The 121,896-nt window shown below is 35.1% G+C and overlaps 9 protein-coding genes across 17 annotated transcripts; 6 read left to right on the top strand and 3 right to left on the bottom strand.

Annotated features, from left to right (window-relative positions):
* The first annotated feature begins 330 nt into the window (after positions 1 to 330).
* LOC132286464 (uncharacterized protein At4g38062-like) lies at positions 331 to 5,664 on the top strand. The gene is made up of 2 exons (XM_059788802.1): positions 331 to 473; positions 1,829 to 5,664. Exon 2 carries the CDS (start codon positions 1,864 to 1,866, stop codon positions 5,641 to 5,643), a length of 3,780 nt encoding a protein of 1,259 aa, XP_059644785.1. The 5' UTR covers positions 331 to 473; positions 1,829 to 1,863; the 3' UTR covers positions 5,644 to 5,664.
* An 18,379-nt stretch (positions 5,665 to 24,043) lies between these two features.
* On the top strand, positions 24,044 to 26,251 carry LOC132282020 (protein FAR1-RELATED SEQUENCE 5-like). Its single transcript, XM_059783662.1, has one exon. It carries the CDS (start codon positions 24,044 to 24,046, stop codon positions 26,249 to 26,251), a length of 2,208 nt encoding a protein of 735 aa, XP_059639645.1.
* A 2,023-nt stretch (positions 26,252 to 28,274) lies between these two features.
* On the top strand, positions 28,275 to 41,123 carry LOC132286972 (mechanosensitive ion channel protein 2, chloroplastic). Its single transcript, XM_059789421.1, has 14 exons — positions 28,275 to 28,406; positions 29,970 to 30,187; positions 30,353 to 30,412; positions 31,286 to 31,443; positions 33,973 to 34,096; positions 34,214 to 34,311; positions 34,425 to 34,538; positions 35,058 to 35,118; positions 36,074 to 36,223; positions 36,521 to 36,631; positions 36,900 to 37,067; positions 37,192 to 37,305; positions 39,263 to 39,319; positions 39,995 to 41,123. The coding sequence occupies exons 2-14, from the start codon at positions 30,107 to 30,109 to the stop codon at positions 40,976 to 40,978; spliced, it is 2,280 nt and encodes a 759-aa protein (XP_059645404.1). The 5' UTR covers positions 28,275 to 28,406; positions 29,970 to 30,106; the 3' UTR covers positions 40,979 to 41,123.
* A 674-nt stretch (positions 41,124 to 41,797) lies between these two features.
* LOC132286973 (O-fucosyltransferase 31) lies at positions 41,798 to 48,208 on the bottom strand. Its single transcript, XM_059789422.1, has 10 exons — positions 47,809 to 48,208; positions 46,525 to 46,587; positions 46,338 to 46,419; positions 46,131 to 46,201; positions 45,945 to 46,033; positions 45,616 to 45,819; positions 43,919 to 44,189; positions 43,331 to 43,558; positions 42,934 to 43,131; positions 41,798 to 42,344 (listed from the first exon to the last, which is right to left on the bottom strand). Exons 1-10 carry the CDS (start codon positions 47,932 to 47,934, stop codon positions 42,135 to 42,137), a joined length of 1,542 nt encoding a protein of 513 aa, XP_059645405.1. The 5' UTR covers positions 47,935 to 48,208; the 3' UTR covers positions 41,798 to 42,134.
* A 4,725-nt stretch (positions 48,209 to 52,933) lies between these two features.
* Positions 52,934 to 61,627, bottom strand: LOC132284562 (MADS-box protein SVP). Of its 3 annotated transcripts, none has more exons than XM_059786671.1 (9): positions 61,483 to 61,627; positions 60,949 to 61,176; positions 54,700 to 54,778; positions 54,221 to 54,285; positions 54,058 to 54,157; positions 53,935 to 53,976; positions 53,487 to 53,528; positions 53,242 to 53,396; positions 52,934 to 53,121 (listed from the first exon to the last, which is right to left on the bottom strand). In XM_059786671.1, exons 2-9 carry the CDS (start codon positions 61,128 to 61,130, stop codon positions 53,103 to 53,105), a joined length of 684 nt encoding a protein of 227 aa, XP_059642654.1. In that variant the 5' UTR covers positions 61,131 to 61,176; positions 61,483 to 61,627; the 3' UTR covers positions 52,934 to 53,102. The 3 variants fall into 3 exon arrangements, with proteins under 3 accessions (XP_059642654.1, XP_059642656.1, XP_059642655.1); XM_059786673.1 differs by lacking the exon at positions 61,483 to 61,627 and adding an exon at positions 61,333 to 61,476; XM_059786672.1 differs by lacking the exon at positions 61,483 to 61,627 and having other exon boundaries at positions 60,949 to 61,476.
* A 13,790-nt stretch (positions 61,628 to 75,417) lies between these two features.
* Positions 75,418 to 79,643, top strand: LOC132282019 (uncharacterized). The gene is made up of 2 exons (XM_059783660.1): positions 75,418 to 75,898; positions 79,294 to 79,643. The coding sequence occupies exons 1-2, from the start codon at positions 75,418 to 75,420 to the stop codon at positions 79,641 to 79,643; spliced, it is 831 nt and encodes a 276-aa protein (XP_059639643.1).
* A 5,373-nt stretch (positions 79,644 to 85,016) lies between these two features.
* Positions 85,017 to 103,870, top strand: LOC132286336 (GPI ethanolamine phosphate transferase 2). Of its 7 annotated transcripts, none has more exons than XM_059788655.1 (18): positions 85,017 to 85,232; positions 85,371 to 85,464; positions 86,815 to 86,859; positions 86,969 to 87,136; positions 87,225 to 87,309; positions 87,411 to 87,517; positions 90,125 to 90,205; positions 92,994 to 93,046; positions 93,146 to 93,248; positions 94,739 to 94,882; positions 95,170 to 95,266; positions 98,524 to 98,749; positions 98,849 to 98,942; positions 99,109 to 100,146; positions 100,544 to 100,636; positions 100,754 to 101,046; positions 102,790 to 103,060; positions 103,497 to 103,870. In XM_059788655.1, exons 1-17 carry the CDS (start codon positions 85,108 to 85,110, stop codon positions 102,941 to 102,943), a joined length of 3,000 nt encoding a protein of 999 aa, XP_059644638.1. In that variant the 5' UTR covers positions 85,017 to 85,107; the 3' UTR covers positions 102,944 to 103,060; positions 103,497 to 103,870. The 7 variants fall into 7 exon arrangements, with proteins under 7 accessions (XP_059644638.1, XP_059644639.1, XP_059644637.1 ...); XM_059788656.1 differs by having other exon boundaries at positions 103,420 to 103,870; XM_059788654.1 differs by having other exon boundaries at positions 103,416 to 103,870.
* Positions 103,871 to 109,818: 5,948 nt separating this feature from the next.
* LOC132284470 (transcription factor bHLH30-like) lies at positions 109,819 to 112,082 on the top strand. Its single transcript, XM_059786579.1, has 3 exons — positions 109,819 to 109,975; positions 110,371 to 110,631; positions 111,081 to 112,082. Exons 2-3 carry the CDS (start codon positions 110,389 to 110,391, stop codon positions 111,564 to 111,566), a joined length of 729 nt encoding a protein of 242 aa, XP_059642562.1. The 5' UTR covers positions 109,819 to 109,975; positions 110,371 to 110,388; the 3' UTR covers positions 111,567 to 112,082.
* Positions 112,083 to 115,325: 3,243 nt separating this feature from the next.
* Positions 115,326 to 115,799, bottom strand: LOC132282018 (uncharacterized). Its single transcript, XM_059783659.1, has 2 exons — positions 115,682 to 115,799; positions 115,326 to 115,597 (listed from the first exon to the last, which is right to left on the bottom strand). The coding sequence occupies exons 1-2, from the start codon at positions 115,797 to 115,799 to the stop codon at positions 115,326 to 115,328; spliced, it is 390 nt and encodes a 129-aa protein (XP_059639642.1).
* Positions 115,800 to 121,896: the final 6,097 nt, after the last annotated feature.

Below are 121,896 nucleotides of genomic sequence, written 5' to 3'. Positions count from 1 at the left end.
CACATTGTTTTGTTATTTTTCAGTTCTATAGAAACAGAAAACAATTCTCAAGATTGGAAAATAATTTTCCAGGCTACAAACAGCCCCTTCATCTACAAAACCCTTGAACTAGGAAATCAAAAGCCCAGCCCAATCTGACTTCAGCCCAAGTAGCAATCTCAACGGCTAGTACAACTCTATGACCTGTGTGTATTCGAAATCCGAGACTAACGCCGTCAAACGAACGGTAACCCCACTATCAATCTCCGTCAACCAAATTCAAATCTTAAAGGCGATCCTCCGTCCACAACGGCTATCTCAAACCACCACTGTCACTTTCTTGATCTTTTCCTTAACCACTTATCCAATCCGAAAATCTCATAAAAGTTTTGAAGCATTCCTCGTTTGAAACGGGTATTCGAAGCATATCAAGATTTCATACAACTTTAATTTATCTCCCCTCGTTGATGGCCGACCCCTAGTCTCGCAAACGGGTATTTTTTATTCTCTCTCTTCTTCTAATTTTTTGTTTGGTTGCTGAGAAATTAAAGAAAATTTGGAATCTTGTGGTGGGTTGGGTGTTTTTCTGCTTCTGATTTCGTGTCCTTCGTTTTCTGGGCTACCAAGCAGTGTAGTAGTTCTTCATTTATGTTGATACGCCTTCTTTTCCCATTTTCTACTTCTCATTTTGTTTCCTTCGTTTCCTGGGCAACAAAGTAATGTATTAGTTCTTCAGTTATGTTGATATGCCTTCTTTTCCCATGAAGTTCATGGTACTTTCCCTTATAATTTTGTGGTAATTAATGGGTATGTGAATTTATAAAGTTCCTCTTTTTTCCTTCACAAGCTTTTTGGTGCGTTTCAGAAAATTTCTCTGTGAATTAGTCGGAATATTACGCTGAACTTGCACATTTTGCGCATTTTTTTTTAATCATATCAGTACATTTGTTCTCATGTATAAACACAAACACACACACAATGTATGATTTTATAACATTCCCTTTAGGTTATAATCACTAGCCCAATACTTTATTTAGGTTAAATTTGGTTGCTGTGGAACTGTAGGAAAAGAAAGGAAACAAAAATTGTGAACCTTAATTTTTACATTACGAAAAAGAAAAAGAAAAACAATTAAAGAGCCCCATACATATATTTAACTTAGGTTTTACAGTTCAAAAAAAAAATAATAATAATAAATAAAATAATAAAGAAATAAAGAAATAAAGAAAAAGGAAAACTAAATTGAACAAACTCGGAGATGCATGATTTTCTTGGAAAATAAAACAGCAGAAAAACATAAGCTCGAGTTGGTTTTCATAATGCCTTATGCATATCAGATGCAAGGTCTCAAAAGAATTTTTACCTCATACTGTAATAAATTGTTGTGTAATGTGAACTTCATTTAGGAATGTAGCTGAATTTCTTTACCATTGTCTTTAGAAATCATGAATTCTTGAAACTATTAAGAGCTTGTGATTTTCTATGTCCAATGGATGTTTTCTTTTGGGGAAGCAAAAATGTGTGCTGGGGAATAGAGGGAAGTTTCTAGGAGAAATAATGAAAACAGAAAGCACAATGTGTGTGTGTGTTCCTGTTTTAATAATGCTGTATTAAGACTGAGAAGGTTACTGTGAAAATTATTCTCACACACAGAGAGTGAGAGAGAAGAGAAGGTTATTGTGAAAATTATGTGTTGAAGGTCTTGGTATAGGTAGAATTCTGAATGTTTTATGATCTTGTGTGTTTTATTGTGGTGGCACTAAGTTGTTTTGGATTTGTCTACCAGTTTTTTTAAGTCAGTTTTTGATCTGAACTGTTGCCTTAGAAGTGCTTTACTTACTTGCCACAGGTGTTATTTGAATTCGATTGCACAGCAAAAAAAGAATGGAGAGAGTCTGTGAAGAGCTAGATGATGCTAAAGCTGAGATTGAGAAGCTGAGAGCAGAATACCAAATAAAAGTGGAATTATCTGAGAGCTTGAAGAGATTGCATAATGAGCAACTCAAAAAAATCCACGAGGCGAGTGTGAAAATTGAGAAGCAAGCTCAAGAACTCAATGAAAAGGCAGATGAAATCTCGGCTGCAAAGCAAATGTGTGAAGATCTCACCTCTAATCTGAAGCAAAAAGAGGCTATCATCAAGCATCTCAGTTCTGCAAATGATAAGCTTCGTTTCGATTCCAATGAGAAGCTTCGAAAGTGGGAAGAAGAAAATAGAGAGCTGGTCTATGCTTTAGATGAGGCAAATTCGAAAAACATGGATCTAGAGCAAAAAGTTCATGCATTTGAGGAAGAAATTGAAAGCCTTAAGGAGGGGCTCCTATCTGTTTCACAAAAGAAGTGTCTGAAAGCAGAGAAACAATCTAGACGGTCAAAAGAACTAGGACACAGAGATGATATGTTAGTCAAATTAGAGGAGGAAAACAGGAAGGTTGAAGATCAGCTCAAGTGGAAGAAGGAACAATTCAAACATTTAGAAGAAGCCCATGAAAAGCTTCGAGATCAGCTCCAAGCACATAAGAAAGAGTGGGAGAGGGAGAAATCCACATTGCTTGATGAGATTACTATGCTGCAGGATAAGTTGGATTCTCAAACTAGAATTTCAGAAGGTCTTCAAAGTCATTTACAAATGTGTAACCATGCTCTTGCTCATGAAGAGAGCCGGAGAAAGCTTCTGGAAGTTCAACTTTCTGAATCCAGATCATGTTTTGAAAATGTTTCTGCTGAGTGTGAGGAAGCAAAATCCAAATTTGAACTGTTGACTGATCAGAGAGACACTGAGATAGCAACTCTGAGGAATCTGTTGGACACAAAGGAGACACTTCACAAAGAAATGGTATACCAAGTTGGGAAACTAGAACAAGAGAACCAGGAGTTGCAATTATCCCTCAAAGAATTCCAGGAAGCTCAAACTCAGGAGGCAGGAACTTCTTCACTGTCAAAGGTGCGAAAGAAGCTTAAAGGTTTGGAGCAGATGCACGGAGACTGTTCCAAAAACCTCAGAGCCAAAGAAGCCAAATGGAGCTCTCAGTTGGAAAAAATGGTAGGGGAACTGAATGACTGCAGGTCTGAGTTAGAGAGGAAAGATACAGTTATAAAGGAACTCAAAATGGAGTTGGAAGGTTGCCATTCTTTAAAGAAGCTTAAAGGTTTGGAGCAGATGCACGGAGACTGTTCCAAAAACCTCAGAGCCAATGAAGCCAAATGGAGCTCTCGGTTGGAAAAAATGGTAGGGGAACTGAATGACTGCAGGTCTGAGTTAGAGAGGAAAGATACAGTTATAAAGGAACTCAAAATGGAGTTGGAAGGTTGCCATTCTTTAAAGATGCTTAAAGGTTTGGAGCAGATGCACGGAGACTGTTCCAAAAACCTCAGAGCCAATGAAGCCAAATGGAGCTCTCAGTTGGAACAAATGGTAGGGGAACTGAATGACTGCAGGTCTGAGTTAGAGAGGAAAGATACAGTTATAAAGGAACTCAAAATGGAGTTGGAAGGTTGCTATTCTTTAAAGAAGCTTAAAGGTTTGGAGCAGATGCACGGAGACTGTTCCAAAAACCTCAGAGCCAATGAAGCCAAATGGAGCTCTCAGTTGGAAAAAATGGTAGGGGAACTGAATGACTGCAGGTCTGAGTTAGAGAGGAAAGATACAGTTATAAAGGAACTCAAAATGGAGTTGGAAGGTTTCCATTCTTTGATTATGCAGTTAGAGTTTCAGAATGAGGAGATGTCTCTGATCTTATTGGTGTTGAAATCAGTAATTTCAGAGGCTGAAGAAAAGCTTGCTAATGAGAATGCTGATTTGAATCTGAAAGACGGTGTAAAGGAAAAGAATGTAGCTCTTCTAATGGAGCAATTAGAGATGAGGAGCGCTGCTCTTGTTAGAGCCAAAACAGATGTTGAAGAAGAACGTGAGAAGGTAGTATTATTATCGAAGAAGGTTGAGTCCTTGAATCTTATTGAACAGCAGCAGCTTCAACTGCAGAAAGAGCTTGAGAGGCACAAGGAAATGCTCAAGGAATCATCAATGCTCAAGGCACAATATAATGAAGAAGAACATGAGAAGCTGGCATCTTTATTATCGAAGAAGGTTGAGTCCTTGAATCTTATTGAACAGCAGCAGCTTCAACTGCAGAAAGAGCTTGAGAGGCACAAGGAAATGCTCAAGGAATCATCAATGCTCAAGGCACAATATAATGAAGAAGAACATGAGAAGCTGGCATCTTTATCAAGGAAGGTTGAGTCCTTGAATGTTATTGAACAACAGCAGCATCAATTGCAGAAGAAGCTTGAGAGGCACAAGGAAATGCTCAAGGCACAATATAATGAAGAAGAACATGAGAAGCTGGCATCTTTATCAAGGAAGGTTGAGTCCTTGAATGTTATTGAACAACAGCAGCATCAATTGCAGAAGGAGCTTGAGAGGCACAAGGAAATTCTCAAGGAATCATCTACATGTCAGCTTCGCTTAAAGGAGCAAGCTTGGCAGATGGAAAGTGACTTAAATGAAGCAAATGAAGAATTGGATGAGAAGTTCTGTGAAGCAAGTGAGCTCGAATTTGAATTGCAGTTATGGAAATCTGTAGCTGAAAGATTGAAAGCTAGCCTTGAAGAAAACCATCAACTGCGTCTAGAAGTTGAAGCTTCTCTTCTTGCACAGGTAGAAGTTGAGGTCGCTCTCAAACAAGAGAAAGAAAGCCTTGCATGTTCATTAGAAGAGAGAGAAAGAAGAATGAAAGATCTTCAGCAACAGCTTCTGTCGTTGGATCAGGGACTAAAGACAAGAGAAACAGAAACTGCCAATACTACCAGACTGGAGACAACAATGGCTCCAGCAAAGGAAAAGACCTCAGAGGATCTTCAGAGTGAGATCGAGTGGCTGGAGGAAGAGTCGGTGAGAAGAGAACTTGAAACAGCCATTCTCGACCAAATCAACACAGAAAGAACCTTTGTGTATGAGAAAGATAGTCTTCACCGGCTTGTAGAAGAGAGAGACCACAAAATAGATGATCTCCAGCAGCTTGTCAGGTCATTGGAAGAGAAGTCCAAAAGTTCAACCTCCTCTTTTTTGACACAACTAGCAGAGAAGCAGGCAGAGATTAAACTGCTCCATGAAGCTTGGGAGAAAGCCAGAACAGCTGAGGTTCTGAAGGAGATAGAAATCCAGGAGAAAAACTTGATAATTGTTGAACTAGAAGATGATTTCAGTAATTTACAGGGGAAACTGAAATTGCAGGAGAAATCATTGTCTAGTTCAAAAGAGAAGCGAAAGGATATTGAAGCTGAATTAGAAGCAAAGCAGTTGGAAATACAGAAGTTGATTCGTCAGCTTGAGACGGAACAAAGTACTTCAGATGCCTTAGTTCACAAGCTTGAGAGTGAAAAAAGGAATTTACTTGAAGAGGTGAAGAAGTTGTTGTCAGATAGGGAATGCTTGTTGGATTTTGTTGGAGGGCTATCCGGGAGGATCAGTGAACTCTCCTGCCAAGACACACAATTGATGGGGATGTGGAGAAGAATAGTTAAGGCTTTTGACAACAATGAGATGGAAATAGGTGATGAACTCTTTGATTCTGTAAAAGAGAACATGAATATGAATTCCTCTCCCGCGGCAAAGAAAGTTGATGCAGTTCTTGACGAAAGATCGCCACTGAGAGCTCTCAACTAGAAAAAAAAAAAGAAAGAAAAAGAGAGAGCTATTTCTATATAGCTTGTATGGCAGAGTAATTCTTTTCTAATGATTTGTTACTACACAAAGCATGGTTTGTGTTTTTATCTTGTAAATTATTGATTTACTGGTGTATAAGCATTTCATTTCTGCATTTGACCATTAATTACATATTCAAATTTAATATTTTTAGTTTCTAATGATCCAGTATATTCTGTTACTACACAAAGCATGGTTTGTGTTTTTATCTTGTAAATTATTGATTTACTGGTGTATAAGCATTTCATTTCTGCATTTGACCATTAATTACATATTCAAATTTAATATTTTTAGTTTCTAATGATCCAGTATATTCTGTCCCAAAAAAAAGAAAAAAAAAAAAAAAAAGACTAAATATGGATGGCCAAATTCAACCCCAGTAAAATTTTCAGATAAATAGTATCATGTTACCTCTATTTTTAGACCATCAAAGAATTTGTTTCCAACAAATGAACCATTAATCTACCATAAACACAAGTATAGCAAGAATTCTGAAAACAGTTAATAACCTGATCTACTCTTGGAGGACTAAGCTTCATGGATGGGACATAGGAAATGCCTTGATATATGTTAGTTCAAAATAATAATAATAATAATAATTAGTAGTGTTTCTAATATTCAAGGCTTCAGTGTGTTTGTTGAAACTCCATAATTAATTAAATAAATGTAAATACCGTAAGATGTCACACATTGCTATTGTGAGGATACAATAAGTGATATGGGCCGGTTATAGTCCGCGGACGTAGCATCGGGGCAAACAATTTAGGTACAACCCATGCAAGAGCACCACAGAATGGGCCGAGCTCGGAGGATCCACCGAAGAAGACCAAGCCCATTGGAAAGAAGGCCCAAAACTGATGGTCCAGCAACACTTGTAATGGCCTATAAAAGGATAGTGAAGAGAGTGAAATGGGGGATTATTTTTTATCGAAAATGTAATGAAACTCTGTCAAAATATAGAGAAAAAATTCTTTGCATCTTCAATTGGCGCCATCTGTGGGAAACGTTGGAGGTTGATTCTTGTTTTTTCAACGTCGTGTTGATTCAGACTGATTGGTGACGACGAAGCTTGATTTGTAGAAGTTAATCCAGATCTGAGAGATTGCGGCTTGCTCTTGAAAGATTCTTGATTCTTAATTGATTCTAAGAAATTGGCGTTAGGTTTACGCAGTTGTGATTCACTCTATTGCGGCTCGATCCAGCAAGCTCAGACGCCGGAAAAGCTCTGATCTATCGAAGGGAGAACAAAACTCGTAAAATTTGAGTTCAGATCTGACGTGATTCGCATCAGCGAGACTCAGATCTAACTTAGAATTTACAATTCATGCCTTTGCTCCGTTCAGGAATGATGACTAGGGGTGAGAACTCCAATACGGTAGAGAATGTCCAGCAGATGAAACTTGATGAGTTGATAAGCATGATCGAAGCTCTCAGGAGAGAGAATGCAGATATAAGGACTGAAATGCAGCGTCAAGAAGTTTCAGTGATTCCACGACCGCTCCCGGCAGGAGAAGAAGTTGCACATACCGATGCGACACATCACGGCGAGGAGGTAGGGAACAATCAGACAAATCTTCACCGCGAGGAGGTAGGGAACAATCAGACAAATCTTCACCACGAAGAGGTCCGGCCAAACGATTTGCCGCCAAATCCTCGTCGTGTTGATGATCGTGAAGGATCAACTCACGTGGATCCACAGCGTGAACAGATCAGGCAAAACGAAGCCATGACTTTCGATCCACGTCAAGAAACGCTCAGCTGCAAGTTTTTGGCGTTCGGCTCATAATGCCAGGTGCCACTTACTTTGCTGAGTGGTTGGCGCTCAGTCAGAATGCCACTTGCCACTTTCACTATTTTATTTTTTGGCAAGTTTTTGACTTTCGGCTCATAGTGCCAGGTGCCACTTACTTTGCTGAGTGGTTGGCGCTCGGCTAGAATGCCACTTGCCACTTTCACTATTTTATTTTTTGGCAAGTTTTTGGCGTTCGGCTCATAGTGCAAGGTGCCACTTACTTTGCTGAGTGGTTGGCGCTCGGCTAGAATGCTACTTGCCACTTTCACTCTTTTATTATTTTTTTTTGGCGTTCGGGTCATAGTGCCGAGTGCCACTTACTTTGCAAATTTTCAAACATTCAATTTTTTCATAAGAAGATAGCTCTTTATAGATTTCAAAATTTCGTACATTCATGCGTACACAATTTGAAAATGAACAATGATAAAATTGGAACTCGATTTTCTATTGATAATACCTTTTCAGAGACGTAGCATTCCATGGCTTGTTGACCAGTCTTCCGGCCATGGTTTCTAAAGTGTAAGCTCCCTTCCCTAAGACTTCTGCAACTCTATATGGGCCTTCCCAAGGTACCACCATTTTCTTAACCATTCCTACCTTCTTCTTCAGAACCAGATCACCTGGTGTAAAGTTTTTGTGCTTTACATTTTTGTTATGGCTATTCATAAGTGTCTGTTGGTAGGATGCGAGCCTTACTGCCGCTGCATCTCTCTTTTCCTCCAACATATCGAGGTTAAACCTCAACATACTGTCGTTATTGTAATACCCCTACTTTTAAAAGGATAGTCTCGGTATTTATTTATTTATTTTTATTGTATTTTTTTAATTGTTTAATTGATTATTTGACTAATTGTTTATGTGTTTAATTGAATTAAGTGTTACTTGATTAATTGGCTACTTATTTATGTGTTATTTATATTTTGTCTAGGTGTTATTTGTATTATTTGTTTAATTAGATTGTGTGCTTAAATGATGTATTTGATTAATTGTAATTAATTGTAAATTAAATGATTAAATGTTTTATTTTATTTTATTTTATGGTTATGGTTAGTGGTAATGGGCTAACTAAGAGGGTCCCATGGACTACTTGAATAGGAGGTTGGATGGGTATGGACAATTACCCATAGATAATTCTATATGTATATATATAGATATATATATGTATATACATATCTATAAAAAGGAAAGTGATTTATTAATATTATAGTAACTTTAGTATTAATAAATAATCTGATGTATATATTTTATATATTTATATAATAAGGATACGTAACATGTTTTAAGTTACCTTTTTAATATTATGGTAACTTTAGTATAAATAAATAATCTGATGTATATATTTTATTTAATTAATAAGGATATACATAGATTATATACGTAACATATTTTAAGTTACCTTTTTAATATTTTCATTTTTTATTTTTCTTTATTAAGTTGACTTGGATTGGGAAAAGGAATAGGGTTATTATTTAGCCTATAAATACACAACTATAGGTTGAAAAAGGAGTGAAAATATATCACATAATATATTCGAGAGAGAGAGAGTTAGAGAGAGAAGGAGAAAGAGGAAGGAAGGAGGAGAAAACCCTTTAGAGAGAAGATCAAGGAAGAAGAAGTTTAACTTTCAATCCGAAAGTTTAAGGCAAGTTCTTCTTCTATCTCTTTCCCTTTGATTTGTGTTTCTATACATGCCTAGGAAATTTCAGGATTTATTAAACATATAAAATTAAATAATTATGCATGTTTAATTGGATTAGAACATATGTTTTATGAATTTGGTTCATATCCGTTCTTGTGTTATGAATTGATAAATGCATGATTTTGATTTGATTTCCGGTGTGAATTTTTACATGTTTAAATTATGTATATTTCATATCTGTGGAATGATGGAACGTAGAAACATGTCTAGGATTCCTGAACATTAAATAGGAACTAGGTTTGGGTTTAAATAAATTTAAATAGACTCAATCATAATGATGCTTGCTATTTGAATGTTTTAAACAAACGAATGAATTTAATCTTTTAATATGTTTTAACAATTGAGATTAAATGTGTAGGATGAATTGGATATGGAGAATGCTTATTCGACGGTATAATAAAATATCATCATATGTACAAGATTCAGTTTATGTAGGACATATGATATAGGAAACTTAAATAAATAACAAGTCATTCCTATTTTGTGATAACTTGAAATCATATTATCATAGTTATTTTTGGATTGTTTGATGTATTTCCTTAATCGTTACATCAATTGTTGAATTGTGTGATTTAATGCACCGGTATGGGACGGTGGCATTCTAGGGACGGATTAACTTATTAGTTAAGTCCTACCTATTTTATATAAGGGAATGGATTAACTAAAATGTTAAGTCCTACTTATATTCAAGTCAGGTCAGCTGAACAAGTTGAATGACTTATGGATGATTAATTTATTATATAAGGGAATGGATTAACTAAAATGTTAAGTCCTACTTATATTCAAGTCAGGTCAGCTGAACAAGTTGAATGACTTATGGAGGATTAATTTATGCCGGATAGGATGGTTACTAGATTATATATATATAAGTATGGTGCCATGATATGAGCTTGAGTCTCAGGATCAATGGTCAGGGTGCGTATATCGTCAGGGATGTGTAGCTAGATATAGTATAGTTGTGTACCCTGGTAGGTCTAGGTATTCATGCCCACTATATGTGCGTTTTGCATGTTGCCTACTATTCAGGTTGAGACCACCCTATAGTCTAGTGAGGTTCCTTTAGTGTGTGTATATATATATATACGGACTACTAGTTACTGTTGGATTGATTAGGATGTATACGTGTATTGGATCTCTGCTTGGACTGTAGTAGAGTAGAACTTGTTTATGGGCCTGACCCACCATTATTTTTCAGGTGTTCGTCAGGAGTAGAGGTTGTTCGTGCTGAGCAGGGATCAGTCTACTTCATTCTTCCGATGCTACATAGGAGTTCCTTTATGATTCAGTTTCCTGATTTAGACAGTTATTGCTGTCATTTGTTTAGTTTGGATTTTCTAGGGGTCCACACAGTATGGATTCCCGAGTTGTATTTTGGAGGATCAGTTGTATCAGAAGAGTTTATTAATTAATGGAAATATATTCTGAGGTTTATTATTAGATTATCATTTTAGTTTCTTGTCAGCATTTTATTTATTCTTCTTTATTCTTTTGTACTCTGTGTTCATTTATTATCAATTTGTTTTGATATCCTCTGGTATTCGGGCGTGGGCCTGGCCAACCCGCATTCGGAAATCCGGGGGGGGGGGGGGGGGGTATCACAGTTATGCTCTCGGCTCCATGCCAAGCTTCGAACAGTCGGAACCGAGTGTTCGACCGGTATAACTGCCTCTGTACCAAACATCATGGGGAATGGGCTTTCTCCAGTCGGTCGCCTTGGGGTCGTTCTATAAGCCAATAAGATGTTCGGCAGTTCATCTAACCATTTTCCTTTCTTCTCTTCAAGCTTCTTCTTGATGCAAGCAAAAATTATTCTATTTGTGATTTCTGCTTATCCATTGGCCTGGGGGTGACTTACTGCCGCCAGCTTTTGATTAATTCCATATTCCTCCAACAACTCTATTTCTTGCTTGCTGTCAAGGTTGGTCCCATTATCCATGATGATTGACCTCAGAACACCAAAACGGCAAATAATATTACTCCAAATGAACCGTCTCACATGAGTCTGAGTCACGCTCGGGTATGGCTCTGCTTCCACCCACTTAGTAAAGTAATCAATAGCCAACAGCACATACTTGTTCTGAGCTCTTGCAGTTGGCAGAGGACTAACCACATCCATCCCCCATTGTGCGAAAGACCATGGTGTGGCCATTACGTGCAAGTCCTCAGGTGGTTGGTGGATCAGTGGTCCGAACCATTGGCACTTATCGCACCTTCTAGAGAATTCTTCCGCATCTCATGACATGTTCGCCCAGAAGTACCCTTGCGTCATTGCTTTGTGTGCTAAAGATCTTCCCCCTGAATGATTTCCACACACACCTTCATGAATAGATCGCAGTATCTGCCAAGCCTTTGTGGGGATGACGCACTTTAAGTACGGCCCAGAAAAAGACCTCCTGTACAACTGGTTATGCACCATGGCGTACTTTACAGCATTCGATTTGATTTTCCTAGCCTCATCTCTTTGCTCAGGCAAAGTTCCATCCTGAATGTAAGTTATGATCGGATCAATCCAACTTGGCTCATATGGAATAACATTCACTTGCCAAGGATCTAGACCCGAAGGTTCTTCAAAAATGGATGGTTGATTCAGTACTCCTACTGGAATCACCCTTGCCAATGTTTCTCCAGAACCCGAAGCGCTATATGTTAGCCGATCGGCATCCTCGTATTATTCCGCATAACAGCAGAATGATACGCTTCCATCGTTTCATCCTTGGTTTCATATTCGTTATTCACCTGCCGAACAATTAACTGCGAATCACTAAAGATAGTCAAATTCCTGACCTTCAGCTCCTTAGCAAGCTTTAATCCTGCCAGCAGTGCCTCATACTCCGCTTCATTGTTGGTGGCTCTAAATTCAAGTCGAAGCACTTGACTTAAGGACATAACTTCTGGTGTCTGCAGTTTGATCCCAATACCTGCCCCCATCTGATTTGAGGATCCATCAACAAAGAGTTTCCATAAGCAACCACGAAGGTCTTCCTCCATGTCTTCTGAATCACATTCTAGTAAAAAATCTGCCACTGCTTACCCTTTGACAGCCGTTCTGGGTTCATATGTTATGTCAAATGAGCTTAACTCTATGGCCCACTTCGTCATTCTTCCTGAGAAGTCTGGCTTGTGCAGGATTATTCTGATAGGGAAAGTGGTTAGAACGATAATAGGATGGGATTCAAAATAATGCCTAAGCTTTCTTTTCGCATGCACTAGCGAGAGTATCACTCGCTCGGCCTTTGAATAACGTCGTTCGGCCTCAGTCATCGTTTTGCTAACATAGAACACTGGATATTGCTTCCCCTCTGCACAACGGATCAGAACACCACTTATCGCGATGCTGGACACCCCAAGGTATAAAAATAGTTTTTCTCCTAGTTCTGGAGCTGACAGGATCGGAAGGTTCTACATATATTCCTTCAGACCACTTAATGCCAGGTGCTATTCATCCCCCCAAACTTGTCTGCCATGGCTTCATATTGTGTCAAAAAATGGTTTGCAGCAATCTGACAATTTGGAAATGAACCGGCTCAATGCAGCGATCCGTCCCTCAACTGTTTACACTTCTTTGACTGTCGTCAGCTCGGCATTCTTAGTCAGAGCTTCTGCTTGGGCGGGGCTAGCTTCTATGCCTCTATGATTAACCACGTGTCCCAGGAATTGACCAAAACTCACACCGAATGAGCACTTGGTTAGATTGAGCTTTATTCCATAATGCCTCAACACATCAAATACGTCTTGTAGATGTTTCAGATGGTCAACTTTCTTCTTACTTTTTACGACCATGTCATCAATGTAAGCTTCCACGGTCTTCCTTATTTGACCCTTGAAAATTTTGCTAATAAGTCTTTGGTAAGTTGCTCCGGCGTTTTTCAGTCCGAATGGCATAACTTTGTAGTAATAGGTCCCGCGCTCTGTAACGAAAGAAGTTTTGTCTTCATCAGCAGAATCCATGGGGATCTGATTATAACTTGAATAAGCATCCAGAAAGGTTAAACGCTCATACCCAGTAGTAGCATCCACCATTTGATCAATTTTTGGCAGCGAAAAACTATCCTTCGGACAGGCTTTGTTCAAATTGGTGAAATCAATGCACACTCGCCATTTCCCGTTCTTCTTCTACACAACAACAACGTTTGACAACCAATCAAGATAATACACTTCTCTTATAAATCCCACATCAAGCAGCCTGTCAACCTCCTCAACTATGATCCGGTTGCGCTTTGGAGCAAACCTTCGCTGCTTCTGCTTTACAGGTCTTGCATTGGGATTAACATTCAAGGAGTGACAGGATACGAAAGGATCGATTCCAGGCATATCTAGGTGGCTCCATGCAAATACATCGGCGTTCTGAGACAAGAAATCAATTAACTCCTGTTTCTCCTCCACATCAAGTCGTTCCCCCACTCTAGTTGTTCGTTCTGGTCGGAACCGATCGATCTGTACATCAACTAGGGGTTCTTCAGTTAAGTCCACTGGCTCCTCCTCCCCATTCTATTTGGGGGGAGGTTCCTGTAATTGCTATCTCGGGCTTGCCGAACGGATGTGTGCTTTCCCTTTTCCAGCATACTTCAGCGTTACTGAATAACATTCCTTAGCTGCAACCTGGTCGCCATGAATGTCAATCACCTTGGTTTCGTTTGGCCCCAGGCATCTCATTATTTGATGCAGAGTGGAAGGAATGCCTTGAACTCTGTGTATCCATCCTCTGCCCATCAAAAGGTTGTAAGAGGGATGAATTTCGACAACTACAAAGGTCTCCATCAGAACCCTCTCTGTAGCATGTACTACTACCTCTACCGTACCGATGGGCTCCACTCGTTTTTCATCAAATCCCAGCAAAGGATTCCCAGTGGGTTTGAGTTGTTCCGGCTTGATCTCGAGCCGGTAAAATGTGTCCCTCAGTATGACGTTCGCACTACTTCCAGGATCAATCAAAACTCTGCGCACCAAACATTTGGCCACTATCAAACTGACGACCAACGAGTCCTCATGAGGGATCTGAACAAGCAATAGATCTGTTCTGTCAAACTTTATTTGCGTTGATGCGCTCTGTTGGTGCAGAGTGTTTACACTGCTTATCCTCCTCTTCATCCGTGCTTGGCGAAGGCGTGTTCGAAGCAGTTCATCTGACTCCTCAGTAGGCTCAGGGCAACCGTGAATTGCATTGATTATTCGAACTGGTTGCGTATTGTGAAAGTTCGACTTCTGATTCCTCTTCACGTGCTCCATCGGTCGGTTTTGTTCCACCGCCGGGCCTTGAATATAACTTGCGAACTCCCCTCTGGCTATCAGCATCTCTACCTGTCTCCTTAAGTTCCTGCATTCATTAGTCTGATGGCCAAAGTAAGAATGAAATGCACAATGCTTATATTGATCCCTCTGTTTGAGGGGTTGTCTGATTGGTAAAGGAGATCGGAACTTATCTTTATTTTCTTGGTATAGCTTTACTAAGGTGACTTTCAATGGAGTAACCAGCTCTTCCTCCCTGGGCCTTTTCTCAGATTTCTACGAGGTCTGACGCTGTGGCTGAACCTGCTTTTGTCTGACCTTTGCTTCGGTTTTTTCCTCTATTGATATGACGGATGTCTTCCGAGCATTAACTATCTCTTCTTCTTCTAAGCGCACAAATCCATCAGCTCTTTCATTAAGTTCATCTATAGTCTTCGGCGTGTTCACTACCAAGCTTGTGTGGAATAGAGTGCCACGAGTCATGGCCAGTATAAACGCTTGAACCGCCGTAGAAGGATGACATTCAATCACCATACTCTTAGTAAGGTTAAACCTGGTTAGGAAAGCTTGGAGACGTTCATCCTCATGCTGCTTCATTGTGAATAGGCTCGAAATGTCCTTTGTTGGACTCTTATTTCCATAATACTGACTTATGAACCGATCACACAAGCTTCGGAAACTATCCACTGAGCCCCTCGGTAGGTTCTTGAACCAATTGAGCGTTGGTCCAGCTAGACTTGTAGGGAAGCACTTGCATATCAAGGAATCATTCTCAGTGTTCAGAGCCATTTTCAACTAGATGTGATACACATGATCAATCGGATCGGTCGTTCCGTTAAACAGTATGAAAACGGCCATGGAAAATTTCCTCGGACTCGGAGCATTCAGGATTTCATCGGTGAACGGTGAATCAACCGTTCAAGCTGCTGAACGGAGGGCTTCATTTTCCCTCTGGAGCCCCGCGATTGCTCTCTGATCTACAGATCTCCTCTCTGAGCTGCGATAGTCGAACGTCGCCATGAAAGGCCGATAAGTCGGATCGAATGATCTGTCCTCGACAAACTCTTTGTGCCACAGCGGTATAGCTTTGTGACGATCAAACTCCATTGCTTCTCCTCGGCTGAGCGTTTCTTGACGTGGATCGAAAGTCATGGCTTCGTTTCGCCTGATCTGTTCACGCTGTGGATCCACGTGAGTTGATCCTTCACGATCATCAACACGACGAGGATTTGGCGGCAAATCATTTGGCTGGACCTCCTCACGGTTAAGATCTGTCTGATTGTTCCCTACCTCCTCGCCGTGATATGCCACATCAGTACGTACAACTTCTTCTCCTGCCGGGAGCGGTCGTGGAATCACCGGAACTTCTTGACGCTGCATTTCAGTCCTTAGATCTGCATTCTCTCTCCTAAGAGCTTCGATCATGCTCATCAACTCATCAAGTTTCATTTGCTGGACATTCTCTACCATATTGGAGTTCTCACCCCCAGTCATCATTCCTGAACGGAGCAAAGGCATGAATCGTAAATTCTAAGTTAGATCTGAGTCACGCTGGCGCGAATCACGTTAGATCTGAACTCAAATTTTACGAGTTTTGTTTTCCCTTCTATAGATCAAAGCTTTTCCGGCGTCTGAGTTTGTTGGATCGAGCCGCGATAGAGTGAATCACAGCTGCGTAAACCTAACACCAATTTCTCAGAATCAATCAAGAATCAATAATCTTTTAAGAGCAAACCACAATCTCTCAGATCTGGATTAAACTTCTACAAATCAAGCTCCGTCGTCACCAATCAGTCTGAATCAACACGACGTTGATCAAACAAGAATCAATCTCCAACGTTTCCCACAGACGGTGCCAATTGAAGATGCAAAGAATTTTCTCTCTATATTTTGACAGAGTTTTATTACATTTTCGATAAAAAATAATCCCCCATTTCATTCTCTTCACTACCCTTTTATAGGCCATTACAAGTATTGCTGGACCATCAGTTTTGGGCCTTCTTTCCAATGGGTTTGGTCTTTTTCGGTGGATCCTTCGAGCTCGGCCCATTCTGTGGTGCTCTTGCATGGGCTGTACCTAAATTGTTTGCCTCGATGCCATGTACGCGGACCATAACCGTCCCATATCACTTATGCAAGGGTACTTCTGGCCGAACATGTCACGAGATGCGGAAGAATTCTCCAGAAGGTGCGATAAATGCCAAAGGTTCAGACCACTGATCCACCAACCACCTGAGGACTTGCATGTAATGGCTACACCATGGCCTTTCGCACAATAGGGGATGGATGTGGTTGGTCCTCTGCCAACTACAAGAGCTCAGAACAAGTATGTGCTGCTAGTTACAGATTACTTTAGTAAGTGGGTGGAAGCAGAGTCGTACCCGAGCGTGACTCAGATTCATGTGAGACGGTTCATTTGGAGTAATATTATTTGCCGTTTTGGTGTTCCGAGGTCAATCATCATGGATAATGGGACCAACCTTAACAGCAAGCAAGTAAGAGAATTGTTGGAGGAATATGGAATTAATCAAAAGCTGGCGGCAGTAAGTCACCCCCAGGCCAATGGACAAACAGAAATCACGAATAGAATAATCTTTGCTTGCGTCAAGAAGAAACTTGAAGAAAAGAAAGGAAAATGGTTAGATGAACTACCGAACGTCTTATGGGCTTATAGAATGACCCCAAGGCGACCGACCGGAAAAAGCCCATTCGCCATGGCGTATGGTACTGAGGCAGTTATACCGGTCAAACACTTGGTTCCGACTGTTCGAAGCTTGGCATGGAGCCGAGAGCACAACGACAGTATGTTGAGGTTTAACCTCAATATGTTGGAGGAAAAGAGAGATGCAGCGGCAGTAAAGCTCGCATCCTACCAACAGACACTTATGAATAGCCATAACAAAAAGGTAAAGCACAGAGACTTTACACCAGGTGATCTGGTTCTGAAGAAGAAAGTAGGAATGGTTAAGAAAATGGTGGCACCTTGGGAAGGCCCATATAGAGTTGCAGAAGTCTTAGGGAAGGGAGCTTACACTTTAGAAACTATGGCCGGAAGACTAGTCAACAAGCCATAGAATGCTACGTCTCTGAAAAAGTATTATCAATAGAAAATCGAGTTCCAATTTTATCATTGTTCATTTTCAAATTGTGTACGCATGAATGTACGAAATTTTGAAATCTATAAAGAGCTATCTTCTTATGAAAAAATTGAATGTTTGAAAATTTGCAAAGTAAGTGGCACCCGACACTATGAGCCGAACGCCAAAAACCTGCCAAAAAAAATAATAAAAGAGTGAAAGTGGCAAGTGGCATTCTAGCCGAGCGCCAACCACTTAGCAAAGTAAGTGGCACCTGGCACTATGAGCCGAAGGCCAAAAACTTGCCAAAAAATAAAAGAGTGAAAGTGGCAAGTGACATTCTAGCCGAGCGCCAACCACTCAGCAAAGTAAGTGGCACCTGGCGCTATGAGCCGAACGCCAAAAATTTGCCAAAAAATAAAAGAGTGAAAGTGGCAAGTGGCATTCTAGCCAAACGCCAACCACTCAGTAAAATAAGTAGCACCTGGCACCATAAGCCGAACGCCAAAGACTTGCACAAAAAATTTGTTGTGTGGTAAAGTGACACACTAGCTGAAAGCCAGCCACTGACATACAGAGAAGAACCAGATCAGATAGCATTAAATCATTAAATCAAGGGATTTATGATAAGAGTTCGATCAAAAGTCGGTCATCTCATTAATAATGAAGTTTAAGAGTTACAAAAAAAAAAAATGAGGTATACAGATGGCAAAATACAAAAGAAAGGAGGTCAGTACATCAGAAAGGTTCTAGCTATAAGCATTTGCCCTTCAGCTTCTTCATGGTGCTGAACGGCCTCCTCATCATTATTGGCGTTACCATTCTCACCGGGAAGATAATCGAGCTGAATGACAGAATCATTCTGCTGAGTTCTATCCTTAATGGCATTGGAATAATCATTCTGTCGAGGGTTATCTTCAGTAGCAATGACGGATAGAGTCATGGTGGATAGAGGAAGAACGTCCAGAGGCTGAGTAGTAGAAGGAGTAGGAGTGATCCTGGAAGAGGCGATCTCCTGACATTCATCAAATATGCCCTTAGCAGAGGTAGAGTCTGGGTCGACATAAACACCCGGAGGGTCAATCTCCAGCTCTCTGTCAACCTCATCAGGGGTAGAACCGATCTGACCCTCATCTGGAGCACGGTCGGCATAACCCTCTCGGGACCCCTGAGCATATCTAAGGGCCCCAACCCTGGAAAACCGAGCATGCAGAGCTAGCATACCACCATTTACCTTACTGATGGTGTCGAGTAAAGCATTGCGCTCCTCTAAAGCCCTTTTCTCAAAGGCCATCCGAGCGGATTACTCAACACTCAAAAGGCATATAAGTTCTTCCTTTTCAGTCTTAAGGGATTCTCGCTCGGTATGCAAGACGCTCTTCTCAAGCTACAGAGCGTTCCTTTCATCCTGAAGAGAGTCCGTCTCCTTCTTCAGAGAGTCCCTTTCCTTTTCAACTTTGCCGAGCTGAACCATCAGCCCGGTCTTCTGAGCAGCTAAAGCATCATTCTCCTTGTTAACTGCACCAAGGTTGTCAGAGAGCATGCGAACCTTGGCATTCATCAGCTCAACTTGCTTCTGCATGGCCATCATTCCGTACAGGGTCTGTAGAGATATACATGACAACTGATTAAGCCGAGCAGATGGTTAAAAGAAATCAAATGTAAAAACTGTTTAAAGATTCATTGACTGAGAGACATAAGTTACCTCCATGGTAGATAGGGGGAACCAGCTGAACACTTCTTTCTGAGACAGACCCTTGGCTACCTCAATATCCTTAGGAGTCCACATGCTCCTGTAGTAGGCCATAGCGGTCTGACCATCCTTGAACATGGTCTCGTTCGGCTTTACAGATGATTCGTTTGTTCGAACGAAGCACGGGTTCCATGGGGCCGTTCCAGAGGCAGAAGCATACCCAGAAGGGGTAGGAGGCCTAGTTAGAGGAGGTCTGGTTAGAGGTTGCACAGACACACCTAGCCCAGAAGGCCTCGCCTTCTGTGACAGAGGAACGTCGTCAGGGCTAAGAGCATTCTCAGGCTGATGCCTTTTTCCTCTCGTCTTTTCCCATGCGGTAGCAATAGCAGTGCTGGGAAGGTTATTGGCAGAAGGGATCACGTTTGGACTGACTGTCGCAGTGCTGGAAATCGAGTCGGCAGTCGTCACGTTCTGATCGGTGGAAGGAGTGGTATCAGAAATAGTGGCAGAGGAAGATACCAAAACTGGGGAAAAAATTACTGCATCGGCAACAACGACCCTGGGGGCAGCTTTCCTCCTGCCGAAAGAAGGGATCTGGAGCTGACTCATTGTCTTGCCTAGGGCTGAGAGAGCAAGAAGGTTGTCTGAGGTAAGAAGATCCGAGCAAGAGGGAATGTTGGTTAGAATGTACTGCTTCAAGTAGTTATCCCTATCCCTGCAAACACCGTAACTTAAATCATCACAAGGAATGCCTAAGGAATGGCATAAGAAAGTACAAAAGCGAGGAACGCAAATCTCGCAAGGACAGTCACTCTTATGGGTTTTATATTTTTTATATGAAGAGACAAAACACTCTCAAAAAGCGCTCGGGATAGGGAAATCCTCTGCGGCTGGAGAAGACCAGGCTCCCCTAATCCCAATTATATTTTTCCTCCAACCTTTTTCAGACTTGATTTTGTCTTTGCAGATGGACATCTTCTCAATTGGGTAGAAGTGGCAAAACGGTTCGTCAGTTCTGATTTTGCTAACCTTGTAACAGAGGAGAAGATCTACAAGGTCCAGATCTAGACCTCTGTCACGGTTCAGAAGCAACATAACAGATAAAACCCTAAGGAAATTTGGGTTCACTTGCAAAGGGGAAAGTTGATAAGCGCTGAATACTGTATATTCAAGCGCCCTAAATTACATTAACAAAGTCCATTAATCGATTATTTTATGTAGATTAACTCCATTTGCATGTTTTTATGCATTTTCAGGTTAAAGTGCAAAAAGGAAGCAAAAATGATGCCTTGTGGAATTTTGAACAAAAAGGGTGCTATTTCTGAATTTCTGGCAGCAGTGATCCTGACTTTTGTCGCCATTTTCGACCTAGTAAACTCAAGAACTGGACTTCCATCATAACATAAAAGATTTATATCTCTAAATCCGCTTTCCAAATCTTTAAGCGGTTCATCATTCGGAGTTCGGAACAGAGAGTTATGATCTTCTTAACAGAGGTGCGCAGAACTGCCTGGCAGCACTGAAGTACTGCTTTTCTCCCCATTTTCGACCAACCAGACTTGAGAATTGGGTCTTCATCAAAACATGAAGTTTTTAAAGCACTGAATCAGCTCTCTAAATCTTCAAACAGATCATCATTCGGAGTTCAGAGCACAAAGTTATAGCAGTTTTACCAAAGTAGGTCAGCGCTGAGCAAGAAGAGCATGTTGCACATTACACTAATTTAGAGTGCTCGAGACCACTTTTCGAGTGCTCGAAAATCAGGCAGATTGCACTCGGAAATGGCTCAATTTCAGCCACTTGCACATTGGTTTCCTCAATGCCATCTTCCTTCTTTATGAAGTGGTTGGAGGTGTTCCTTGGAGGAGAGAGAGGGTTTTGTTGGAGAATAAAAGGCTACCAAAGGCCACACATTTGCTATCCTTGAATTTCTACAAGATTAGAGGAGAGAGAAGAGAGCAAAGGAGGTGTGTTCTTCAAGCTCCAAGAAGGTTGCACGAAAATGGCCATGAAGATGGAGCTTCTTCCTTCTTCCATTGCTCCTATGGGTAGCTAAACCTCCATCTAGGGAGGTGATGAAGCTCCTCCCTTGTAAGCATGTGCTAGTGTAGATTTTATTTTGGGGAGAACAATGTATAGTTTTTGGTTATTTTATGATCTAGAGCATCATATTTGTTGTAATGAACTTTAATGTCTATACATGATTATTTTGAGTTATGCCTCTTGTCTTAGATGATTACTTCTCTTAATCATAATGCTTACACTTTCATAGTGACAATGGAAGTTAGATCATGAAATGGTTTTATTGACATGAAGTTGGAGAACTTAGATAGTCCATTGCTTAGGATCCCCCTTTGATGGTCTATGCTTAATTCTTAATTTTATGTGCTTTCATCATTCCATTAAGGACTTGATAATCTTGGGCTTAGGGAGCATGTGAAGGCTACACCCTAGTTTAGGTGGCTTGAGTATGTGAACCTTTGATGGATTATTCTTGTTGTTGATTTAATGAACATCTTGAAAATACTATAGCAACCAAGTGTTGCCATGTATCATGACCATCATTTGTGTTGTTTTTCCCCAATTTAATCTTAATCTAGCATGTGTATAAGGTTGGAGTGAATTCATCTCCCTAGTCTTCTCTACTTGCATTTCACCTCTTTACATTCCTTGCAATCTACTAGTTTATGCATCTTTACATTTCTAGTTTAGTGACAAACAAACAAACCCTTATTACCCCTTATCATTCTAAGAATGATTCTAGACATTTAGGTTGCCTTAGACTAGCGCAGTCCCAGTGGTTCGACTTACCCGACCAATAGCCCTATTTTACAATGATTCGTGCTATTGCGAAGGTTGATGTATAGTTGATCAACCGATCAAAAGTTTCAGTTTATTAAAAACATAGTTAAAGAAGGGATGCAAAGGGTACCTAAGGAGGTTAAGATGAAGGTGGGAAAACAGAACCTCGCCGGAAAGAAGGCCTGCACCAGTTCTAATATTCTCCTCTTTAGGGCAATTTCTAATTTCTATATCGTCAGGAAGATGAAGTCTCATGCGAAGAACATCTAGATCTATAGTCATTGTGAGAATGAATAGGGATTTTAAGGGAGAAAAAGAGGTCTTCCGAAAGAAAAAGGCCAACAAAACTAACCTCAGAGAGAGAAAACACCAATGGTACTGCAAGGTCGCTGGAAAAAAGGAGCTTTTGCAAGAGATCGCCAGAGAAGATTTGAACAACAGTAAAGCAATATGGAGACGGTAAAGAGAATCAATAGAACATTTTTGAGGCTTATAAAGACAAGGTGGGCCCGAAGGCCGAGGAGTCGGGAAAGCGAGGAGTTTTTTGAATCTCGAAGTACTGGCCCCCAAATCTAACCGTCCATTCTTCCATGCGATCTTCACGAGCTGTCAAGTCATGATTAGCAGCATCTAATAATTACCCCATAATTAATAGGGAGTAATTATGGGGGCAGTTGAGGATACAATAAGTGATATGGGCCGGTTATGGTCCGCGGACATGGCATCGGGGCAAACAATTTAGGTACAGCCTATACAAGAGCACCACAGAATGGCCGAGCTCGGAGGATCCACCGAAGAAGATCAAGCCCATTTGAAAGAAGGCCCAAAACTGATGGTCCAACAACACTTGTAATGGCCTATAACAGGGTAGTGAAGAGAGTGAAATGGGGAATTATTTTTTATCGAAAATGTAATGAAACTCTGTCAAAATATAGAGAGAAAATTCTTTGCATCTTCGTATTGAAATATAGTTTTATATATATCAGTATACAAATTTTGGCATGGCATTTAAAAGAGAGGCACGAGGTATGGGTTAAATTCGTATTGACTTGGTCCACCATAAGAAGGTGCCATGTTTAACACAATTTTGGTTTCTTTGTCCCCAGGAAGCCAGCCGCCTCAGAGAATATTGGTAGGGATGGCAATTTCCTCCAACCCGCTGGGTTTCCGCCCCGCTCCGCTCCTAATGGTGCGGATTTGGTAGCTCCATAAGTGGGTTTGGGACGGATATGGTAAAAAAATTGAAAACCCGAAGCGGGTTTGGGGCGGGGGCGGATTTAGTGATGCCCCTACCCCACCCCCGCCCCGACCTCGATTGTGTATATATATATGTAGAGTCCTGATCTCTTGCTCCCCATAGAGTAAGAAAAATAATCCACACTTTTTATATAGACCGTTAGATTAAATCTAACGGTCATTTTACAAACCCACTTATGGCCTTTCCTTTTAAACCAAAACCACTCTCACACTATTTTTAGTTTCTATAATTAATTTTACCATTACCACCTACTCTAACAATAAAAGGTAATTATCAAATTAAAAATAGAAAGCTTTGAAAAAAAATTAATACCGTATATTTTACTAATAAATTTGTTTTTATAAATATCTTTTGGCTTTCACCTCTATTTTTCACGATTATGTCAAACAAACAAAGAAGAATTACAAGAGAATTGATAGGGATTAGGCGGTAATCGCAGGCTAAGGTACTATACAATTTTTCTGTTTCCTCTTCTTTATTTATTTTGTTTTGAAAAAGTAAATTTGTTTTCCCTTTAAATCTTTAAGTTCTGTGTGGTTCCTTATTCAAATTACTATTCTTCAGCCTCCTTTGCCCAGTTTTATAAATCACTAATTCAATACATAAAGTAAAAATCTTGTTTCATTAATTTTAATTGATTCAAATATATTACTAATCCACATTTTGTATTACTAAATGTGTTCAAGAATGATTGTTACATAGGACTGTCCATTAATTTAATTTATAGAACTATGTCTTAATTAATTTTAGTTGATTAATGCATTGTGTTTTATTCAAATATAACAATATTTAAATTCCATATTTCTTTTTAGGAATGAATGAAGTAGAAGAATTTGGAATAACACAAAAAGATGGAACATTCATTCCACAAGTTACTTATGAAAGAAAACCAAAAGAAGGGCAACAGTTTAAATCTTTAGATGATGCTTATGATTTTTATAACAAGTATGCACGAGAAGCTGGTTTCAGTGTACGGATTGATAAGAGTAAGAAGCATAAAGAAACTGGTGAAACGATTTGGAAACAATATGTTTGTTATAAAGAAGGAGAAACAGATGAAACTTATAGAAGAACAAAGAAAAAAGAAAAGCAGATGGTGGAGACCATTGGAGATAGTGGTAAGAAATTAGAAAGACAACGAGGAAATGTACGCGAAGGTTGTAAAGCAAGGTTAAGTGTAGGAAGACGTGACGGGAATTATACAATCAGACAATTCATTGAGAGCCACAATCATCCTCTTGCAACTCCAAGAAAAATACACTTATTGAGGTCACATCGAAATGTTTCAAATGTGAAGAAACAACTGGCTCAACAATTTGCAAGTGTAAATGTGCCTACGTGTCAACAATTTGATATCTTAGAGACGCAAGTAGGGGGTATTGAAAATGTTGGGTGTACAGAAAGAGATCTTCGAAATTATGAACGAGATATGAGGGAGAAGTTTAAAGGTCACGATGCAAATATGTTGAATGAATATTTCTTATCAAAACAAGAAAAGGATCCAAATTTTGTTTTTCAAATTGACAAAGATGAGGATGATAGAATGACTAGGTGTTTTTGGGTTGACTTCAGTGCAAGGAGAGCATACAATTTTTTTAATGATGTGGTTGTGTTTGACACAACATACAACACTAACCGTTATGGGATGATATTTGCTCCACTTACAGGGGTTAACCACCATGGAAAAACAATTATTTTTGGATGTGCCTTTTTAAATGACGAGACCACTGAGTCTTTCATTTGGCTATTTAAGACTTGGCTTAATGCAATGCCAAAGGGTCCTCCAAAAGTTATTATTACTGACCAGGATCCTGCAATGACAAAGGCTATAGCTCAATTTCTTCCAGACACATTTCATCGATATTGTATTTGGCACATCTCAAAAAAATTTGTAGAAAAATTGGACTCAGTTGTATTTCGAGATTACTATGACCTTTTTAAATCATCTTTATGGAATTCAGATACAATAGAAGAGTTTGAAGAAAGTTGGAACCACGCGCTTGAAAAAAGTAAACAACAAAATAATGAATGGTTAAGAACAATGTATACATTGCGTCATAAGTGGGTTCCAGCATTTACCAATAAATTCTTCTCTGCTGGTATGACAAGCAGTCAAAGAGCTGAAAGTTCCCATGCATTATTCAAGAGGTATTGCTGTAAGGACAATTCTTTAATGGATTTTATTATAGGATTTAACAGGGCAGTTGGACATCTACGACATGAAGAGGTGATTGATGATCATGCTGATATTAATGAACAGCCAAACTTGAAATCCATGGTGCCTATGGAGAAGCAAATGATGGGTATGTTTACAAAGGAATACTTTCATAAATTTCAGAAAGAGCTTTATGCTAGTAATGCTTATGTATTAAATATTATATTGGATGATGAAAGTCAATGTGTTTATGAGGTCAATAGGGTGCTTTATGGAGATCTTAAAGTTCGACAACTTGTGCACGATAAGCTAATTGATAATGTCAAGTGCAATTGTCAACGTTTTGAATTTGAAGGCATCCCATGCAAGCATATTCTAGCATTTTTTAGAATAAAGCAAGTTGTATTTTTGCCAGAGCAATATATTAAGAATAGATGGACAAAGTTTGCAAGAGTTGGAAGCATTACTGGTAAAGATGGTTTAGAGATTAAAGATGCACAAGATAAGTCGGTTTTAGTGAGACGTACTAAGGTATCTCAACTTGCATCAGCTGTAATTGATGAAGCTGCATTCTCAGAAGAAGGTACGGAACTGTTAATAAACACGCTGGACACATTTCATGAACAACTGAAAGCCATGAATGCAAGTAAAATTGGAGGAAAAAATGCTTCATCATTAGAAAAGCAATATGACATTCATCTACAACAAACCTTTAATGATCCTCTTCAAGTTAGAGCAAAAGGATGCGGTAAACGTTTGAGGTCATGGAGAGAGACTAAAAAGACAAATCGTAGACGTTGTCGTGGTTGTGGAGAACTTGGACAGTCACATGACAAAAGAAATTGTCCAACGCTTATTAACAAGTGAGCATTATCTCATGCTTATTATTATTACTTAATTATGAAATTAATTAGTGTTTCACATGCATTTTTTTTCTCTGTTTCAGGTCTACTATAAACAGTGAGGAGAATATTTCTTATGGGTCAGAACATATGGATGATGGATGTAATTGAATGTGTTCAAGGTTTGAATTTGAACTTTTTTCATTATTTTGTAAATTTTTTTATTTGCTTTATTGGCAATAATAATTCCGTTTATTTCATCTAAGTCAATATATATATGCTTAATTATTAATTTGTTGTTGAATTTTTTTTTTTATTCAGGTTTACACGAAGTGGAGAGATATTTCATTAAATTTGAAAATATGAGGAAGAGCAAACAGATGGACTGGAGTTTCTAGGTTTTGAGGCCTAAATGTCTATTATTTGGCTTTACTTTTATTTGTCATGGAAGAGTTTACTTTAAGACTTTGGGGATTAAATGTTTTTAAATTTTGTTAAGTTTCAGCCCTTTATGAAGAGATTAAAATTTTTGTTTTTGTTTTATTTAGTTTAACCTTTAACAATTTTGAATAAAACCAATGTCATCTTATTCCATTATTCAGTTGTATAATATTGTTATTCACACGCACAAATAACTATAACATAGTCCGTACATCATCATCATTCAATAATCAAACTCACATATTGAATAATGAATTTCACCAAATGTCTATCTTCAAATTGAATAGAAAGAACTTTTATTCAAATTTTAAATGAAATTTTCTTAAATTTCAATTCCAATTAATCAATTCATGCTCCAAAATACAACATTGCAGTATATTTGCAGTAAAGATGTTTCTTAGTAAAATATACGGGTATTAATTTTTTTTCAAAGCTTTCTATTTTTAATTTGATAATTACCTTTTATTGTTAGAGTAGGTGGTAATGGTAAAATTAATTATAGAAACTAAAAATAGTGTGAGAGTGGTTTTGGTTTAAAAGGAAAGGCCATAAGTGGGTTTGTAAAATGACTGTTAGATTTAATCTAACGGTCTATATAAAAAGTGTGGATTATTTTTCTTGCTCCATGGGGAGCAAGAGATCAGGACTCTCTATATATATAACGTATATATTTAATTTAAGTGTCTATTAATATATTTTGACTAAATATTCGTTAGAATCACTACTTACTAAAATTTTACAATTGTGCACGTGATTAAATCTTCAAAGATTCAAGATCTCAGTATTTTATTCCAAGTCCAAGAATTAATTCAACAGTTTCAACTTTACCGCAATTAAACGGAGTATGCGGGACGGAGTCGGTATTTTGTCTATCGGAGTAGGGGCGGGGATGGCATACCAATTATAAACCTGTCCCGAAGTTGGTATGATGAATATTTTAATGGGGCGGAGTAGGGTTTAGCCAACTCCACCCCAACTTCGCCCCGTTGCCATCCCTAAGTATTGGTTGCTTTTTGGCATATACTTCCTGGTTTAACTTGGCACCAGTTTGGGTGGGACGTTTTTTGGCAAATTACATTTAGAATAAATTTATAATTAGGTTAGAAGAAATGTGAGTAATTTTTAAAAATTATTTTTTTAAAAGTTATTAAGGCTATTTTAAAAGATAAGGAACTTGAGCCGGGACTTTTTCTTTAAAAGGTGTGGAAGTAGAGTGATTCGAATATAAACTTAGTTAAATTTTAATTTTAATTTTAATTTTTTATTTTTTTACAATTTATTTATTTATCTATCTTAGCAGTATATTTTTTTTCTTTGTGGGTAATTTCTTTTTGTGGGGATATATAAAAGTTCTTAAGGCCATCTTCAATTTTAAAAGATAAGGAACTTGAACACGGACTTTTTCTTTAAAAGGTGTGGAAATATAAATTTAGTTAAAAATTTTAATTTTAATTTTAATTTTTTTTTACAATTTATTTATTTATCTTTTATATATATATATATATATATATATATATATTGTGGGTAATTTCTTTCTTAGCAGCATATGCCGCTGGTCCCAAGAAGCACGCGGCGTGGCTAAAAGAAACCGACATATCGATGTGGGACCGTGGAACTGAAAACCCAAGCCAATCCGGAAAAAAGAGAAGTCTCTCGGAGCCTTCATAGACAAACATTTTCGGAGAAAGTCTGCGACTTCAGTTTCTCCGTTGTCTCGTCGTCGATGCACCATGTTTCAGGTAACACAGCGTCTTTTGCTATTTGGGTTCTCTTCTTTCCTGCCAATTTTCTTGAATTGATTTTAATGGCTTCTGTGCTGTATTCGTGTAAACAGAACTAAAAATTGCAAACGTATGACTAATTAGTGAGTTTTCTTTATGCGTGATGCACTGCAGATACTTTTGCATATATATATATGTATATATATGCCTCTTATGTATTTGAATTTATGTATGTTCTTTTTTCTTTCTTTATTTTCTTTCTAAACCACAAATTTAAAGAATTTTAGTGCTTCTAGGGTTTCCGAAAAGGTGCCATTTTTGGTCTGTGAACTGGGACGATTGTGGTTGATATTAGCCTATAGGATCATCTGGTGAAAGAAATTACTTTTACCTCCATCCAATAGTAAATGCCACCCCCTTGAATTTACAAAATTAATCCAACGAAATGTTTAAAATTAATCCAACGAAATTTAAACATTTACTTTATTGATTTGGAAAGGTTTTCAAAGCTTAAGAACAATTTGGAGAATTTGAAATTTAGAACATCTCAAAAAGGATAGTGGACACTTATCCCGGGGCATTCTTAGGAAAAAAAAAAGGCAGCGACACTTATTATGGGATGGAATGAGTACTTATTAAGTTGAACCGGGGACCAAAACACCTAAGATATGGCCTTTGCAAATATAAATTTATACTGCTAGCTAATCCATGATCACACCATTGGTGATTTAGGATCATTTTGGATTTTGGTCATTTCCGACATAGGTGTTTTATCTGGCAAACCTTTAGCACACAAACCTTTTTATGTCCAGAATTTTTGGGTTCATTGCTTGTTGCAAGTTATAGTTGGTAAACAAATTTTAAAAAAAGGGCTAGCCCAGTGCACGAGGCTCCCGCCACTGCAGGGTTTGGGGAGGGTTTGATGTATTCAGCCTTACCTCCACTTGGAGAGAAGGGAAACATGCATTGTTTAGTTGATTTAATATTGTTGTAAGCTTTGTTTCTATGCCTTGAAAGATTATTCTTTATTAAATTTTTCACGAGACTAGAGTTTGGACAAAGGATATTCTAGGAGTTAGGTCCATGAATGGATACGACAGATGGAAGTAAGTTATACTAAATACTTGACATATTACTTTGCTAAGATCAGCTCACTTCAACATGACCTTAACCCAACTATTTAGGGTAGGTTAACATTTTTTCCTTTTTAGCTTTATTAAGAAATAAGAATAAATACAGTTAAATCCTAAATCATGATCATCATATCTGCTTTCATTCCATTGCTTTGATCAGCCAATATTTTTCCCATGCATGTGTGGGTAAACACCATCTAGGTTTAGTTTTTGTCTTTAAATGCTTGTATGAAGAAATTTACAAATTCTGATTTATCTCTTCTTAATTTATGTGGTGCATGCATACTTGTAAAAAAAATGCAGTACTAGCACATTCTGTTTATGCTACCATAGTATGGGTATTGCATAACACAGATACATAATGTACTCTAGAACGATAAGCAATTTTTTTCCCCACTAATAGTTCTTACTTCTCATGCTGGCTAACATATTTACTTTACTGTATCAGGTTTTGACGATGCGTGGCTGTCAATTTATTTGGTCCATATATTAATTTTTGTTTGCAGTCCAAAGGTTGACTATCATTAAGTAGCATTGTCATCTTATGCTACCAGTGACTTTTTATTACTTATTTAGTTTTGTCCAATGGTGGCTGTTGCTGGTTCTTTCCATTTGTCCCATGAATTGGGAATTCACAAGAAATATGTATGCAATAAACAATATCGGGTATGGAAAGTATTTCACCTCAATGTTTTTTGAACATTTTCAGTTTTTTTTTAATCATCCCTATGCTTACGGAAAGGGTTATTTATTTATTTATTTATTTATTTTTTACATTTTCAGCATTTTTCTATCATCCTTATGCTTAATAATTTATATTTTTGTTTGCAGAATGTTATAGGAAGTCATAACTTACGGTTATTGGGCACCAATCTTTCATCACTTGCACTGGTATGGTTCTCTTTTGTTTGAAATTTAGGTATCTATACACTTTACTTCATTAATAGTTTGTAATTCTCTTCTGTTGTGACTTAAGCTTGTTAATGACTTTTGTTCTTGACACTGCATATATAATAACTTCATTGAGAATTCATAAAAAATTGTATGTATGGTTAGCTGTATAACGTCTCATAAACTTCATGTCTTGGTTAAGGTTTTGTCACATTCTTGTTTCAAATTAGTGTTCAGTGAGTTGGTAAGACTCAAATAGGTTATGTATGATTACATGAAATATTACTTGTAGAAATTTTGGGATTTATGCTTGGTATAGATGTTCTCGATCTCATTCTTATTTGAATTGATTGTATTCTATAGTGATTTTCAAGTGTCAACAAAGTCATTAGTGGCCTAAAATCTTTTAGCCTTCAAATGGATTTCAGTTGTGTATGAACTAACGGATGATGAAAGCTTTTTTCCCTTAGTTTCCCCACTTGGAGTAAACTTTTTAGATATTGCTTTCTTACTGTTATGTATGGCAGGACTTCAGGCATCTTTAATTGTATCCATAAATAACACCTTACCCTATCTACCAAAAGGAAAAAAGAAAAAAAAAAAAAATATACCATTTGTTTGGATAAATGAACCCTTTGTAATCACTCTACTTGTCATGAGAGTGTTCAGAAAGTATAAATATGATGGTATTTTTTTTTTTTTTTTTTCCCTATTTGGGTAGTAAATTTATACTATTTTTTTTTTTTGGGCATCCTTAATAAGGTTGCTTGCCACAATTCTAATTATGTTATTTCTGTGTTTCTGAAAGTTCGAGACGTTTTGTTTTTATAATGAAAAATATACCTTGAAATATAGTTTTACTTACATTTGCAGCGGCGAGATTCCTGGAGTTTCCATCTTTCAGGAAGAGTATACAGCCCAGTTTGCTCTGTACCTTATAGGTATAGCCCGTTTAAGTGCAATTCATTTCTAAATCTGGGCCAAGGCTTTGAAATTTCTTGTATGAAGAATGCTGCTATAACTTTGACAAGGTAATTTTTTCTTTCTTTTGATTAACTTGGATACACATGCATCTGCATGCATTCTTTCTAAATGAGGAAATGCATATGTTTGTTTTTATTCTATTGGATGCACGCACATGCATGTATATATGAACCTATCTAAATCCATCTTTTACCCCCAGTAGGTGTAACGCAACCTTTTGTTTTAGCAAGAAAATGTTGATCTACAGATGTGTTTTATTGCACATATGTTTACTTATCAATGCAAGTTTAATTATATGGTTAATACTTTTAGCGGTGAATTTTTAGGTGTATACCTAGCATGTACATGGGATTTGGCCCTTTTTTCTTTAAGATTCTTGTTAGATGTATGTTATTTATCACGAAATGTACTTTTGCTCAACAGTAGCTGAAGAGAAATAATAGCATGTCAAATTGTAGGTAAAATATTTGATGTTAAAGATATAGAGGTTAAGACAGTAGTTGCTGAGTACTATATGAACTTGCACTAGGAGAAGAGAAATGGGAGATCGAAGATCAATTTTCAGTGTCCACATTATGGTTATAGATCGTGTGATCTTTAGAATTGGAAGAAGAAAAATAGATTCCTAATCAACTACTAAGAAAGGCTATTTTTTTGGCCAAATGAGGTACTAGGGTTGGGTTTGTAGGGGCTTGATGTTTTATTATTTTTTGTATTAATTTTTCTCCCCAGAAGGTTTTTATTAGTTAGTTTTTGCTTCTTCTTTGGTATAGATCTTTCAATCTTTAATTAATAGGGTCACTTATTTTTATGAGAGAATTATTGTTGTTAATTTATGCATGTCATAAGTTGGAATGAATCAAAGCAGTAAGAAAATTTCATAAGAAAATAGATGAATTAGTTATAATAGAATTACATGCGGAGAGATGTTTATATCAACTTGCTCAAATGAGTTTGTACTGAAAGATGGAGAACTTGAACAAATAAATAATAGAGAGAGTTTGCATCACTGACTTACTATGAGAATGACCTTTTCAAGTTGCTAACTTACTACGAGCTTGAGGTTTTTAATACCTTTAAAAGTGAAGATGATCTCTAGTGTCAATTCCAAGGAAATGTAGCTAAGCAGCATGAGTTTTTGATTTTAGGTTCAAATTCAAGTGACAGGAATAGGCCTAACGTTTGGTATTATTTGCAAAAGTTGTTTCCTCTCACTCCAATACCTGTTCTCACATTTGTCAGTCTGTGCTTTACCATTGCACTAAGTAATGATCCCGAGGTCCTAAGTAAGGGAAGTGGGTGAGAATATACAATATTGCTTGAAGTATTTGGGCTTTGACTGCTGTTAGTGCAAATATGATCTGCGGAACCTGGAAATGGGCCAACAAATTGGATTGTTGTTTATATAAATACTTTAAAAGGAGAAAGAAAAAAAGTAAAGAAAGAATGGAAAGAGCATGGGTCCTATAAATGACCTGTACAATTGCATAGGTATAAGTAATTGTGAAGATGTCTACGTACCATTTATAATATGGCATTGTTGAAATTAAAATTGAATCAGTACTCACTATTGGTTAAAATCTTATACATGTTGGGGAAAAAACAAAAGTTCAAAAGAAACAAAAGATAAGACAACCTTGTGTAAGGATGACATTGTTGGGGACGTTGAAGGGGTTAATTGAAGGTTAAAGAATACCATTTAAGGGGCTTAGGAGAAGATTAGTTGGTGAATCAAGGGAATCAGGGGGGTATGCAAATGCCCAGAGAACAAAAACTAAAGGAGTAGTTCTACTGAAAGCTTTGGAAAAGACAAAAAAGTTAAAGTTTTTTTTGGGTCGATGGTTTCCAAGTAATAGTTTGAAATATATTTAAAAAAAGAAAAAAAAAATGCCTAGGATAAATTACCTTAATATTTCCATAAAAAATTCCGAGGATTAATTACCTTAATATTCCATAAACTTGTTCGAACAAGGAGAGTTCTGGAAACACAGTAGAAATACTCACAGGTGAAGGCATTGGAATGTAGAAATTGCAATAATCATTATCTTTTGTATGAGTCACACCAAAATCTTTTGGAGGAGAGCAATTGAGTCAAGGTCAATATTCACTTAAATTGAGGGATTAAAATGACATCTTAATATTAAATTAAAGAAGCATAATTGAAAATTGATTTGAATTATTGGTTTCTTGTTGATGTAATAAGAGATCTTAAGAGTGGATATGCAAGATTTCAAGTAGTTAAAATTTCAATTGATAGTCTCATCCATAATTGATGTCATTGTTGGCTCAATATTTATACACAGTGCTCAACTTTTAGTAATTAAAAGACAGATATTTACCAACTGAGCTAAGATGTAGTTGTTCCGGGATATTGGAAAGTGTATAATGGAGCTTTCTGATATTAAAAAAAAAAATCGTCATTGATATGCCTTGGCTAAAGCTAACTGTTAGTGACAACATTACCTACCTATAGATCTCTTATCATTGTTAAATTGTGCCACTTTTAACAGCTAATATACGTATTCTACGCACCGTTTCATTAACTTGCACTTACAGAAAAATCTTATAATATGCAGGTCGTACAATACTTTACAAGGTAGTCCTCTAGTTCTTAAGTTAATTCCAGCGCTTGCTATTGTTGTTTTTGCTGTATGGGGGCTTGGGCCACTAATGCGTCAAAGCAGAAATATATTCTTCCATGTATGTGCTTCCTTACTTTTTAATTTCCTTATACTTCAGTGTCTTTTATGGTATTTGTTTATGATTGCCTTGGATTCACTTTTTATAATTAGTTTTATATCTCAAAATATCCTGCAGAAGAGTGATTCTAGCTGGAAAAAGAGTAGAACTTATTATGTAATGACCTCTTATCTTCAACCTTTGCTGCTATGGACTGGAGCAACACTCATCTGCAGGTGTCGCTCACATGGCGTTATTGCTTTGCAAGAAAAGTTACCTTTTGTTTCTAATGCAAGAAATACATGTCAGTCACTCATTGCGATAAACTGACATAGTCTATTTTATGCAGATTGTTGGATCCAGTGGTCCTACCTTCCGAACCTAGCCAAATTGTTAAGCAACGACTCTTGAATTTTGTTAGATCATTGTCTACTGTGCTGGCCCTTGCTTATTGCTTATCAAGGTGAGTGCAGTAACTGTCACAATCTTGGATCTGGGGAAATTTCTTAGGGAATTTATCACTCGAATTTTATTTTAGAGACAGAAACCATTGGGCTTTGCTGGGTCTTTAGGGATTTGTATCATCTAATTACTACAATGCTGGCAAACATCATTGTTTGGTTTGTGGCCAAAAAGTTCATGTTATTGAAGTCAATATCCTTGGCTTTCGGTTTCTTTTTCTTTTTCTTTTCTAATGATTTTCTTCACTTTTCTGTAGCTTAATGCTGCTTCGTTGACAAATAATTATTTCTTATCTAACTTTTTCAAATTTTCTGGTGATGTGTTATTAATTTGTAATTTTTTGGCTCTTTATTTCTCTTCTAAGTTTCTCTTTTTTTTTTCTTCTAGTGATGCGTTATTAATTTGTAACTTTCTGTTTCTCTGATATGGTTCATTTTCAGCTTTTTAAAAGTTGCATTTAGTTTTGGTTGATTCCATGATAATAACTAAAAACTAAACATCTATATATCCTTCTGTGCAGTGCAATTCAACAAGCACAAAAATTCTTCACGGAGACGTCGGAGTCCACTGATACCAGAAATGTATGTTTCAGTGCCTAACCTTTATCCATCTTGATTTCGGACCTATTTAGATCTCTAATTAGAATTGTTGTAGTACTTTGAGGTGACTTTTTGGCAAAAAAACCAGTGAGATCAAATGGGCACACCCTAACAATTTTAACTTTTAACCACTTCTAATTCTTATACCTTTTCTTTTAAAAATAATCACCCACCATGGACTAGTGTTTGATCCAACTGAACTCATGGTCAGTAAATGTTTTAAACACGATTGTAAGAGACTTGCCCCATCCTAACTATTAGGCTACCCTACCACACATCAATTTCTATATTGCTATTTGACCTGATCTCCTTTTTCTTTTAGCAGTTACTTCTAACAAGCACCTCGTATTTTCATTGAAAAATTTCTTATTTATATTTGTGCAAAAGCACACCAAAGAGGTGAGAAAAGAATTAGCTGTCTGGCTTGAATTATTGTGATTACGTTCAAGATATGAATGTGTATCATAATTCATCACCACCTCTCTTTGGGTCTAATTATTATTTTTTTTTAAAAATAAAATATAGTGTAAAAGATTTTTTTTTTTTAACCATAAAAAATAGTTTAAAAGATTGCATAACTGACATTATTATTGTTGTTAAGAAAAAATAAAGCAACTTAGTATCTTGATAACACAAACTGAAGTTTATTTTGGAGTACCTCAGATATTATCGTTTATCATGAAACTGATGCCAACAGTAATTCTAGCTGGATATGGAAGTTTGCTGATGTGATGGCCATAATTCTTCTGATGCTCTAGCGCTTCAGAGTAACGGAGAGATCCCTATACAGAAATCTCATGCCATTGCATCACTTTTTTTAAAATTTATATACTTGATTTATCTGGTTAGACAACAATGAAATGTTATCTAATTATCGCAAAGAAACTGCTATCTACTAGTATCATTCTATGGATGAATATTTCTTGCTTCTTTGCAGATGGGTTTTCAATTTGCTGGCAAAGCTGTATATACTGCAGTATGGGTTGCTGCTTGTTCATTATTCATGGAGTTGCTAGGTTTTTCTACCCAGAAATGGCTCACTGCTGGAGGTCTTGGGACTGTATTGCTGACACTTGCCGGTCGTGAGGTATAATTGCATTTTCATGTTGTTCAATTTAAACCTGTAGCATCTCCAAACTTCCTTAGTTGTCATTTAGTCTGAGGGAATGCCCTCTGTGCTCCTGTATCTTTTTGCTTTTTTAATAGAATCCCAATTATGAAAAAAAAAAAAAAAAAATTTAACCTGTAGCTTTCGTGAATCATTGATTATCCCTGCCATTACTCTCGTGCTGTCCCTTTTATTTTATTTTTTTGCATTTTCTTTTTATTATTTATGAAGACCTCTGTCATATCAAAGCTTGATTTGAATTGTTTTTGTGCTTAGATATTCACAAATTTCCTCTCGAGTGCAATGATTCATGCAACCCGTCCTTTTGTTGTGAATGAATGGATTCAAACGAAGATTGAAGGCTATGAAGTTTCTGGTACTGTTGAGGTTTGTATTTTGAGTATTGAGCTATACACATGAAAGACAATAGGATGAGGATGATGAGATTGGTTATATCCTTCTAAATGCGTTGCAGTGTTATCACCTTTTTTTAGGGTTGTTTTGTTATCTGATATATGATGAACTAAATTCTTTTACATCTGTGCAATTATGATGTGGTGTTTATCTTCTGAATTACCTTTATAAGTTGAAACTTTCATCATATACTGTGCTTAGAGACTTCTCTTATTTGGGTCTTTATATTTTTTGTCTACAGCATGTGGGGTGGTGGTCACCAACAATTGTTAGAGGTGAAGATCGTGAAGCAGTTCACATTCCAAATCACAAATTCACGGTGAATGTTGTGAGAAATCTTACTCAAAAAACTCATTGGCGTATCAAAACCCATCTGGCTATTAGTCACTTGGATGTCAGTAAGATTAATGTAAGATTTAAAAGTATTCTGGGTTATTAACTCATTGACGAATTATAACTGCATTTCTGCAGCCAGATAATTACTGTAGGATCTTTCTCACAATGAATGGTTTGGTGTCTCTTACTTTATGCAGAATATTGTCGCTGATATGCGCAAAGTGTTGGCTAAGAATCCTCAAGTAGAACAACAGAGGTTACATAGAAGAGTATTTCTGGAAAATATTAATTCTGAAAATCAGGCTCTTTTGGTTAGTCTTAATTCTTGAACATTTATATCTTCCAAGAAACCAATAATGCTATTGTCATAGGTTATCATTTCTTTCTTACTGTTACCGATTTGCAAATAGATGTTTTTTTTTTTTTTTTTTTTTTTTGTGGGTAACATTGTCTTCTTGTTGCTAGTGGAAGAGACTTACCTCATGTTCTGTTGATGGTACTAAATGTGAGAGGCTCATGATAACTAGTGTTATTGTGGATAGCATTTGAACCATGCTGCTAACAGTATTGATCTTTTTTAATTAACCAAAAGAAAGATTTGCCCGACGTACAAGGTTCAGTAGTCACATTTTCACCATTGAAACTAAAAAATCTATTTAAACCATGAACACGGCTGTCAAACATGTCATGAAATGTCTAAGAAGTGTCATTATCTGACACATGTTAGACACGGTTCTGGTTTCTCCTTAAAAGTGTTTGTGCTTCTTAGTTAGTCGCCATAAGTTGACATTAGGGTTGATATAGCCTTGTCTTCATAAGTTGACATTAGGGTTGACATAGCCTTGTCTTCTTGCATAATAGAAGTACCTGTTTGTCATGTAGCATAGACATTCCTTAAGACTGTCTACAACCATTCAAAAAAATAAATCAATTATGTCCTATATTTTTTAAATAACATTCGTGATTGATACTGGTTAAGCACACAGCTGACACTTTCAATTTATAAAAAGAATATGGCTGTAAGATATACTACTGATATTTCTACTACTACTAATTGGCTATTAATGGTAAAATTTCCTTCCAAGTGGGTTGAACTTGATTCTAATGGTTGCTTTAAAGGCAATTGATTTGCAGCTGGAATGGGTGAATCTTTGAGGATGAGACTGGTAGTGATAGTTGGCTTGAAGGGTACATGGTGAACTTCGGCAGGTTGGCTGAGCTTTGGTCCATTCTCTACTACTGAGAAATTGAGAATTGCTTGACAGTGTTATTAGGGGCAAATAATTATGAAAATCAATGCTAAAGTGATTGTAGACAAATCTACATTTATTCAGTCCATATTTGTCAATAGTACTCAAGTGAAACTGTGCTGAGGGTTTTTTGACAAATGTGGCACTGTCAGATCGCCAATGAGTATAGGGACAATATTATATTTACTGGCTCTTTAATCTTGCAACGAGTGGTTCCCCTGGACTGATATTGTATATGGTTTTTGGGATCTCATTTGGCTGTTGATATCACCAGGTGTCCTGCCCCACAGGTTATTTCTGTTTCTAGAGCTAGTGCCCTCCATAGTGCCACAAAAGGTAAAAAAAAAAAAAAAAAAACAAGAGGGAAGGCAACAACTAGTGTAGGTTTTGTTTGTTGGGGTGTTGGAGTGGTAAACTTGCTCTAGAGTTAACTTAGCTTTTTTTGTTTAAAATAGCTTCCCTCATACTTGAACTCATGTTCTCACCCTTGAGTGCCGGAATATATTATTTTTGGAAGTTGACCCGAATATAATTTTATTGCATCAAGCAATGGTCCCTGATTTAGTATACTTATCACACAAAAAAAAAAAAAAAAAAAAATGGTACCTGATACACAATTAGTTACGTGATATATTCCATTGGATCCAATACATGACATTTAATATCTGTCCAGATTCTATATCTTTTACCACAAAATTTCAGGGATGAAATTCATATTTGAACACATAATGAGAAATATACAGTTGTCATGGGAAAAATACCTCATGACCTACCAGGTGTATTTGGGCTGACAACAATAGAGAAGGATGGAATGCCCTTCAGGATTGTATGCCCAATGAAGCATCAAAATGTGTGGCTGTTGAGATGACTCAAATTATTAAAGCTCATAAAAAGTCTACCAAAACAATCATTCAAAGCCATTAGTGACCCATTGCTATAGGATATGGATCAAATGTGCAGTAGTGACCACCTGGGTGTTAGCTGTATGTAAATTTGATCTGTGTTGCATATTTTGCAGATCTTGGTGTCCTGCTTCGTGAAGACCTCACATTTTGAAGAGTATCTATGTGTCAAGGTAAGAAGACCTTTATCTTGCACTTCCATTTCCATTTAATCATTGTATGGTCTTCTTAGTGGGATATCAGCGTCTTGATACGTCTTGCAATTGCAGCTCCATTAAGCAATGTAATACTACACAATTCATTAGAAAAATGTAAATCTATGTTTGAAAATTCACCAATGAGGCAATTTCTGTATACTTTGTTGGAATTCAGCATAACAGGAATTTGCATTTGAAACATCCTAGTTTTATAGAAGCATGGCTGCAAAGATTTGTCAGGGAATCTTAAGCAATTTGTCTTCTGCCCCTATAAATTCAGAAGTTACTGACAGGAATTTCTCTGAGAGGGTAGTAATTTTAAAAGGTTACTGACAGGACTGAGATTGATTGGTGGATTAGACTGGATTTTTCTGTTATTCCATAAACCGTGGATGGATTCTCTCACAAGAAATAAGTATTTATCTTTCCAAAAATAAAAATTAAAAAAATAAGTACGATATGTCACTGGATTCCTGGATGTGTTTATAGGAGGCCCGAGTTTTATCATGTTTCTGTTCTCATAGCCATATCCTTGATACTTAGTTACCGTTTTATTGATTTGTCATTTCATTTTAAACCATTTCATTCTACTTTTGCAATCTATAAGAAGACTTTAAGGGAAACTCATTTCGTGTTGTCTGAGAAAATCAGGAGGCTATACTGTTGGATCTTCTCAGAGTCATTAGCCATCACCGGGCTCGACTTGCCACTCCCATTCGTACAGTTCAGAAAATATATAGTGACGCCGATTTGGAAAACATACCATTTGCAGATTCAATATTTGATCGTGGGGCAGCATCCAAACGGCCATTTCTACTGATCGAGCCGTCTTACAAGATCAATGGAGAAGACAGGAAATCTCGGTCAGCACGCACAAGTGGAGAGCAAGACAGCAAGGCCATAGCACGGCCCACACCTGAAAGCAAGGCAGATGGTAAGAATGGAGCCATGCCAACATCTGATTCTAAAGCCAAAGAGACACCACAATCTGACCTCAAGACCAGTGAGATGTCAAAATCTCATTTGAAAGCAGATGCTAAGGCTGTAGAAGTTCCAATTGCCGACACCAAAGAGAACCATGTTGCAACGATGTCTATATCTGATCCGATGTTAAGTGATCAAGTGACGACGCAATCAGCGTCAAAATCTACCTCCAATACAGATCCCACAAGTTCTGACTCCAAATCCCTAGGCCCGATTTCTGATAATTCAAGCAAAGAAATTTCTAACAAGAAGTCACCTAAGAGGTCAGATGTGGAGCATGCTCTGCAGAATGGGTCCATTGAAAGTCCTTCAGGAGCGTCACCAGAAAGCGGCGGTGGTGAGAAACAGGGTGATTTTCCATCGACCTTGCAATCAAAACAAGAAGGTGAGAGATTGCTTCATACACAACCACAAATATCAAGACCTGTCTTGGAAGAGAATATAGTTCTTGGGGTTGCTTTGGAGGGCTCAAAGAGAACCCTTCCTATCGAGGAAGGGATGGCTTCCCCTGCCATTCAATCAGACATAAAAGAACTGGCTACATGCCGCAACGGGACTGGTGCTCCAGCTGAGAAGGATAAGAAAGAAAGTCAGCTTCCTAATATTCCTAGCTCAACATCTGGTGATCAGCGGCATCAGAAGGGTGAGTGATTGAAGTTTGTTTTCTTGTGCAGTGTAAAGTTTGTATAAGAACCTACGAAGCTTGGAAAAATTAGCTACCTTACAATGTAAATCTTTCTTACTATATTTTTTTTTCATTATTATTCAATAATAATTGCAGGAAATTTTTATTTTCCTTCGTCTTTGGCACACCCTACAGCATTTACCATTTTGCCTTTGCAAATTTTATAATTGAATAAACTGCGATGAATGGAAAATTTTCCTCTTTTTGCGTCGTTACGTAATGGAGAACTTCTCAATTGGCCTTAACCATCCTTAAATTGATGAAGGCAACTTTCATGCTGCTTTGAAGTCTCAGTCTAATATCACAATTTGCTTGTTAACAACAGCAACCTTGGAAAACTAACTGGAAATTTTACAGTCTCATTAATTTCTGATTTACCCGACATTTCAGCCTATTAATCCAATTTGGAGTAAAACAACTTGCTATGAGCCTCAGATTCTTTCACCTCACAAAAGACGATCAGCAATGAAAACATCTTCCAATTTAGAAACAAGGTAGGACATTTACTCCTTCAACCTGTTCAATGACAGTTCAATATGCTAATGACTGCTTGCAGAGTTTCAAGCAATTTAGAGCTGTGTACTCCAACTGAAGCAAACAAGGTAACTCAAAACACAATCAATTTCAGAAGAACAATCCTGCTAACCTTGTCAATACATAAAGGATAGTGTCTAGACCGATAAAAGGAAAGAGACTAGCCTTTATTCTCTCTTTCAGCAGATTTTTTAGCCAGCTCACCCCAGCACTGAAGAAGAGCACTCTCAACGAAGAAGGAAAAACTCAAGTAAAAACAACACTACAAAGACAGTTCATGACATATACATCTTATACATAAGCTGAGCCGGAACAAGCAACAGTGAACTTATGAACGATGTATTACTACGTGTTTTTATACAAGAGCCATTCATAAATCATATATCCGACCCCTTACACGGTGAAAAATACAACCCCATTTTCTATATCTATTCCCACCCTTATTGACCTCCACCCGAGGTAAATAGTCCCATGAATGGGAAAAAAGAAATTTCATCTTATTTCTAGTATTATAGGCCACAAACAATAGTTCAGTTGCACATCATAAGATATGCAAGGCATGCTCAGATTTCTCAGGATAATGTCAATTTAAGCAAGGCACATGCAATCAGGAGCAGGATATGTATATATAGACTGTTTTGGTTTCCGTAGCCTGATCTCTCCTTGTCTTTTTTTGTGCCCTTCCACCACTGCCCGTTGAAAGTCTGACCAATCCATGCTCTTATTCAAGAAGAGCTGACCCAATAATGCCATGTTGGGCCTTATTGTCTTCAAATTCTCAAAAGTTCGATCTCCAACCTGTTACATTCAAACTCTGGCATTAGAATCTCTCGCAGTCAAAATCATGATACAGAAATCTCCATGATCGAATTCTGAATCATTCTAGCAAAACCAGTTTGATTATGTATAAATTAAGTCAATGTACACCAATTTCAAAAACCTGCAAAACTTTAACCCTGACATCACTAACATTACTAATGATTTTACAATTTTTCTAAGTGATTCTGGATGAGCAACACAGTTCTCATTTACTCTTGCACTTCCATTGGCAAGTGCAGAATCATCCTGTGATCCCATATGCTGGAAATAGAAAGCAAAAAAAGGCGAAAAACAAACAAAAAGAAGACCAATATTCATTAGTAAACCCTTTAGAAGTTCTTTTTCTTTTTTTCTGTTCAAAATTTTACTCCAATCATTTCCCATATTCCCAATACTAAAGGTCTAAATCCCGATTTGTCACCAATGGTGCAGAATGCCGCATGAAAACCATCTATTACATGGTTCCCACCAAGTTGTTTTGGCAAAGAATTGGACTCAATTTTATTAAATCCACTGCTGTCAACAAAATCCATCAGCTTGTGGGTATATATTAGCTAGGAGAGCTTACCATTGCATTATGCATATTTCCAGGAGAAGCAGAAATGAAGATGTCACTGTGCATGCTGACATAGTAATCAACTGCAGCTAGTAAAGAAGCCTTCCCTTTAATCTGGGCCCTTTCCTCTGAAGAGGCAAGGCTTTTCTTATCTTCCATTAGTGGAAACAATTTCCGTAAGGTTGAGATTCTAGCTTCCCCACCATATACCTGGAAAACATGATCATTAAAATGAACTTTAGAAAACAAAGAAACAAGTTTCAGTTTTAATCAGAAAACAAAGAAACAAGTTCTAGTTTTAATTAGAAAACAAAGGAACAAGTTTCAGTTTTAAAGAAGTAAATATAGCCACCCCAAGCAGTTGGGACAAAACAAGTTGAGTTGAACTAAACAGAAGTTTTATGTAAACCTTGTGGGAGGCAAGATATAGACGAGTATTGTTGTTAAAGCCTAAAGCTGCTAGCAGCAATCCGATCTCTTCTGGAGTCAATGGGCAGCGCCCCTGACTCCTCAACTCTTCATCAGTGAACTGAGAGTTTAGGACCCTTCCCTGCCAAATTACTTGTCGGTACTTAGCCAGAGCCAATTTTTCAGCTTTACCCCCACCAAAATCGCAGGCTGAATGGGCAGCCATATCCTGCATAATGAGCAAGTTACGAAATATTCCATTAACAAAAGAACTCTACAGCCAAAAGTCGATGGATGCAAAGGCAATCATCAAGCAGAGGGAGCATGAAGATTTACTTAATCTAATACATGTATTGATTAAACAATTAGAGGTGATTGCCTGGCCTTTATAAAAAGGTTACACAGCGTGAAACTGCTCAGAAAGATCACTGTGAACAGGACTAGTGAAACTATTTGATTTATATCACATGGGTAATAATACTGCATGTCAGACAGATGGTGCGTATGGTCTACAAAAGCAGGGGCTCTTGGAATACAAAAGCAAAATATCAATTTATCTCTACATACTTATAACAGGAGTGGCCCATACCTTATCAAACCGAAGATGTAGGACGACAAATTTCCCTGCTTCTTGTTTGCCATTTGCAGCAGTAACTTCCCTTAGGTACTTGTCACCAAGAGACCCACTTTCACCAGGAGGTTGCCGAAGACGGGTAACAAGAGCATCTCCAAGAGCTCTGATATGAGGAACAAAAACTAATGCTTGAAAGTTGACTTTACAACGAAGGCGTTGGATGTCCTTTGGCAAATTGTCGAAAGCCAGACGGTGAGAAAATGGGGCAATCGCAGCTATACCATAACTGGACCATTCACAACATATTAAAATCAAAAACCGAGTTTCAGAGTTCAGCTAAAAAATATTTAAAACTTAAAGAGATTTCCTTAATAAAAATAATCATATACCCAGGCCAATACCAACACTATGGCATTATTGTAACAAATTTAACACAAGCAGTAACAGTCTTAATACTGATATAGTGTTACACATAAGCATATGATCTTTATTTATGCCAGCATTTTGCATTTATCTTGGCACACCTTTATCTTGAAAAATACAAATGTAACTAGATAAACATGACACTTGAAACGCTTAATTGTAACCCCGGGCATCTGTATCTTTTATCTTTACATCAACCATTCAACCCTCCTTGTAATGACTTTGTTTTTAGCCACAAATGTCTTCATTGTCTAGGGAAATAAAAACTTATAGCAAATATATATTATTTCAAGTTGTTCATTACAGATTATAAAGCCCCCTCTCAGATCCAAAATGTTTGAGACACACAAGTTCTGTTGAAAGCAGGAAAAATCATCCTGAAAATTTTGAATTGCAAACCTATTATGAAACAACAAATCTTGTAAACCCTCCCCTAGCACCGACATAAAATGAAAATCTACCGCAAGATTGTAAAGGTATAATTTTAGTAAAAAGCAGCAATTCTGTAATATTTGTCGTCTTTGGATTTTTTATTTAGATATATGGTTGGTAATTATTGAAGAATGATGACCCTGTAGTTAACAGAATGCAAATTAAAGAAGTTTTATAAGTATCTTCAGTTCTTCAGTGATATGCATGTTATCTGCCAACAATTAGGGACTTTAATCAATGGGGGATTTTAGAAATAGGAAACGAAATAAACATTTAGCCAATAAAGGCGATTGATTCCACAAAATCAGTGAATAATTCCTTCATCCACTAAAAACCAAAGGAGCATCTGATGTCAGCCTCATATTAGAAAAGCAGCTCTGAGGCACCATTAGACAAGTAAAATGTTTGAAGAGATATAACAAGCCACCATAGGGTCTATGTAAGAGATTTTATATCCCAAAAAAAAAAAAAAAATTCAAATGGTTATGAACTATCTGGATTCCCCAACTTTTTACCGACACTTCTCTCAAATAATTCAACCATCTAAAGAAGCAAAAGATACATCACATAGTCCAACATCATCACATAAATGAAACCCTTAGGCAGACTCTCGGGTGGGGATCCTATTCTTACACATCAATTCCAGATACTCATGAATGCCTAAATAATTTGTGCTTGATTTTTCATCAAAGTAATGCATCTGATTCAATTTGCAGAAATCCATACAGTTTAGGACAATGATCCAGTCTTGTAGTTCTTCAAATATACTAGGGTAGATAACGAAAGCAAAGGTTTTGGGGTCTGACATTATGAAGAACTAATCAATCCCATGAGATAAAAGGTTAAGGTACACCAACCTTTCTAAGACGGGCAAAACATTCTCCAGATACCAGTTAGCTGAAGCATGAACAGGTGCAGTTTTTATTCTGGTAGCTCGAATGGCTGTGGCATAATACTCTCTTGTGCTCCAAGAGAATTCATCAGGGAGCTCTTTAACTATAGAAATATCATCCTTCAATGCATTAATAAAGTGATCCACATCAAAAATATCCATGAATGAGCTGCAAGAAGAAAGAAAGAGAGGGGAAGGGGGGGTGAACTTTGTTAATAACTTCTCCAAAATATATGAGATTCAGAAAAGATACAAGAAAAAAAAATTAGCATATATGTATTGCACAAGAAGCACCTGGAATCTTGCCAGACAGGATTCACTTCGAGATGTGGAATCACAAGAGTTGCATTTAGAATTTTAGCAACGGCAACTGCATCACAAATCTATTTGGAAGAAAAGAAGTTTAAAAATTGTTTGAAACAATGTTGTCATCTACTGGGATTTATATAAACTGTTCATTGCAAATATTCAAATACCTACCCCCATTCTCTGCTGGTTCAACCCTCCATCAAGGAATAACTGGATATATCCCTCAGATTTGCTGGGTAATGCTGAAAGGACAAAATTATAGGATAAACAATATGCTTGAATACAAAACCATATTAGTTCTATTAAAGCTTTAATGCAGTTAATGGAAATTTTACACGAAATGGAACTTCTACGTTAACCCTATTTCATATTACTTACTAGAGGTACTAGCAGATTCAACACAGGGTTTCCATCCTTGATTGGCCAAAGGATTCCAGAGATCAGACTGTAGTCCATTTAACTAATAAGAAAAATACAAGTTAATTCAGAAGTTTTTACAACTCAGGGAACAAACAAACCATTAATATATATACATATGCATGTATGAAGTTCAATTAACTATTACCGTTTGATGTTGTAAGGCACCCTTAAGTAGACGTGAGTGTCTAGGTTTTGGAGCATTCCATTCCTGCACGAGCCAATCAGATTACATAGTGAGTACGATTAGCCTAAAAGGCGCCTTGGTACACATGGTGCAAAACTTACACTAGCATAACTACAAGCGTGTTTTTCATATGCATGCATGAATTCACCTTAATTTCAATGATGTAATATAATCAACATACTACAGATTTAGAAATCCCAGAAAAGGAATAGCACTTGGTGGATATTGCATTAATGTTGTTCTTTAAGAAAACATATTATGTCTCAATTGATAAGAGTCTAATGACCGAACTCTTTTCCAGGAAGGCTGCCAAAATTCCGTAGCACCTTTTAGTCTCTAATCTACTGTTTCTCAAATGCCGTTTTAGCTCTGTCATTTTGGCCCTTTCTTTCGTTTAAACTCCTCAGAAACTCTCGCCACAACTATAATTTATTTCTTTCCTCCATTACTACTTTTTGCACTCTTTAAAAAAGCACATTGTAAAAATTGCATGTATGCCAATGTGCAGAGTAATTTGGCTACAACATGCAAAGATTAATATTGTGGCTATACACTACATAGATATAGCATCTGAGATTAAATTGAAATCAACTAACTACCCTCTTTGCATCTCATGGAGCAAGCATCCAATGAAAACAAACAACTTTCATATACAGTAATTAAAGTCAAAATCATTGAAATCATCCTTCATAGTTCTCAGCACACATCTAAATAACATAGTCACATATATACTAGTATTGACAAATCCGAGTCAATGATAGAACTCATCAAAGCCATATGACAATTAAGTCAACAGTTCCAGAATACCATACTGTGCCCAAATTTTTATCACAAACTATTGACTTAACAAGATCCCAGCCGTAGAAAATCACCACTCACCAAATCATCTGAATTTCACATTTGACATCAAATACACCCAAGTTGACCCCTACCTGCCACTTTAAGCAATCTTCTTAAGATCAAAATTACAGCCATGACCTTCATATTAAAAAAAATTAAATAACAAACCCTAATTACTTCAAAATCCGTTTAAAGAAAAGAACATAAACAGAACACTCAAACCCAGAAATTCCATTCCCTATTTTTAGCCGAAAAGATAAATCAAAATAAAATATACAAGGGGGAACAAACACAAGAAGAAAAATCAGTAGCAAATGGAGAATTGGGGAAAAGACCCAAAAAAATCAGAACACCAGAAACAGAATATCAAATACAAATAAATTATATACAAACACACAGACATACCGAGAAGAGAGAAGGCGAGGCGTGACCCAACGGAGCGAAAAGAGCAGGGAAGAAAATGGGTAGGAGCAGCACCAAAAGGGCAGCAAGGAGACCTCCTCCCCTAAGATTGTTGCGGTACATCTTCATGGTGGTGATTGGTAATGGTGCTCAGCTCAGCCTCTGAACTCAAAGAGGCTCTAATTAGCAGAAGATGAAGAAAACCCTTCCTAGAAAAAGTATCTATCCCAGGAGGAGGAGGAGAGAGAAAGAGAAAGATGATAAAGCCATCCTCATCATTATTATCAACTTCACATCAGAATTTTTATTAAACAAAACAGGTGCAATGAGTTGATGCTATGGTTAACAGTCATGGAGGTGTCCTTTTCAGAGGACCCAACTCACCCCCACTTCCAACGGATCAATTTTTGTTCTCATACTACTTTATTACCAACTTTGGGGGTTTTCACGGGCATTTTTAGACTCTGGTTTCGTGTTTACCATAACTTTATCACTCTTTTGCCTTTTCGAGGCACCGACACTCACACAGTACTGTGTTGAACTTGGTGGATCACTGTATTCATTATTGATTACTCCTATTTATTGATTCTCTCTCCTCTAAGTCCCAACTGTTATATTCGGAGTATTTTACTAAACTTCCGTCTATTTGGGAATTAACTCGGATCCGACCAAAATTAGGTCAATTTTTTGTTTTTGTTTTTATTTGGGAATTAACTTGGATCCAACCAAAATTAGATCATTTTTTTTCTGTTTTGGAGGATGGAAGTTGAGATGAAAATGGAGTCAATATTCTTTAATGCAAAAAGGGAAAGAATGACAGAAAGGAAAACTGGTGAATGTTTGGTTGAAAGAAGAGAGAATAGAAATGAAAGGGGAGAGGATAGAAAAGAAGGAAGAAGATTCACATCAGAACCGGTTTGGTTTATTTTTCTTAATATATCTTTCAAAATTTTATTTAAGACTAGAGTTTTCTTAATTATTCTTTCTTAATTAAATTTTTAGAAATTGATTTTTTTATGACAAGAATGCGAGAGGATGGTGGTTAGTTGCCAGATTAGAAGAGTGCAAAACTCATCACAAGCTCCCAAATTCAGAGAGCAATTCAACCACCTCAAACACGAGTTCTCAAATACCGAGACAACACAAAACTTACAATTTTTAAGAATCTATAACCAATCAAGTTTTTGTAGAATTTTTAAAATTTCAGTTATCTAAAATTGAAAAGTTATGTTCAAAAAAATTGAACCAAACAAGTCATTCAGGTTAGTCCTATTTCTATTTATTTGTAAAATATCAAAGGAAATTAAATTGAATCATGGAGCACTTATAGATATGTATTTGATTGATGGATAAATTAGAAATGAATTTTTAATAATAATAATAAGAAATGAATTTTTAATTATGTAAAGAAAACATTTTGTTTTTCTGTGTTAAAACAAAATTTGACGCTATAAACAATTTGAAAATTGAAAATAATTAAAATTATCAATTTTAATTAATAAATAGAGTTGAGTTCATTTGATAACTGAGTTGAGCCTTTGAAAATTGAGTTGGTACATTAAGATTCAATAAATAGATAATTAATTATTCAGTGATACAATAACCAAAATTTGGAGGGAGTAGAGCATGATTTTAGGTTAAATGTATATAGTTAGCAAAATACGGTACGGGAAAAAAACGGATATGGAAACTTACTAGTATAATTTGATTTTAAATACATTTAAAAAATTCGGCAAAAAAAATAAATAAATAAAAAATAAACGTAAAAATACATATACATATACGTACTTGTATAATATGTTTTATGTGCTAAAAATTCAGCTATACACATCTTATTAATTTCATATATATGATATATTTGTAAAGACAATACAAAATATGTACAAATAATAAAATAAATATATTCCAAAATTGACACAGTCACAGTAATCATGGAAGAAATCAACTATCTAAATATAATTAATTAATAACAATAAGTCTATAACATGGTCAATTCATCACAAAATTAATAAAAAAAAAATTTCTAATTCAAATAATCAACTAAATAGCCTAAAATAAAAATTAAAAAAATTATTCTAAATTTAGAGCCCACCATCCAATGAAGAAAGATTTTCATCATTGGTGACGAAGATATCACTAGAACCATCATCTTCCGTTGGTTCTAAAGAATAATCATTCATGATTAACATATTTAAGAATGTCCCTAAGTTTGTCTCTAAAGAATAATCATCCTTATTCTTTATGATCAACATATTCAGGAATGTTACTAAATTTGTTAAGACTAATTGGCTCCAAATTTTGTGCTTCTAATGTCTTGAATTTTTCCGTCATTATTTTGTTCATTTTATGTATACAAGATTGTCCAACAAATGTGAAAGGGAATGGCTACACCGATGGTAATTTGTGTTAAGAAAGTGTTTGAAAAAACTACACCATTAAAAACGTGAACGAATAAAAAAAATAATTAGGTTATCTAAAGTATAAAACACGATTTAAACTGTGACCAAAACGTATTAAAATTTAAAGCGAATAAACACAATACATACAAGGTGATGGAAAAAACGTGTATTTTACCATATCTTTTAACTGGCAAATGAAAGTATTTTTTCAAACTTTGCTGTTTATGATACGCAAATTTACTAACTAGGTTTGTTATTGGAATGAATTTTTAGGTAAGCTCAATCTGTAAAACTGAGATAATTTGTCCAAAAGCAAAAATGAGATTATTTTTGTTTCGTGTGATTCTCAAATTGTAAAAAACTACTCAAGGTAAGTTGCATTTTAGATCGATGTTGAGTAATTTCAATTTTCTTTGAAATATAACTGATCGATGTCGAGTAATTCTAATTTTCTTTGAAATATAACCACAAAATAATACAAGCCTATAAATTTTACATAATTCAAAAGATCTTTGGGATCAAGACTCTCACTTTTTTAAGATTAGGAGTTTGAATTTCATGAAATACTAACATTCAAATATTTGTTTTGCAAGTTTTTTAGGAGTTCGGATAGCATAAAGTAATGCTCAAATATTTTTTTGTAATTATTTTTAAAAAAAATTTATGAATGTTCTAAGAAATACAACGCCTCCATTATCAAGAAAAAAATTAAATAATAAAAAATCACAAAACACAAACTCAAACTAGTCAACACATATGTAAAAAGTCATACCATCTTCTTCTTCTTCTTCTTTTTTTTTTTTTTTAGTTGGTACTTATACATATTTGTCCTTATGGGACTTGAATCCTTAATTTCCTTTTGAAAAATAAAAGACACTAAACCACTAGTCCGTGGATGAGTCACACCATCTTAATTTTTAATTCTACCCGAATTCGGTTAATTACTGCACTCTTTTGACGGATGGTCTTATTTATACAATCACATATTAATATCATGCAGGGGAATACTATGTAGTTTTAGAAATTAACATAACTAAAATCAATGTTGTTCTCAGATTATGAAAATAATAATAATAAATAAAATTAAAAATCATTTTTCTAAAAACCATGAACTCATCTGTCCGTCAAATCAGAACAGGTAGTTGTCAAAGAATTTATTCCAGAGTCACGATCAAACTGACCTTTTTTTTTTTTGTTGCTGATGGCAGACATTAATGTTCTATTTCATCAAAATTTCAACAAACAATTAGGTCAAAACATAGTACTACTTTATTATACATTGAATGTTTTCATCCGATTAATTTCTTATGAAATATGATTTCCTAAGCGGTTTTTTATTAGTAGTGTTCAAATGCGTCGTAATTAAAGGTTTGAAGTACTTCTCAAATGCATCGTAATTAATAGTTTGAATTTTGAAATACTCTGAAAAATAAATAATCACATTATTCCACCTCATGTTACAACAATTATGTCCCACCAATATTTTGTAACTTTTTATAACTAATATCTAACCTACCAAGGCTCATACATATCCTTTTCCTATTTTGCACGTTTAAAATTGCTCATTTTCCAAAATGATCTGTTTGGTTCACTAATTTAGTAGGAGAAAAAAGAAAATGATCCCCTTATATTTTTGTCATACTCATATGAAATTAGAAATCTAAAATATTAAATGTAAAGAAAATAAAATTTAAGTAACATGAAAATTATAAATTTCAAATTTTGAAAATAATTCTTCTAATGTTTGCACCCGAAAAGTCCTTATTGGCCGAAAATGATGATTGGGCATTACATGGCATTGACGTGGCAGATCGGTAATGACATGGCAAGGAATATTAAAGACTAGTTTTAATGACACATGATAGCACTGGTTGTAAACTTGTAATCTACTCCAGTATGGTGTAATTTACACTTTTGTTTAATTTATTCATTTTACCATAGTTTTCGTTTCTGCATTTTCAGTCCTGATCTTCATTTTATACTCAAATTCCAAGTTAATTAAATTTCAGATTTCCAAAATTTTTAAATATTTTCCACCACATATTCCTTCACTATTAAAAGTCTTTATTACAAGGTAGAAAGAACCAACGACGAGAGTTACTCCATTTTTTTTCAACAATCGCATTATTTATTAGGTCATTTCACGTCTGGTAAGAGATTATAATGTGTGGCACTTAGTTTCTACTAACTTTTCGCATACATATTTCCTTCTCACACTTGAAAGTTAGTTAAACAGTGGACCGTAAAGTAGTTAAAACTCAACTACTTCAATAAACAAACACACTCACTCCTACCCAACAAGTTTATTGAGCATTCATTCATTTGCATTTTGCAATTAAAACCCTTACCTTAAATCTTTGACACAAGAACTAAAATCTTCTATGCGATGTCCGGATTCTTATCAGTTCTGAGGCACATATGCCTGACCATTTACTGTTTGACCATCTTCGTCGGCAAGTTCGGATTTCACATTTCAATTCCTTGTACACAATGTCTTTCTTCTTAGGCTATTGTACCACTGATATCATCTGTTCATGCCTGTGCTTCGCATTTCTGTTGATGCGATTTAAGGTTTTCTTTGAGGCAATTTGCACACATTTGTGGTTAAATGGTGTTTGTTGTGTATTCATAAAGGGTTATTGTCGGTCAATTCTTCATCTGCAAATTACAGAAGAAGAACTGGTTGTGATCCTATTTTTGTTGTTTTCTTTTGCTTTGCCAAAAAAAAATAAATAAATAAATTGTCCCATTGACACCTCCCAAAGATACAATCCTTCATGAATCCACAACACACTCGGGTCAGTTTTACATTCATTCGATAGTGCACAACCATCAAATTTATAGTTACAGACAACATTTTCGTCTTCCTTTGCTGATAAACTCCAGTGTCACTTCCATTCAGCCTGAATAGGGTAACCTGCAAGAAAAATCAAAAGATACAATAGGAAAGTAACATTGTGCAAAACAAAATGATTCCAAAGGCACCTTAAACGTAACGGCAAAGCAAATTTAAATGAAAATTGGTGGCTTGTCTCACCCCAACTTGAGGGACGTGTCGGAGCTTTCATAGTCTTGTGGAGGGCCATTTGAGGTGCTGACATTGGTGACAGATTCGGATGACTGCCCTTCCTCATAAAGCATGTTCTCAGACTCGGCAGCAATTTGTTTTCGGGCATTGGATATCTCCCTCACCTTCAGCCAAACATTCCACATGCAATTAACAAATGAGCAAGCAAAATACCATGCTGCAATAGAGAAAGAGTGATCCATTGCGGTTCATACTTGCTGTCTTAATCGCTCGTTGTCTTCCATCAGTTGCATTCCCTGAATGTTATTTAATTTTAAATGGAAAATGAGGAGAAATTAGCAGGGTAAAAAAGGACACAGGAGAAATTAAACTGAAAGGAACATGATCCAAATTAATCACAAATTACTACTTATCAAATTCAAATTAGTTTCCTCAGAGCAATCAATCAATCTAAAATGCACTTCTTTTCTCAATCTGGAACCATGTGCTACAGAAGTATTTCAATCAAACAAGATGGTTTGAAACTATAACAAGTGAAATTACTAACGCAGGGTCTGCCATTGTTTTATATCTGCCATGCTTCCAGTTATACTGTTTATGGATGCATACAGTTCTACAAGAAAGTCCACAGGTCATATTGTTTTCCTTTTGCTGTTAACTTGCCATTGTTTTCACACGACGTTATAAAGTTAATTTTCTAACCTTCTGTTGAAGGGTGGTGATCTCGTTCATAATCTTCTCGCCCTGGGACAGAAAATAAAATATTTGTTAGGGTGGATCCAGATGAAATCGTATGCTTATCACAAGAAAGAAATAAATACATACCTTCTTCTCTATCACTCGGCCCAATCCTGTTTCTAGGGACCTCTCTAGCTGCTGCAATTCTTCTATGCTTAATCCTTGGAGATCCTCTCCCCTCATCTTCCTATTTTAGTGGGATTATATCTCAATTAATATCATAAGAACATTAAAAAAATTAAATTTATACCTTAGTTGATGAGTTTTCTCTGCCACTTCCTTGCTCAGTCTCAAGTGGTTGCTGTTCTCTACTAGCTGTAAAATATAGTAAGCAAAGAATGAGAATAAGGGAAAAAAAAAGGGCCAGAGAATCAGAGATAGATGGCATAATCGCAAAAACTGTAGAATGGATGTTGGGATTCTAGAAAATGTAGGTGTTGCTACAAACTGTGCGACGACCATTGTCTCAGGTTCCAGGAACAAAGTGCAATAGGATAAGAAGCAATTGAGGATTTGGAATTTCGCCAAGTACAAAGGATGAGAAGACTGCATCAACGGCTAGAAGTCTTATTGAGGTTGTACCACAAGTTGAGAACCTTCACCAAGTACAAAGGATGAGAAGACTGCATCAACGGCTAGAAGTCTTTTTTTGAGGTTGTACCACAAGTTGAGAGCCTTGTAACGCCTATAAAAATATAGTATAAACAAAATTCATATGGAGTGACTTACTTGAAGCTCAAGAGATGGTCGTTCCAGTTTATCAAGATTCTTTGAGTGCAAATTATGCCTTTCTAGCATTTGCTTCATACTTCAGAAGAAAAAAAGAAAGAAAAAAAGAAAAGGTTAAAAAATATCAGTTGCTGTAATAGCTACCAACTTAAATTATCGATGATATCCATTGTGATCATTAATACATCAGAAGAAAATTAAACTAGGAAATGACATCTTTAGCACATATGTCATCAACAAGCTTTTATCGTCCTTTAATTTTTATTTTTTAAAATTTTTGGGGGGCCATTTGGTTTGTTTCACTTGGCAAGTGAAACAAAAGGTCCTACAGGCAAGTTTGGATAAGTTTCCCTTCTTTTTTTGGGTCTAATCTTGGCTCTTGTACTTATTCACATCTGCAATATTTGCAGTCTTATTAAGAAAAAAAAAAAATTAGACGAATTACTCCTAAGACCTAGTAAATCATCTAGTGTAGATTGTAAGAGCCTTATTATCAAATGAGGAACAATATAATGCTATCTAATCCTCCTCCATCACAAACTCACACCAAATCTTACCTATATATTCAATAAGATAATCATCTGTGTGTGTGGATTTCATTATCACACCACACCTATCATATGAATTGGGATTTGAAAAAATTATTTAAGGGTTCATTACTTAGGTAAAATTTCCACAAGTGTCAAATAATTATTCAAGAGATATAATGTGGATGCAAGAGATATATGGTGTGTGACGGCCCAAATTTCTTAACCCGGAGCGTCAGCGAGTAACCCAATATCGAGTCCGAAACGCAGAAGCAATAAAAGAAAGAAGGTCTTTAGAGATAGACACTACCTCTAAGACAACAAAGTGACCTTCTAAAAAGTCACGAGACTCAAATAGAAGATGAATGCGGAAGCTAAGGTCAAAAAGGACAAAATATGGAACTAGGGGTAAAATGGACATTTTACCTAATAGTGGAGAAATTTGACTCAAAACAAGTCAAATGAAGTGTACTCAATCCAATCTAATCAATTTATAACATCCCAAGAGGTTCTAAGACTTTTAGTCATGGTTTCCAAAAAAATGCCGCCTCCCAGTCAAGTGATTTCTCGACACTGTCCCACTAAAACGAGAATATCTCTCAGTAGGAATGGAATTTGAAAATGGGATTGATATCATTGGAAAGCTAACTTAAAATCCTTGAATTTAGACTCAAGAATGACCTAATTTGGATCTGCAATGATGGCATTATGACTGTTGCAAGATTAGGTGAAAAATATGTCCAACGCATGAACAGCAGCTGCGGATTCTGCCCAAGAAATGAAAGTAGGTTTCTCAATGTCTAAATTGAATATGCGGTGCTCAAATACACCCAAATGACCCCGAAAAGTCCCGGAGTAGTCGGTTCGGTTGTAGAAACAAAATTGATGAATAGTAACCGTGACCAAAATTGCAAAAAAAGAAAACTCAATCTTTGGTACATTGTTTCCCCTTGCCCAAAAAAATGAATATTTTACCTAATGGTGGAGAAATTTGACTCAAAACAAGTCAAATGAAGTGTACTCAATCCAATCTAATCAATTTATAACATCCCAAGAGGTTCGAAGACTTGTAGTCATGGTTTCCAAAAAATGCCCCCTCCCAGTCAAATGATTTCTCGACACTGTCCCACTAAAACGAGAATATCTCTCAGTAGGAATGGAATGTAAAATGGAATTGATACCATTAGAAAGCTAACTCAAAATCCTTGAATTTAGACTCAAGAATGACCTAATTTGGATCTGGAATGAGGGAGATACGACTGTTGCAAGATCGGGTCAAAATATGTTCAACGCATGAACAGTAGCTGCGGATTCTGCCCAAGAACTGAAAGTAGGTTTCCCAATGTCTAAATTGAATGTGCGGTGCTCAAATACAACCAAATGACCCCGAAAAGTCCCTGAGTAGAACAAAATTGATGAATAGTAACCGTGACCAAAATTGCAAAAAAAGAAAACTCAATCTTTGGTACATTGTTTCCCCTTGCCCAAAAATGATCCCTAAGGCCGCTAAGATCAATCCCAAATGAAATGAAGCATGGAATGAGATAAATACATACATGTGTACTGTGATATTGTGGCCCGAGTTTGGTGTCGGACGCGACCCGCTTATAACTCAAGACCTGTTGGATGAGCTTTTGCTCATAAGTCGTGGACCCTAATTAGTCTCTTGTAGCCCAATATATAAAGGCGCTTAAGGTTTAGAGTGGTGTAAGAGAGAAAAACTAGCATTAGCATATCTTTCTAAAAATTAAATAACAAGCTTATAAGACAATACATATACATGTTTTGAAATAATATAAAAGCTTAAGTCAAGAAAGATAAATCTCATGAATCTTCCTACAACTCACACAGTATGCATATAATTTATGGTAAACCCCAAAACACAAGGAAAACTCTAAGGTTACAATCATACTACACCCCCACCTCACTAGAGAAAGCCTCTCTAGATCCAAAGGAAAAGCGAGCAAAGAAAAAATCCAAAGGAAGGGTCTTGTGGTCCAATGTGCAAGCAAACTTTCTTCCTTCAATGGTGAAGCCAAAAGGCGAGAGGAAAATGGGTAAAACTAAGCTCTAAGGTTTGTATCAATGGAGGGTGGAGAGTAAAAAAGAGAGGAAGAAGATGAAGTTTAGTAGAAAAATGGAAGACTAAAAGTGTATATAGCACTTTAACAAGTATAGCACTACCCCTCTCTCACACACAACAATCCTAGCCCTACACTTGTCCTCATCACACCACGCACCACATGTCTCAATTAAAGATTAACACATGGTCCAATCAAAAGATGACATTTTGCACAACTTCTCCAATTTGCACACAAGTCCCTCTACTAAATATCTCCCAAAAATATTTGCACCAAGGTCCCTAAACAAAAATATCTTCCAAAGATAAACGCACAAAGAACCCTAGAAATGAAAATGTCCTCAAAGAAATAAAGCACATATACCCCTACTTAAGTATAATATAATAAGCATGCATCGTTACGCAATTAAATTATGCATTGACAATAAAATAAACTAAATTAAATGCATGAAGTGTCGAAAATCAATCCCTGACACTAAACCCTACCTCAGGTCCTCCAAAGGTAACAAGAAACGAAATAAAAATAAATAATATAATAAAAAATAAAAATAATATAATAATTAATTCATAATAAATAATAATAATAATAATTAATAAAATATTTAAAATAATTAAAATAAATAATAATAATAATAAAATATCTCGAAAAAAAAAAAAGATGACATGGTCATAACATGGTGTATAAGCAATGCAAAATTTAGTAGCCACAAAAAAAACATTTAATCATCATATCAAGGCGAGTCAAATAGTATACATCATGATAAAAATTTAGTAGCAACAAAATAACATTTAATCATGTCAAGGGAGTCAAATAGATATACATCACTTCCAAAACCTTCATGAGTTTAAGATTTGAAGGATGTAAATTTCACGTTAGGATGCTTTTTGAGTTCACAGAATCTAGTGAAGCCCAAATCATGAACCCCAGAGAACATCACAATATGAATCATACAAAAATTTCTTTATTGAACTTGACAATTATTCCACACAAGATCAGCAGCATTAGTATGGTGACTGATCCCCAAGAACAAAGCTATTTTAATTTCTACAGCCTACATTAGATAGGAACCGGATAACAATTAAGAAAACTACCTCGAATCATAAAATGGAAGTCAGAAAATGAGGAAATGAAGATAATTGAATCAAACTAATTCGAACATTCAATTTCCAACAAACCATGGATGGACCACAAATTGTATGCATGTCTTTCCAAATTTGCCGGATAGAAGCATCACAACTCAGTGAAAAGAAAGATGTTTTTTACTCTATGAATCTGGTTCTGTATTATATGCAAACAACCGCGGTTGCTTCTAACACACACTCCTTTATGTCACTTGAAAATGGTTAAGGACCAAAGACACTAGCTTGTCCATCCTCAACTTATTCTAGAAATTTCAAATTGTTTTGCCCACTCTATTTATGGCCTTTTTATACAACACTAAAATGTCACCGTATACATCAGATCCTCCTTGATATTATATCCTATCATACATCCTATAATGCTCCAAGGCCAAACCCATCATACTTCATCGCAACAAATATAATCTTAGCAAAACCTGGACTACAAGACTCCATCACTCAGGCACCTAGGTCACATGTCCACTTGCATCTTCCTTTGTTTCTCCAGTTGGTCATTTATTATGCGTCTAACTTTTGCTTTTCTATTCACAATCTTAAATCAACTTTACCTGTTCTGTTGTGTCATACCAATTAATTTACCTGTCTTTAAATAAACATATAAGTTTATAACAAGCTGCAATAATGAAACAACTTAATGTTCTTCCAAAGAATATTTGATACACCATTGTACATACTATCACAAAGGTATATATATACCCGTGCTATTAATCAAATGAGATACCTTTTTGGGAACAATTACAATTTTTAAAAACTTGAAAAGTTTGATGATATTTCTAAAGTTATTATAAAGGTCATTCAAGAGTGAAACAAATCGATTTAGTATATTCCATCTTAAACATCTCCAAAGGTGAGATGTGAGTAGAAAAGTACTTGATTAGTTCCCTTATCACAAGAGTTAAATTTCAAGATCTAAGAGTTATTACATGGTTATGGCCAGCAGACTCTATTACAATTGGAACTTGCGTTGCGAGTATACAGCATAGAACACAAAATAATAAATTAGAAAGTTACAATGAGTCTACTACTGTAAATATTTATAACATAAAAACACAGTTATTAAAAACTTTAGAAGACTAGATATGTTGAAATGCCTCATCTTTGGATGTTATTTACTAATTTCACCCAATGCTTCAACCTGAAGGTGTAAAAGAATCCCATTAGATAGAATTGGAAGATTTCCAAGATCAAATTTGTCCCACTATACGAGTGGAATATAAACATAGAATGCTTGTTTGCAAGAACATAGCAATCTATCAAGGATTTATCACAGCAAATGCCAGTGATGGTAGGGGAGTGTATGGTTGTAATAAGACTTTTATTCATCATCGTGCACTCATTACAGATACAGTTATTGCTGCAAGATCAGTTCAATCAATGTCTAGGTTCCATTTTGTCCTATTTCGACAACAAAGAGGAAGCCTTGAACTTATGAACGCTGGATTTGAAAATCATTCAAGATTGTACTAACTAGCTAACTCCCATACCCAATGTGCTGTTGCTGTTTTGGTACACATGTTCCCCGCCGCTAATTCACCTTTGCAGTGACTGCCATTAATTTGTTTTTTGTTAAAATACATTGATTCAATCTAGAATTTTGCTAAATTCAAAACCCAAGGTAAACATATCAGGAATAGTTATTATTGAAGTTGTGAAATGCCAGCCCACTTGATATGCTTTCCTAATCTTCTGCTTCTTCCTTCCCAATTAGTTTCACAGACGTTTAACAAGGTTCAATCAAACATTTTAATTATTTTTTAATATATAGGACAATTTATAACAAAGAAACCACACTTTTTGACCTTATTCCTCCAATGTATTTATTCCTTATATCATTTGTCTTCATATATAGTAAAAAATTAACTAATCATTTTTTAATCTGGACTGATCCGTCTCTAACATGTAAAGTTGTTATTTTCCACATTAACTAACAGCTTTGATAGTCGAATGATGAAGGACCGTAATATTATGAAAGAAAATCAAACATACCCATTTACAGTAAATTATTAAGGCAATCAAACTTCAATAATAGAAGCAAAAGCATAAGACACCACAAGCAAACAAAGAAGAAAACACCGAAGCAAATGACATGGTCCACCCAGTAATGCCAGCCGAACCAGCAGCAAGTGGAAATCAAGAATATTTTCTGAATGATTCCTCTCCAGTCTCCATCAATCAGAAAAACTCCTTTTAGAGTCCCAAAAACAAAACTATATTCACGGACACACGATATGTATATCAATATTGTATGTATATATATACCAATGTATTATTATTATTTTATTTATATATATATACAAATGTATTATAGGAACATTGTATATTTTCATTTTTTCCATTTTCTGAAAAAACCCACATATTGATTGCTCCAAGTTAGGGCTTGAGGTGTCAAGATAGATGAAGGTTTTTGCTACAGTCAACGATCAATCTTCAAAATCCTAAAATAGTATAGAGTTTCAACACTGATGGCAATATAATATAGAGAGAGAAAGTAGAGAGATAAACCTGGAGCTGGAATACTCGAAGAGCTTCCCAGTGGCGGAGAAGATGATTAGCGCAACGTCTGCATCGCAGAGAACGGAGAGCTCCTCAGCCTTCTTGAAAAGCCCTCTTCGCCTCTTGGAGAACGTGACCTGCCTTGCCGTGGCGTTATCGATCTTTCTGATCTGAATCTTTTCTCTCGCCATATATATATATATTACTTGTTTGTTACAGACCAATCAACAGAGACACCTTTGACACAACACAAAAACACAGAATAAACCAGTATACAAATAAATGGAGCTATAGTCACAGAGCTTGTGTGTGGGTTAAGCAATGTTTAGAGGGGACAGGTTTGGGACAAAAAAAGCGGCATTTAGCCAAATTTAGCTTGGATAAGACACAAACCCTAAAGAGAGATGAAAGGGAAGACCCATTTGGCCATTTTTCAGATCCAGACGAAAGACTTCTTAGAAAAACCCACCAATTAGATGCTCTTGGTAGGAAAGAAAGTGAAAAATAGGGATTCGTTAAGTTTGAATTAATTGCTTAGCTTACCTGTTTGGGGTGGGTGGTGGTGCTGTGCTTTGTATGTTGGGTCTGGCGCTTTCTCTGTGGGTGCTTTTCTATGTGTTTGATTTTTGGAGACTCAACAGAGCTGTAAGAGGAAAGGAAAAAGCGACCAATGGAAGAGAGAGAATGTGGAAAAAAAGGAAAGGCATTTTGTGTGTGAAGAAAGGAAGATGTTAGGATGAGGGCGTGCTCACGGTGAGCTCGTTGAATCTATTGATTGACGTGTAGGGTAGGACTGAAAAAGAGAGGTATAGCCTTTTATGGTGAAGCAAGCCCTCTCTTTTTTGTTTATATCGTTTTAGTTGCTGCAAAATGTTAAAAACGAGATCGGACTTCCTACCAAAAGGAGAATAAATATAAAGAAAAAAAAGGGAGGGAGTAATGTTATGATGAGGTTGAATTCATGGACTCTTTCTTTTTGTCATGGTCGATAAATAGGGATGGAAACCTCAGCTTAGTATAGCTTTCTCCATTTCGTCCAAAATTGTTTAAAAGGGAAAATGTGGCTCAAGGGCAAGTTAGGCGCGAGTTTATGTATTACTTTCATAATTGTATTACGATTTTAATGAAAATAAATAATGAAACAAATTTTCTTAATTAAAAATTAAGACTTAATATTATTATAGAAATATTAAAATAATATATAAAAAATCCTAAATAAGGATAATGCAAAATGATATATGGTGATTCAAATAGAATAAGCTATAAGATGCATAATATATATTTAATATTATTAAATATAAAATAAAATATAAAGACAAAATTATAATGTATGCTATAAAGGAGGCAAGTCGGGATGGGTGGCCTTCCTCTATCATGTCCCATAACTATGATGGTTTTTAATCCTAACCCCATTTCCAACCTCAAAACTACTGAACCATATCCATAATTATTCTAAACGAGACTAAGCGAGACAAGTATCCCATTGGATGAAATATTTTGCTATCCCTAATGAAAAATATTAATCATGCATTTAATCATTTGAAAGTGAATTATAGGAATATTATATCGTTAAAATTTCATACCAAAATTGTAGATCACACAAATCAGTCAAATTTTTACATTTCTATTTCTTTTAATTTTATTTAAACAAATAAAACTATCATCTTTGATTATCTAGTATAATTTGATTTTATGGATTTTGATTTGATTTTTTTTACAGTGAAATTATTTTGATATAAGTGATACGATGATATAATTTGTGCATTATTTATTTTTTATTTTTTATTCAAAATGTGCTAATTTTAAATGAAGAATAGGACAATTATTATAAAATCCACCTCATAATAGCATTACCCGAAGATGAAAGGAAATGGCTAACAATGGAAAGGGAATCAAATATAAGACTTAAATTGTGTGGGTTTTCAATACACTTTCTTTTTTTCTTTTTTTAATTTTTTTTTTTATATCCCCCATTGGGGAGCGGACTATTCCGGATAAAGATCAACAAACAACAACAAATTCAAGCATTTATCGGCAAACAAATAAGATAAATTCAAGCATAAGGTGGCAATGCCCCAACGAATTAACTAATTAAGGCTTGAGTAAACAAAACTGTCCGGCATTATGGCTTAATCTCATACGAATAAGGTCTCACAAAATATATATATATATATATATATATATATATATATATATATTTCTGCTCCCATTTTTATAAATTTTCACTCCATTTATCTTTTTTTTTTTTTCAGAAAACAAAAAATGACACAAGTTGATTGTGCCATTTCATTTATATATATATATATTATGTGGATTGCAAAAATGTAACAAGTTGAATGTGTATATCACCTCATTTTAGCTACCTAAATTGTGATAATGTAATAATAAAGTAATGAGCACTTTTGTTTATTTACCGTGGCCATAGTCGTCTTACAACAATTACTTCCGATTTTGATTACTTATAATTTTTCTTTAGTCTTTAGCATGATTAGTTTTTGTTTTGGACCTTTAACATAATATATATCTATATGTATATCTATATATATATACATATATATATGAAAGACCCTAAGCCCATGCCAAATCCAAAATTAATTCAAGTTAGGACATCTTTCACATAAGATGTGTGAGGTGGCAGGGAGGTATGTATTGGTACAAATTTTCCTCCCAAAAATCAAATGTCATTCAAAATAAAATTCCAACTCTGTCAATTGCCAGAAATTAAACACAAACCCTCTTATGATCTTATATAATCTTCTCTTTGTATCCTTGTACGTAATATATACTATATATATATGTATGGAGGTACATACATCTAAAACACACATACACCCGTGCTTATTCAATGGCGCCATTAACGTGTCGTTGCTTGATTAATTTGGCTGGCACATTTATTTTTTATTTTTTTCAGTAAGCATGGTAGCACAAGTTAACTACTCCACGCTCTTTTGCTGTTATCTTCACTGCAACCAGAGCCTTGGATCCTTCTTTCCTGTACTACTAAGTACGAGTATTTTATATTTATACCTAATCTAGATCTATGGGGGAGCCCAAGGCTACAATTACAAGTATTTGACACCTGCTTAACGTCTAACAGTGAACATGTGAGCTGTTGAAAAACACGCCAATTGTATTGGTTTTAATCGTCTAAATTTACAAATGAATGGAGTTATTACTTGTGAATGCAAAAGAGATCCTTGAAAATATGACTCCTCATTTGTGAAGCTATGAGTTCATTCAATATAAATGATAGAAAACAATTACCATAATACATTATAAAAATGTCAAAACAATTTTTTTTAATAATATAGTAACTTTTAACATTATAATGGGTCAAACTCGGTATGTTTTATCGGCTTGTTAACATAATTAGAATATAGCCGTTGTTTATATTACTACCATAATTGCATTATTATAGCCTTAGTCTAGATAATTACTATAATTGTTGTATAGCCTTAGTCTAGATAATTACTATAATTGTTGTATAGCTGTTGGTGATCTCTAGCCTATATATATCTCTCTTTGTACATGTATTACAAACACTTCAATATACAGAATATCTACATTTCATATATCTCTGCCTCTCTCTTTATCTCTCTATTTCTGATAATTAACATGGTATCAGAGTCATGAATTATTGTTATCTTTTTTTATCTTTATATATATATTTTTAATTTGAACAACACCACCTAACCTCACCGCCGGCGCTGCTCTCTGCAACTGCAAACTACAAAATCTACAAAACCCATATATTTCAGAAGTTCTTCCTCTCTGCCACTCTCTCTGCAACAATTTATACAAAACCGATTACCTACATCAACACCCATATCTTTCAGTTTTTCATCGCCGGCTATTCCAGTTCGGGTTCGCGATCTCAGCCGCTGTTCCAGTTCAAGTTCGTGATCTCAGCCGCTGTTCCAGTTCAAGTTCGTGATCTCAGTCGCTGCTACAGATGTTGGGATCCCATTTCCAAACGTCTTCGTATCTCTCGTCATGTCATCTTTTGGGAACACAAAATGTTCTCTTCTCTGTCCAAATTCCATCTATCTTCATCTTCTACTCCTTCCTTTTTTACCGATTCTTCAGTTGAACTTTTCCCAGTCGACACAGATATCATATCCTCATCTGAGATCCCAACCACTACTCCTGATACAACGTCTCTATCTGAGCTCCCACAAATGGCTTTACTTGATGAATATGTTTCATCTGATGTTCATACTACTGAATCTCTATCTGAGCTCCCACAAATGGCCTTAGCTAACGAATCTGTTTCATCTGATGGTCCTGCTACTGAATCTTCTTCATCAGATATCATCGTTACTGCTAAACCTCCTCATCGGGTAAAAAAACCTCCTAGTCATTTACGTGATTTCCAGTGTTTTTCTACTATCATGTCTCATCATGAGCCTTAATCCTACCGCGAGGCTAGTTCTAATCCCCTTTGGCAGCAAGCTATGGCAGAAGAATTACAGGCTCTCGCACAAGCTCAGACCTGGGACATGGTTGCTTCTCCCTATGACAAAACTGTTGTTGGCTGTAAATGGGTTTACAAAATCAAAACTCATTCTGATGGTTCTGTGGAACGATACAAAGCTCGTCTTGTTGCAAAGGGTTTCACCCAAGAATATGGCATTAACTATGAGGAAACATTTGCCCCTGTTGCTCGACTTACTTCTGTCCGTAACCTATTGGCTGTGGCAGTAGCCCGCAAATGGACATTGTTTCAAATGGATGTGAAAAATGCATTTCTCAATGGCGATCTCACTGAAGAAGTATATATGAAACCCCCTCCAGGATATAACCATTCTCCACACCAAGTTTGTAAACTCCGTCGAGCACTATATGGTCTTAAACAAGCTCCAAGGGCGTGGTTTGCAAAATTCAGTGCTACAATTGGAGATTTTGGATTTACTTCAAGCTCATATGATTCCAGTCTTTTCATCCGCAAGACTGACTCTAGTATTACTCTTCTTTTACTTTATGTTGATGACATGATAATTACTGGAAATGATCTTGCAGGTATCTCTGCACTCAAAAATTTTCTTAGTCATCATTTTGATATGAATGATCTTGGGCACCTCAGTTATTTCCTAGGCTTAGAGATTCTCTCTGATTCGGATGGCTATTATCTCTCCCAAGCCAAGTATTCCTCTGACATTCTTGCTCATGCTGGACTCACGGATTACAAAACAGCTCCCACTCCACTTGAGACCAATGTCAAGCTCACTCCTCTAGATGGTACACTCCTCAGTAATGCTACATTGTATCGACAGTTGGTTGGCAGTTTAGTATACCTTACTGTTACTCGACCTAACATCGCTTATGCCGTGCATCTTGTTAGCCAGTTCTTATCTGCACCTCGATCTACTCATTATACTGCTGTATTACGCATCATTCGATACATTAAAGGGACTATGTTTCAAGGCCTTCATTTTTCTTCTCATTCTTCACTTGATTTACGTGCCTACTCTGATGCTGATTGGGCAGGTGATCCGACTGACCGACGTTCCACTACTGGCTACTGTTTTTTCCTTGGGAACTCTCTCATTTCTTAGCACAGTAAAAAAACAATCTATTGTCTCCAGATCCAGTACAGAGGCCGAATACCGTGCCCTTGCTGATTCCACACAAGAACTTATTTGGCTTCGATGGCTTTTAACAGATATGGGTATTTCTCACTCCACTGGCACTGTTCTCTATTGTGATAATCGAAGTGCTATTTACATTGCTCATAATGACGTCTTCCATGAACGCACCAAACATATTGAAATCGATTGTCATATTGTGCGTCAACATGTTGAACGGGGCACTGTACGCCTTCATTCTGTAACTTCCGCTGATCAAACCGCTGACATTTTTACCAAAGCTCATCCGCCAGGCAGATTTCGGGAATTAGTTTCCAAACTCAAGTTGGTTTCTGCTTTACCATCTTGAGTTTGAGGGGGGATGTTAACATAATTAGAATATAGCCGTTGTTTATATTACTACCATAATTGCATTATCATAGCCTTAGTCTAGATAATTACTATAATTGTTGTATAGCCGTTGGTGATCTCTAGCCTATATATATCTCTCCTTGTACATGTATTACAAACACTTCAATATACAGAATATCTACATTTCATATATCTCTGGCTCTCTCTTTATCTCTCTATTTCTGATAATTAACACGGCTAATGAGTCAAACTCAAGTAACTTAAACACAAATATATGCCCAGGAGAAAAACAAAAAAAAAAAACACAAATATATGTTTTACAAGTTAACAAGTCACAAGTTGCTTAACTCGTGAAAATGAGCGTTGAGAATCTAGATGTGTTTGGGATTAATTTTGGGTTGCTTGCGGAATTTCAAAGTTGGGTAATGACATCACCCATAAAAAAGAGACGAGTTTACCAGTTTAAGGATATGGTGGAACCAAATAATTTTTATATTAAAAATAAAAAAAAAAAGAAGAATATTAGAGTAGGTAATTAAAATTTATTTTTTTATTTTTATTTTTTTCACTCTCACCTGTGGATTCCACCATTCAAGCACATTCTAGTAGGCACAAAGTATCACTGCCGCTTAAATAATACAATTTATTAGTAATCAAGAATTTATTGTAGAAAACTGTCCCACCCAGAATTAATTTATACTTTTATTTTCTTCAAAAATAAAATCAAATTATAACGACTCGAACTCGTGAGTCCAAACCGTTAACCGGGCTCTTACCCGAACCCGAAGTCACCTAAAGACATTACCATCCCCCACTAAGTCAAAGCATAACATGCACCTCAACCCAAGGCTCACAACTCCTCGTAGAATTTATCTCACAGGAACACACACACTTGCAGGTAAAAAAGGAGGCATCAGCCGGCTGACAGCCTTATGTCAACTGGCTGAAACCACAGGGGTCGGTCGGCTGACCTAAAGGGTCGGCCTGCCGAAATGATGCTCAAACTTGCACCCTCTTGGAACTTCTGGAAACTAAATTGTCGGCTGACCGAAGATGAGGGTTCAGTTGGCTGAAAGTGAAGGTTCAGTCGGCTGACAAGATTCGTCGGCCGGCCGAAACGACACTTCCAGAGGCTCAACTCTCTGAAATGCCCAAAACTATACTGTGATAGCCTTCGATTCTAGAGCCACAAGTGATCAAGTCTGAGCACAGATCAGAGGGATACCAAACAATTAAATATGTAAATGAACACAGAATATACAAAGAATTTAAAAATAATTAATTAAATAAGCTGAAAAAAATTCTAATTAATAAAACCTCGAAATACTAATAATATAATCCTCCAATATAAGTACAACTCGGGAATCCATCAAGTGGACCCCTATTAAAAACCCAACTGAAAATAAATAACTGAAATGAAATCCAAAGCTAAACCATGAAGGAAAATTCTACGTAGTCAGAAGAATGAGTAACTGTCTCTACTAAGCACGAACAAGCTCTAAGACTGGAACCGTCCAATACCTGAAAAATAATAGTGGGTCAGGCCCACGAACAAGTTCCACTCTAACTACAATCCAAACAGAAACCCGATACACATATACATCCTAGATAACTCAACAATAACTATCTAGTCCATAAGTATATATATATACACACTAAATGACTCTCACTGGACTACAAAAGGGATCCCAACCTGAATAGAAGACAACATGCAAAACGTACTTGAAGTGGGCATGAGTACCTAAGCCTAACATAGTATACCTCAACATATCATAGCTAGTTATGCATTCCACTACATATACGCTTCCTAACCATCGACTCTGAGACTCAAACTCATATCGCGGTATCATAATTATATATCTAAAATTCATCCAAAACTAAAGTGGTGCCACTCAACTGTTCGTTGCCATGACACGAAATATAAGTAGGATTTAAATGTTATAATTAATCCATTCCTTTATTCCAGAATAGGTAGGAGTTAGCGTTTTGATCTAATCCGTACCTAATATGCCATTATCCCATACCGGTGCATATAACCCACAAAACAATTCAATAATTGATTAAACAGATAAAGCAGTTCAACAATTTGAAATCCAGAATAGGTAAGAATTAACGTTTTGATATAATCCGTACCTAATATGCCACCGTCACATGCCGGTGCATATAATCCACAAATCCAATAATTGATGCAATAAATGATAAATTTAGACATTAATTAAAATCCAAAGCATGATATAATGATAATCAGAAATATAAACTGAGCACATTATATTAAATTATTCAAGAATATATCCATGTTATTCAACTTAACTTGCTAGTACAAACGACAAGCAATTAAATCCTCCATAAACATTGACACCATGCAAATCAGCATATAACTTCATGATGTCCAATTTCAGTATAATAGCATAGACTATCAAATCCTGGGATTTTAACATGTTTGTTTAAATTATTTAAAACCCCCTATCAAAATTCAGAACCACATTTCAGTCCCCAGAGTTCAAAATTTTCCAAAATCACACCCATAGGTGTGTTTTATGGAGAGTCGACTCTCTCACTTAGGGAGCCGGCTCCCTCCTTTAGGGAGCCGGCTTTCTCTCTCTCACAGAGAGCAGCGGGCTAAAATTAAAAGGGAGCCGGCTCTGTCCCTGCTTCCTAACATCTTTTTCGCCTCCGGCGATGATTAAACCTCTCTGTAATGTTTTGTTTAGGTTCCCAGAGGTCTGTCTATGTTCCATAACTATTTCGGAAATTTTTTAAAACATAGTTTGCATCATGAACAACAATTAAAGCATAATATGAAATAATTTATACAATAAATCAATTTCAATTAATTAACACATAATATAGTTTAAAGTTTGAATTAACATGCATACTTAATCAATTTTAATGTCCATTTAGTTCCTGGAGACTATATAGGCATGCACAGAATACAGGTCAAAGGGAAAAAGCAAGATATAGAACTTGTCTTCGGTTTCAATTTTAAAACTTTAAACCTTCTTCTTTAGTAATTTCGGTGACCTTAGTTGCTTTCACTGACCTCTGTTGCTCCTTGGTTTAGCCCACGAGCAAGCTTCACTCATGCACCCCTCCTTGGTTCAGCCTTTATCCCTAGCCAACCCCTAATTTTTCTCTATTTGTTTTTCTCTCAAAACTCTCTCTGTTTGTGAAACTGAATAAGGTTTTCTTAACCCTAGGTAGACTTATAATGACATATAAATAGGCAACACTAAAACCTAATGCGAATTATACTAAGAAAAGGAAAAAGAAAAAAAATATAATTAAAATAAATATATATCTATCAATGGGCACAAAGTAACCTCCTACATACATATAAAACCATAAAACTGTACGACATAATAATGAATAATAATTCTAACTTAATTATTAATAGAAACGAGTAATTAAACGAACCTTATATACATATATATCCATCCATATATGTATAACCATCCATGGGTAATTAACTGTACCCATTAATCTCCTATCCAAGCCCAACTCTGTAAAATACAATAAATATTTTATTTAAACAAATAAAAAAGTCCACATAAGCATATAGGTTCACTTAACAAATAAATCAAGTTAAACATATAATGCAATTCCACAAAAGCATAAAATTAAATTAAAACAAGCATATAATTAAATTAAAACAAATAATGCAATTAAACAATTAACCAATTAGGCAAATAAAAATGCAATAAAATGATTACTTAAAATACCGAGGCTATCATTTTAAAATTAAGGGTATTACAGTTTGATCGGCTGAAAATGAAGGTTCGATCGGCTAACAAGGTTCGTCGGCCAGTCGAAACGACACTTCCAGATGCTCAACTCTCTGGAATGCCCAAAACTATATTGTCGGTCAGCTGAAGCTCCTTGTCAGCCGGCTGATAAGTCCTGGAGTGTTGCTAGTTGCAGCTGAAAACACAAGGAAGCTATACTCGTTGAAAGCCAAACCTAATAGACAACTAATCCCGAATTTATGGCAACATAAATAACATTTCATAGATATATGCATTAACCAACTTTCCAAATTATACATCATTTCCCATTCAAGGCACAACATAGACTGGGCCTCAAATACACCAAATACTGTTGAAATTATAGTTACAAAGCATGGCTATGCTTTACACAAAATAATTACATTTCCAATATATTACTTTACAAAAAGAATGGGATCCCATATACAAAAGACAGTAAAATAACTCCTAGTTTGTCAAGCTTATGGTGGATTTTCTTCCGCCACTTCCTTTCCATGCCCTGAAAATATTAAGATAAGGGGTGAGCCTAAAGCTCATTAGAAGTCGTCTAAGGCGTTAGTTTTGGACTCCCTTGAGCCACATAACACATAAAAGGATACAAGATAAAAGGGGGTCATGCATCGGGGTCAATGAAACATTAAAATAGGTCAAGCAACATTCTACGTATATAACACAATTATATAATGCCGTGTATGATATGAAATGTAATGTACCCCGTTCCTAACTCGGTCTGAACCGGCCTAACCCACATATTTCAAAAACCATCTAACTGACTTTACCAAGGCGAGATTGATGACTATCCCCGGTTCCAATTCTGGCAAAGCCTGGCAACCGTTACAGAGCCTAGCATCAACTTTTTCACGCCCAATACCGGGCCGCGCTCCTTTTAGGTCAAGATAGCCCCGGACTCGCGAAATCCGGTTCATTTTAAAAAAACTCTTCCCTCCCATGAAAGAAACTTCACTTTTTAAAACTAACTTTTTCCTTTTAAATTTCCCAAATCCCTCATTTATGTCATGGTATGATATGTAATGGCCTTCAATCTCAAAATCTCAATTTTATCATCATAACAAGAATAATATCATCATGGTATAAATGATAGTCAACTAAGATTATAGCATACCTTGAAAAATTAATAGAGCAATACACCAATATCACATGTAATACATGTTCAAGAATCATTTACAAGCAAGCTTGACATGTAAGCACATACAACTTCACATATTAAAATTTTAAAACCTTTCCAATTCATTAGTTTCATAATAAAGTTTGCAATTTAGGCATAAATCAATGAAATTCAAAATTTTGTTCAATTAAAGAGGCAAAACTCATGCATTAGGAGAACCCCTACCTGAATTAGAGAGTAACTCCACAAGAAGCCCCAATTTCAACCCAAACCCTAGAATTTTGAAATTCCCAAAGGGTGGCCAATCGGAGATTGGCTCCGATCAAAACGTAATTCTTGGTGAGCTCTCCAACTTTGCTTTAAGTGGTACTAGCAATTTCTCAAAGATGAAAGATAGATCAAAGTTTGAAGCTTTAAAGAAAAGAAAAAGAAAATGAAAGAGAAGAAGGAGGGAGAGAGCAGTGAGATCGAGAGAAAAAAATGAGGCCAAGAAATGGCCTCTTGACCAATTAAATAATTAAGTGGGGGTGGGCCCATAACAATAAAAATATCACCATCATTTCCATCATTTTTCTATATATACATATGTAATTTCATTTTCGACGACTCAAAATTTTAAGTTAAAATAATGTAATTATGCACAAAATAATTATGAATGAAATGTAGTGGACCCGAGACGCAACCCCCATACACAATAATTCTGGTAGCGGGTCGCACCCGGGACTTCTTGATCCGAAAAACAAAAAAAGGTCAAAATGGCAACCAATGCATTTCCAAGAGTCTTGAACTCAAGGAAATGCCCCACGCAACTCTTAAATACAACCGGCACACCCTACGGTGTCCGGCACGTAAAACAAGAAAAGACGATAATACCCTCGAAAAAAAATAGAAAATTTCGAAAATTGGATAATGCCAAAAAAATCAAGAATATTACACAAATTTAGTAACATTAAAATGTTTTTAGAAATTTAAAAACAAAACATATAAAGTGTTTAATAAAAATTGTGTTTTTGCTTTCTTAAATTGAGAACAATTGTTTAAAAAATAAAATTGCATTTCATTTGTTAGAAATTGAAATTTCCATAACACAACTTTATCAAACCACTTATCTTTCCAAAATGGAATCAAACAAACAAATTTCATTCCTTCAACATGCACATATTAGATCGAGTGATTTTTAAATTTCTTTTCAGATAAGGTTATTTCAACACCTCACTTACGTTAAACAATTATTCAAGAAATGTTAAAAGAAAAAATATATATCAATATAGAAACATGGTAAAAACCAACAATGAATAAATGAAAAAATAACTCATTTAAGATTTCGCCTTAATCGTTCATAAAATAAATTTGTTGCTCCTAACTAGCATAGATATGAGAAACATAAATCACATTGAAATAGAAAAAAATCTTGGATATGAGAAAAAAATCCCAAAATAATATCTATAAATTGTTAATTATAAATTACTAATCCCCTATTTATAGGTATGTTTACACCATCCAATAACTTTACACATACACATTATAGATTATATAATCTTACAAATTATTTACTGTTCTAAAATTTTCTCTACCCTCTACAAATATCTACCATTTCACCAATATTTTAAAAATTTTGATATTTTACAATTCTACTCATGCAATGCTTGCGTTATACATTCTAATAAACGATTGGTTATCACTTGCACGGCTAAACCTCATGCATTAATTTTGATGAGTTATGACAATCTATTATTCTAAAGTGCCCATACTTTTTAACACCATAAAAACCCTAAATACAAAGTATCGATCACTTGTATGGCTTAACCTCGTGCATTAATATTTAACGAGCTATGATAACGTGTTACTCTGTAATGCCAATACTTTGGCACATAAAAAGAAAACCCAAAATGCAATTCAGTATACAAATGCAAACTTATTACCACTTAACTTTAAGCCTTTAACCAACCAAAAAATAAAAGAAGAAGAAATTACAACCAATGGTGTCATTTCATCATCTCTATAGGTAAAAAAAAAATGGAAATTATATAAATGTGTGCATATGGTGTATTCCACACTTTTTTTTTATTTTTTTCCTTTTCATATTTTTTCCCTTTTTTCTTGATTAAAAAAAGAAGAAGAAAAATAAGTACTATTAACCAAACAAATGAATATACAATACAGTAAAGCCCAAAAAAATCCACGCATTTAGTATTCAGGCGCTAAAAATAAACTTAAAACCATTGGAACTTGATAGAAAATGAAACAAATAAAAGAAATGAAAGGAATGGTGGGAGTAACCACTGTCACTTTGGACCACTCCATCCACCCAGCTATCTATGAAGGAATTCAAAATATACGCGTCATGAGGCCTAGGAAGCACCTATATCGACACAAGACGCGATCTTATAGAGAAGGACACAATTAGGGATGACAATTTGTTCCCAAACTCTGCCCTAATGACACTACGGTATGAGCAAGTATGAATTTAGATTTTAAATTTGTCACGATTTATGAGACGAATATGGGTTTTGGTAAACATCTGCTCCATCCTTTGTACTTTTATTTTTTAAAATTATACATAGTATATATATACACGCAGATATATATGTGTTATAAATGTATGCACATTATTGTATTCATATATATATATATATATATATATATATATATATATATCATTATTTATTATGTATTTACATTTTATAGATTTTATCAACTTATTTATATAGATAACAAAAATTAAAAAAAGAGGTGAACAGGGCAAGGGAGACATAGGTAAGTTCATCTCCTAATGGGTGGGGTATGAATTATGAGTTTTAAATCTGTTGTGGGTATGAAATCGGTATGAATTTTACTATAATTAAACAAGACGGGTACGAATTTAAACAAACTCGCTCCATACTTAAATGCTTGTTATTTTTATTTTGTAAAAATTTTGTATTATTTTTTACTTAACTCAAGATATATTTTAAATTACATTGAATCATATTGTCTTATTTTTAAAAATTACAAAAATTATATGGCGTGTCTTGAAAGTGTCCAAAGCTTATCTTTACCATGTAAATATAAAATATTCAATTTTCGAGATACTTTTAACCATATTCAATACGTGTTTGACGCATATTTACATATCCGAATGTATGATACTGCCGCTACACCTTCAAAAAAGTATTCGTGCTTCCTATCATGATACCCACTTTAAGGCCATCTGCACCAGCCTCTCCAGATTTTGGCTCTCTAAAAATCTCACATCAGCTTTTCAAGAGTCACGTCAGCAATTCCAAGAGACGCGTCAGCAGCTTTCGCTTTCCAAAAACATGCACTCCATTAGGCTCTCCGAATTTTTGCTCTAAAAATAATAACAATAATAATAAATTAAAATTAATTTTTTTTTTTAACTTTTCGTAAACGGTTATATTTTTAACGACTGTATTTTTCATCTTATATAATGAATACTCATTTGCTCATCTGAAAATCATCACTACATTCATTTCTCTCCATTGTAGCAAAATATCATCATCCATCTTTTTCAATTTTGAAAATTCCAATGGCTTCGTCATCACAAGCTTTTCTTTTGGCATACTCTAATTTTTCATCTTCCTCTTCATCCTCTTCGGAAGATGATCTTTTTGGGGCGTTGATTCAACAAGATCAAGACTAATTTTATGAAATTATGAATTCAGTGAGGCCAGAGATAGTTGAGCTAGTATTTCAAGTCCGTAAAAAGAAGCGGTACATTCATCGTGACCGAGAAGAAAGCCATTATCAGCTAATGAAAGACTACTTCAACGAGAATTACACATATCCACCCGGAGTACTTTTACAGGCGATTCAGGATGCGACGAGAACTTTTCTTCGTATCCTTAATGATGTCAAAGCTTATGATGACTACTTTGTCCAAAAAAAGGATACGACTAGTCGTCTGGGGTTATCTTCTATACAGAAGATGACAACTGTTGTTTGTATACTCGCATATGGCTGTGCAGCCGATCACTGTGATGAATATATTAAAATCGGCGAAAGCACTGCCATTAAATGCTTGAAGGTATTTTGTAATGCTATTGTTGCTGTGTATGCGGAGGAGTATATGTGTCCACCCAACGAAGCCGACATAGCATGGCTGTTTGAAGAAGATGAGCAGAGAGGATTTCCAGGTATGTTTGATTCTATCAACTGTATGCACTGGGAGTGGAAAAATTGCCTAGTAGAGTGGCATGACACACATATGGACGATCTGGCAAGAATACTCGTGTAAGACCCCTAGTTTTAAAAGGGTTATAATTGGAATTTTAATATTCCTTTTATTGTTTTCATTATTTATTTTATTTGTTTTTGGTATTTATGTGGTTAGGCTTTTTTGAATTAAATTAAGCGCTGAGTGAATTTAAATGGTTATACATTAAATTGATTTGTTAGTTGTTTTATTTTTCCTTGGTTTAATTGGTAATTGTGATATTTAAATTAATTGGATTTTTATTTTATTATTTGAATTGTTGGACCTATTTGTAATTACTTGAATTATTTGCGTTAATGATATTATTATTTGACTGAATGGATTTATTGGTGATTATTGTTATTGGTTGCGTTAATTTCATTATTGGGTTTAAATTATTGTAATTAAGTTAAGTGAGTTTTTAGACGTCACCTAAGTGTAGCCGACATAGATTTTAAACGTAGGCTCTGTTTATGGGCCGACTAGTATTTAGATTAGGGCTCTGTTTTTAATCCTACAGGGAATAGGGTTTCAATTAAGTCTATATATATATAGAGCAGTATGTCACCTTAGGGTTTTAGCAATCACAGACCTTATTTACGTTCAGAGTATTGAGAGAACAAAAGAGAGGAACAGAGAGGGGTCGTGAGAAACAAACATAGCTACTTTGGTGAGGGTTTGGCCGTGGCTTACAGGACGGACGTAAGAGAAGGGAAGATGGAGCAATAGGAGATTTAACAGTGAATGGGATCGCCGGAAAAACTTAGAACGACGGCAATAGAGTTTTGAATCCAAAACTGTAAAGGCAAGTTCTCTCCTTTCTCTTTCCCGTTGGCCTGTGTTTTGTGCATCCTAGATATCTCTAGGATTTTAATTGGATATTAAATGGATCTTACATGCTTTATATAGGTTAAATTAAGTAGATATATGTGTTGAAATTAAACTGAAATTGTTCTGGAAAGTTTGGGTCAGTGGTTGATTTGTAAGCATGTTTGAGTCGGTAATAGTTTATATGTTTCTTTTGAATGCAAACTATTTTAAATAAATAACTAGAATGATGTAAGATGAAATTTAGACCCTTGGGTTCAGTTTTAATAAAGAACAGAGGAGGTGGAAGCGGCCGGAGACGGTGCAGAAGGCCGTAGAAGTGGCAGGAACGCAGACGGTTCTCAGAGAGGGAGAGAGCCGGCTCCATGGAAGAGGGAGCCGGCTCCCCCCCAAGAGTGGAGCTGCCTCTAGGGAAAGTGGAGCAGGCTCCACCCTTCTAGAGCCGGCTCCAATAAATATTGGAGCCTGCTTCATCATTTTTTGGAGCCTGCTAAACTAGTTTAAGAGCAGGCTCCCCTTTTATGCGTGAAATCTGATAGTTTGGGCATTGTTTGGAACTTTAAATTGTCGCAAGGACTGAAATAAAATTTTTAAGAGTAATTTCAAGGGGTTTTAAACTCTCTAATTGGGAAATTTGGTTTATAGAGCAATTAGAATAAACAGTGTAAAAATAAGCAACTTTGCACGCTGCAAACGAATAGGAAGGACTATTTTGCTAAATCTTGTTTTAAAAATTTAACGGATTGTAGTGTAGACTCCAAAAATTATAATGGGTTGTTTTAGAGCCTAATATGCATAATTAGTGTCCTTGTGCTCATGGATTTAACCGTAGAGAAGTATATAACGGTGTAGGCTGCTAACGGATGAAGGGGGTTTAATTGCCTAAATTAGTTTTAGCAATTTAACGGAATATGTATATATTTATAAATCTTGTTGGGGTGGCATGCTAGGATCATTTAATTAACAAGTTTGATCTAGGCATATCCTGGATGTTAATTGTTGAAATACTAAATACTTTTCTGGAATGCATGGACTTAAGCTGGTAATCTTAATTGCAGTAATATTAAGCATTTCACTGCAATTACTTGGATTAGGGTTTGGACTTAAATTGCTGAACTAGTACTTAGGTTCTGTCAATCTAATTGGATGTTGGCCTGGAATTAATTGAAGAATTAAATATATATTTTCTGTCAATTTCATGGATGAATGCTGGAATTTAACTTGACGAATTAGTAAACTTTGTCTCGTTTGATTACATGGATGGATTCTGGATTTGTAGTTGATAACTTATTTAAATTCTGTGTTTAACAACTATATGGATAATCTGGACTTTATTTAATGTACTGCTTATAATGTTGCATCATTTACGGATCATTTGCATATATGCACCGGTATGGGACGGTGGCATACGGAGGGATGGATTAGGTCACAACGTTAATTCCTACCCATTCATACATACGGAATGGATTAACTAAAAACAGTTAAATCCTACATGGTTTCATGTCCTGTCAACTAAAACAGTTGAACGACATATTAGATGGTTGTTTATATTTATGCTTTAGGATGAATAGGGTTTTAACTAAAACATTTAAATCCTAATTTTATGTCGTGTCATGGCAATGAATCAGTTGAGCGGCACTACATTGGTTTGGATGGGAATTTATATATATAGATTATGGTACCGCGATTTGAGCTTGAATCTCATAGTCGACGGTTAGGGTGCGTATATGCAGTAGGATGCGTAGCTAGCTATGTTGGTTGAGGTATACCCTATTAGGCTTAGGTAGTCATGCCCACTCAGGTGCGTATTACATGTTACCTTCTATTCAGGTTGAGACCATCAGCATAGTTAGTGAGAGTCCTGTAGTGTGGATATATATTTATCTATTACGGACTATATAGATATGATTGAGATGTCTAGGATGTATCTGCGTATCGGGTCTCTGTTTGAATTGTAGTTAGGATAGAACTTGTTGGTGGGCTTGACCCAGTATTATTTTTCAGGTAACGGACGGTTCCAGGTCTTAGAGCTTGTTCGTGCTGAGCAGAGACGTCTTCTCATTCTTCCAACGACGTAGGCGGTTCCTGTATGGTTTAGCATTGGATTCTTTTTCGGTGGTTCATTTCTCAGTGATGATTTTTATTAGGGGTCCACCAGAGGGATTCCCGAGTTGTATTAGAAATAGAGAATTTGGATGTATCAGAATAATTCTTTATTAATTTAATTTTATTCTGACGTTTTAGTATTTGGTTTATCATTCTAGTTTCTTTTCAGCAAATTTTTATTTATTCCTGTTTCCTTAATTGTATTATGTGTTCGTTTATTGCTAATTTGTTTGATATCCTCGGGTAGTCGGGCATGGGCCTGGCCAACCCGCATCCGGAAATCCGGGGGTATCACAACTCGTATATTGGAAGCAGTTGCCTCACAAGATTTGTGGACTTGGCATGCATTCTTTGGAATGCCATATTCACACAATGATATAAATGTGCTGGATCATTCCCCAGTATTCAACGGTATCGTCAATGACCAATTACCTTCGGTTAATTATGTAGTGAATGAATATCACTATAGAATGTGGTATTACCTGTCTGAGGGTATATATTTTAAGTGGACAACTATGATGCAGACCATCTCGCACCCAACCACTATAAAAGAAAAATTGTTTGCTCAACGACAAGAGGCATGCAGGAAAGATATGGAATGGGCTTTTGGGGTATTGCAGATCAAGTGGGCAACAATGCAAGGACCGGTGCGTTACTGGGAGAAAGATGACTTGGGCCTCATAATGAAAACGTGCATCATACTTCATAATATGATCATTGAAGATGAATGTTACGCAAATGTTGGAAGATGAACTCCGCCACCAGATGATGCAATCCCGATTCCCACTTTAAGTCGATGCTTATCGATTTTAGCGGTACACGTATCCTTTCGCCAACTTCAGATTCACAACAGAGAGACAAATATGTGGTTGAAGAATGATTTGATGGAAAATTTGTGGAACCGCTATGCTGATGAAGATGTTTAATTTATGTTGTATTTTGTTTTATATTAAGATGTTATGACATTTCGTGTACTAGTATTTTTATTATGTAATGGTTTTTTAAGATTAAAAATAATGAATTGGAATAAGAAAATAAGTATTACAAAATCCTATGGGAATAAGTAGATGAATTTGTAATTTTAATTATTTTTCTTACAAAAAGTAAAAAAATAAAATATTTATATATATATTTAAAAAAATTATAGCCGTTAAGGCACTATTTGTGTCAGCCAAACAGTACCTTCATGTAATACCCCTAATTTCAAAAGGGATAAAAATGGAATTTAAATTTTATTTTTGTGCATTTTAAATTGATTTTGTATCTATATGCTTATGTGTCCAATTGTTTGTTTATTTTAATTCATTGTGTTATTTTTTTTAATTGTTTGTTTATTTTAATTAAGGGTGTAATTCTTTATTTGTTTGTTTATTTTAATTAATTGTTTTATTTATTTTATGTGTTTTAAGTGATTCGTTGCTTGCTTATTTGATTTAATTAATGAGTTTTATTAAATTAATTATTTATTAAGTATTTAATTTTTGAACAGGGTTCTTATGTAATTCCCATTAACTGGGGTTTTAGATACGTTTTAGTTAGGGTTTTTTGAGCCGTCTCATAAGCATCTGATATGTAACTAAACTTGGTTACTTTGTGAGCCGACGAAGTTAGGGCTCTGTGGATTAGGGTTTTAATCTAGCAATTATAAATACTTCAGTATATGTTAAACCTAGGGTTACATATTGTCGTAGCTTTTACACGGAAAAGTCTGCCAAATAGAGAGAGTTACAGAGGGAGTTTTGGTGAGAACAGAGCAGTTTGTGAGAATTTCGACTGGGGTTCCAAGGTTTAACCAAGGAGAAGGAAGGAGCAGAGGTTCTAGGAGGTTAGACAAGTTTCAATGGATGTTGAAAAAACTGAGACCAACGGCAACAAGGGTTTGTTTGCAAACCTATTCAGGCAAGTTCTATCTTCCTCTTTCCCTTTGGGCCGTGTTCTGTGCACCTAGATAATCTCTAGGGTTTAATCAAGCAGAAACTGGAATTGATATGTTTATTATGTGTTATATTGTTGGTCTGTATGTGTTGAAATCAATATCTGTTACAGTGTATGTAAGTGTTGTTTCAGTTTTCTGTACTTTAAGCATATGGTTTCTATCGTAGCCTTAGTTTCTGTATTTGATTGCAACTCTTGTAGACACAATATAGGAACTCTACTGGGGTTGTACAAAACTCATAGGGATGTTATTATTCTGTTTTAAATACGTGTGCAATCTGTTCCGTTTCTATTTCTGCATATAGTTTCAGTTTTGATACTAAAAGCTTGGTAAGTTCAATAGCAACCTTAAGCTTTGTAATTGATTTAAATTACTGTAATCAAACCTTGGAGATGTTAATAGAGTGATAATAAACCCTTAAGATCAGTTTAAGAAATAAACAGAAGGGTAGGGACTGACCAGAGAACGAGCAGATAGGTAAAAACGGAGCAGAGATGAACTGGAGGCTCTCAAGAGGGAGAGAGCCGGCTCTAGAAAGTCAAGAGCCAGCTCCCCTTCAGCAAGAGCCGGCTCCTAGGGAATTGGAGCCGGCTCCAATAGGGGAAGAGCCGGCTCCAATTTGTTTTACGTCCAGAAAGTGTTTTCTAGGGCTCTGTTTGGTGTTTTGAGCACTGTTTGAGCTTCTGAGTGATTCTAATGAACTGTAGGGACTTAACAGAGGATCTAAGTAGTTAATTCTAAGTGTTATTAAACTTATTGTTGTATGGTTTAAGTCTCTAAGACAAAGGATGAAGCAGTGTAAAAATATACAACGGTGTATGCTATTAACAGAGAAAGGAACTAAATAGCTTGATTAAATTTTAGAAATTTAATGAGACTTCATGGAGGGATTAAATAGTTAATTTTTGGGTGTTATTAAGACCCTAAATTGATTTAAGGTTAATTCTAAATTAACAGATCAAACTGTATAACACTTATGTACATTGTATACGGTTAGTGGATAGAAGAAGTTTTAAATACTTAAGCTTATTTTTAGGCATTTCAGTAGAATTTAATATATTTATAAAATGGTTTTAAATATATTATAGGGTCATTGATGTGTTAGATGTGATCTATGCAGGTTCTGGATGTTCGTTGTTGATTTATTAAATCATCTCCTGCAACTATATGGTTAATTGTTTGGATTTAAATTGCTGAAACACTTAAAAATCTTCTGTAATTATTTGGATATTGGTTTTAGATTTTAAATTATTGTACTATTATTTATAGCCTGTAATTTACATGGTTTTGGATTTAAGTTATTGGAATACTAAATACTATTCTGCAATGATATGGATGGTTGGTTTTGAACTATAAGTTACGTACTTATTATTTATGCCTTATAATTTACCTGGAATTATGTATTGGAACATAATTGCTGAATTCTTATACTTAATTCGGTTAATTATTTGGAATCATATATTGGATTATAATTGTTGAATTCTTATATTAAATTTGACCAATTATTTGGAATTATGTATTGGATTTTAATTGCTGAATTCTCACATTAAAATTCTGTCAATTATCTGGGTTTGGTTTTGCATTGTAAATTAATTGCTTATCATTTGAATGTTGTAATTTACATGAATATGGAGGATGGTATGCACCGGTATGGGACGATGGCATATTAGGTATGGTTTAGCTCAAAATGCTAATTCCTACCTTATGGATTTTAATTGGTGAACAGCTTTGCCTGTTCTATCAATTATATGGATTTTGTGGATTGTATGTACCGGTATGGGACGGTGACATACTAGGGACAGACTGATTCAAAATACTCAGTCCTACCTATTATGGGAAGAAGGGTACGAATTATAAAAACATAATTCTCCTTATATTTAAGTTTGTGCAGTTGAATAAACTGAACGACTTACTGGATCTCTTATATAAGTCTGTGCAGCTGAATAAGCTGAACGATTTATTGGAGTTCTTATGGATGGATTTAAATGGACGTTAAATATATGGTTATGGTACCACGAGATGAGCTTGAGTCTCAGACTCGTTGGTTAGGACGCGTATGCAGTGGATGCGTAGCTAGCTATAGTAGGTTGAGGTGTACCCTGTTAGGTCTAGGTACTTATGCCCACCTTTGGGTGCGTTTTCGCATGTTACCTTCTATTCAGGTTGAGACCCCTATTGTAGTTCAGTGAATGTCCCATAGTGTGGATATATATATGTATGGACTAGATGGATATTGTGAGGTATTTATGGTGTATCTGTGTATCGGGTCACTCTATGGATTGCAGTTAGATTAGAACTTGCTCGTGGGCCTGACCCACTCTTCTATTATTCTTTACAGGTGTTCGTTAGTTCCAGGCTGCAGAGCTTGATCGTGCTGAGCAGATACAGTTGTTCACTCCACCGATGACATATGAGTATATTTTATGTGTAGACTTGGGTTTTGTTTTCCGTCTTTTGAGTTCAGTGGGTTATTTTAGGGGTTCACTAGATGGATTTCCGAGTTGTATTGGAGAACGATATGTGTTCGTGGTGAATCAGTTGTATCTGAAATATCTTATTTATCAATGGAGTTATTTTTCTGAGGTTTTCAAATATTGGATTACTCTTTTAGTTTTCATTTCAGCAAATTTTATTTATCTCTTTTGATATAATTATTCTGTGTTCGTTAATTGCTAATTTGTTTGATATCCTCGGGTAATCGGGCGTGGGCCTGGCCAACCCGCATACGGAAATCCGGGGGTATCACACTTCACGACCAAATGCATTATTTGTGGTACACATTTAAAATTTAAAGCAAAAAAATAAAATAAAAAACAAATTTTAAGGGGAAAAAAAAAGGCTTTTTTAATTTATTTTTGGCCCAAATAAAATTTATTTTTGACAAACAGTGTCTCAACAATATATTTTTTATTTAATGAATTTTATTTTATTTTTTATTTAAAAAAAGAGTTCAAAATATCCTATTTTTAGGGGTTTATTTTATTTTATTTTTATATAAAAAAAATCTGCCAAACAGTGCAGATTAACTTATTAAGGCACTGTTTGGTGCATTGTTCCAGGAGCTGCAGAATAAGACAAAAGAGGGGCAGCCAAAATGGCGCCGTTTTGAAGCAAAAAAAAAAAATGCCAGCGATCGCGGGCCGGCTCGTTGAATATCGTGAGCCGGCCCGTGAGCAAAAATGGGCCCTACCAATTTTGAAGAGCCCGTTGCACGCCCAAAGCCTCTCTCTCTCGCAATTGAGCTATGAAGAGCCTGCTGCAGCTGCTCTACAAGATCTAAATAAAATTAGCAGTCAATATCACAAGTAACATTTAAAAATATTTTCACACGATTTCAAAATACCATACACATCATGAATCACAATTGTAAACGCAAGATATGAGTACACCACAACATACAAACTTGGTGATACGGCAAACTAAAAAAGAAAAAAGAAAACAATAAAATAATATGTTGTTATATATACAAAAGGTTTAATTTTGCTCTTTTTAACCAAATTATTACTGGTATTAATGTAATCAATAAATGGGAGTGTAGAGCTGTATGTGTTCTTTTTGTTTTATTTGTATTATTTATTATTAACTCATTATTGTGATTAATTCATTGAAGCATGTTTTTAAATTATCGAAATAATTGTTATTCTGTCTCAAACGTATCTCTGTTCATGTTATGTTCAAGTTGTATTTATATCAAGACACTATTCCTGTTAAATACGGATTTGATCAAATTCTATATGTGATCAATGAATTATAATTTGATTAATTTCAAATCGAGGTAGATAATTAGAAATAATTTATCAAAATCATCGTCAACTAAATAAACCTAATATGTGAATTATGATTAATTTGATTCAATAATTATCTAATATGACATAATATAATAAAAATATAATTCTCTAATCTATTCAATTTTTATTTATTAATAAATTGAATGTAAATTTTATTCATAATAACCCATAAAATTATCAACTCGAAACTCTGAATTCGAATTGGGTAGACGTGTCCGGGCTCCCAAGCCTCTAGACACGCAGACACATCGAGTATCCATACGCCATGAAAGCATCAAATAAGTGGCACTTGAGACGCTTACGTGGCTTAACGGTTTAGAGGAAGTGTCACACTTGGCAATAAAATTACATGTTTTGAATAATGAAATGACATGAATACCCTTCCATTCTAAGAGAGAGCCGGGATCGCATCTTTTAACGCCATTCCCATCCTCCGATTTCATCAACATTGCTCGTCTTTGATCTCTCCGGAGACCGGTGGACCTCTTTACCATGTCTTCACTAACGTGCACGAAACTGACGTTGTGCACCATAGCCGCAGTTCTTATTCAGATCATTGGTCTCTCACTCTTCGTTCTAGGGTTCTTCCCCGTCAAACCAACACTCTCTGGCTTCAGGTAAATTCGTTGCAAGAAAACGAAATTAAGATCCTTATCTTTTGTTTTACAATTCTTTTGGTTTTTGAAAACTGATTTTTGTGATTATTTTGTTTGCTTTTTTGGTTTGTTATTTTTGAATTGTTCCGAACATCTCAGTGGTCCGGAGAGTTTTCGTTCACCCGAGGGCAATTCGATTGAGGATCAAAATGTGACAAATCTGTCTCCCGAACAGCTCAAATTGCTTTATCAGGTTTGTTACTGTCTTTCTGATGATTATTTCATCGATTTATTGAGACCTTAGCTTTAATTCAGTGGACTGGTTGTGGTCAGTAGCGTGCTAGTTAATGTGCTTTACTTTTGAAAATGATTAGCAGTTCTTGATTGGTGTGGGTGTGCTGTTTTGCAGTTTGAATGGTTAGTTTTAGGTGGATTAAATGGATTGATAATGTATAAAGTTGCATTGTAATGTGGCTTCTAGTTATATTGATTGATCATGAGCATGGTACTGGATATGTCAGTTTCTGTTGGTGTGATTGAAGCATGAATTTCAGGATATAATCTGGAACTTGCAAAACTGGATCTGCCACGACTCTTGATTGCGTAGGAGTAGTTGTCACAACTTCATGGCTTGTAAACTGTAATGCCCGAAGGTGGAAGATGGAGTTGGGAGGAGGAGAACAAGAGGAGAAAAAGGGAACATGCTTTACCTCACCAACATAGTTTGGCCAAAATCTGGGATACCAGTTGGATGATATCTTTTGACTGATTGAACCATACAGGCCACAAATATAGTAGCAAAAATCTTGATAATGAGAGCTTAATATCTTTTAATGTTTTCCCTAGTACATCTTGAGACCGGAGAGGATTTGTTCAAGATTTCATTCTTTTAATGGGTAAGAAATAGAAAGAAAGAAAGAAGTGAAGTGTAGAAGCCCAACCAACAAGGGGCTAACTTAAGGAGGCAGACCCTCTGAAGAAAAAAAGAAAAAAACTGACTAACAAAATGACCCAAACAACAAAAATAAGGTTGCAACTCCACAATAGGTCAGGGAAAATACATTTATCATCCATTGGTTGTAAAGGCCATAGATGATTAACCGATACTTATAATCATTGTCAAACCCTCTTCGATTAAGTTAACCGATACTTGTTTCACCAAAGCAGCAAGATCCTCTTTCCTTGTAAGCCTTGGAAATGATTTACTTCAATTTGGTACAAGCCAAATGAACAATCTGGTTTCAGTTGCGTGGGTTAGTCAGCAGCCTGCAGTTTGCTGTAACAAGATGCCATGTATCCTCTGTAAACTTGCATCCGAAAAGCAAATGATCATGTGTCTCCAGATACATAGCACACAGCAGTTGAGATGTCAATTGTCTGTTTTAAAAGCGGGGTGGTCTTACAAAGAATTTCAAAATAGTGTATATATATATATATATATTTATCCTTTTGACTTGCATTTTGTTGAATTTCTTGTCAAAAAGTAAAACCAAGTTGATTCTTCAAGCTCTGTTACTTAACACTGTATAATCGTGGTAGAAAAATATATTAATTAGGCTTTTAGTTTGTGCATCTACTATTTCAAGTTGTATTTCTGGTGCAGGAAATGTCTGAAATCCCCCCTCCATTTGACAGATTAGTATTAATGGTATGAGTTTGATTTTCTTGTTTTGAAATGAACAGTTTTTGAAAAAATACACATATATTGTTGCATGGAGGATAAGCTTCACTTTGTCATTTCAATTATGTCATTGTAGGTTGTTGATGGTCTTCCAGCAGAGTTTGTGCTTGGGAAAGATGGTCAGCCTCCATCTAAGCATTTGATGGAAGCTCTGCCATATACTCAGTCCTTGCTGTCTAACAGAATGGCAATTGGGTATCATGCAAAGGCTGCGCCTCCAACTGTTACAATGCCTCGTTTGAAGGTGACTGGTTCTGTCATTTTCCTGAATATGCATTATATATTTGACTCTCAAATTCGGTTGCCCCTATTTTATTGACTTGTATTACCAGGCTATGATGTCTGGGGCAATTGGGGGTTTCTTGGATGTGGCATTCAATTTTAACACACAGGCTCTTTTAGATGACAATATTATTGGTTAGTTGGTGCACACGTGTTAAAATTTTCTTATTGCTTTAGTGGTCTTCAGTTAGTTCAATTACAAATGTAATTTAGTTGTTCTACATAATGTGTTTTAGGCCAGTTTTTTAGTATTGGTTGGAAAATGGCGATGTTTGGTGATGAAACATGGCTAAAGTTGTTTCCAGGATTGTTCACAAGGCATGACGGAGTTAGCAGTTTCTATGTAAGTCATTTGCATTATTGGCATTGTCATACATTCTTATTCTAGTACTTAACCTGCTTTTTCCTATTTTCTCTTCCAACTTTCACTAACGAAGGAAAAAAAAAATGCATGAGGAATGAATCATGAAGCAATTCAGTGACAGTGCCAGGAATTCACTTGCGGGGGACAATAATAAAATAATTTTTTTGGACTAAAATAATAGATATAAGAACTTAATATTGATTAATAATATTTTCATTTGTAACATAAATTTTATATTAAGCAAGATTTTCATACAAATTGAAGAGAAAAACCATGTATATTTAAGTACAACAATTATACAAGAAAAACAAATTCAAATGTGTGCATGTGATATAGTACATTCATCATTTCTTCTTACAGTATTACTAAGAATTTCCAATAAGTTAAATTAGTAAGGGCTCTACAAACCTAGAAAGTCCTTGCTTGCAATAACTAAAATTAATGAATGAAACTCGTCTTTGTATTGGGAACTTGAATTATTTTTAGTGATGTTCCTTCAAATAAAAAACTAATTGATAATTAGACTGAACCAAATAACTAAGGGAATTGTGTGCTTCACATTATTGTCTTTATAGGTGTATACTCATAATTATCAATTATCTTATACAATAAAAGGGCATTATTTTGTGGCTTCTTAGAGATTTTGATCCTTCATTAAAGAGATAATAGTTGAAAGAGAACCAATAGCATAGAAGAAGAGAGGATTAAAGATGCAGATTTGGAGTGTTCATTGACTAGAGCGAAAGAGAGATAATGAGATCAAATTGGTGATTAAAATTAGGAGTGTGGGTGTGTGTATTAGGGACGCGTTCCCCTTTTGAACACTTTTCTAATATTTTTTTTACTTATCAAAAAAAAAAAAAAAAAAAAGAAGTGTGGGTGCAGTTTTAGAATTTTAAAATTCTATATATACAAGATGGAAATTAAATAAAATTGAGGGGGCAATTGTAGGGGCAGTTTTAGAATTTTAAATTTTATAAATAGAAAAAAAAAAAAAATTAAAAATTGAGGTGGAACTAGTCCCCTTGAGCCCCCACACGGCTCTGTCGGTGTGGACAATGTCCCAATAAAATTCCCCCTTTCAAAAATCTCTCTTAACTGTTTTTTCTTTTCTCTTTTACCTTTTTCCCTTTAAAGTTTCTTTGATCGCTTCAAGAAAATTTGCATTCACTTTCTTCAATCGAACCCTAATTTTCCTCTTCAAAGTTCTTTCATTTTTATTTTTTCTTCTTCGTGTTCTTCTTTTATTTTATTTTCTGTTGTTAAATTCTTTTATTCTTGCACTTATATATGATTGATGTGTAATAACATTTTTCTCACTTCTTATTTTATTTTATTTTTTACCTCTTGTTCATTAAATTTCACTGCAATTTTATGAACTTAATGTTCATATTTTATATGTTTGAACTTCTTACTATATGTATTTTAGAATAATGACATAGTATTTGAATCTTAGTTACTGAAATTCTACTTTTTGGCCTGCGGTTTTGCTGCCCTGGTAGTTGAAAAAAAAAAAAAACTAATTGATCATGCTCATTGCATCCCCACTGAAATAAATTCCTGACTTCGTCCCTAGCCATTTGCTGATGGTATAGTTTAAATTGAGAAAACTAAAATAGGATAAATTTTAAATAGAGTTTTGGAGAGAATCTCTTGAATCAAGAGGTTCAAGGATCACTATAACTAAAACTGATTATATGAAATGTAATTTTAGTAAATCTAGAAATATAGTTATGGATTTAATAAGATGAAGGGTTCAAAAGATATCAAAAAAATGAAGTTTTTCATTATTTAGGCTTGGTTGTTCATAGAGGGAGAGACTTAAGATGCTGTTACTCATAACACTAGAGGAAGATAGGTTAAATGGAGGAGTGCTTTTGGCATACTACGAGTTGGATGTGTCGGAAGAGAAGAAAGGATAAAATTGGAAAAGAATACATCCATGTGGAAGATATAAGTAGAATACTTTGGGAAGAGAAATTGGTGCTTCAAGCCCCTAGATGTAGAACAACAGTTTTCAAGTATGTGCTGCAGATTGTTTTGCCTTGTTTCTCCCTTACCAACATTATCCAGTGTATATAAAAAGCAAAATATACCATGCAGGAACTCCAGTTTCCCATTATAAATGAGAACATCATTGTACAACAACTGGTCATTATTCTTATTAGAAAGGAAAAGGGTGTTAAGTATTTCTTATGTTTTATGTGAAGAAATAAGTATTTTCCACCGAAAGCACAAAAATGAGTAAGAATGTAGGAATGCTATGGATTTAGTTCATTCACTGGCAATACATCTGATATCTACTATAGGACCTTTAGCTTAAATACTTCCATAGTTAACTAATTGGCGGGCGCTATTGGCCAAATTTTAGGCTTTATCTAGGTCAATAGGTAAAAGCATATAAGATGCGGCTGGTTCCCAGTTTGGTTCTCCCTGCAATTTAGGCAGTTCTGGAAAAGTTTTTAGGCCTGCTGTTCAATGTGTGGTTCCCTGAACATTTCATGGAGTTATATGTTATTGTTGCTACACCTACTTAAGGTTCTTCAAGTCCCAATTTTATAATATTTACTTAAATACTTGTTACAGGTTAAAGATACTGTACAAGTTGATCACAATGTTTCTCGTCATCTGGATAATGAGCTCAACAGGACTGACTGGAATCTTCTGGTATTTTTTTGTCTCTATTTCTAGTCGATAGTTCTACTCTAGACTGACCATTCCATTTGTAATGCATGAGTCCACCAAATTTTCTATTTTACTGTAATAGGCACTCATGTATATATTTCTATATATGTATATTTATGTTAATTGGTCATATATATGCATCAAAAGCCTAGTACTTGTGTTGGACAACTTCTTAATTGTAATTTAAGCCAAAAAGGTTCTTCTTGCTACATGCTTCTTTTATTTATTTTTACAAAAAAGACATTTTCTTTTCTTCCAAGGAGTTGCTTTGGTTGATGAAATTCTTTATAAATGGTTTGATGTTTATTCCTGTAATGTTGGTTCATCCTTAATTACCAGAGTGATGTTTATTGGGCTTGTTAGTTGTTTGGTTTATATGTGAGAGTTTGCAATGCTAGTACTTCTTCAAGAAGTGAACTTTTTTTTCAGTTCATTGCTTGTTGTTGGTTTCCTTGATGGAGTCGCCACAACCAACAAAGCTTGAAGAGTTGTGTGAATTTAGGAGGTGGCCAAGTTTTACATTTATAAAAAGCCACTACTACCTTTCTCTATATAAAATATAGATAGGGCGAGTAGGGATCGTCCCAAGGGATTTGATGGTGTATCGAATTGTGAACTATGGTAATTAGGGTTAGTAGGTCGAATGATCACACAATTGTTGATTGATTGGTTGATTAAGCTAAATTGAATTCAACTAAATAAAATAATATGAGGTAAACAAGAGAGAGAGATGTCTTGGGGTGTAGAGATCACCACCAAGCGATACTTTTCTATACTACTAACAAGTGATCAATTGAGGGTAATGGATGTGTTGCAATATGATAAGGGTGTGTGTGCATTAGGTTGATTCAATTGGCAAGGATGACAAATCAAGCAAGTATTGTCTAAACATCATGTGAAGAGCACAATATATCTAAATAATAGAGCATATATTGTCTAGACAACATGGGGTTAGCACAATAGATCAAAACAAGTCATTAATCCTTCATTAAGCTCACAATCCACATGCAACACAATATTAGAGGAATATGCCATTTGGACTCACAAGCATGGAACATCAAACATCAAGAGTAGATTGTCCTCCCATCTAACATTATACTACCACTACACTAAATCTACACTACTAGCATGAAAATAAAGCTATCTAGACTAGGGGAGAGGCACAAACCATCAAGATTAGGCATAAACCATCAAATGAACCAAAATAGCATTCATTAAGCATATCATCTTGATAATCTCTAGATCTATAGCATCACTACACATGGACATGCATCAAAAACACTAAATCTAGAGATAAGCACATGAATATCCTACTCTAGCATACATAGACATATGGGTAGAATAGAATAGTCAATTGGAAGCATTAAACCATACAAACCATGAAATAATCAAGATTTATATATACATGAATATCAAGATGTATCATACAACACTAATCCCTCAATAATACACAAGATTAGAGTATAGAAAGCATGCTTGGGGCTAACTCTAGCCCCAAGAAGATGTCTAGCCACTCATGGTAGTGATGATCCAACCCTCAAGGGCTAACTCCATGGCTGCTCCTTGTTGGTGAAGATCTCCTCCAATGGTGCTCTAACTTCCTCCCTTCTTCCTCTCCAAGAATAGCCTTCAAGATGATTTTCAATGTGTGACAAGAGACTCTAGACTCCTCTCCAAAAAGTGTATTATATTCCTTATATAGGTAGGTCAAATACACCCTATGATGAGCTGTGGTCGTGCAAGGCATATTCTCCAATGATTGGGTGAAGGACGGAATAAATGAGTTAGACTTTAACTTTTTCTCGCTGGAGGAAGTTCGATCGATCAAACCTTAACTTGGATCGATCGAAGATGGGTTCGATCGATCGAACTGCATCTTGGATCAATCGAAGTGGTCTGACTCCTCCGGATAAGGACAAGGCTGAGATATTTCGAAGATATTTATGGGGAAAAGGACAAAAGTGGTTGGTAGGCGTACAGCTGTGGATAAGATCAATCATTTGAATAGGACAAAAAAGGGCTCGATCGATCGAAGGTGATGTTGGATCGATCGAACTTGGAATTTCAGCAAAGGCCAAGGTTGGATCTATCGAGAAGTACTGTGATCGATCATAGATGTTCGATCGATCGAACTCTAAGTTGGATCGATCGAACTTTTCAGCTGCACAACTTTGATTCCTTTTTGCTCCTTTCTTTCTCCACTTTGCTCCCTCCTTTGGTTTATCTCAGGATTGCTTTAATTAAGCTCTTATTTGGCTGAGTTAGCTCAATTTTGGGATTAGTGCCTGAAAATATAAATAACACGTAATAAGTCTAAAACGGCAAAGTAAGATAGATAAAGGTACTAGAATGCTTAAGCTTAACGGGTTTAAATGCGCACTTTTCAGTGCTCATCATTGCTTACACTCAAATACAACCCCCAACCCCAACACATGCACTCACACAGCAGATTAGTATGATTTTACATGTTTCAGATAGACTGAATACACCCGTGTGGGGCTACTTTTGCTTGATTGCTTATCTCAAAAATTGTCTAATCCCTGGGTTTTTTTTTTTTTTTTTTTTGAATCCCTGAAATTTATGTGTATGAATTATAATATTGATCTACTATACTTTGCTGAAGTGTCAAATGTTGTCTTTGGTTAACATTTTTCTCAAGTTATTGTGCTACATATATAGATTAAAAGTATCGTGTTCCATTGATTGAAATTTGAATGGTAAACCAAATTCTTTTGCCATCACTTGATTTTCACTGAAGTTGTCCTTCCAGGTTCTTCATTATCTTGGCTTGGATCATGTTGGACATATTGGTGGACGAAACAGGTAATTCCTTTATCCTTTGCTCTAGCTTAGTGCTCAAAAAATGCATTAGGGACTAATTGATTCTGGAGCTTCACCAGGTTGATTGTTCAACTATTACAGTGTTTTGATGGGCCCCAAACTCAAGGAGATGGATGAAGTAATTAAGATGATTCATTTGAGTACTATTCAGCCTCGAGATAATGATCATGGGCACACACTTCTGGTTTGTTCTAATCTGTTCTAGCATCTTGTATTAGTGGTATTCAATGGATATATCATACATAAGTAATTGTAACCTTACTTACCACTTGAAGTGAATATGCATATACATTATGGCAATTAATGAAAATTAACAAGATCATCATGGGGCACAATTCTGTGAGAAATTCTTGATCAAAGTCATTTTGCCGAAGACTGAGGCGATTAAGTAACAGTATTACCTATGGGTAGCACGACAAATGAGAGTTTTGGCACCTTTAATTCTAGCATGAAAACCAGAGGATTATTCTCTAGAGATTTTCTATTTTCTTACTATTATATTTTTTCATAGGCAATGGGACTCCATCATTCTAGCTTCTTGAGATATAATCCCTTGGTTTTATGAGGATGCATGTGTAGGACTGTGGAGTATGTACTTGTTGACCAGGCATCATATCAGATCAATATGATATAACCAAATGTAATGATGGGATGCACATTTTGAATGGTATCACACGAGTAGTCCTGTTATATGACAGCGCTTGGTACATTAAAATGCATAATGCGACATTTAAACCTCCATATGAGCTGCTGCTTCCGGTTTTTCCTTTCAATTCTTCTTCTACTAGCAATGAACTCTTTACTGAAGTTTCAGTAAACTGGCTACTTATTAATGACCAACGACATCCATATCATAACATATTTTGTCTTATGGGACACCTTTTTAGCCCATTGACACCTGTGTTACACTTATTGTTTATTCTTGAGTTCCCCATATCAGATATTTTATTTTATGTTGAACACTCAGGACATGGGCTGTGTCTTTGTGGCCGTTGAGGTTTTTAATGATCAAAACATGATTTAAGGTGAAAATCTATAGGCAACTGCTCCACAGTTTAATTTCCACTTCCAACTGAGAGAAGAAGAAAGAAAGAAAGAAACCAAAAAAAAAAAAACACATATGCTTCAACATTTTGGGCTGGAGGATACTTAATTACCCGCATGTAATAGTCACAATTACAACTATAATTTAACACTAGTGTACACTTCTGTCTTTATCTTATGAAGGTATTTGTTTTTAATTCTGCATAGATACTCATATGAGCTAAATTACAATAAAGTTCTTTTCTTTTCTTTTGGATGGTGAATCTGGTTGTCATTTTATATAGTTTATGTCCATTTGTTTTGTTATTTTGTTTTATTTTAATTTAAATGTGCAACCTATTCAGATGGAAGTGGCGGTGCACCATATGCAACAATATACGATCTTTTTGTCTGATTAACATTCCATTGCACTTACCAAAAATAAAAAGGCTCCTTTGCCAATTTAAGGCTATCATCCGTTTTGTCTTTCATGCTCAGAAGTAAAATTTGTTTACATCCCTACTGTATACTTTGGACATTACTGCACTCAACTATTCGATGTTTATTAATGTATGCTGTAATGGCAGCTACGCCCATTCAAGGATTTAAATATATTAGTTGATTTTTCTTTGTTTTAAATTTCAATTGTAGATGATAGTAAGCGACCATGGCATGACTGACAATGGAAATCATGGTGGTTCTTCACATGAGGAAACTGACTCCTTAGCAATTTTTGTTGGCCTGAGAAATTATGTCTCTGATTATGCGACAGCCAGCCATAAGACCGTTAACCAGGTTTGGGGCAGCTGTATGATAACATGCTTATGCATTTATTTTGTGCAATATGCTGAAGGTTCTATCTAGATTTGGGACAATCTTGCCCTCCCCTCATAACATTCATGTGAATGGCAATCTTGTCCAAATCACACTTTGTTTCTTCTGTTTTAAACATTTGTTTAAATCTTCTTGTTGTCTATTAAAATTCTTATCTAGCATATATTTGGTTTGCCAACAGGGAATTTTAAATGGTCATTGAGTTGGTTGTGTCTTTTTATCACCTGCCTGTTATTCTGGTTATCCAGGTTGACATTGCACCAACATTAGCGCTTCTTTTTGGTGTGCCAATTCCTAAAAACAATGTTGGCATCCTGGTTGCTGAAACTTTTGATTCTTTGACAGGTTAGAATTTTCTTTTTTGGCAAGTGAAAGGTTATTATTATTATTATTCTTGATTTTGTTGTTTAGTTTTTTTTTTTTTTCCTTTTTCAGTTTTATGGTTGATAAGATAAAATGCAGAAGTTAGAAAAGAATCAAATCTGATAAATAGTATAGAAAGTAAAAGTCCAATTAGAAGAAAAGAAAGAAAGAATAAAGTGTTGAGAGGTTAACACAGTAAGTGTTATCCTCTTGTTTAAAAATGTTTAAAGTGTAACTTGCATTTCATCCCCTGAAGGCTCCAGAAGATTCTTTATATTGATGTGTTGACATATTTCATGCTGTTAAAAAAAAAAGGTAGCTTAAATTTTCTAGGTTCATAAGCATGCTTGTTCATTTTTCTCTATTGTGAGAGTTCTAAGAAAGTTTCTCATTATTGTGATTTTAGGTTCTCCTAGCTTAGTTTCTTGCTTCAATTTCATCTTGCTATATTTTTTGCATATGTTAAACATGTAGCCCTTATTCTTGGTTTGGTTAATTTGGAATCCAAATGAATCAATTCTTACAATTGATGTTGGATAAACACTTGAATGACATGCCTATAATTTACCATTATTCACAGTGGGAAAGAATTTGTGAAGCCATAGAGTGTTTTTATTTATTTATTTGCATTAATCTGCTTATCACTTCAGTCAGAAAGATTAAGTGTTTCGTATTGTCTTACACCTACTAAACTGAGAGGTTCATAAGGTGTCTTATAAGATACGAATGAGTGGCAAGTAGGATAGAATAAGAAATTCTTCTGTGAGATGTTAGAGGAAACGGTAATTGAAGTCAAAATGAGGGGAAGTTATCTAAGTTGGTTTGTTCATGTGCGACGATGATTGACAAATGCACTCCTAAGGAGTAATTTGATGTATGCTCAAGGCATTGTGAGGACACTAGGAAGTCCGAAAGGTCATAGTCTTCTCAATTTACATAAGCATGATAACTTATGAAATATGATTTGGCCCTTGAAAAGCATTTGCAGACAATGAAATAAGATCATAGCAAGAGTATTTAGGGCCTTTTTGGTTTAGTTTTTTCAAAACAATTTTCAAGTATTCTGGAGAACTAAAAGAGACTGTTCTCTGAAATGAGTTCCCCCCTCCCTTTATTTATTAACTCTGTTTTTACGAATGGTCTAGAAAAAAAACTGTCACCACCCAACAAACTGTTTTATGTTTTTATTTTTATATTATTTGAAAACCGAAAAATTTATTCAAAACATTAAACCAAATAGACTCTTAATGTTCTACACTCTACAAACCACAGCTATGATATTCTTGATGTGTCGTAGGATATGCATTTTGTGGTATGGGAGCTTAAATCAGAACATAGCATGGATTTGCTTTGAACATGTTGAACACGAGGAATGAAATGTTGTGTTTATAGGCACAAGGTTTCAAATTTTATGTGAGACTTCATTCTTTTTTATGCTATAATTTATTAGATAGTGAGTGAACAAGTATACACATGTTCATTTATTTGTGTATGATTATGCGTGGGCATCTAATAGTTATTAGTTTATCCAATGGGTGGGGGTGCATGCTAAAGACTTTTGGAGGGCGACTCCCCTTTGTGTTTGGTGGAGTCTTTGGAAAGAGCGAAATAGAAGATCTTTTGATGGGAAGGTGGCCTCCATTGGGGCGCTGAAATTCTCTATTATTTGTACCCTTTTTTGTTGGGGCTGGGGGAGAAATTATTCTTCTCTTGTGGAAATTGTGGTTTTTTGGGGCTCTTTGAGTTCATAGGTCTTTTCCACTTTCTTTTTTCTGGTTTGTGTACAGCTCTTGGGGTGCGTTCCCCTTTTTGAACGCCTTCTAATACATTTTACTTATCACAAAAAAAAAAAAAAATAGTTTAGAATTTTTCTTCATCAAATATTCAAATTCATAATGATATTTTTTGGATGGTTATTAAAATTGTTATTAGCTTCCACTTAAAATTCCTCCCTGAGTACATATTTTTTTAGTACTTCTAGTTTTTAGTGTTTTTGGAGTTATATTTCTCTACATATTAGATTTTGTAAAATTGGCATGCCTTTATAACATGGTACGATGTATGAAGTTGATTTGTAGTTTTGAAATAAGAATTATGGATATGGACACAAAACAATACCTGCACCTTAACACTGCAAATCTTAAAAGGGTAGCATGCATAGTCATAAAATATATATTTTTGTATAAAAGTTATATTATATATTACGACTGAAACACAAAATTAATGTATAATTTTAGCTATCCCTTTTGTGCAGAGAAAGTCAAGGACTAGACATATATTGGTATGCTTGCATTTGTGTGTTTATGTGGAATTTTAAATGTGTGTGTGAGCTTGAATGTGCATGAGGGTCGTCGGGCAGGCGCGTGCTTGTGTGTGTGTGTGAGAGAGAGAGAGAGAGAGAGAGACTGTACTCAAACATGGTAGAGCCTTGGTTTGAGAGGTCTTGAGTTTAGGTCTCCACATTTGCATCTGTTCTCTCTCTTGCCCTCTATTTGTACAAGGTTCATGTGCGATTGATTGTTGCTCATTTTGGCTCAGGTTGTTGAAGCAGGTAAGTAGGTAACATTATCCTATGCGCCTATGTGGGGTGGTGAGTTGTGAAGATTGGAGATAGACCTAACGTTTGGTTTTATTGTACATGAAGTGGCTACTCTCATACTCAAATTCGTGACCTCACACTTTTCAATCCTTGCTTTTACCATTGCACCGAACAATGACCTTATTGGTAGTCTAATAATATACACATAGTTTGATGACTCTCCTACTCTCTCGTCCATTCCTTCAATAATATATATATTTTTAATATTTCGTTTTTTAATTAGCCGAACTTTATATATATGTATATATATATTTTTCATGCTAAAAGAAAGTATTATCCAATGGTGAAGATTCACTAGTCTCATATTACCATTTGTGCGAGAAAATGTTGGGTATTTGTCAGAAATGAAGAATTTTATTACAGCAAGATGAAATTAAGAATTGATAGTTATCAATCTTGTTCTGTATAAAGATATTACAGCAAGATGAAAGGAGGGTTCTTTTAATTTCATTATCATCAGATCTCTTTCTTTTTTCTTAATTATTTATTATTATTATTATTATTATTATTTTATATAAGTAATTATCATCAGATCTTTTAATTGTCGTTATGCTTACATCTTTTTTTTTTTTTTTTTCCAGAAGTTTTTATGCTTAATCTTCCCTTACAATTTTGTACTCATTATGCTCGAGTGTTACAGATGACCAACGACTTAGAGCATTGGAATTAAATTCCTGGCAGTTGATCAGACTACTACATGCACAATTACCTGATTTATCATGTGGAAGTTTTTCTTATGACGATTTTAGGGATTACCAAGGGTCTGGGATGAGTAACTGCGATGGTGCTGCCAAGGAGATGTTTTGTTGCTTATATTTAAATGCTGCTGCTCTTCACCAATCCTGGAAGTCCAAAAAAGTCTCCAGGTGGTTTAAATTTGACATTATCCATTATAATTTTTTTGAAACAGTTCAATTTAGAAAAATACTGAAGCCTTGCATTGCCTTCTTAAATTATGCAAATAGGTCTAATAGTAGAGATGACTATAGCAGCACTGTTTCTGCATATCATGATTTTCTAAGAACTGCAAGCGAGTGGTTATCACACAGAGCAACTGATGTATGTTATCCTCTTCTAATGGTTATCTGGTTGATCCTTTCGCATGAAAGATTGACAAGAAGGTGTTTTCATTTTCTGTTAGCGGACGACAACATATAATTTGTTTTTATCCTTAGTGTTTCGTTTCATTTTATTCCTTTTATTTACAGTATTTATCATACTGCAGAAACCTTTTGGCCTACTTGCTTCTGGAGTGGCAGCAATGCTCCTATCATGTTTGGTATTATCTTGCCTTCTTTTTGGTTTTGGCCAAGAAGTTCACATCAGGAAAAAGAGTCAACTTTCTAATGCAAAGAACAATATTCACAAGTGGAAGTTAGATGAGACTTTTATTTTTGCCATTGTCTTGATCCTTGTTTTAAGTATGGGATCTAGTTCTATGGTAGAGGAAGAACAATATATATGGTATTTTTTGACATCCTCATTTTATTTGGTATTACTGCGTAAAACAGTGCAGTCCTTCACACCAGAAACTATGCAACATTTACTCAATATGCAACATTTACTCAATACGATCAATGCGCAAGGGAGAAAGATCTATATTCAAATATTTTCTGTGATAGTCCTCCTCATTTCTGGAAGGATTTTGAGAGGCTGGCATCAAGGTGGTGTAAACTGGACTCATCTTCCTGACATTTCAAAGTGGCTTGAGCAGGCAGGAAATGATTATGTAAAATCGATCCAACTGGTATCAGGGCTCCTTGTGATCAGTTTAGGATTATATGCTCTATGTCTAATATCGTCAAAGAGAAGTTTTTCTGTGGTGGTTGGACTCATCTTTTTAATTCCAGGGTTGTTGGTTCTGCAACACATGTTAAAGTATCAGGATGGCGCATTTACAGCATCTGGTTCTAGTGCTACCTTAATGGCACAACTAATTTATGCAATTCTTGGTACCTTTTCAATTGGGACAGTTATTGCCTTACCATGGGTTATGCCTGTTCAGAATCCTAAAACCTGCTCAGTTCATGATTGCTACTTGTCAAGTAATGATACTGCTGACACTAAAAGCAAGTTTCTCCTTGTGGGATTTACACGTTCTGCATATGTGATTGGGTGGGTATACATATTCTGCTGGTGTCTTCTGCAGCTCTTGCTACAACAACCAATAAATTCAATGCCAGTGCTGTTGCTTCTCTTGCAAATGCTGGCAATTATTTGTTACTCTTCTAACAATTTCCTGCATTCAGAGCAGTGGGTTGAGGTCAGTCATCTCCATACCTTGATAACATGTGGTATTCATTGGGTATTGCTGGAAAATACTGATGTCAGTTTAATATCACGGTCAGGTTTAATGGTAAGAAATATATATGGTTGGAGTTGGTATAATGTTGAACATTAGGGATTTGTAGACTAGAGAAAAAGAAGACAAATTTGTTATGGTAAATTGTAGGGAGAGAGAAGAGTATAAATAACTTGATTGACCCACTAAAGCATGGGGCTTCCTTTTCTTGGAATTGTTGCCAATGCAGGTTCCCAATATGGACCCACTAAAGCTTAGGTTACTTTATGTTTAATTTGTTTTGTGCCAAATATCTCATTTGGTAGTGCAACTGCTACTTCAAGTGCTAATTGTGGCAACTTCTGTTTTGTTCTCTCAGGTTGCTGCGCTATATTATGTGGGAATGGCAGGCCATTTTGGTCTTGGTAACACCAACACTTTAGCTACCATTGATGTTGCTGGAGCCTACATTGTATTTTCTCCTCCCCTGCGATAGTTAATTGATACTTCTGTCATGCTTAAGCATTGCTATCTGCACTTTATTTAAATGTCATCCATGGTAATTTTTCAACATTGTTGACATTGCCAGGGCCTGTCAAGTCACTCAACAATACTTTCTGGCATCTTAATGTTTATTATCACCTATGCTTCCCCGATGTTAGCTCTTCTTAGCCTAGTGATGTACATCTCCATGAAGGGCACGAGCTCTCTTGTGAATCTCAGGAATGCAGCGAATGCTGATTTTGGACATTTTCTCAAGATGACTGTTTTCTCTCCTTGCCTGGTTCCACTGGGCTTGAATTCCATTCTTTTGGTTGCATACACCATTGTATTGCTGCTGATGAGGAATCATTTATTTGTTTGGAGTGTCTTTTCTCCAAAGTAAGTTTCCTTGAACTCAACTTTGTTTAGATTATGCATGTTTAGTGTACACATAGCAAGTGGCATCCTATGGCATGGGGAGGGGCAGCTGTACCATAGATGTTCCTGAAACCTTGAACTTTCCTGTTATGTTTACCTTCAGATCAGTAGCACTCTTTCATGGATGAATAAACTCCAGGGAAAAAATCCACCATAATAAGGCTCCGTTTGGTGAGGAAGAAAAAGATACTAGAAAGTGAAGTGAAAGAAAAGAAAACAACATTTCCTTTATGTACGTGGACACAATGAAAAAGTTTCAAGAAAATTGTAACAAAATTCTGGAAAACATAAAATTTACAAGAATATTTTTTTTACTTACCGAAATTGTCCTTATTCACAATAAGCAAAAAGTTCACATGGATTTGTTTCAAATGAACTAACTTTTACCCAATTTTTTGTACTACATTTTTAGAAATATAATATAAAACTCAATATTTTCTAACTCAATTTTATAGACACAATAAACAGTTCACACACTTAAACACATGCATATGGTTGATTTTGTTAGAAATAACATATATAGTTGGAAAGTTTCACAAATTATTTATTACTTAGACTTCATATCATGTCAGAGCTCTACTTGCTATATATGATAAAAAAAATGTGCAACCAATCATATTGATACCAAAGAAGTTGGGAATCTATAACAAGTATGTAATTTTTCTAAACCAAAAGGTGTAGTGGAGGAGAGAAATATTGGGGATAATAGGAAACTAAAATATTAAGGACCAGTGGACCACTTTCATGGGAAAAGATTATTTCTTGTGTTTTATGCAGTAAACGTTTTTGAGAAAGTTAGCCAGTTGTGGGAATCCTAGTTTCCCGGAAGTCTTTTTCATTCTACCCAAACTCCTAAAAAAATTGGAATATATCATTTCCTTTACTTTCCCTTATTTGCATCTAATAAACCAAAGCGTAAAACTCTTCTGTTTGGATTTGATGATATTTCAGTTATATCGATTTTAGTCCTTGGAAACTGTCTTTTTCTTGACAATCAGATTGAATTTGATGGAGGATAAGCAGAAGGCTTGAAGAGGGAGTGCCCCCATTTCTTTCTTGCGTTGTAAGGGGTGAGCAAGGGGAGAACATATCATAAACACAAACATGGAATGTCTGTCCTTAAAGAATAATGGGCTAAAATTATAGTAATTCTTTGGAAGATTGGAGTTCCATATCTTTATTTTCTCAAACAGTGACCTCAACTTACTAATGAATTGCCATTTGGTTTTCTTAGAGCTACTCTGACTTAAATGTGCACCCTATTTAAACTTTGAATGATTAGTTTGGCATCTCCTTCAATATCCTTTATGTATAATCCCTGGTTTTAGCTAGAAGGTAACCATTCCAAAGCCCCGAGGATTTGATGATTACAACTGAAGGATTATTGTTCTCACTCAACCAGAGTGGATGATAATAGGCTTTTCTAAGCTCTCCATGTTGGCTCCTTCCCTTCCAGAGTTGATTTTGACTGACCAATTTTTCAACAGCGTTAAATGAACTTGCTAAACTAGAGCTTGATCCAGTTTCTTTCAGATTCGAGCTACGGGGGTGGAAATAGTCTAAATTCAGTCTTGTTTCTTTTTGTGCAGCAGAGAATAGAACAAGCATTTTGAAAATCACTATATAGCTTTTTAGATGCATATTTTTTTATTTTATTGAATTTCTCATTTCGTATTAAAATGAGCAGCATGCTTTCTTCCCCAGGTTCCTGTATGTTTGTGCTACAACTGCTTGCGTGTATTTTGGGGTATGTGTTGTGGCTTCAACCGGAATTTATACTTGCTTGGTGTTTGCATTGCGGAGAAAGCTTCAGGGCTCCAATAGAGATAATTTGAGGGAGTGCACAGTGTGCCAATAAACATAACTTCAATTGTCAGAAACAAATTTATGCCAGCTACTCTTTCCTCAGGCTTTTGGTTGGGTTCTCAAGCAAGTTTTGTAGGAAGTGATATAAAAATATATTACAAAGGAGAAGGTAAGCAGCTTTTCACAGTTATTTGGCTTTGTTTTTTATTCATTTATATTTTTGAACAGGAAATAATACATTGAGTTGATTAGATTACATTTTTTTCTCGTTACCACAAAGAAGAAAAAAGAGAGAGGGTTTGAATCACTCTCTCCCCTTTTGTTCGTTGAATAGATTTGTTTATTTATTGGTCCCTTGGCATGGTATTATTGGTGGTTGAATTTTTTGCTTTCATTTTAGATTAAAGATACAGATTTGTTTCTTCATGGCAAATATTTTATATTTGGAGAACTATATGATGGCACCTACATTTACATATTAGACTTGCTAGACTTTTCTAATTGTCATTTTTTTTTTTGGTTAGGTAGTGTTTCTGTTATTGGTCACAAAGTGCAATTTTCAACATTTCTTCTCAACTATGGCTTTGCTTGGCTTTATGTATCAGTGAAGGGCAAACTTTCTGAAATGGTTAACTTCTCATTCTACATGGCATGGTGTGGTTCCAGTTCAGATGTACAATCTCGGGCATAGTGGTATGTAACCTATGATTTTGTCTGTACCATGTTTCACAGTGTACCATGTTTCACAGTGATTTATGCACGCGCGTATGTGTGCATGTGTGTGTGTGTGTTTTTTTTTTTTTGGGGTTAGATTTAGAGTCTCATTTGGTGAAGCAATGTAATGTGTGGTTGAGAATACAATGACATTACTTGTAGTCAATGCTGAAGAGGATACTGCGACTAGAAGTAACTTTTGCATTTAGGCTCCGTTTGTTTGGATGTAAAATATTTTTTAAAAAATATAAATATTTTTATTTTCTGGTGTTTGGTTGTTGTAAAATATTTATGAAGAAAAAAAATATTACAATCTAACAAAAATAGCTTATTCATCAATTTTACAAGCTTGTCCAATGGCTCGACCTCAATCTCGACCTACACTTTTGTCGAACACAGAAAAAGCAAAAAAAAAGAAAATATTTTGCCTAAAAAAGAAAAATCTTTTTCAAAGAATATTTTACGTTGAAAATATTTTACGAGTGATGCCTTACTTGCGATGTGTTTATGTTTAGGTGCTGGTTGTTTTGATATCAGTTAAACTTACCTTGGAATGATTTTCAGAAAGTTCACATTTGTTTCAGGAAATTTTGGGAATTAATTTTATCCCTCTATATTTGTATGCTTTGAAATAATTGCATAAAGAAATCATTATGGTACATGTTAAACTCCAGAATCCAGATGCCAGAATACCTTATTATTAAGGGTTTCATTCATGTTAACCTTAATGAAATTTATAAAGAAATAAATTAATAAAAATAGTCTCTATACTTCTTACCGTGAGAGGCAGTTCTAGTTTTGTCATACTATACTATAGTGTTCATATTTGAAAACAATAGTCTTCATGTAAAATGATTTGAAAATTTCAACCATTTGAATTGAAAAGTGTTTTAAAATGTTTTTATCATGTTCAATTGTAAAACCAGAAGCTTGTATAACTGAAGTCAAATAGTGAAGAGACTATTTATAAAACTAAAAAAGAAAAAGAAAAAGAAAAAACTTGGTGGAACTAATTTGCAGAATTTTATTTCAATAAGAAATAATAATAATAATAATGTGTAGCTTTTTCAATAACATTCTTGTTTTATCAGTTTTTTTTTTGTTATTTTCTTTTATTTTTGCCTTTTTACCTCTTTTGTTTCTCTCATATTCTTTTTCAGTTGGTGCTAACTACCGGACAAAGTATTTAAATTCAAACCTTTTGACATTTTAAAACGCAGTAACGTATTTTACGTGTGTTATTTGGTGGGCAAAGACGTTTCCAGCCTGGAACCAATAAAGCAGTGAAGCAAGAGCTTAATCGTCAATATATTCTCACATAAAATATCAAAATTTGACTTTCTTGTCACACATCCTTGTACACGTACTTTTCATGGGCACCTCTGGTGATTTTTTTTTTTAAAATTATTTTTATTAATTTATTATTATTATTTTTGTCTCGAGTGTTCTTTTAAGATACGTGGAGTGCAATACTCTCGTTACATGAGCTTGATGCAAGATCACTTGTTAATTCTCACCCCTCTAAAAGCAAAAATCAATATTAGAAACCATATCTAGTTTGTTTTGTACTAATTAAGAGCGTTAGTAAAGTTAACTGAATATAATAGAACTAACTTTTGGTGTTATTAGTTATAAAGCGACAATTCATTCTTGAAATTATCATATAACTAGAATGAGGAATTGCCTATGGAAGCTGTGATTGTTTAATTTCGAGGATTTATTGGTTCAATATTTATTTCTTTATTTATTTTTTGGGCGGATTTCTTAGAGCAATGGTTTAGATGTTAAAGTCTTAATAATTGTAATAAATGTTTCTTTTGGGAATTGTGACTCGTACTGTGAAAAGAAATCTACTTCTTCTATCTGAAAAATATAATATCTTTTGAGGAATCGTGACTTATTTCGTAATAAGTTCGTAAAGTTTAAAGATACTCATTTTTAAGAAATTATTATTAATACTTGATGGACTAATTAAATATAAATGATCCGATTGAAAAAATGACCATGTATATTAATATATTTCAAATTGTCGTGATCCGAAAATTTCTAACTTTTCATTAAATTAATCTATTAGATGTCAAATGAACCCTCTAATAATTTTTCCTCATTTTCGGCGTAATATGAAAACTCTGCCCATCTGCCATGTACGAGTTGCTTTCTACTTTGAACTTGGGATCAAAAGGTTTGGTTGGTCAAACCCTAAAACTGGCACATCAGAGGATTTGAGACAAGTTTTGTCACGCATGTCTGGGCTACTTAATTTGTGCACAATTTTTGGTCAAGGAAAAGGAAAATTGAGAAAGAGAGCATTTTTCAACTTGGATAGTATATGATTTCTCTCCTCTCCATCTGGATTAATGATCAAAGTTTGATCAACTTTTGCATACATACTTATTATCAAATCAAAAAGTTTCCTCCGTTTAAAATCCAAATAGAAATTACACCGAAAAGAGAAGTGAAAAAGGGAAGAAGCACTCAATAATGTGTTGGATAAAGAGGAAGTGTAAATGATTCCTTTTGTCAACCACACAAGTGACCACCGTCCAGCTGTATTTGATTGAAATTGTGATTTCAATCTCATTATAATTGACATCAATTACTAGTACTATTTTGTTTGGATATGGACACCTCAAATTAGGAATTTTAAAATCATAAAATTTTCATATAAAACTTCAATTTTTAAAATTTTTTACAAATGTTATCGCATTGTCCCAATTTTATTGTTACTTTTGGTGTGCATGAATAGAATCAAATGCAAATAGGAATGAAATGAGAATGGGAATGGAATAGAATGATCATTTTCATTCTATTGTCTGGTTGTAAAAAAGAAATGTGTAAGAATGGAATGATAATAATCATTCTAGTGTTTGGCTAGACCAATTTAAAATTTAAAATAGAATAAATTTCAAATTAGGTTATCCAAAATATTCGTCTTAGTAACAAATAAATTAAATTAACAAAATGACATTTTTCTATAATTTTTAAAAATAAATGGTGGCAGTGGCAGTGGTGGATGGTGGTGACAATGGTGGTGGAGGTGGAAAGCGATAGTGGTGTAGGTGATCGTGTTGGAAGGTGTTGGTGGTGGCAATGGTGGAAGGCGGTAACAGCGGTATTGTTGGAAGGTGGCAGTGGTGCTAGTGGAAGGCGGTGGTAGTAGTGTGGTGATGGTGGAAGGTGGTGGTAGTGGTGGAAGGCGATAGCGGTGGTAGTGGTGAAAAGTGATGGTGGTGGCACTAATGGAGTGATGGTGGTGGCACTAATGGTGGTGGTGGTGGTAGAAGGCAGTGACGGTGGCGGCAACGGCAATGGTGAAAGGTGGTGGCAGTGGTGGAAGGCAGTGGTGCTGGTGGTGGTGAAAAGCGACAGTGGCAGCGGCGGTAGCGATGGCGGTGGTTGCGGCAAAGGAAGGCGGTGTTGGTGGTGAAAGGAGGTGGCAGTGGTGGAAGGTGGTGACGGTTGCAGCAAAGGAAGGTGGTGTCGGTGGTGAAAGGAGGTGGCAGTGGTGGTGGTGGAAAGCGTTGGGTGATGGTGAAAGTCGGTGGTGGAAGGCAGTGGTAGTGGTGGAAGTCGGTGGTAATGGTGATAAAAGGCGGAGGTGATTGTGGTAGAAGGTAGTTGTGATTTTTGGACTTAGAACATGAGGGTTTTTTGAGAAGTAAAAAAAATTTATTTCGGAATAGAATGACCATTCCATAGGTTTAGTTGTGGAATGAATTTTTATTCCAATAGAATAACCATTTGCACTTTAAATTGTATACCAAATAAAAAAATGATTGAAATAAGTATTCTATTCAATTTCATTCCTGCATACCAAACATAGCATTAATGAACATAGCATTAATGAATAGTTAAAAACTTACTAAATGACTAAAAACAAAGATTCATCAATTTTCGGTCTTTCCATGCCTAACTTCTTCCGCCCTCTACTTTTACCAATAATTTTAGTTTCTTCTCTCACATGTATGTCTCTCACCCTCTGTTAACTAATGAATGGTCAATTTTTGCTAGTTTTCAAAATTTCAAATATAAGATAGAAAAAGTTGGAGTTTCCAAAATGGATGTTCATTTCGCGGCACAGAATGTACTTTGAAAGATTGAAAAAAAAAAATTAAAAAAAATAGTAGTTCGAAATTTTTTTCATTTGGTCGAAAATTGATTTTACCAGTATTATAATCAAGGTTAATTTGATTTTCATAAAATGAGATTTTAAATCTTTGAATAATGATAGAAATAGTGGGATCAATCTGACTAATTTTAAGTGAGTAGATACTAATGTGTTTATATTTCATTTTTTCAATTAAAAACCAAATCTTTAGATTAGACGAGTACAGGAGTAGTGTTGGAGTCAAGGAGGAGTGTGAGGTCAAAAATGAGTGCGAGTGTTGCAGGTGTGGAAGAGCAAAGCAGACCAGGCTGCTTTTCTTGGGAGCCCAAAAGACTGGTGGGTTGGCAATGCCCGTAATCATCTGCGCCGGAAAATGATTGCCCAAAACATATACTTGCCACTATTATTCTACTCAATAGTCTTTTTCTCTTATCTCTCTCTTTTTTTTTTCGGTTTTATCTTTAGTGTCATTCCTTTTCCCTTGTGCCAATTTTATCAGAATAATAATATATGATGATGATGATGTTTGTCGTTTTAATCTAAGAAAGTATATTCTTTCCTGTGCAGACTAGCAGGTTGTTTGGTGCGTCTGTAACCGTGAGAGCACACCCAAACGGCACCATTTTGGTGCTTTGGATGGTGCACTGATCCCCTCTAGGGTCCATTTTCCTAATTTGAAGGTTTGATTTGGATGCTTTTTAAGATTTTATTTATTATTATTATTATTGTTATTATTATTATTTGTGTTTGTGATTATCACTATCTTTAATTATGAGCCCTTTCTTTTCGACCATCATATGTTTATTAGTTTTTCTCTCTTTATTAATTTATTGAATAAATTTTTAGCATTAATTAATTAGATTTGTTTTGAAGGAAAGAATTTTGACAATCTAATGTTTAACTTCTAAATAATGCAAAAAATGAGCAGCTGAGAGGGAGGCCTTGTAATAAAAATAGGAAAAAAGAAAAGAAAAAAGAGAGAGAATTTGGAGAGGGGAAAAGTACAATGGGTGAGGTATGGAGTTGCACCATGCACCTACCAATGTATGACCCATTGAGCATCCTTTAAAGACACAGTTTCATGTGTCCCGTGATTTCTTTTGCTGTTTTTGGTGTCTTTCAACTCAAATAAATTTATGTTATATTTGATGGTATCGAATCAACACTTCAGATTTGAGATTGAAAAAAATTCATACAAAAATTTAGCTAAACTTTCTTCAATCCTAAATTCAAGTCACCGATTTCGCGCACTCGCTTCAACTGCATAGAATTGAAATTGGTGAAATTAAAAAAAGGTAATTCAGAAATTAAAATTAATTTTTTTTTTAATTCCATCAATTTCCATTATAATGCTTCAATTACATGCAGCCGAACACACTAAAATAATTTAATTACAAGCTTTTCATTGTTATGGAGAGGTTGGATGTTTAGTACTTCTACGATTTTTGTCACTTGAAAAATAATTATCAAGATTTCAATAAATCAAAAACAATTTTAAAAAAATTGAATAAAGCAAGCTCTTTAACTTTTCTTGAAACCAATTTTTTTTTATTTTTTTGCTTTGCATGATGCGTGTGAATGGAAAGGGTACGTGTGTTATTTTTCTTTCTATATTTATCCATTACAAGAAAAAATAAGTCTTCAAAGTACCATAATTTGAAGCTAAGACTAATGCTTGTCCACGAGTATTCCATGCACATTAATGAGTATTATTTATATATTAAAAATCAATTTTTTTTAAAGTTATAATAACAAAAATATATTACTATTATAAACAAAATGAGTACATGAATTACGAAAAACTGTTCACATTTAGATTTTAAATTAATCCATCTTTTTTGAACGATTACCAACAATGCAATCCAAAACCATTTATAATTCAAAATTCGATTTTTGTAAAATTCATAGATTTTGACTAAAATCAAATGATAGAATATTCACTCGACAGTGACAAAACCATGATGATCGCTGTCTCTCCCTACTAAACAAATAGATCAAAAGTAAGGGTAAAAGTGAAAAATATATGCCATAAAGTCCCTTTAATTTCTCACTCACTGCTAGAGAGCTTACAAAAGTAGGAGTCGTCCGAGTACATACTTCTCAGTTCTCACTTGTTCATATTTGGATGTCATACACAGACTTTAAACAAGCTTTGCACCTCTCTCTCTCTCTCTCTCTCTCTATATATATATATATATTTATATATCCTTCTGAATTAATTCCAGGATCTCGGAGTTAATTTGTTGGGCATTTCTGACTCAGGTTCAATATCATGTCTTTAAATCTCCATCTTTATTTTGTTAATTTGATGTCTCTCAATTACATATCCTCATGACTTGAATAATACAATTATGTATATGTGTGTGTTTGTTTGTGTGCTTTTGTGTGTGTAACCCATATATCACGCATGCATCTTATTAAAAAACTCCACCTTTAATGTCAATTTCCCTTTTTCACCATTTTTTACTCTACCCTCTATCTTCTTCTTTGCTCTATGCTTTTACTGCATTAATCTGGTAGCATATTAGTTCTCTCAGCTAGCCCATCTCTCTAGCTCTTTCTAAATTAATCTATACATACATATATACATACATACATATATATATATATATATATATATATATCTTTTAATAGTGTACTTTGTTTGGTAATTTCAGACTAAAAATTAAGAACAAATGTATTCGATTCCAAGTTACTGTGAATTTGGGAACCGTTCGACTTCTGTTAACTTTCTTCAAGGAGTACTAAGCTCAATGGATACAACTAATGTCAGTAATTCAATGACGAGCTCGAAACCAACTGCAGAAGCAAAAGCCATCGCGGCGTGTAAGAGCCACAGTGAGGCCGAGAGGAGGAGAAGAAAGCGAATCAATGGTCACCTGGCCACTCTTCGAACTCTCCTCCCTAGCACAATCAAAGTAAAGTACAATATTAAACACATGCAATATTTTCATTTTACACTTTGTGGGTGATATTAGTTAGAATATCAATTGTCTAATTAATAAAGTTAAAGCCTGATCAAAATCCCCTCCAATCACCTTTTTTCGTATTTCTATCCGGTGGGTGAAGTTCACTCTATAGGATATGATGAATTTCGTTACTATAATGATGTGACTTTCACACTTCATCCACTTTATGAAACCAGGAGAAAACAATCCCTAGTTCAGATGATATGTTCTCTCCCTAGTTTCTCAAAGAGAATTAATGATTTGATAAGATTTTTGCTAATATTTAGGCAATTAACTTGAACAGTCAAGGAATGGGATTACAATTATATACATTTATACATACATAAATACATACATACATACATACATACATATATATCAAACTCTTAACAATATTAATGTGGTTTCATGAATGGCAGACGGACAAGGCTTCGTTGTTAGCGGAGGTGGTCCGGCGTGTGAGGGAGCTGAAGAAGGCGACGGCGGAATTGGCAGAGAAAGATAGTGTTCAATTCAGTCATAGCAGTAGTAGCAATGAGTTTTCGTTTCCAAGTGAGACAGATGAACTGAAGTTATGTTACTGTGAAGGAGAATATTCGGACACTATAAAGGCGACAGTGTGCTGCGATGACCGGCCGGAGCTGATATCGGACGTGAGGAGGGCGGTGAGGTCGGTGGAAGGGAAGGTGGTGAAGGCGGAGATGGCGACGGTGGGAGGGAGGATGAAGAGTGTGTTATGGATAAAAGTGTCATCAGCAGCTGTTAGTAGTAGTAGCAGCAGTGGAGAGGAAGGGTTAGGGTTACTAAGAAGAGCACTGAAGGTGGTTATGGACAGGGCTGGTTTGTCTCCTGAGTCAGGCCAGGGTTTGCCGGGGAATAAAAGGCCTCGTCTCTCTCATTACTGACTTTTTTAGGGTTTGGTGTTTTGGATTGATGTTGTGAGACACACACATACACACACTGAATGTTTGGGGTCTCACTGCTTCTACTGATTTTTGGGGTTTGGGGTTTGGATTGATGTGTTGAGACACAATTACTGAAGGTTGGGGACCATTTGGGCTCATGGAATTTTCTTGAGATTGGGACTTGGAAGGAGTACCTTTTTAGAATGAAAAGATCAATAGTGTTTGGAGCTGATCATGAAATAGGTGGAAGGAATTGCAAGCTAAGGTCAAGATGTAGTAGGTTTTAGTGTCTTGTTAGTCATTTTTAACTTTGTTTTATACTCGGTAACATGTAATTTGGAAGGCTAGTGATTTTGTTTTTTTTTTTAGGGTGAGAGCAACATATGAATTGGTCAGTGTGGCCTGTCCCATTATGGCTATATATATAGTGACACTTGTATGACATCTGAAGGGATGTCAGGGATTCTGTTTGTTATGTATTCTTAATAGGGGTGACTGGGTGAGCTAGTTTGGTTTCTTTATGATGTTCTTTTCACCCTAAACAAAAGAGAGAGTGATAATTCAAGGTATAAAAGGTTGGTTGGAGGCTTTTATTTTATTTTATTTTATTTATTTATTTATTTTTTTTTTTATCAAATTGTGGCATCTAACATATCAGCATTTATGGCTTTTAATTTTCTACACCTCAAACAGGAGAAGACTGATTAGATTTTGATCCTCTCTAATAAAGTTGTTTCTGCATACTCTGTGGTGCAAACTTTTGCTATATTTATTTTAAAATTTCAGTCAGTATAATAGTGAAATTCAAAATATCAAACGATATATTTTGATAAGGAGTGATATGGACGTGTTTTGCATCTTGAAATATTATATAATATGAAGTGCACCTAGAGAGAATTTTAATCCTAGACATGGTAGGTGTCTTCATGTGGAAACATCACTCCCCATTAATCCGGCTCAATGAATTCTTTCCCTTTTTACCCTCCATTTTGTTCTTTTGAATTTGCACAAAATTTATTAACTGTTAGAGCCATTTTCGAAGGAATGCCCATTTGATATGTTTATTATATATATATATATATATTTAAAAGAAAGTTACTGAAGTAGAAATTTCTGCCAAGGAGATGATAAGAATTATTTTATTTTATTTATTTATTTATTTATTTTTTCTCTCTCTTTTATGCTCTAAAGAGAGCCATTTTCTGAAAATGTATGTTCAATAAGCAAAGAAAATGATTCACGAAGCGAGCCAAACTATTTTGATTCAGACCTAAAAATGTGAATTCAAAGAAGACTTCTTGTACCCATAAATTAAATCTAAATTAAAGCAAAATTTCATGTTTTGGTTTTTGCCCAATTTCAGGGGGGTTCATAATATGATTTAACCATTAAATGTGAAGATCTACCTTTTACGCTATGAATCCACTATAATTTCATGGTTTTATTCCCTGTTAAATATTTACTCATCAATGCTGTAATTAAGATCCGATAAAAAATATTAATATCTTATGCGCAAATTTGGTTTTGCAAATGACAATCGTCTACCGACTACTAAAATCTAGATGCCACCTTTCAAAAAGTAAAATCTAGATGGTAGTACAGAAATTTTGACTAATCACATGTGAAAAATATGTATACAAGTATCTAAAAATGAGAAAGAAAAAAAAAAGAAAAAGAAAAGAATTCTAGAATAATTTTAAGATGGAAGTGTGCTATAAATATAGTAGATTGTGCATGAAACCAAACTAGCTATCTAAGTGTTCTAACATCAGTTCTTAAATTTTAACCATTATAAACCATAATAATCCTTAAACTACTGGACCATAATAATACCTTAAACTCCCACACATATTGGACCAATAGATTGATTCTTTTCAGAAAACAGAATAAAATCAATTTCTGAGTCCAATTGGTGAAAAAATTCTTACGATAATATACATTACACATATAGAATAACTTAAAATTCTTGTTTTTTATGTCAAAAATATCATTTATCAATCTCTATCATTGATCCTTTTGTATTGGTTTATTCTATGACATTTCAATGTTTCTCAATCTGTTTTTTCAAACGATAATCAAATTGTACGCCTCCGTCATCAAAGTCCTTATTTTTTTACTATTCAGATTTGAACAATTTTAAGTTCACCAACGTTTGAGAATATCATGAAAATTTTATCAATCATAATCAAAGTCCTGTACTGGACCACCTGCATATTAACATTTTGGTCTCGAACAGTCCGTTATCAATTCGATTGCCGTGTCTAAATAAATTCACCAATTCAATTGGACCAGTCTTAGATTGGGCCACTCACAAGGATACATGACCCAAAATACCAAACCATCAAGCCATATGTTCTGATTTGGGCCAGCCTGGCCCAAGCTTCACATCTATATTTTAGTGAATCAACATAGAACCGCCTCCCAGTAAACTTATATCATTTGACGAGGCTTCATCGGTTTTTAGGCAACTCCAACAAAAAGAATCTGTTTCTTTGTACCATGGTCACATTTAGGCTTGATGTAAAATATTTTTTGATTTTTCTTTTATATGTAAAATAGTTTTTTACTTTTATATTTTTGGTGTTTGGCAAATGTTTAGGTTGAAATTGAAGTCGAGTTCATCGGGTGATATGTAAAATAAATTGCTAAAAATTAATGAATAAATTATTACTGTTAGATTTTAATATATATATTTTTTCATAAATATTTTATTACAACCAAACATCAAAAACTAAAAAATTATTTTTCAGTTTTAAATCCAAACAAATGGAACCTCAAGTAAGTGTACAAGTTGCATTACTTTCATTTTGTGGGGCCAAAATTTAACGAGTACCAACACTTCTACAAATGTATTGTACGTGCAAAATTTAAGAATTATTATTATTATTTTAGGCCTCGCACATTCTCAATACTTGACTAATAAAAAATTGACATTAGACATATGTCCTATGAAAGACAATATAAGATAGTAATCTTTTATATAATAATATATACTTTTTTTAATATTCCAATAAGTTCATCTTCTAACTTATATAACTTTAATATAAAAATTATAAATTAATTAAAATTATAAAATTTATATTTATATTAGTTGTGCTCCTCAAGCCATATCTATCCTATTTTTTAGAATTTGACTGTATGATGTATCCATTTTGTATTATGTCTGTATCTTTTTAAATTTCTTTTTAACTTGGGTGTTCCTCCATTAATGTGGATAGGAAATTCTGGTAGACAACTAGTTTAGTTTCATAGAAAAAGATGAATATTTGGTGTTCCCATTTATATAGAATTAAGGCAAAGATGGTAATGGTAATAGTGATTTGACGATACTGTGACCAACCAATAGTTTGGTTCCATGGAAAAAAGAAAAATATCTAAAAGATTGGCTAAAGAAAATAGTATCAACCCCAAGCCACATATAACTAAGAACCGACCAAGATGTATCTTAGTGATTTCTATTGTGCAACCTAATACATCTTACATCAAAATTCTAATTTATCCTTAGCAAGCAATTGTGTCATTACTCATTACCTCTAGTTTCTTCTTTCCTTATAGAGTTTGATGAATTAATATAGCTAGTTTTTTTTTGTAAGTTATATAAATTTGCATGCAAGACATAGTTGAGAAGGTGAACTAACCAGTTGTTTTCAAACTTCACCCAACTACATCTCATCAAACTCATAAAACCATTCAACAATAGTTATCTATAAAAAGCCATTAGGAGCCTGCTATTCTGCAACTCAATACACACAGATTGCTCTATACTCGAGAAAAAAAGGAAGATCTTTTTTGCTCCTGTTGAACAATGGTGGCTTCTAATCCATGTGTGGTTCTATGTTTAACCATAGTGTTATCACTTTCAAGCCTCCGTATAAGCTCCGCGGCACGCCATCTTTTGCAAACCTCTGCTCCACTGCCTGCACCAACACTGCCTACAATCCCTTCTATTCCTAAAGTCACATTGCCTCCATTGCCTGCAATGCCAACCATCCCCAAAGCGACGCTGCCACCATTACCAAACAACCCTTTACCTACACTGCCCACATTGCCGCCACTGCCAAGCACTCAATTCCCAACTTTGCCAACCATTCCCACACTTCCTAAGGCCACGCTACCTCCATTGCCAGCCACTTCACTCCCCACAATCCCCTCAATTCCAACCATTCCAACCACTATGCCAACAATTCCATTCCTCTCACCACCTCCATCAACCACCAGTCCTTGAGATGTCATCATTCCATTGACATCTTAATCCTATATTATTTCTTCAAATCAGTTGTTATATGGCATACTACCACTACTTGAAGTGCCTTGTTGATTTGGTTGTACTTGTACTTAGACAGATTTCATGTATTGTACACTCTTTATTTTTTTCTCCAATTGGAGGGTTAGTTATTGTTGTTGCTTGTTCCTATGAATAATATGCTTTCTTGTTCATTTTTGTTCATGTTCTGCCCCATAGTAGCTAATATGTTGATTTGATGATACACACCGCAATTTCCTCACATTGAGAGAGAGAATTGTTCACAAGAAACTTCCAAGAGAAAATTCATCTTTGCTAGTCTATTATAGCATAGTATACAACATACTAATCTAAATCAGATTGCAATAGTTATTTGATAAAAAAAAAAAAAAATTCAGATTACTTCAAAAGATTTACGGATTTCCAATCCAATGTAAATATATCCATGTATTTTTCTCCCTGTCAAGAATTTCTGAAGAATAACAAAAATAATTCAATAACTGATTGAAATTATTTATCAAATTAAATTTGTATAAGACTGGATATTACCATCATCTCTAAGAAACTAACAGAATGGCTTCACAGAGTCATATATACTAAAAAAAAGATTGACTAGGCTAATTAGATTATGTCAACCACATATATGTGAAAAAACATGGGGTTCCTATTCTGACTAATTAGGGTTTGTAGTAAGTATTTAATGAGTTTCAAGCTTCACCAAGTTGCATAAAGTTCCATGTAAACAAATTCTGCACCCAAAAAAAAAAATTATCACATGATTTGCAGAATTTTTTAATCCCACCACAAAGCATAGGGTTGCGAAATTCCATGCTTCCATCTCACATAGAACTTGAGTAGAGAGCTCTAATCAAAAGGAATTTACTTAGACATATACTGAAGCATTGCTAGAAAGTGGGTCCCACAAAATATTTCTTGGTCTAAATTTTGTTCAATTCTCCCTTATGACATTCAAGAGTCATAATCAGTGTTTCTTGGGTGATCTATATTTTTTAGTTTCTAATATTGTATCAAGTTGGGGAGATGACCTAACCAGTGTTTCTCCACATTTCCCCTAACAACATCTCATCAAACTTATATTGATCCTTTCAATCATCAAAAATACTAAAGACGTACATGTGTTCTCTATAAATTCCCATTACTTCTTACCCTTCATCAACATCAAACACTATAGCGTTTAAGGTAACACAACTCCTTAGACCGTCTGAAGACAACAAACAATGGGTTTTTCTAATCACTGTTTTGTTTTAACCATGATTGTACTGGTTTCACTTTCAAATATCAATATGAGCTTGCCAACACGCCGTCTTTTGGAGACTGAACCATCGGCTCCGTGCGCCACCATCGCTACCACTGCCTACAATTCCAACTATGTCTAAAGCCACACTGCCTCCATTACCAACAATATTGCCATCACTATTCCTAATTCCAGATTGTACCACTACCGCTACCACTACCAAATGAAGTTTACATTGCAATGGCAATATATATGTACATAGAACATACAATGGCAATAGATATACATAGAACATAAAATGGCGATAGTTTAAGTTAATGAAAAGTAATTAATTATTCCAAAAACAATTTAAAAAATAAAAGCTTATTAAAAGATTTGCGAGAATTCTCCAATTGTAGCAGTGCCTAATGAATCAAAATATATAAATCTCCTGTACAAATACTTAATTGGGAAAATGGGTGAATGTACGAATGTCAAAACCATGTTTTATAGTGGCATATCAAACTACTGTGTATAATAAGCATGGAATTGTATTTGAATTTACCTGAATGTCCAAGTCCCTTTACTCATCTACTGTATATTTAAATGGACAATTTAATTATTTTGAAAAGAGAATAATGCATAGCCCCATTTGAAATGTCAAAGCAAAATAAATACTATATTTTCATAATTACTTTTTTTTTTTTTTAAAACCATAATTATTTATTTAATATGGACAAGTTGGTTATTTTTAGAAGGAGACAATGAATTAATTAGTTGTCCCATTTGAAAAGTAAAATATCAATAAATAAATACTATATTTTCATAATTACCCACTTAATATGGACAATTTGGTTATTTTCAAAAGGAAAAATGCATTAATTAGTTATTCCATTTAAAAAGTCAAAGCAAAGAAACTGTGAATACTAATTTTTTTCATAATTACTCACTTATAGACAACTTGGTTATTTTTAAAAAGAAATAATGCATTAATTAGTTGCCCAATTTGAAAAATAAAGAAAATAAATAAATAAATACTATCTTTCCACAATTACCCACTTAGTATGAACAACTTGATTATTTTTAAAAAGAAATATGCATTAATTAATTGTCCCATTTGAAAAGTCGGAGCAAAATAAAAATCATTTTTCCATAACTATCTATTTAGTAATATATATATTTTTAATTATTTTAAAAAATAAAATACATTAATTGAATGTCTCTTAAAATATTAAGATAACAAATGGGACAATTAATATATAGGATGGATCCATCAGTCACTTACTTTGGTTCCTTGTTTTATTCAAAACTGTTGGCGCCCTTCTTCTCCGAAGAAGAATGTTTAATCACTTGTGCCGAATACTGTTCATCCGGGTCTTCTTCGATTGCCGGTTCATTTAAGTCAAGTGGCTCTCTTTTTTACGGGCACATTCTGCTCCTGCAACACCACTTCCTTTACTGCAACAACAGCGCCTTGATTCATCAGCGATTCCACGTTTGTAATACAAGCATTGTTGACTCGTTGTTTTTGTTTTTTTTAAAAAAAGGGGTCGGGGTTGTAGCAAACGGGTTGGTGGTGTCGAATGAAAAAATGGTCTAGCAAACGGGTTACTTGTGTTAAATGGGTTGGTCCCATGTCAATTTGGATTTATGACTTCAAATTTCATAAAATAATATAGATTTAAAGAATTTCGAAAAGAAGTTATAGAATTAGGTTGATCAAACTGGTATGAGTCGTATGATTAATCCGTTTCAACTAGGTTCGCCTGTAATTATAAATTTCTAACCTATTTTTATTGCTCATTTTTATTCATCTAAGCTCAACAAAAAATATGATATTGGTGTAATAAACCTAAACCTTTTTTTTAAATTTTTTTTTTATTTTTAAGTTATGAATAAAGATAGAGTCTCTCTTCTTTAAGTTATTTAAATTAAACCCGTGGAAGGAAATAAATCCCCCATCAAATGAAGTCATGCCACATATGACTACCAAGATTACTCGTCATAATACATTTGTAGGCAGTAATGGATCTACATTGAATAATATACCCATGAAATATTACATTTGTACCTCCTAAAATTGCTAAAAAAAATGCAATATTACTCCCCAAAATTCATTTTTGCCCCCTCTTACCTTACCTCCTGGCTCCATCCCTGCGTGCAAGTCGGCCCTCGGTTGCAATCACCTAAGGTCTCAAATTTAAATTGTTATGATTTAAAGTCCGTTTAGAATTGCTATTAGAATGATGAAAGCGCTTTTAGTATTAGAGCTATCATAAAATTACTGTTAATAAAACACAGTTATGCGTTTGGTGACACATCATATAAATCACTTTTTATACTTGAATCACTTTTAAATTTGTTTGGTAATAATGTTGCTTAAAACACTTTTATTACTAATTTTATTATATTACCCACACACTAATAAATATTATAAAATTTCATTGAGTTCAATAATTTATGAAGATCAACTTGTATATATATATAATTTTTTTTAATATCACAAATTTTGTTTATCATATAGTATTTGTATTTACTACTAAAATATAAATAAGCTAAACATATTTTAATAATTATTAATTTGTATCTAATTTGGAACCTCCTAGTAATATAATAAGCAATTTCGTTACTATCTAATAATAAAATTTAATAATATAATGCTATGTAGTATAGAAAACATTTCATTAAATAAAACTACACACTTCAAATGTAGTGACGGTGGCATTGGTGAGATTGGAAGCAGGCCAACAAAGTCCCAAAATGACTATGATATTAATTTGCTATTTGTTTGTACGAGTGGCAAAATTGTATTTATAAAAAATAACGAGGGATTGCATTGTCTAAAATAAATTAGTTACCTAAAAAGATTAATCTTTATATTCCTAACGCAATTTTAAAAGCTACAATTCCCAACTCCACTTGCATGCGGTTTTTAAATATAACCTCTATCACCTAAAAGTGTTTTTTTTTTGTTCACCAAACACATTCCAACTTAATTTTTTAAATTGAAGGCGCTTATTAACGGTAGAGAAATAATTACAAACACCCACTTAGTCAGTTTGAAACGACCTCAAATTTAAATGGAGGATCATTTGTATATTTTCTAAAGTCAAGCCATCATTTGCATTATACTCATGAGATATACTTTTACTAAAGCGAGCTGCTACTACAACTATCAAAGAATATTTCAAAGCCACTTTTCTTAGTAGTGGAATTGCCTCTAATTTTGAGGTTTTCTCATTGTTTTTTTACCTTTTTAAGCTCCGTTATTTAATCGTAATTCTTTCTCCGATTTCACTTTCCCTCAAATAGATCATTGAATTTTATTTGCATTTAAATTTTAAATTTGTTCAATATTTATCTTTTCTTAACTTTATGATCACTTTTGAATAATTTTGTTTAAATTTAGTCACTAAAATTTAATTTTCTCATATTTCAATTTCTAAGAGCACAATACTGTAACTGTTCTGAATTAATTATTGGAAAAAGATACTTCGAAATTGACTAAATCATAACAATTTTCCGATATCTTTTTATTATATATAATATATATATTTGATAAATGCATTTCTTTTCTTTTCTTTCTTTAGAAAAAAAAAAAATAAAATAAATGACATAAATGTGACAAAAGTGGATTTAGAGTAAATTTTTTTTTTTTTTTTTGGGGGGTGGGGGTAACAAAAGAAAAAAAAAAAAGAAAATCAATGGGAACAATTGCCCTAAGTGTCTTCAATGTGCCTCTGTCCCTGATTCAATGTATAATGATTTTCATACGTTTAATAGATAATGTAGTCCATTCCTTCAACAGATAAGAATCACTGGGCTACTTTTGAATTTTGTTTCATATATGCATTGTTTGGCATATTTTTTGTGCTCTTCGAAGAAAAACATATAACATCAATCAGATCGGTTCTAAAATCAATGCCAATTTGAAAGGGCCTCTAACTTGTAGCTCAAAATATAAGACGATTATATTTACTTTGATATGAATTTAAATTTTGATTTTTATGTCTGAGTTGTGTTGCATTCACAATCTAAAATTATTGCATTCATAATCTAAAATTTTTATATTCAAAAGTCAAGATGTAGAAGTAAAATTGTTGCATGGGTACAGGATACACACACATATTATATAGCAATAGTAAGAATTTTTATTTTTATTTTATTTATTTATTTATTATTATTATTTTAAACATGTCAAGAAATACACTTACACGTTTTTATTTTACCTTTACGAGAATTTGAACCTTCAATTTTTTATTTTTTATATTAGAAGGCAAAAAAAAAAAAAATTTACACTGCAGCCATTAGTGATATTGTAAGTTCTAACAAGCTTTTATCCCCAATAAATTGATTATAGTTATATCCGATTATAAAACTAATATAGTCAGTCACTCATCAGATGAGCGTCCTCTGTTTTTGCAATGAAGTCAAAGTTTGGGAGGTGAACAAACTAGTCTTCAGCCAACCACATCTAATCTAACTCACATTTGTCCTACCAAATCTTCAGGATAATACAACATTTTGTTCTCCATAAATACCCACTAATTTATCTTCTTATTCAACTCATCTCCCAAATTCTTCAACTACGAAAAAAAATGGCTACTTCCAAGCATTTTTCCGTTCTATCTTTGGTCATAGCATTCTTTCTCTCGAGCATCCACGTGAGTATGGCAGCTCGCCAACTAATGCAAACTTCTTCTCCATCGGTGGTACCTGGCACCTGCACTGCCTACAATACCGCCTATGCCTAAAGCCGCGTTGCCTCCTCTGCCCACCATGCCAACACTGCCTCAGGCCACATTGCCACCACTACCAAGTACCCCGCTACCAACACTGCCAACTACCCCGTC

The sequence above is a fragment of the Cornus florida genome, unplaced genomic scaffold (assembly GCF_030987335.1).
Source record: "Cornus florida cultivar Cherokee Brave unplaced genomic scaffold, ASM3098733v1 CherokeeBrave_3.0.0_Hap2_Chr11, whole genome shotgun sequence".
Classification (NCBI taxonomy): Eukaryota; Viridiplantae; Streptophyta; class Magnoliopsida; order Cornales; family Cornaceae; genus Cornus; species Cornus florida.
This window is presented reverse-complemented; position numbering and strand designations above follow the sequence as displayed.

Coding starts and splice junctions, on each gene's coding strand:
- LOC132286464 (XM_059788802.1), top strand. CDS start 1,864: ATGGAGAGAGTCTGTGAAGAGCTAGATGATGCTAAAGCTGAGATTGAG.
- LOC132282020 (XM_059783662.1), top strand. CDS start 24,044: ATGAATGAAGTAGAAGAATTTGGAATAACACAAAAAGATGGAACATTC.
- LOC132286972 (XM_059789421.1), top strand. CDS start 30,107: ATGGTGGCTGTTGCTGGTTCTTTCCATTTGTCCCATGAATTGGGAATT. Junction 36,224..36,520: donor TGACACTTGCCGGTCGTGAG/GTATAATTGCAT, acceptor TTTTGTGCTTAG/ATATTCACAAATTTCCTCTC. Junction 39,320..39,994: donor AAGAGTATCTATGTGTCAAG/GTAAGAAGACCT, acceptor TGAGAAAATCAG/GAGGCTATACTGTTGGATCT.
- LOC132286973 (XM_059789422.1), bottom strand. CDS start 47,934: ATGAAGATGTACCGCAACAATCTTAGGGGAGGAGGTCTCCTTGCTGCC. Junction 46,588..47,808: donor CCTCGCCTTCTCTCTTCTCG/GTATGTCTGTGT, acceptor TGGCTCGTGCAG/GAATGGAATGCTCCAAAACC. Junction 46,202..46,337: donor TGAATCTGCTAGTACCTCTA/GTAAGTAATATG, acceptor TTGTCCTTTCAG/CATTACCCAGCAAATCTGAG.
- LOC132284562 (XM_059786671.1), bottom strand. CDS start 61,130: ATGGCGAGAGAAAAGATTCAGATCAGAAAGATCGATAACGCCACGGCA. Junction 54,779..60,948: donor TTCGAGTATTCCAGCTCCAG/GTTTATCTCTCT, acceptor TTTCTTCTGAAG/TATGAAGCAAATGCTAGAAA. Junction 53,397..53,486: donor ACGAGCGATTAAGACAGCAA/GTATGAACCGCA, acceptor GTTTGGCTGAAG/GTGAGGGAGATATCCAATGC.
- LOC132282019 (XM_059783660.1), top strand. CDS start 75,418: ATGAATTCAGTGAGGCCAGAGATAGTTGAGCTAGTATTTCAAGTCCGT. Junction 75,899..79,293: donor TGAGCAGAGAGGATTTCCAG/GTATGTTTGATT, acceptor ATCATTCCCCAG/TATTCAACGGTATCGTCAAT.
- LOC132286336 (XM_059788655.1), top strand. CDS start 85,108: ATGTCTTCACTAACGTGCACGAAACTGACGTTGTGCACCATAGCCGCA. Junction 85,233..85,370: donor CCAACACTCTCTGGCTTCAG/GTAAATTCGTTG, acceptor CGAACATCTCAG/TGGTCCGGAGAGTTTTCGTT. Junction 87,518..90,124: donor ACGGAGTTAGCAGTTTCTAT/GTAAGTCATTTG, acceptor TACTTGTTACAG/GTTAAAGATACTGTACAAGT.
- LOC132284470 (XM_059786579.1), top strand. CDS start 110,389: ATGTATTCGATTCCAAGTTACTGTGAATTTGGGAACCGTTCGACTTCT. Junction 110,632..111,080: donor TCCTCCCTAGCACAATCAAA/GTAAAGTACAAT, acceptor CATGAATGGCAG/ACGGACAAGGCTTCGTTGTT.
- LOC132282018 (XM_059783659.1), bottom strand. CDS start 115,799: ATGACATCTCAAGGACTGGTGGTTGATGGAGGTGGTGAGAGGAATGGA. Junction 115,598..115,681: donor TGAAGTGGCTGGCAATGGAG/GTAGCGTGGCCT, acceptor TGGGCAGTGTAG/GTAAAGGGTTGTTTGGTAAT.